Source organism: Pipistrellus hanaki (assembly GCF_964339955.1).
Source record: "Pipistrellus hanaki genome assembly, chromosome: 11".
NCBI classification, from domain to species: Eukaryota; Metazoa; Chordata; class Mammalia; order Chiroptera; family Vespertilionidae; genus Pipistrellus; species Pipistrellus hanaki.
Window position 1 is genome coordinate 35,613,804 of NC_140513.1, and position 121,896 is coordinate 35,735,699.

The 121,896-nt window shown below is 40.5% G+C and overlaps 2 protein-coding genes across 6 annotated transcripts; one reads left to right on the forward strand and one right to left on the reverse strand.

The window, feature by feature from the left end:
- Window positions 1-43,747: 43,747 nt before the first annotated feature.
- Window positions 43,748-99,138, reverse strand: OSTF1 (osteoclast stimulating factor 1). Of its 2 annotated transcripts, XM_084899443.1 has the most exons (11): window positions 98,830-99,104; window positions 72,747-72,793; window positions 64,962-65,012; window positions 62,308-62,371; window positions 60,477-60,530; window positions 58,950-59,057; window positions 57,959-58,008; window positions 54,043-54,121; window positions 51,581-51,679; window positions 44,661-44,691; window positions 43,748-44,270 (listed from the first exon to the last, which is right to left on the reverse strand). In XM_084899443.1, exons 1-11 carry the CDS (start codon window positions 98,861-98,863, stop codon window positions 44,243-44,245), a joined length of 645 nt encoding a protein of 214 aa, XP_084755569.1. In that variant the 5' UTR covers window positions 98,864-99,104; the 3' UTR covers window positions 43,748-44,242. The 2 variants fall into 2 exon arrangements, with proteins under 2 accessions (XP_084755569.1, XP_084755568.1); XM_084899442.1 differs by lacking the exon at window positions 44,661-44,691 and having other exon boundaries at window positions 98,830-99,138.
- A 252-nt stretch (window positions 99,139-99,390) lies between these two features.
- NMRK1 (nicotinamide riboside kinase 1) lies at window positions 99,391-121,237 on the forward strand. Of its 4 annotated transcripts, none has more exons than XM_084898922.1 (10): window positions 99,391-99,695; window positions 103,399-103,546; window positions 105,086-105,145; window positions 106,101-106,191; window positions 106,483-106,531; window positions 112,781-112,928; window positions 113,006-113,077; window positions 113,696-113,799; window positions 117,971-118,054; window positions 120,126-121,237. In XM_084898922.1, exons 1-10 carry the CDS (start codon window positions 99,533-99,535, stop codon window positions 120,161-120,163), a joined length of 957 nt encoding a protein of 318 aa, XP_084755048.1. In that variant the 5' UTR covers window positions 99,391-99,532; the 3' UTR covers window positions 120,164-121,237. The 4 variants fall into 4 exon arrangements, with proteins under 4 accessions (XP_084755048.1, XP_084755051.1, XP_084755050.1 ...); XM_084898924.1 differs by having other exon boundaries at window positions 99,609-99,695; window positions 103,399-103,553; XM_084898925.1 differs by lacking the exon at window positions 103,399-103,546.
- Window positions 121,238-121,896: the final 659 nt, after the last annotated feature.

Here is a 121,896-nt window from a genome sequence, read left to right on the forward strand (position 1 = left end):
ACATCTGAAAACATCATACTTAAGTTGCTATATACATCAAAAATTCTATCTTAGAATGAGATATTTTGGGAGTCCCCCCAAAAATGTGTGTGTGTGTGTGTGTGTGTGTGTGTATGTGTATATATATATATATATATATATATATATATATATATATATATATATAATTAATAAATGTGTATATTAAAATACATTTCATTTTCAAAATTGAGCTATCAGCTGTTAAAGTGAATATACATTTTTGAGGACACCCTGTATAACATTCTGCAACCACCAAAGCCTTGATTTACAATTATATTCATTTCAGAGATATTTGCCTTCATTCTCTATACGTGAATATATCTTAGATCACGAGAATTTCTAGAACTCTTTCAAGGAGTTCAAAACAAACAAAGCTCAAGCTGGTTTGGCTCAGTGGATAGAGTGTCAGCCTACAGACTGAAGGGTCCCAGGTTCAACTTCTGGTCAAGGGCACATGCCCAGGTTATGGGCTTGATCCCACTGTAGGGCATGCAGGAGGCAGCCGATCAATGATTTTTCTCTTATCATTGATGCTTCTATCTCTCTCTCCTTCTGCCTTTCTCTCTGAAATCAATAAAAATATTTTTTAAAACCTGTTTAATAATTGGTTTCTGTGAGTTATATGTGTAAACATGGAAGTCCTAGATACCTGTCAGTCATCTTTTGTTTCTCTTCTAAAAACACTCAATAATTTCCTTGATGCTGGTCCCTTGAAACCTATCTTAATTATACCCTCAGTAGTAAGTTTTCTACACAATGGTAATCACATGTCTGTAATACTTGTCTAGTGAAAATGTCAAAAGAAACTGTGTGATGTCTATTAGCACCACATAATTAAAGGTCCTGATATATTCTGGGAGGGTCTCTGTGGGGATTTTAACCAGGGGCTCATTGGGCATGCAGCTAGCTGAATAGATTGGCCCTTGCTAAAACTGAATACAACTCCATCACCTTGAATGGATTAGTGGAACAACAATCAGCAATAAAATGCTACAGGGATCTGAGAAGTTAAATACATGGTAATAGTCATCCCAATAAAACTGTTCTGGCAATGACTAATGAATCACCTCAACTTAATAGGGTCACCATTGTACTAGGAAAGCAACAGAAATGGAGCCAAGCGCACATTAGAAGCTACTTGAAGCCTTTGAAAATTGGTGCTTTCTTAGGTTATATTAGATAAGTTCATCCAACAAACATTTACTGCATGTCTGCCAAATGCCAGGCACTGAGGGAGGTGAGGCCCTCTCTCTGGCTCTGCTCATGTCATGGTGAAGGGTTTTATTTCTTTGCCTTGCTTCAGTCAGTTCCCACACCTTACAGCCCGTATTTGAGATCTTTCAAGGTTCACTGAGGTTGGCTCCAAAGTTCTCTTCTCAACTCTCCAGCTCTGCTAACTTCTTGGATTTAAAAACCTTTAAGAAAAGATCAACTTGAGACTCTTCCATGGCTATAACCACAGTCCACAAAGGTCTCATTTATTTTTTTGTTGTTGTTGTTTTTTTGTGTGTGTGTTTTAAATATATTTTATTAATTTTTTACAGAGAGGAAGGGAGAGGAATAGAGAGCTAGAAACGTCGATGAGAGAGAAACATCGACCAGCTGCCTCTTGTACACCCCCTACTGGGGATGTGCCCGCAACCAATGTACATGCCCTTGACCGGAATCGAACCCGGGACCTTTCAGTCCGCAGACCAACGCTCTACCACTGAGCCAAACCGGTTTCGGCCACAAAGGTCTCATTTAAACATAAACTTTCAGAACACAGGGAGGAAATGCTTTCAGCATCCAAATCAAAAAAATAGAAGAAAGATCAGAAGACCTTTTCAATCATCTACTTATTTCATTTAAAAAAAAAAAAAAATCTGTACCCAACAACTATGTAGAAGTGCTGCACTGCCTGAGAGAACTTAGTCTGAAGGGGGAGAAAGAAGTGACATATTATACATACACTGAGTGGCCAGATTATTATGATCTCTGAATGCATAATAATCTGGCCACTCAGTGTTTATCCTGTATGATAAAAGGCTAATATGCAAATTGCCCCCTAGACCAGGAGTTCATCCAACAGGCAGGCCGCTCAACCATCCATGTCCCCTCCCTCTGGCCATGCACAAATTCATGCACCGGGTATCTAATCTGAGTGGCCAGATAATTATGTGTTCAGAGATCATAATAATCTGGCCACTCAGTGTATATGACATTGCCTAAGAGAGGCAACTGAGTGCTTGGGAAAGAGAGTAAACGAAAGCAATGCTTAAGTCAGCTGAAGGGAGGCGCAGGAATTCGTAAAAAAAAGGAGCAGTTCACACTGAAGAGACATGAGGTACGGAGGATAACTGTGCCAAAACTTGCCAGCCCCCGATCCCCATTTGCATTGTGTGTATCAAGCAGCTAGAATGCCAAGGAAGCTTCCATGATATTATTTCCCCCTCTCTGATTGGCTTCATATTTTTCCACAATACCTTCCAAATGGGAATCTTAAGCACTACAAGATCCAGAGAGATCAGGACTGGCATGAACACTTGGGCCTTTTCAGTCACCTTTATGAAAGATAGAAAAGTCATTCTGAGAAAGCTGGAGGCTGGAAGGATGAGGTTGGATTCTCTCTAAAGAATCAAAGTCAAAACATAGAGTTTCTGATATCCTAAGATCTTCCTGATCTACTGCCTCTTATTCCCTGCAGCTGCCTCTACTGGGAAGGCTTTGGTTTCTTATTTGACTGCAACATAATCATTTTTATTGAAACCCAAAGTACGTGATGGCCAATGACCCAGGAGGCCAGAGTGGATAGATGTTGAGCTCCTACAGTCTCCTCACAACTCCTACTCAAAGAGCAACAGGCTCCTCAGCATCAGACTTGCTGTGATCCCTGACCCTGAATTCCTGGGGTGGGAGGTAGGGAGCACAGAGACCCATTATTTCCAAATTGAGCTAATGGAGCTCATCAGCAATGTGCAGAATGACAACATGGCCACCTGATGATGGAACGCTGAATAATTTCTTTCTGACCACAGGCTGAGCACAGCAAAGACATGTTTCCATGCTGGGCGAGTGAACCAAGATATAATTGCCCAATCCCTGAGTGTGTGCATGAAATGCATTGAATCCAGTAGCTTTTAATGCTTTTCCAACTCCTGAATGCACCTGGGAACTTTTTAAAACTACTAAAGCCCAAGCCACAAAGCTGACCAGTTAAATAAGAATATTTGAGGGATGGTGCCAAAGTGTTTTTTAAAAGCTTCCCAGGTTACTTTAATTGAACCACCATAAGCAGTGAACCAATGGGAACAGACACATGGGCATAAGAGAGGTCAAGCTTTTGATGCTCTGCCCACCTTCTCATTAGTTTCTAACAATCCAACACAAGCAACATCATCACTGGAATAAAAACCAGGAAGAAATACTGTTTGCAGCTGAAATCAAGAAGTCCTGCCCCCTTTTGAGAGACCACAACACCTCTCAACACACAGTGGTAGTATAAGCAGAGCAGGCTTAACTTTGGAGGTCAAGACTTAAGATTAAAAGAGAGAATGAAAGAGGATGGATTCCATCAGAAGATTCTCCCTCTTCTATTCTTTTCAATTTTCTTTCCAGAGATTCTGATTTGACTGTTGGGGTGGGACTTCAGAGATACATACTTTTTCAAAACTCATATGGTGATTTTAATGTTTTCTAGGTTTGAGAACCATTAGTCAAAGGTTTTCAAACATTGCTGCATATTAGAATCACCTGGAAAGCTTTTAGATTAAAGAAGTTATATACATCTATACATAAACCATGGACAAGACAATAGTGTGGTGAAGGCCTGGGGAGTGGAGCAGGGTATAGGAGGTCAATGTGGGGCGGGGAGGTGGGGAAGAGAGGGGCTAGGGAACATATTTTCAACAATAAAGATAAAAAAAATTTTAAATCCAAATGCCCAGGCCACGCTCCACAGAAACTAAATCAGATGGAGCCTCAGGGTGGGAGGGACCCTGGTACCAGCACTTTTAAGTTCCCAGGGTATTTCCAGTGTGCAAGTCCAAACTGAAACCAGTGCTTTAATGTTCCCTGCAGAGGAAAGAACAACAAAGAAGGAAAAATAACTAGACTGTAAGCTCTGCCTTGACACTAATTTGCATGTGACCTCAGACATGTCACTTTGCTTTTGGGGGCCTCAGTCTTCCCCTTTGTAAAATATCTGAGATTTACTCCAGCCAGCAGTCCTCATGCAAGTTAAAATGTGAATTCCCTCTACCACATGTTGTCTAACCACAGTTCTGAGTGCATCTACTGCTCTCTCTGCTGTTAAGAAGAGGTGGTCACAATCCTGAGCACTGTCTCCAAATCTGGAGGGTATGAGCCTTCCCAATTCTTCCATATCTCTCCAATCAGGTTGATCAACCATGGAGTTAATCAACCATGTCCTCTGTAGAATAACTATCACTAATAAGTTTGACCAAGAATCATGGTCAATATGTGCTCTGGGATGGTTTGGCCATCACACCTGCAGAAAAAGCTGTGCTTGATACATAGTTTCAGTTCTTTTCCAGTGTATCAGGCTCATACTCCCTGTTAACCTAGACCAGGGTTCTTCAAACTACGGCCCGCGGGCCACATGCGGCCCGCAGAGGAGTCTGATCCAGCCCGCCAGGTTTTTTGGGCAGTGAGCGCAGCCGAGGTGTTACAGTAGGAATTAGTAGTTCATATAGTCCGGCCCTCCAGCTCTCTGAGGGACCGTGATCTGGCCCCCACTTTAAAAAGTTTGAGGACCCCTGACCTAGACATACATCATTAGCTGTGATCAGGGTCCTCTGGACTTGAACCCTCTATCCATATTGCTTATTTATTTCTAACACTAGTACATTAGCAACATCACTAAAATGAAGGCAGGAAGATCATTAACAACCAAAGAATCTAGCTTCCTCTTGATAACTCACAACTACAGTGTCCTGGCACAGGTATTATGAGGTTGTCAAATGAGCAGGGTTCAAGCCCCAGCTCTCCCAGATGCTAGCTATGTGACTCTGGGTAAATGACTTTGCTAATGAGGTCTCAGTCTCATCTCTAAAGTACTAGGTATCAGACCTGCTACTTCTCAGAGGGCAAGAATTGGAGGGAGCATTTTGTAAAACATTATTTCTCTACCATTTTTTTCTCTTGAACTCCCTCCTAACACAAGACATAAAAATTCATTTTTAAATATTTAAGTTATTCTAAGCTGTGGTATAATTCCCCAACAGAAAGGTCCCATTTGGTATCCCAGACACCAAGGTGCCGTAATCTAACACATAAGAAAGAAACAGGCCACATGGAGATGCTATCAATTAACACAACACTTAGGAAAGGCAATTAATAAGGAAACAATCACCATTCTCATTTTCAGTTCTGTATGAGTGTTAGCTTTTTCTCACACGGGAAAGTGAAATCATGCAACTAAGGCAGAATCTAAACACAAGACAGGAAATAAAAAGACCTGGGCTGTTGAAAAAAATGAGAGTATTCTATGGAGCACAGGCAATAGCAGAATGATAGAACAATGCTGTCCAGTAAGAAATAAAAAATGCCTTTATAATATAACAAGAGGCAAGGTTCTTCACTTCTCCTTTATTCCAGTTCTTCCAAGATCAGGAAGAGCCAATGCATTCAGCTGTTGAATAAATTCAGCCGCTGATCTAAAAACCACCAGATTACATGGAAGGAAATCTTCCCCATATTACAAAAGAGGCCTATTTCTACGTAGGTTATTGAGAAATGATGCAGAGCATAAAAATGATGAAATAGTGACAGGAAGGATGAGTTCTCTGGAATTATAGATGAAGAAACTGAGATTTAGAAGTTAATCCTTCACAAAGCCAGGGCTTCTCACGCCAGACTCAGCTCTCCTCTCCACACCACAAAGACGCTATGGAAGAGGTATTTGCAAGCAAATCAAAATACTTACACCATTTATCTGAAAGTCAGACAACTGTAAATCTCAATATAGTCCAAATATAGAAGTAATAATAGTAATAGTTAATCATATGCTATATTATATATCCTAGACTCCTCTTCAAATAATTTTCACATATTGATTCATTGAATGCCCTATCATCTGAGTAGATGCCATTATTTCTTCATTTTACAAATGACAAAAGAGAGGCACAGAGATGGTAAGTAGCTGCCTGAAATCACAGAGCCTAGGCTATTGCCTCCAGATTCCACAGGTACAACCATTATTTGATAACCACAATTTGATCATGTACGTAAGTGAAGACTGCAGAACCGGGTTGAGGGGGTCAAGTTTGAATGAGGTTGAATCACATTGCCTAGAGGTTGGGGGCCACAAGTTTTTTTCTGAGTTATTTCAAAAAATAATGCAATATTTCCTAACTTCTGAGTTATAATAGTTAAGTGTGATTCCTACTCCTCTCATATAATAACCTGCATCAGGACCACTGGATCTGGTTGCAATGGAAACCATGCAAAGGTGAAAATATCACAGACAGAAGAGCAACATGCAATCTAGGAACTAATGAGAAGAGCAAAAAAGAAAGCTTCCCCCCCCCCCCCCCCCGATTTTGTGGACAGGATATTAAAGGCTTTGAATGGGTAACAACTTCTGGCTTTTTCTTCTCACAGAGTACATAGTTTCGGCATTCTCTGTAGTCTCAGTTCCTAGCACTTAATAACACGTTTTGAATGATTAATTCAATCTACTTTTTAGTTACTGGTATAACTGTTCATTTAAGTTATGTTTTTATATTAGCAACTGTCTCAGGAATAAAATTTCTATGTTCATATAACTAAGGCTAGTTTGGTCAGACAGGTTTTGGGCATCTTATATTTCTCATTGTCAAAGGAACAAAACACGTCTCGTAATTAAAGAGAAGCACCAACCAAAATCAACATTCCCAATAGAGATAAATAGCTAGCAAATGCATAAGTTTCTTTTTATGCTTTTATTATAAAGGATAAAGATTTGAGAGGTGGGTATATTATATACATTAAGAATTTTAAACATTTCCTTTCTATTCTACGCTCTAAAATTAACCCCCAAATATCAATGTGCATAAGAAACAGAAGCACAATCTCCATTTTATAAGACATATATACTAGTAACCCAGAGCCACAATATATTAAGATGGAAAAATCATGGAAGAACGGTAAGAACCGTTCAGCCAAGAAACAAGCCAACATGTTAAAAATAAGTAAGTCAAGAATTAGAGACACCTGGTGTGACAGAGAGCTGAAAAGAGATTATTTGGAATTCTGTAGGAGAAGCAATGTGACTCAGATCCCTACCCGACACCAACAGATGAACATCCTCTTAATCCCGCATGAGATGGACAGTACATGCTGGGATAGAATGAACAAAAGAGACTATGAAGTGAGGACACCAGACACAAAAGAGATGCTGAGCAAAGCCAGGAACTACTATGAAAATTGATGTGCTGAACAGAGAGACCTCTCCCAATCCCCTTTGTCCAGTTTCAGAATTCTAGCAATCCAGCCTTTACTCCCCAAACAGTTCATTGGAGAATCCTTTCCTGGTAAAATTGAATCTTTTCCCAGAAAAAAACAAAGAAGGATTTTTAACCAAAAAGTTGGATAATCATCTGACTGTCCTAGGAGTTGTATCAGTCAACAATATCAAGCCACAGTGGCTTTTAATCTGTTTTTAGCCATCAATATGAATGAAAAGCCATGGATCATTCGAGGCAAATGAACAATGCCTCCAACATGAAAGGTAGAGGGAAACAAAGAGATAAGGAAATTTGGAGAAAACAATTTTTTCCAAAATTTTAATTAAGAGAACAGTAAATGAAACTTTAAGATAAAAATAACTATATTATCATCAGAGGGAAAAAAGTATTGCATTCATGAGAAAAACAAGATGCTATTTTTATAAATGATCAGAAAAAAAGGAATATAATTTAGTAATTTAAATATAATAACACATATAGAAGTTTCAATGAAATAGTGGGATGGTAAAGTCAAGAAGTTGTTCTAGCCCTGGATGGTGTGGATCAGTGGTTAGAGTATCAACCCTCACACAGAAGGGTCACAGATTCGATTCTCAGTCAAGGGCATGTATCTAGGTTGCAGTTTGCTCCCTGCTCCCCAGTCGGGGCGTATGCAGGAGGCAGGCAATCAATGTGTCTATTTCGTACTGATATCTCTCTCTCTCTCTCTCTCTCTCTCTCTCTCTCTCTCTCTCTCTCTCTCTCTCTCTCTCTCTCTCTCTCTCTCTTCTCTTTTTCCTCCTCCATTCCTCCCTTCCCTTCTTTCTGAAAAGCAATAGAGCCTGGCCAGTGTAGCTCAGTGGTTGAGCGCTGACCCAGAAACCAAAAGGTCATCGGTTCAGTGTAATGTAAGGTACTTATCCAGTCATTGTTTTTGGAGAAAAGAATGGGAGGCCATCTTATATCTGACTGTAAAAAGAACTCAATGAGATGTTAACTGATGAGTTTAATCAAGTAAACTAAGGGTGTATTTAACTAGACTATGCCCTTGAGGAGGGAAAAGAAAAAGATGTTCCAAAGGAAAGATTATTATTATTATTACTACTATTATCATTATTTACAAGGCTTTCCATATCTCCCCTACACACAAGACATGCATACAATGGCACAGGGTTATTTAAGGCTGGATGACCCACACTTTGAAAACTGCTGAAGACAATTGCCATCTCAGGCTGGACCAGTGGGTCTATACTAGAACGTAATTTGAGGTAGTTGAGGAAGACAGCTGTGTTTGCACTTGGAGCAAAATGAAAGAAAAGGGATGATCTTGGAAACAAAAAGTTGATGCTAGAATAGTTCTTGATCTAACTTTCTAAGTCATGATTGCAGGATCAGAATTGTGGCAGACAGGGCCTCAACCATCATGATGATTCCTGCCAAGGACAGAGTCTTGCTCAGTACCCTGGATTACCTGAACTTGGAGATTATACTGTGTCCAAAGAGAAGTAGAAATATCAGCTAAGAAACTGGACTCTTCAGCAGCCTGAACAAACATCTAATTGATGATGTACTTAAATAATCCATCATTTATAATAATTGAATTATTTTCCATTGAATGAATACATCATAACTCTTTAATCAGTTCCAGGTTAACGAACAATTTGAACATCTTTAATTTTAAAATATAATAAATAGCACTGTAGAAAACATCCATTATGTCTTTGTACTACCACCTTCATTATCTTTTCCAGAACAGTTACAATGACTTCATAAATGGTATAATTTTGTCTGCTTTTGGCTCTTTCAAAATGATTCTCTACTAAATAATAGCCTATCTAAACCAGTCCCAATATGAAATAATGTCCAAATTACAAACAAGACATAGAACTCTTCATGACCTAGACTCTGCCAACATTACCTATAATTTTATTTAGAATGCAATCTTCTTTGTTAATTGATTTTATAGAGAGAGAAGGAGGGAGGGAGGGAGGTAGACAGAGATTTGTTGTCCCACTTATTTATGCATTCATTGGTTGCTCCTTATATTTGCCCTGACCAGAGATTAAAATCCACAACATTGATATATCAGAACAATGCTCTAACCTGTGGTAGGCAAACTGAGGCTCACAAGCCACATGCGGCTCTTTGGCCCCTTGAGTGTGGCTCTTCCACAAAATACCACGGCCTGGGCGAAGAAGTGGCATTAGAAGAAGTTTAAATTTTGAAAATTTGGCTCTCAAAAGAAATTTTAATCGTTGTTCTGTTGATATTTGGCTCTGTTGACTAATGAGTTTGCCGACCACTGCTCTAACCAATTGAGCTACCTGGCCAGGACTGGAATGCAGTTTCTTTTTACAATCTGATTAAAAAGTAATCTCTGTTTGGAGAGGACCCCTGTGAAGCTGGTTTTTAATGATTCTCTCAAATGGTTGTTACTGTCAACCCTATATGTACTGCAACCCTGGCCAATCCCAGGCCCAAGGAAGTCTTACAAGTTTTTTACAAAGGTATTCCAAAGCATGGGGCTCTCTGAGGCCTGGAACCCTGGTAAGAGTCCTACTTGCCCTGGTGTAAGGGGAGTAATGGTATTCACATTCTATTACATATTTTATTCATTTCACAGTCTTTACTTGAGCACCTTTTTAAAATTTGTGTAGTGTGCCAAAACCGGTTTGGCTCAGTGGATAGAGCGTCAGCCTGCGGACTGAAGGGTCCCGTGTTCAATTCCAGTCAAGGGCACATACCTTGGTTGTGGGCACATCCCCACTAGGGGGTATGCAAGAGACAGCTGATCGATGTTTCTAACTCTCTATCACTCCCCCTTCCTCTCTATAAAAAATCAATAAAATATATTTTAAAATAAAATAAAATGTGTGTAGTGAGTCATCAAATGAATCAAGCACAGCTAGATATAAATATTTGCCCAAAATTTGAAATAAAAAATTCTGTTCCTCAAAAATTAAACATATAATTACTAGCTATTCCACTCCAAGGTATATACACCCCAAAATTGAAAAGAGCTACTCAAACAAGTACATGTGCATGCATGTTCATAACAGCATTATTCATATTCAAAATAGCCAAAAGGTGCAAACACTCCAGATATGCATCAATGATGAATGGATAAACAAACTGTAGTATTTACATACAATGGAGTATCATTCAGCCATAAGAAAGAATGAAATATTGATTCATGCTATAATATAAATGAACCTTAAAAACATCTTGTAAATGAATGAAGGAAGACATAAAAGGAAAAATTTTATGTTATGTGATTTTTACCTCAATTTTAAAAATTTTGAACCCTTAAAATATTTATTCACAACATAGTTGATAATAAGTAGTTATACTCAAACATAAAATCAAGTCAACTATGATAATGTATGGTCATGTTTATGGTTATTATTTCCCATAGAACAAAATATCACTGAGAATATACCACAAAATATATATAGTTGGGATAGTGTTGAGAGGAAATAATGTTGAGAGGAAAAGTTGCTGAAAAGAAAAAAATCTGGGGGGAAAAAAGCACTAAAAGGAAAGGAATTACATTTGTTTCTTAAGAAAATAATCTTTTTATCAAGAATTTTTTATATACCAAGGAAAAAAAACACAGTCCAGGAATTGGCCTTGGAAATTATAGCACAATCAGAAATCCACTTTATAGCTGGAACCCTAAATACAAGAGTGGGCAAAAGTAGGTTTACAGTTGTGCTGTGACATTCTTTTGGTTTAATAAAGCTATTGTAATAACCATAACCTGCATGTCTTTCCCATATGAAAAACTATAAACCTACTTTGCCCATCCCTGTATATTACCTTAGCATGGTGGTCCTCGATAAAAATAATAGCTATCTGTTCAACCAATAAATATATTACAACCAAAGATATAAAAGTAAGCACAACCTACAAATTTGCTGTGTGCTTTTGTAAGTTGTTCAAAAAAATAAAGTGGGAAAGATGAAGCAGCAACATGATTAATTCATGTACGTGTTTAATCTTATTACAGCTATTACCTTCTAAGTGGAGATATAATGCAAACAAGGCTGTATTTCTTTTTGGACTGCTTTTATCCATTCCAGATATTAAAATAATTATTTTAAGCTGTGATAGCCCACAGGCAAAATAAAATAGCAAAGGAACTATAAAACAAAATATATAAGTAGTCAAACTGAGCTTATCATACCCCTGCCAGATAAAGAGGCTGATCATCAGTCAAGAAATAAGCACATTAATCCTGAAGGGAGGAACATTTGCATTTCTATAATGCAAAATTACTCCTGCACTAAAAGATTGTGTTGTCAAAGAAACTTAATGTATTTCTCCCCAAAACAATTTTTTAAAGTACTTCAATCCTGGGATTTCTTCTGCACAAAAAATGAAATGAATACCATCTACTTTCACAGTATAATAAATTTTTTAGAAGTAATTGTTCTTCAACAGAGATAAAAAGCTCAACTATTAATGTACATGATTTTCCAGATATTATTAAAAGCAGTGCAATTACAGTTATGATAATTGATATGGCTCTTACCTGATAATAATCAGGAGTCAAGAGTTTAAAACATAAAGCAGAACATGCTTTGAACTTTTTCAGCCAAGTAAGTGATCTGAAGGTTGGCCTTGCTAATGCAAACCCTGGACTCTGTCTTACCCTAATGGAGGTAGAAATGGGAGAGAGTGTTGCTAAGAAATTCCATGTCCATTCTTCTTTCATTAATACTCTTATCTCCCACACCAGACTGTTCTTAGGAAAAGAGGGTAGTTCTTAGTTATTTGGGCAAATGAGAGTCATACATAACAAGGATAAATTAATGTCACAATTAACCTCAAACCTCAGTTTCAACACCATTTTATTAGCATCCTGGGCTTACTTAATAGCTTGACTCAATAGAATCCATAAGATAAACAAGAAATATTTTAATACAGTCAGAGTGATGGCCCCTTATAAAAATTGTGGAAGCCCTCTCATGGTTCTATAGTGCTACGTTGAGCCTGCTGCTAATGGATCCCCAGATTTGAAGCTCCATGTTCTGCTTTCTGACAGAGAACCTGATTGACAACAATTTAATTAGACCATTTGGGTTTTTATTTGCTTGGGTATTTATGAACCAAATTCAATGGAGTCTGTGCTAAAATAAATAAATAAGTAAATAAATAAATAAATAAATAAGAATGAAATTGGCGCTGAAACCGGTTTGGCTCAGTGGATACAGGGTCAGCCTGTGGACTGAAAGGTCCCAGGTTCGATTCCGGTCAAGGGCATGTAACTTGGTTGCGGGCACATCCCCGGTACGGGGTGCACAGGAGGCAGCTGATTGTTGCTTCTCTCTCATCAATGTTTCTAACTATCTTTCTCCCTTCTCTCTGTAAAAAATCAATAATATATATTTAATTATTATTTATTGATATATTTAATATATTTTTAATATATTTTTAATATATTTTATTGATTTTTTACAGAGAGGAAGAGAGAGAGATAGAGAGCTAGAAACGTCGATGAGAGAGGAACATCGACCAGCTGCCTCTTGCACACCCCCTACTGGGGATGTGCCCGCAACCAACATACATGCCTCTTATCGGAATCGAACCTGGAACCTTTCAGTCTGCAGACCGACGCTCTACCACTGAGCCAAACCAGTTTTGGCAAAATATATATATTTTTTAAAGAAAAAAAGAATAAAATTGGCACTCAGAAAGAAGTGTAAGGGAAGGACTAAGAATCTTGACATTGTTCAATCCCCTGGTTCCACTTATCCTTCTGTCCAGTTTCACCTTCCCTATGGCTTAGCTATGCTGAAGATTGGATTTCTGTCACTTATAATCCAGAGTTTAATTAACCTGGAGAGATGAGAATAAACACTCTTTTCCAAAATTCATCTCCTACTTAATAATTTGTTCCACCACTAATTATCAGATTAGTGGAAGTCTAAGAATATAAAATATAGTTGATAAATTTTTCCAAAAGATGCTTTTTTCCTACATATTTGGCTTAATCTTGTTGGAATTCTTCAAAGAGTAAATTTCATCTTGACTTTAATTCTCATATCCCTGGTGGAGCATTTATAATAAGCTAATGATTTTGATGTACATCCAATTCAAGCAACATAACATACTATCATATAGGCTGTTCCATCTGGGAAACACTTAGAGATAAAGAAAATTATCTGATTATTTGCTTCATACAAATTTCGGCTCTGAAAATTAGGTTTTCTTTAATGTAAAAAATAAGATCATAATTAATCCTTCTTATCTGGCTTAGCCTTTTTAGATTTCAAGGGACTCCAACTAAATATTGACATTTAGCAAAACACTGTATATGTAATAGAGAAATTTCAGACTATACAAAGAAGAAGAATATATTTGTTTTGGCATCTGCATCCAGAGTTATTGTTAAGAGTTGTTTTCAGGGACTTAAGAACCAAAAGAATCAGAGATAAGAATCAGGTACCTTAGTACTTACAAGGAAACATAAATCCATTCATTATCACTTAATATAGTCTAAGCAGTACTATTCAGGTAACAGCCAGACTTTCAACAGTAATGTGTTTCATGGAAAGAATGTACTGGGAAATAAACCCCCATAAAGAAAAAAATATATAGCCTATATACAGGATATCAAAAAAGAACAAATCACAAATTAATGCCATTGTATATCCCTGTGGGGTATAAAATGCTCCTGAAATGAAAACCCTGCTACCAACAGTGGTACTTGCTTTTAAGAATTTAAAACTGTCTAGGTTTGTACTTTTGATTTCCTTTAAAAAAAATATTTAAGCAAAATGTTTAACAACTTTCAGAAAACTTATTAGAATGTCCATCTGTTTCCTAATTAAAATAAAATATGGAAAGCCAACAAGACTTTGCCTTCTTTGTCAAAAAGTACTTACTACTTTGATCCCTAGCCAGAAGAAACCAAGCATTTGTATACATAAATCATCTCAAAGCCATATCCATATCCCTTCCACTTTACCCAGAGATCACTTGCAGACAGTACCTATTTACCACCATGGCTTCCTGCAGCATCTCCTCATTTGAGGGAACTCTCTGACCACACAAAAGAAGACCATAGACTTGAAGTACCAGGAAGCATATGCTCTAGCAGCAACCCTTAACTAATGAGGGTAGGAGTTGGTGGATAACCTAAAAAATTCTCACCACCCAGGGTGACATTCAGAGGCTCATTCCATCACATCTCAAAGGACAAGACTGATCTTTCCTCCCTTCCCTGTTTCATAGCCTCACTCCCTCACAGTAACTCCTGGAGTCACTTCCCAAAGAATCTACTTGCTCTCAAATCCTTTTCTCAGCATATATTATACTTTGGGGGGAACTTAAACAAAGACCAACTCCAAGTAAAAACATATAATAGTATGTTTTTACCCTGCATTGCTCCCTTTCCTTCTTACTGTTATCATCATAATTAGCTATTTAATCTACACTAACAAAAGAGAAACATGCAAATTGACCATCATTCCACTACATCCGCCAGCCAATCAGGAGGGAATATGCAAATTAGGACAAAGATGGCGGCCACCCTGATGCTCCAGGTGCAGTGTTCAGGTGGGCAGGGCAGGACACCTGCTTATGAGAGGGAGGGCAAGGGGTGAAGGAATCTACAGGAGCACCACTTTAGCCACAGCTGGATAAAGATGAAGACTTCAGACTCTAGATGAACATATAAGAGAAGGAATGAATGCAAAACTGAGCACATGATCCATGAAAGCAAGATAAAAATTGGAAAGGCCATTAAATCAAACATGAGGATCCAAACAGAAGAGCCCAGCTCCAGCTCCCCTCACTTACAATGTAGCAAACACAATGTCACATGACCACTATGCTTCAAACTGAATCAAGAGTGCCAGACATTCCAGCATTAAGAGGTTTGGCCCACAGACCAGGACAGATGGACTAGAAATCAAGCTCACCAATACCTGACACAACATTCAGCAAATCCAATCTTTATTGAAATAAATGTGGGGTTACTTGTGCTTTACAGATTATTATTAGAATGAAATGAAAATTTGACCTTGAAAATGTAGTTAAGTTCTATATGCAATCTAAGGACCTTCAGCTATATTTGTTTTCCTTAAAGAAAATAATCCAAACCGTGGTCTGGGAAGTTGTGTTTTTTTTATGTTTCTTTGTTTGTTTGTTTAAAGTAGAGTGTTTTATTCAAAATAAACCCTCAAGTAGAAACTCAACTTATTTATCTTCATTTATTCAATTAACAAATATTTATTGTGCACCCAGCATTGTTCAAAGTACTAGGGATTCAGCAGTGAACACAATAAACATAAAACTCCAAACCTTCGGGAACTTACAATTTGAAAGTGCTGTGATGAGTGGGTATATATGAGCTGGGAGAGGCAAGGGGAATGGTCCCTGGGGTTCTTCATTATGCCTAAGAGTCATCTGGAACATGTGTGTAACTACAGGTCCCACCAGCCCCCTTTCTTCCAGCATCGGCTCCTATAGGTCTATAGAAAGAAAATCAGAATTTTCAACAGATAATCCAAAGCATCTGATGCCGGTGATACAGACCACACTCTGAGAAACACCACCCTAGAGTGCTCCAGGTGTCGTTTCCAAACTACATGCCTGGACAATTGTTTTAGGACCCAGGCTTTCCCTCCCAATTCTCAGATGGCCACCAATAAACATATTTGATGGATATCCCCATTGAACTAGAGCCTGAGAAATTCCTGAAGGTTAATTAGAAGTATGCTTTGTGCCCACCTGGCATGGCTCAGTGGTTGAGCGTCGACCTATGAACCAGGAAGTCACTGATTTCCAGTCAGGGCATATGCCCAGGTTGTGGGATCGATCCCCAGTGGGGGTGTGCAGGAGACAGCCGATCAATGCTTCTCTCTCATCATTGATGTTTCTATCTCTCTCCCTCTCTCTTCCTCTCTGAAATAAAAATAAAATAAGTATGCTTTGTGCCAAAGTCACAGCTAAATAAAGCAAAGTATTAAACTCCATATCTAGGTCCTAAAAGTATTCATAACAGTAAACTTGGCAAATGAAAACTTGTTAGCTGCTCCTTAACTAAGTTCCTAGAGTGCTTGACACACACCCCAACACACACACGTACCCAAAGTATCTATTTCTGCCAGTGTTTCCCATTCTCAAGTAGTTGTTCATTAAATATGAGAACTGTGATTTACATTCCTCATGTCCATGATGCTACTACAGAACTTGTCATATGGTAGACAGTAAATGCTTGTGAAATCCTCAAATAAATGAAACAACTAATCAATAACCAACAAACTCACAAGTAAATAAGCCACCTTTCTTGCATTAGTTTTCTCATCTGGCAAATGATCTTTCTACATAATGTCCAACTTCTTTTCTAAATCTCTAAACCTTGAAAGAATATAAAGTAGAAATAAAGAGAAAACTAGCCAAATATTAATTGCTGCTTCCAAAAATATGCCCCCCCCCCAAAAAAAAATGACAGAATACTCTTTACCACATGGCTTATAAATCCTGGATTTGTCTACATTTCACATCAATTCTGCAAAAAAAAATAGATCTATCAAAGAGAAAGTTTGATGTGCCCTAGCCGGTATGGCTCAGTTGTTTGGACACAGAAAGATGGTGGGTTGTGGGTTCAATCTTCAGATGTGGTGTATACAACAGGCAACTGACCTCTCTCTCTCTCTCTCTCTCTCTCTCTCTCTCTCTCTCTCTTCTCTCTCTCTCTCAGAAAAATCAATTAAAAACATGCCCTTGAATGAGGATTTAAAAACTAATAATAGTAAAAAGAAAGCTTGATGTAATGAAGATTATAAGAGTTTGCTTATCTTCCAATACAAATTACATAATTTCCACAGCACATCCTCTTTACTGAAAAGAAACTTTTTACTTTTAAAATAATTCCAAGAACTTGATAATAATGACGACTATGATGAGACACAAAGCCTCCCACTGGTTATTTACTTAGGCATCACTGCCCTCTGCTGGATAGAGTTAGAAGTTTCACATGAATGTACATAATATTCCAGACTGCCCAGCTAGGAAAGGATTTTTAAAAAATTCTTATCTATATAAACAGAGAGAATCCAAGATGGCTGCACAGGTAAACACCTAGCCTCAGCTGCACACAACAATTTCAATAAAATACAACTAAAATATAAAATGGACATTACCCAGAACTACAGGAAAGTCGACTGACTGGAAATTCTACAACGAGAAGCAAGCAGAAAAACAGAAGGAAGCGCGGAGAAGCTGTAAAAGCCTAAGGTACGGAGACATGCGGCACGCACGAAGAGGACGGAGCCAGAGAGGAGGGGGAGGCTGAGTGCCTGGCTGGCGTTCCCTAGAAGGAAGGAGATAAAAGCTCCGACTGTGCTGAACCCCAGTTCCGACTGCTCTGAACCCCAGTTCTAGGCCAGACCCCGGGGACCCAGGCTCATCCATAGGAAGCTGGGCTGTAAGGCGAAACCCCGGGGGAGCGGTGAAAGGAGGTCCCGGAGGCGCGCACATTGCGTGCAGAGAAGGGACGGTTGGCTGTGCCGTGGGATTGCCCTGGCGGGAAGGAGACTGGGGCTCCAGACTGCTCTGAATGCCACCTCCAACTCCACTTCCAAATGAACTGAACCCCAGTTCCGGGCTCATTGGGGGAGAGCTTAGACTGTTTGGTAGCAGGCGAAAATCGAGGGCACCTTTCTCTCAGAGGTGCCTGCAGCGAGTACTGAAGGATCCTGGGGATTACTGAGAATCAGGAGCCACATAGGGCGGGTCTACGGAAGCCAAGGCTGTAGGCTCCACCCTGAAACCCCACCCCATCAGGAAAGCTGCGAAAATGCCGAGACAAGGAAATAGATCACAAACGAAAGAAATGAGGACAAAAAGCGACTGGATATAGAGTTCAAATCTACGCTTATAAGGTTTTTCAAGAATTTCCTAGAAAAGGTCGATAAGACCTATGAAGATATGAAAAGGGATCAACTAGAATTAATAAGGAATCAACAAGAAATAATAAGGGATCAACAAGAAGTAAAGAATACATTGTCTGAAATAAAAAATATTATACAAAGTCCTAAAAACAGAATGGAATATCTCAAGAATCAAGTCAAAGATTTGGAACATAAAGAGCCAGAAGACACTCCTCCACAGAAGCAAGAAGACAAGAGAATCCAGAAAATTGAAGATAATGTAAGAAACCTCTGGGACAACTTCAAGCGAACCAACATCAGAATTATGGGGGTCCCAGAAGATGAGAGAGAGCAAGATATCGAAAACATACTGAAAGAAATAGTGACAGAAAACTCCCCCTACCTGGTGAAAGAATTAGACTTACAAGTCCAGGAAGCTCACAGAACTCCAAATAAAAGGAATCCAAAGAGGACCACACCAAGACAAATCATAATTAAAATTCCAAGAGCAAAAGACAAAGAGAGAATATTAAAAGCAGCAAGAGCAAAGAAGGTAGTTACCTCTAAAGGAGCACCTATACGATTGTCAGCTGATTTCTCAACAGAAACCATGCAGGCCAGACGGGAATGGCAAGAAATATTCAAGGTGAAGAAAAGTAAGAACCTACAGCCAAAAATAATCTATCCAGCAAAGCTATCACTCAGAATCGAAGGCCAGATAAAGAGCTTCACTAATTAAAAAAAAAAAAAAAAGCTAAAGGAGTTCATCACCACCAAACCAGAATTGTATGAATTGCTGAAGGGGGTTCTTTTGGAAGAGAAAGTAGATAAAGATAAAAATTATGAACAACAAATATGTAACTATCAACAAGTGAATCTAAAAACCAAGGAAATTTTTTTAAAAATCTGATGAACAATATTAACTGTTGAATATAATAGAATCAGAGGTATGGAAAGGGAGTGAACTGATGATTCTTGAGGAAAAGGGGAGAGGGGGATGTGGGAAGAGACTGAACATAAACTGTGCACCTATGGATGAGGACAATAGGGGTGGGGAAAGGGCAGAGGGTGGGGTGGGAACCTGGTGGAGGAGAGCAATGGAGGGGGGTGGAAATAGGAACATTTGTAATAATATGAACAATAAAATTTTTTAAAAAAATAAAAAATAAATAAAAAATACTTATCTAGTCAAACCTGGGGCTAGAACTAAGGATAAATATTTGGTTTTTCCTTTTACCTAAGGCTCCACAATGGCTTATCACAGTTATGTTACTGATCTTGTCTTTATTCAAAATTGTGATATTTTGTTCACTATGGATTATACATTAATTTCAAATTTTAAAATATTAAATATTATTTATTTTAATTATGGAATCTTTTTGTGTATCCTTAAATTTTGCACCTGAGATGAGTGACTCATTGCCTTCCCCCAGTCCTAGCCTTGATCAAATCACCCGTAAAGTACTTTCTCCTGATGGTTCGTCAGCTATATTTGAACAACTCAGGAGCACCTTCCTTCACTAGCTCAAGGTCCCCTAAACCAGGCTTCGACAGGGCTGTGGATATTTTCTATAACTGCTAGATAAACATCCATCTCCTGCTCTAGACTCTGAGCTCTATGAAGGTGGGAACCATATCTGGCATTAGCTCTAAGCATGGGATTTCCAGCCCCTAACACAGACCCACCACATTGTAAGCCTCCATAAACGTTATGTTGAATGAAAAAAATCAACATACTCCCAGGGAAAGAAGGAAGAACTGTGTAGCAGCCTTTTCCATCTTTGGACCACTTTATTGGAAAGATCTTACTATCAAAGAAGGTAATAAAATAAGGACAATGACAACTGCCATTCACTGACTTTGTGTTAACTAATATATGGTCTCATTTAACCTACACAACAACCTTGTGACACGTGTACCTTTATCATCCACATTTCAATAGAATACAGAAATCAGAAAAACATTTCTTCCTATAGTTTTCATGCTGGTCCTAGAACTTCTCCTCAATAGCACTTTTATAATCACATAAAAATAATTCTAACTCTTACCAAATAAAGTGTTACATATCTGTTAGGTGAAAGGCACAATCGTAAGATCTCAAAAAGATAGAAAGGCAAAGTAGAACACATTTTTCTCTGGAATCTTCAGTCTCTGAATATGAAGAAGATTTATTTATAAAATATGCAAATGATAATTTAAAAACATAAGGCTCAATAGAGTTGAGGTCAAAGGAGAAAGTTCAAATGAGAGAGCAGTTATAATCTGGTTGGAGAGTCAAGAATCCCTTCATAGGAGGTGGCAGCATGTCAAATATGCCTTGAAGGAGAGATAAAATATTAACAGGCAGCATTAAAAGGGAGAGAGGAAGAATAGTTCAGAAAGAGGTAAAAATCCCAGTGCAATAGGAGGTGCAGGAGGGGTGTGGTGTGTATGTGTGTGTGTGTGTGTGTGCGCGCACGCGTGTGTAAAGGAATCCTCCAGTTTGCCTGCAGCACAGAGCACATGTGAAAAACAAAGAGTCATAGAGCAATGAGGCAGATTAAAACATGCTGAGTGCTCCCATGTCAAGCTAAGGGATCTGTACTTAAATATATCCTACTGGAATGAAAGAAAGTTCTTGAACAGAGGAGTGCCATGATATTCAAACCTCTGCCCCCACCAAAAGCCATTGATTCAGGCTTCTGATAGTTCCTTGGGCCAATAGGAATGCCTCATGCATCATGTCATTACTACTTCTAGGTAGATGATGGCAGCTTTTGGTAGGAGTTCACCAATCAAGGCAATAGTAGAGGCAGCAGTGCCCCCCGTCCCACCCCCTTCCCCTTAACACCGCACCTTACTGCTCCCCATGGGCCTGTTTGGAGTAGTGGGCAGACCCCTTGGTAGTAGCGATGTAGGTGGGACTGGGACATTGATTTTCCCAGGTCCCACATGTAGGAGGGACCTGGGAAAATATACCCACCCAGCACTTATAGCTGCAACAAAGATAATCAGAATATCCTTGGAAGACCTTGATGTAGTTCCCTGTGTACAATCATGACTCAGAAAAGAATATCATTTAATCAATGACAGTCATAAAAAATAATTTTTCTCAAAATCAATAAACAATTTGGAAATTATTAGAATTGATAAATGATGTATTGTAGAATTTAAAGCACTTGTTTTGTGACATAAGGTAGTTTAAAGAATAAAAAATACATTTCTCATTTTCTTATGCACTTATTTATATATATAAGCATAATGGTTATTGACTATTTAAATAGTCCCCGGATTTATAGGCTTTCATTTACATGGAGACAGCTGGCTGTCAGCGAGGGCCTGGGCAGTAAGTGAGGGTATGCAGAGACAAACCTCCCTCCTAAATGGTGGTCACCTGACCTGGGTATATCCCTGGCCATTACCACTATTCTATCCCACTGAGCTCCATGCTTCAGTATCTCCAGCCAACTCCCCTAACACAGCACGTTGATAATGTGGATCAAGTTTGCTTTGTCCTTCAGAGGTGGAACTGACTACAACCAGTATACAACAGCTTTATTAACTAATTAACTTACCTAAAGGTTAGGAAAGATGTACTCATTCGTTTTAAAAAGTATTAATTATTGAAGGCTTGCTATGTTCCAGGCACTATGCTAGATTCTGGGGACAATAAGGAGTGACAGGTAAGCAAAGGAATCTATAGAGGAAGTACCCCAACCCAGTATGAAAGGTTAGGAAAAGCTTTCCAGAAAAGGTGGTCTCAACACTGACCCCTGAAATGTAAGAATAAACATTAGCCAGACTCTGGTACACAGGAGAGGAGAGAAGTAAAGGAGAGGAAGAAGGGAGAAAGGACGATAAGTGAAAAGGCCTGGCAGAGGAAGAGGAAGTGTGGTCCTTCCAGGGAACAGTGGTTGTTTTTAAGGCTGGAGCACTGAGCACAAGATGGGGAGCAGTGAGAGATCAGACTAAGACGACAAGAAAGGCCCAGTTCCCAAAGGGCCTTGTGAGCCAATTAAGGATCTGGGCTTTATCGTGAAAGTACTAAGACGCATAGGAAAGTTTTGAGAAGAGTGATGTGATCATGTTTGCATTTGAGAAAAGCACCTCCGCTGCAGCCCAGGGACTAGGTGGGACAGGGATAGACTGGAAACAGAGACAAGTAAGGGTGCCTGCCCTGGTAAAAAGATGTCCAAAACTAAATTAATGACTGTAGGAGTTGAGAGAAGAGAGTGTTTCAAACACTAGTTATTAGGAAGAACTGAAAGACTTGGGATGATCGACAGATGGTGTTATGAACCGAAAGTTTGTGTCCCCTTCAGAATCTCTATGTTAAAATCCTAAACTCCAGTGTGGCTGGATGTGAAGACGGAGCCTCTCGGGAAGTAATTTAGAATAAATGAGGTCATGAGGATGGGGCCAAGAAACTGAATTTGCTAGCACCTTGATCTTTGACTTCCCAGCCTCAAGAAATGTAAGAAAACACATTTCTGTTGGTTATGCCATCCAGAATATGATATTTTGTTGTAGCAGCCCAAGCAAGTTAATACAGATGGGAATTCAGGGAAGGGAAGGAGTCAAGTGGAACATCCAGGGCTCTAGTTTGGTCCCCGCATGGCTTGGAATTCCAGCCACTGATAGAGAAGCACAAGAGAAACAGGCTTGCGGGGAGGATGCATTCAGTTCTGGGCAAAGAGCTTTTGCGAGATTATGGACTAACCTTGTACAGATGCCCAGTAAGAGGTCAGATACATAAGTCTAGAGCTGAGGGGAAAAGTTACATCAAAGACACAGATTTGGGAATAACATGCATATTGATCATTAAGACCTTAAAAAATAAATATTTCTCAGGAATTATATGAGGATGAATGAAAAGAAAAAGAAAGAAACAGAGGATCTCAGACAAAAGATGGCCAATATTTAAAGAATGGGGAAGAGAAAAGAAGAGCTCTTAAGAAAGATTGAGAAGAAAAGGAAAGGCATAACGAAAGGATGGTGAAAAAGCAAAGGAGGAAAAATATCAAGAAGGAGGGCATGAGCAATAGTGTCCTATGTTAATGTTAGACAAGGACAGAAAAGAGATTCCTGTGTTTAGCAGCATGAAAGATACTAATGACCTGGAAAAAGGACTTTCAGTGGCGCGTTGGTGGGGGTAGCCAGGGTGCAGAGTGAGGGCTGAATTAGCAGAATAAGTTAAACTGAGAGAAACTGAATCAAAATACATGAGAAATAAGGTCAATGTATATCTGCAAATTTGTTTACCCTTGAGTTGTAATTTTTTAATTGATGTAAATAATAAGACGAAATTCACTTCTAGGAGGCATAAAGAGATGCTTTATTTGTGCAATACTATTTTTTAATTAGGTTATCTGGCAGGTTAGAAATGAAGTCACATTTCAACCTCATGTGGAACTAGATTGGTTTATTTTGTTCAGATTAGGTTTTAATGGAAACACCACCTTATGAATCTCTGAACTTTCAAAAATGTCACTTTTGTTTATTTGTAAAATAACTTGAGCACAAGTATAAACACATTCCGAAACCAGGCCAAGTCCAGTAAACTTATTTCTCTCTATTGTAATACCGGTTTTCATTATTGTTATTCAGAGGCAATAATATTCTGTACATTATTATAGACAAATGACCTGTATGAACCCAGAACCATCCTAATCTATTGCTGAGACAGAAATCTCTGGATTATAGGAATAGCCTAGGAAGAAACTAACTCTGTCCCTGTCCCTCTCCTTCCTCTTTCTGTCCTTCAATAATTATCCAAATGTGAGGAGCCCTAAATAGGCAAGATCATAGCTAGTGTTCCTTTAGATGCCTCTTTTTACCTGTGAGTTTCAGTTTCTCTGCAAGAAGTCCTTTCCTGCTCTCAAACATATGTGTTGAAGAATTCTGCCACTCTTCTCTCTCCAGATTCTAGAACTTGTCCCATCTAGGACCAACACCTTCTCACCTTCCCTCTGATTTTCTTAGGCTCCCCTCAAGTCCAGGCACACATTATTCAGTCTCTATGCAGGAGAAACCATCTCTAAATGCTTATGTAGTCTTCCAGCTATTTGTCTTTGCCAGGTCTTGATTTCAAAAATACAAAACTTAAAAATCAACTCATCTTTTATCCACAATTGGCTCCTTACAACCCCACCCTCAAGGCATGTAAGATGAATCTCATAATGTATCAGACTGACACAGAGATATAATATCCACTGGGAGCAGGGGGAGTTTGGAATTTGTTTATAACTCCAAATTTTATTTTGATACTTAAACAGATAAAAAAAAAAAGAATAAAAGAACAAGGAAAAGGGCAGTTAACTATAATAAAAATTAAAGCATCCAACACCCAATACCATAAGCACTAGGGAAATTTTTTGGCATGTATCTTTTCAATTTATTATCTATTTATACGCATATATTTCTATTATGCTTATCTTTTACCATCTTTTAGTGAAAACTGGCTTCATTTACTTCAATCACTCACATATCCCTTGCATAACATTATTTATTTCTGGAAAACCTTGCTAAGTAATAAAACTATAATTTTTTAAATTTCCATTCTTTTTAAATATATTTATATTGATAGGGAGAAGGAGAGAGAGAGAGAGAGAGAGAGAGAGAGAGAGAGAGAGAGAGAGGGAGGGAGGGAGGGAGGGAGGGAGGGAGGGAGGGAGGGGGAGAGGGAGAGGGAGAGGGAGAGGGAGAGGGAGAGAGAGAGAGAGAGAGAGAGAGAGAGAGAGAGAAGATCAATGATGAGAGAGAATCATTGATCGGCTGCCCTGATCAAGAATCAACCTTGACCTCTGGGTTCATAGGTCAACACTCAACAATTGAACCATGCTGGCCAGGCAAATTTCCATTCATCTTGATGGAAAACGTTATGATATATTCCATTCCACTCTATGATACCTAAACAATTCTCACATTGCTAACAAAAAAAATTAAAGCAAGTCATATAAGCAATAGAAAGCAATATTTAAAAGTATATGAATATGGTTCAGACATTGAAATATAATAAATATTTGTATTTCTCACAAAATGAGAAAGAAGAGTCTTGATAGTGGCTTATTGGCTGGGAACAATTGTGAGGAAGTCATTTGGAAGATGAATTCTATATATACCATGTTCTTTATCAAGTTTTCAAACTTTTGAGGGTACATGGTTATTATTTTGTACTGAAATTAGACTTAGAGATAAGTTATAACACTGAAAATCAGTTTTACGGAAAACTAAAGGGTAAATCTGCCAGTCCTAAGTGATTCTAGAAAGAGAACAAAGAGATGCTTTATCTTTAGCGCTCTTAATTGGTGAACATACACAAAGCAATCATTTGGAATCACCAAATATGGTGTCCAATTCACTGTTTCATAATGTATTACTTTATTAGAAATTATTTGTTGAGAAAACTCATGACTGTTCATTAGCCTAAAAACCATAATGTTTCCTATAGATATTTATTATTTATTGGTTGAAAAAATAATTAATTTTTTGAAAGAGTTGTCTGAAAAGTGGTATAGCTATTAAAAAGCCATATGGAAAAAATAAAATCATTAAATGAATGTCATTATACAAAGTAAATCTATATATGAAAACATCATTCCATTCCAGTAAATATAATTCTATAGCAATATTTTAAATGACTGCATAAATCTCATTATTTAATGTACCATAATTTATTTAAATGATTCCCTATTGTTGGAAATTTAGTTGGATATTTCTTTTTCAGATTTCATTGTTAAACAACAATATTGTAATGAACATGTAGCTAAATCTCCTAGGAGGTGCTTTCTGTACAAGTATTAGCTTTGACCTGCATGCAGCTAAATCCCAATTCTTCTGTTTCTCAAGTTAATATTTTTTTCTCTTTGCCAAATTGAGGAGACTTGGAACACATTGGATTCTGCACAAACACAGAAGCAAACACACAAAGATTCCCATCAACACACACAGTGTATGTTGACTGCTCAATTCAGATGAATGCAATTCTCACTCTAATGTAATTGGCTGACAGTTTATAAAATAATAAGTCTTTAGAAACATACCATCAAGATTTTTAAAAAGTGCAGTCCTTGCCCAATTTGCATTGTCCTAAACGTCCTAATGACTCTCGATGATACAATGACTCAATGCCTGTAGGCCAGAGACTCAGAGTTTCCCAACTTTTCTTTCTTAACCAAGTACGGGGAAACTGTATTGTACTAAATAAATAAATAAATAAATAAATAAATAAATAAATAAATAAATAAGACTGGCTCTGCCTTTTTCTTTGTCTCTTTATTGACTCATATAAGTAATTAGAATGGGAAAACTCTGATGAATTATGTGGCCACAGTGGTCAGCTAAGACACACACACACACACACACACACACACACACACACACACACAAAGGGTAACTGTTAGTACACAAAAAAACGAAATTGACCTGGAGATAAATGTAACTGAAGCAAGACTCCAGGACCTTTAAAGATACAATCTAGTCTGGATAGAAAAGTAATACTGAATGTGTTTTCATATACAATGAAATGAAGGGCCTCGTATCCATATTTCCAATTCAGATATGACATTTTCCTGATGAAGCACAGCACCTGGCCAAGCAAAATGCTTTGTCATAAACAAGTTTTCTGCAGATGCTACCAATCCATCTGAAATCCAACACGTCCCCATAGCTTCTCTCTCCAGTACTTAATGTAAAGCATACAGCATTTTCTCTTCTTCATAGTCTTATTCACTCCTTTCTCTTCCTTTATCTGTTTTTAAAAATATATTTGTATTGATTTCAGAGAGGAAAGGAAAGGAAGAAGGAGATAGAAACATCAATGATGAGAGAAAATCATTGATTTGCTGCCTCCTGCAATCCCTCCACTGGGGATTGAGCCCACAACCCTGGCCTGTGCCCTGACCAGGAATTAAACCATGACCTCCAGTTCATAGGTCAATGCTCAACCACTGAACCACACTGGCCAGGGCTCCTTTATCTATTTCATTATTGTGTTTTTCTATTTCCTTTCCAGTATTTAACCATTTTCTCTTTCCACATTCCCTAAGGAAGAATCTATACATTTTTCCTTGACTTTTCTTGTAGTTTTGTTCACACTGGAAATTTGCTGTTCTGTTTTAGCAGAAAATTCAGAGTATTCTCCCAAATAAAACTGCCTCTATCAGATGAAATATCAGAAATTATATTGCACCTAAAGTGTGATGAAACTGATTTTATAATTAATACTACAGATAACAAATTCTTTATATAATTTTTAAGAATTCTAATTTTTTAACCATGGTAACTACTGACCTCTCGTGGCCAATATGGGAACTGAGAGTTAAAAAAATAAACATCCTTCTTGCAGATTAAACATATATTGAGCATTTAATGTCTGTCAGACATTGTAGATGTCTGTGAGAAATCTAAACAAATAAACTACAACCCTGCCTTCAATTACTTGATTTTCTCCCATATTATTTCAGAAATTCCAGAATAATATTTGATCGAAATATTTATTTCACTAGAAAGTCTTTGAATACTATTTCAAGTTTTTTAGGCTAACTATTCAGACTCTCTAAAAAGAAAGATTTTTCTTGCCCAAAAGGTAATTCCAGAGTTTCATAATGTATAAAAAATGAAATTTACAATTATAACTCAAATCAGAAACCCTGGGCTGTGAATGAATCATGCATCTTGATATGAAAATTTTAACTCTTTGAAATGTCCTTACCTATAATGTAATATACACATATATATATGATATAATAAGGATATAGATATCTTTTTGGAATTCTAGCCTACAGAGCTCTATCTTATATAAAAGGCCCGTGGCCGTCACACCATAACGCAGTCACAACGAAACGAGCGGCAGCTCTCCCGGCAGGTGGGATGGCTGCGAGCTACTAGCTGCAGAGGGTTACGAGTGGCAGAGGGCAGGGCAGCAAGCTAAGAGTGGCAATGGGCGAGGCAGACAGCTGAGGCAAACGGAAGTGAGCTACTCACACACGATTTCATGTGCACTGGGTCTCTAGTGAGGAAATAAATTTCTATTTTAAAGCCATCTAGTCTATGGTATTTTGTTAGGACAGCCCAAGCAAAGTAATATATTTTTCAAGATATGATATCTGATTTTTAATTTTCAGCCACCTAAGCTAGGTTTATTCTTATCTTTTTTTTCTGCTATTCAAGTTCACGTACCAAAGACCCTCCAGAACACATTTGTGACTAAAAAAACAAAAGAAAGAAAAGATAATATTAGATTATATTTTATTAGCTTCCTGCAGCAAGGGGCTATACACACCATGAGAACTTGACACATCTCAAACTAAGGCAGTTAGTGAAGGGTGTTTATGCAGTTTTTGGGACTATAATTTGGCATTGGGTGGTTTTAGGGCAGAAGATACTATGCAAGGTCGAGGCAGAGAAGGGTCAGAGTTTGTAAACGAGGTGAGCTACTGAAACAATCGGTAGTTTTTTTTTTACTAGTATCTCTAAAAGATGCAGGTCCTTATTTAGTTACTATTTGATCAATTTTGTAATTTATCTTGAACACTGAGGTCTGAATGAGCTGGTGCTGAAAGAATCAGCTTTGTTTGTCTTGCATGTCATGGTTTGGTAGAGTTATCTGTCTTGCAAGTTATGATATAGTTTTCAAGTTGTGGTTTCTGTCCTTTTTCTTGGTACTTAGAACCTCTTTGTGCTTAAATGAAAGTGATCTCAGCTATGATCCAGAGAGCTGATATGGGTAAGTGAGCACTATATCAGTGATTAGTGACTATGCTTACTTTCTAGGTAATTCCAAAACTCCTTACCTGTTCACAAACCATCAATATCCTAATATTAAAAAAACAAAACTTGGCATCTGAAAAACTAAAGGTTTGATACACTAAGTTAACATATTTAATTTTTATGTTAACTGAAATCCAAACAGTAGAATTACGTTAACAATTTAGCTCAAAATTAAAATTAGAACTTTAGAGTCAAACAGACCTTGATTCAATCAATTCCCATCTCCCTGGCTCATCAGTTGTAGATTTGGGCAAATTATTTAATAGCTATGGGTCAATTTCATCACCATTGAAATGGCATAAATGATCATACTTCCCTCACAGAGTTATTATGAGAATTAAATAAATGAATGCTTGTAGTCTACTTATCTGTTGCTACCCAACAAACAACTCAAACTTAGTAGCTTCAAACAATAATTTTATTTTGCTCATGATTTGGTGGATCAGGAATTTAGTAAGGATTTGTCAAGTCATTCATCTCTGCTGCCCAAAGCATCTGCTAACATGATTCTATTGAGGCTGGAGGATCAATTTCCAAAATGGCTATAAGGTAGGAGATCACCTAGATCTGTTTGCCAGAGGCCTCAGTTTCTCTCCAAGAGGCCTCTCGACAGCACTACCTGGGATCCCTCATAGTCAGGCAACTAGGTTCCAAGACTTTCTGAGTTTCACAAAAGCTGGGAAGCCTTTTTTTCACTTAGCCTTAAATCCCAGAGAGTCACTTCCAATAGAATTCAATTGGTGAAGCATGTCACAAAAGCCAGCATAGATTCAAGAAAAGAACAAATAACCCCACCTATCACTGGTGGAATGGTAATGAATTTGTGGTCATCTTGAATCTACTCTGCCCATAAAATGTTTAACATAATAACCACCATATTCTGTGAGCCATTAAAGTCCTTAGAGTTACTACTAACCCAAATGTAGGACACAAGACAGCTTTAGTTTCCTCAAATCAGTATAGGAACATAAACTAAATGTGCTGTTGTTTTTAATTTCTTATAGAACTTTTGTTGTTTTTTAACTCCATATTTCCCAGGCCTCTTCAATAATCACAGTCACCACAGATGTTCATGATAGTTTTCCAGATATGTGTGAATCCTAGCAAAACTAGAACTTGTTGAAACAACCCACTGATTGCTAGAACATATTTGCCCATGACACATCTGATAAGGGATTAATATCCAAAATTTGTAAAGAACTTATAAAACTCAACACCAACAACAACAAATAATCCCATTTGGAAATGGGCAATGGGCACTTCTCCAAAGAGGACATACAGATGGCCAATAGACATGAAAAGATGCTCATGATTAGAGCTCTAATGATCGGAGAAATGCAAATTAAAACCACAATGTGATATCACCCCACATCTGTCAGAATGCCTATCATCAATAAATCAACAAACCACAGTGTTGAGGAGGATGTGGAGAAAATGGAACTCAGTGCACTGTTGGTGGGAATGCAGATTGATGCAGCCACTGTGGAAAACATGGAGTTACCACAAAAAAACTAAAAATGGAAATGCCTTATCACCCAAAGATTCCACTTCTGGGAATATATCTGAAGAAACCCCAACACTGATTTGAAAGAATATATGCACCCTAATATTCAATGCAGCATTATTTACAATAGCCAAGATTTGGAAGCAGCCCAAGTGTCCATCAGTGGATCGGTAGATAAAAAGCTATGGTATAGCCGAAACCAGTTTGGCTCAGTGGATAGAACGTCGGTCTGCAGACTGTAAGGTCCCAGGTTCGATTCCGGTCAAGGGCATGTACCTTGGTTGCAGGCACATCCCCAGTTGGGGGCGTGCAGGAGGCAGCTGGTTGATGTTTCTCTCTCATCAATGTTTCTAGCTCTCTATTCCTCTCCCTTCCTCTCTGTAAAAAATCAATAAAATATATATTTTTTTAAAAAAAAAAAGCTATGGTATATCTACACAATGGAATACTACTGAGCTGTAAAAAAAAAAGAAGAAGAAGAAGGAAATCTTACTTTTTGCAACAGTATGTATGGACCTGGAGAGCATTATGCTAAATGAAATAAGCCAGTCAGAGAAAGGCAAGTACCATATGATTTCACTCATCTGTGGAATCTAATGAACAAAACAAACTAACAAACGAAAGAGAAACAGACTCATAGATAAAGAGAACAAACTGACAGCTGTCAGAGGGTGAGGGGTTGGGGACTGGGTGAAAAAAATGAAGGGATTAAGAAAAAAAAAAATCTTATACACACAGACAACAGAATGGTGAGCACCAGAGTGAAAGGGGAGGTAGGGAGATTTATAAGAGGGTAAAGGGGAGATGAATGGCAATAGAAGCAGACTTGACTTGGGGTGGTGAACACAGTACAACAGAGATTATACATTATAGGATTTTACGCCTGAAACCTATATAATTTTATTAACCAGTGTCGCCCAAATATATTCAATAAAAATTTTTTAATATGTAAGTAAAATAAAAATTATTGTTGGCACACCAGTTTAAAATCATTGATTTAATCAATCACACCTATGTAATGATGCCTTCATTTATTTATTTATTTTAAATAATGCTAATAACAAGAGCACAGATAGTTAAGATGAAAGGCTAAGTGTTTAAGAGGAGGTTTGTCATTGTATAGTTTATAAATTATATCAAAGGACATCATGACCACATTTCTAAACAAACCTCAGGAATCATGATTCATCAAAAGACATTTGTTGGGGCAGTGACTATAAACAGGAATTGCCCTCTACCCTGAGCTGAGATGTGTGGTCTGTACACATGCATGATCTGCTGAACCCTGACCTCTGCAGTGCTGGTCACCAACTCCTGATATGCTTCATTCCATTTCCAAGGGACACTAATAGCAAAGGCCCCGGTGTGGTGAGTTTGAAGACTGCTGTTTCCATTCGAGGACCTAGACTCACAACCTCAGTAGCATTGAGAGGGGTCACAAAGTGGTACAGAGTGCTGGAAAATTGACTAGCGTCATTAATTTCTACTGGAAACCTGAAAATCGCCCAGCTACTGTACTGGTGGGACAGGAAGGATACTGGGAATGACTGAGCTCCCTGATGGAGAAAGAAACGTGCATAACGGATGTCCATCCAGATAAGCCTCCAGTTTATTTAAAAAACAAAAACACCACAACTAACTGAAGAGATCTGGAGAACGGGGTTGGTGAGTGCATGGAGGTGGGGAGAACAGCACGCTCAGAGAGGGCATAGAAGCTCCTTGGTCCTTCCCCAGTGCCTTGAGCTCTTCCGTCTGGCTGCTCAACATAAGTAAACTGTTTGGGGTGTTTTTTTTTTTCTGAGTTCGGTGAGCCATTCTAGCAAATTATCAACCTGAAGGATAAGGTCTGGGTACACCCGATTACCAACAGCTGGTCAGGAGAATGGGAGACAACCTGGGCGTGTGATTGGCATAGTAAGTGGGCCCAGGTGGCAGCCTTGCAGGACTCAGCCCTTCACCTGGGCGGGCCCAGCCTAACCCCAAGGAGACAGTGTCCGAACTGAGTGAGTTACAGGTCACCCGGTCGGTGTCCAGAGAGTCGGCGAGCTGCTTGGTGTGCAAATCCCACACCGTGGTGCGGAAGTGTGGCAGAGTGTTCGCAGAAGGAAGCAGTTTCCCCTTTTGGCCTCCAACCAGGCCCATCAGCAATTTTGCTCGCACACCCAAGTCCCTACGACCAAGTGGCTGAAACCATGCTGACCTCATATTCATCTGCTCATCGATAAAGCACTTACTGTGACACCGGCTCTGGGTGGGAGACCTGGGAGGCCCATGGAGGAGCAGAACTGTGCCCAAGAGCTCCGGGTGGGAAATGCTGCAGCATCCAGGTGCTCCAATCCCCTGCGGCCGGAGGCGGGGCAATGGCAAAGCTGGTCCTGGGGAGACCTGGCGTTCAGATCTCACGAGATTACCGGCTCTGGCCAGAGGGGACACACAGCACAGCGAGGGCTGAACTGTGGGGCTGGCTGAGACCTGCGCCCTCTTTCCACGTGTTGGGTGGGTGCAGAGGGGGTACTGCCAAATGTTTGCGAAATATCGTGGATGTACAGATACAGCTCGGTAATGGTCCAGTCTGTAGCAGCTACCCGTGCGCCTGAGCCTTGGGTGTGTTGCGGAAGGAATGAAGGTTGCCAGGGTAAGTGCCCAGGGAAGGAAAAAGCACTGAAAGAAACAGGGACATCATGGGCACAGGAAAAGGTCCGTGCAGATGTGGGAGGTGAGAATCCAGGCACCCTCACCCGCTGGCCAACATGGAAACAAAGGATAATTTTATTTCCTGACTTGCTCTCAGTAGCAAAGAAAGAGCTTACTATACCTGTAAATAAGTGTTCACAGCTTGTCCTAATTGCCAAAACAACCCAAATGTTCAACAAACTGTACATTCCTAAAATGGAATGTTACTTAGCAATAAAAAAGGAAGGTATTATTGATACATGCAACAAACTTGGATAAATTCAAAGGTAAGTTGAGTGAAAGAAATCAGTCTCAAAAGATTGATTCCACACAGATAATAATTTAATAAAAAAAAATAATAAATAAATAAATAAATAAATAAATAAAGATTGATTCCATTTATGTGACATTCTGGGCAGGGCAAAATTACGGGACTGGAGAATTGGTAGTCGAGTGATTGACAGGATGTAGTTGGGGGAGGGGGTCACTATAAAGGGATAACCAAGTTATTTGTGTTGACTGGAACTGTTCTGTATCCTGGTTATAGTGGTGGTCATACAAATCTAGATGTGTATTAAAACTCATAAAACTTTACATAGAAAGGGGGTGGGGCAGTCAAATTACTGTGTAACTTAAAAAAAATTAACCCTCTATACCAGGTTTTATGTTATCTAAGGCCAAAGCAATGAGATAAGGCATGACTGTAAACACAAAGTAATTAGAGCACAAACATATTTGATATATAATAGGAAAACTGCAAAGTAAAAGCAATGTGTTATAGGAAATTAAAGAAAAGATGATTTCCAGTTTAAACAAATGCTTCGGAGCAGAGCTTGCACTGGATCTCAGTTTCAAGAACAAGAGGCAAATGGTCATGTAGATTTATCATGTCTGTAGCATGTAGAACAGAATGGAACAGAAAGTGCAGAGGGCAGAAACTATGCCTGGTTAGAAGATAAGGAATTTGGGGAGAGGAGAGCTTGACCATCTAGTACAGAAAGTTTTTCCAGGGAGATGCACCTACACCTGCAGGTACACTGGAGACCAGGAGAAGGTGGGCATGACCACGTCTTAACTTTATGCCCGACAATGGAGTTTTTGCCTCATTTACAAATGTGGGTCACATATTTATCATCCTTGCTACAATGTTGGCTCTTTCTAATCCTAATTATGCTGTCTCTTATCTGCAGCTTATCCTCAGACATCCAAGATCCCCTTCCCACAGACCCCCTAGCAATGGAAATGGAATAGAAAGCACAGATTTGGGAGGCACCATTTTGGAGTTAGGATTGACAAAACTGGTTTATAACTTGGATGGAAAGGATAAAAGAACAGGGTAGAAAAAAACACTGGTTTAGAGACAAAGTTCTAAAAGAATGAAATGTAGCTAGTAACCATTTTATTCGTGTCCAACAACTGCACTTAAATATCCGTTTAAATCAGTTTTAGTTTGCTTAAATTAATATTTATAAGTGAAACCAATTTTTCTTTATTATAAATGCATGCAGGGCAATAAAAGTTTGTGAGCAGGCCATTTCAACTTTAAGTAAAAACTGAAAAGTATTTTAAGCAACCATATGATTTAACTCAATTTTTTTTCTTTTTTTTTTTTTTTAAATCAATCTTTATTGTTCATATTATTACAAAGGTTTCTCATTTCTTCCCCCCTCCACCAGGTTCCCACCCCACCCTCCGCCCCCTCCCACCCCGCCTTGTCCTCATCCATAGGTGCACAGTTTATGTTCAGTCTCTTCCTCCCAACCTCCCCCCCCCCCCCAGAACAGTCAGTCCACTCCCCTCCCATATCACCAACTCTACTACAATGAACAGCTATTATTGTTCATCAGGTTTTTCAATCTCCTTTTTGTTGTTGTTGTTGTTGTTGTTTTTAATTAATAAACTTTTACACTTCTAAGAATAAATTTTAAAATCTAATAATTTTAAACCTTGTTTTTTTGGGGTTTTTTTCTGCCCTGGGAGTTGAGAGCAAACTTGTTTACATGTAAACTTGTCCTTAGGCTATCAAAAGGTGTAGCCATTCAAGTGTAAATGGACACATTGTTTAAACATAGCTGCTGGTTGGAATTGGATTACCTGTTCTGGGTGGGAAGGGCTTGTCATTCCCTTTCTCCATTAAAATTAAGGTGTTAGCTTTAAAACCTCTATTTGGCAAGAGACCTTAAACTTTCAGAACTTTAAACCTTTCAGATAGCAAATCAGTTACTTAGCATTTTCTCAAATCAATAACACCTCCACATGCCCAAGGATACACCCCACACAAAAGACATTTCCAAATATATCAATCAACCTCATCCAGGCCCCACACAAGGCACTCACAGATCAACATCCCAGCGCTATACTAACTCAACACATCCAGATCTAAGCCTTCATCACTTGATTCAGCAGACCCTCAAGTTCCCCCAAAAGTTTCCAGCCATGTCTGAGAGGCAGCCGTGGGGCAGGGGCAGGCGAGGAGCGAGCTGTTCCGGGCCTGACTGCTCCGGGCCTGGCCTCTGTTGCTCTGGTTCGTTCCACAACCAGCTGCTCCGGGTCTGGCCACTGCCGCTCCCGACCTGGCTTCTTCGGGCTTGGCTGCTGCTGCTCCGGGCCCGGCCGCTCCCAGCCCGGCCGCTCCCAGCCTGGCAGCTGCTGCTCCGGGCCTGGCTGCTCCCGACCTTAACCCAATTTTTTAAAAGATAAAATATAGCCAATCCTTTAAGTCACAATTAAAAAATTTTTATTCATAAGGAGAGAATTTTCAAGAAAATGGTATGTGATTGAAGAATTCTTTAAAAAAAAAAAAAATGTGCAGGCATACCCTCATTTTACTGCGTTTTGCTTTATTGCGCTTGACAAGTATTGCATTTTCTACAAATGGAAAGCAAGACCCTCCACCAATAAAAAAGATTTTGACTTTTTATTGTGACACTCTCTTTATTAAGGTGGTCTGGAATAGATAACAATACCTAACAAGGTATGCCTGTATCGGTGGCTTTTCTCACAATAATATATATATAGCCAAAACCTGTTTGGCTCAGTGGATTGAGCATCAGACTGCGGACTGAAAGGTCCCGGGTTCGATTCCGGTCAAGGGCATGTACCTTGGTTGCGGGCACATCCCCAGAGGGGGGTATGCAAGAGGCAACTGGTTGATGTTTCTCCCTCATCAACATTTCTAACTCTCTATCCCTCTCAATTCCTCTCTGTGTAAAACCAATAAAATATATATTTTTAAATATATATATATGTATACACACACACACACACACACACACACACACACACACACACACACATATATATATATATATATATATATATATATATATGTTTGCGGGTTTTTTACACATATATACATACATAAAAAGAAATGGCTATGGAAATGATTAAAAAAAGAAAGAAATAAGAATGACATATAGAGGATTAAGTTTGTTACACAGCTTGCAGCAAAAATAAAATTTTATAGTACTGGATGTATATTGTTAGTTTTTGTATTAAGCCACAATTGTATGCAACATTAGAGCCCCTCAAATATCTAAACACAACAAGATGTTTCCTGTTTGTGTGAATGTATACGAAATCATTAACATTGCAATAAAAAATATTTGCAAACAAGTAAAATAAAGCACATCAATGAAGATTGAGGAAATGAGCGCAGACTTGTATTCTTATTCATCTAAAGTCAATACCAAGTTTACAGGGCTCTTGGTTCAAAGAAAAGCATAATAGCCAGAAATATTTACTGAAACGTTACCTATTTACCAGGGTTTCATTTTTAGGATTCCTCAGTGGTTCTAAATGGCAATGTTGCTAAACAAGTATAAAATAGAAACATTCAAAATATTTATTCTTCATCTTAAAAAGAAAGCACTTCATACATAAAAAGGTTTGCGAATATTTGCTGAACATTCAACAATGTTCACTGCTGACTGATGAAACCGAAAGTGCCATGAACACTTATATCCTGTGATTGGACATACTCCACAGAATTGAATCATCTTATTGTAGTAACTCAGACACCATAAAAATAAGGGCACACAAATTTCAATTCCTTTTCATCTAAAATAGCTAAGAAGCCCAGACACATAACTGGGATAATAAGCTCAATCGTTTCAAGTTTCATTTTGGATAGCATTTCAGTTTCCTTCTCATATTAACCTTTATCAGGAGACAAAAGTAAAAATATATGTTTTTTTATTTATATTTATAAATGTGTATATTGATTTGAACAGGCCTTCCCAGTCCCCCTGGTGTGTGGCTAAAATGTAGTAAAGAAAAATGGGAGGGTGGAAAGAGCTGAATATAAAGAACTTGGAAAATGCACTGGGAGAGAAGGGCATACCTACAGTGTGAAAATGATCTCTCACACGCAGCAACTGGATCCTGAAAGAAATACCCATGGCAACTATCTCCAATCCCTTGCATCTGATTCCAGTGATCGGCTGTCATTAACTTGCTGTGTTTCTAATAGGAAGACACTTCGTGGCCTCACGCTCCATTGATTAAAAAAGGGGAGAGGGACCAGACGCTGAACTGAGGAAGTAGCATCTGACTATTCAGAAACATTTAGGAATAGTTCTCACATTAGCAGTTACCGTTTTCTTGCTGAAATTTCCCAGTGAGGAATAAATGCTTACTGGTTTGAGGTAGCAGTAGTGGTATTAATTAATGAATTCACAGTACATAAGAAACCACTACTAATAATGCAAAATGAAGGAGGATTAGGCACAATTTCCGATTTTAAGAGAAAGAGGCATTTATAAATTTCATACAGTGTCTATAAGCGGTGATCAAAATATTAAAAATAGGTGGAAAGCATATGACTTAAAGAAGAGCAATACCCCCAGCACTGATGAATGCAGATCTAAAGAATAAAAGTAGCCAAAACTGTTTTGGCTCAGTGGATAGAGCATTGGCCTGCGGACTGGAAGGTCCCGGGTTCGATTCTGGTCAAGGCATGTACCTTGGTTTCGGGCACATCCCCAGTAGGGGGTGTGCAAGAGGCAGCTAATTGATGATTCTTTCTATCTCTAACTCTCTCTCTCTCTCTCTCTTCCTCTCTGTAAAAAATCAGTAAAATACATTTTTTAAAAAGAATAAAAGTAAAAACCTCGCATGATACCACACCACTTTCACATACTCACCTGGGTCAAAGTAGAAGACCTCCAAGTGGTCTTTCCCCCTGAGACCCACCATGTGGTCCCTAGTGCTGAGATTAAGAGCGGGGGCTCTCCATGTGGCCTGCTGCAGATGAGGGCTACCACACACTGAGGAACTGACACAGCAACCACAGTAGGTTATGCTATAATCTGAGGTTCTCAAGAGTCCTTGATCGAGGTTCTCTAAAACGTTGATGCAGCAATGACACTTTGAATTCCCATGAGGAGCCAACATCACCTGGTCCTCATTCCAGGTACATCCAGGGGACCAAGAGGTCTGGTCACAGGGCACAAAAATGATGGGTGAGGGCTGCAGGCCAGCTTCCCCTGAGCACTGGCTGTCATGGTGATGCTCTCTTTACCTGAGAACTTTTCAGGGCTGTGGATTTCTCTGAAGCTATTTCTAGTTTCAGTCAATGGCTGTTCTTTGGCTGATTCTTCATAGAAATTTGTACCTAAGTAGGCCTTATTTTCATACCTTTTTATTCCCGACTTACTCCTGGTATAAAAAGACATTTTTGGTGGCCCCAGGAATTCCCCATCTGGAATGGGGGAATATGGAAATATCCCACTTAGTTCTTACTCTATCGCCTTCATGTGCAAAGTCAGTGAAGACTGTATGATACTTAACTTCTAAATGTCATAGATTCTCTATCTCATTGACCATAATTAACTAAATGCTGGAAGTTTCGATCTCATAGGAGAAACATATGAAGCTGCAAAGCTTATCTATTGGAATATATGGACTGTTTCTGTTTTGAAAAAAAATATAAGATCAAGATGGTATGTCAAATAGCCTTCCAACTTGAAATCGTCCCAGAAGGAATATTAGACCCATGGACTGTCAAGTCCATCGAACTACTCCAACGCAAGGATGTAAAACGGAGACAGTGGGAGAGACAGTCTCCTTGCCTGAACTTTGAATTATTTCAATAATAACCAAGTTTTTTCTAGTTATACACCTCTTCTCCATAATTCTCAATGAGTACATTTACATTGAAAAAAATGTAAACAACCACGTGTAAATACACCTAAATGATTAAAAAGAAACACCATTGTCCTTCATTCATTTTTAAAGTATTTTAGAATATCTCACTGTTCACAATAGTGGTGACTTTGAAAAACATCCTTCACACATCCACATTTATTTGCTTCTCATGAAAACTTCCTCATGGGGACATATGAGCATAGCCAATACTTATTGAGCAATGACTCTGCCAGGCACTATTCTGTTATTTACATAAATCATTTTAATATTTCATCCTCTCAACTTTAGGCAGTAGGTATGCTTGCTTCCCCTATTTTAGAGCTAAGGAAACAAAGTGTTCTAGGTAATTTGCCCAACGTCATTCAGCAATATCAGCAGAGCCAAACTTGAACCCAGAGTGTCCCTGCAAGAGCCAAACTTGAACCCAGAGTGTCCCTGCAAAGCCTATACACTCCTAGCCACTTGAAGCATTCTTACGATGTCACATCAGAACTATGGGTAATTTGAAAGAGGTCACCATTTCTCCTTCGTTGTTCAGTCTTTTTCCTACTTGTCTCTTCTTCCACTTTCCTTTCTGGTTCTTCTCAGGCTCTCTAACTCTGACCTTTGAACTTCCTCAGTTGTCTTTTCCAGCCACAGCCAAAACCTGGCCTCATTCCAGCCCCCACTTGGCAAAGATGCAAGTGAGGCAGAGATTGAGCCTATTGGGAACCCCAAGCAGATGGCCTTTGGCAGGAAACAACAGAACTGCATGGCAGTGTGAGGTCACCTCCACGTCCACCAAGAGCTCCCAGACTTGAGTAAGACATCATTCTGTGACCCTTCCCAAGGATGCGCTGATTTTCAGGGTTATGTGGGAATGTGTGAGGAGCTCTCAGACTCTCTGAGGCAAAAGTTGAATTTAGCAACACAAACTCAGACAAGGTGAACTGCTAGTCTAGCCTTTCTTTAATATGTATTCGGTTTCATTTGCATGGAAAATTTGGAACGTTGAGGAGTACAGACTGTTTCACTATTTCTGCAGGGTTACCAGGAACCAAAAAGTTTTGGCAAAAAAAATTTTTTTTGGGGGGTTGGGGTGAGATCCTTAAAAAAAAAAGTTCTTAGAGTTCCTTCAATAACAGATTTAGTTAAGTTAGTAGGTATGTTGAATTTATTAGATTCCACATGCAGGAATTGAGATGGAAGAGGAGCTGGTCTAATTCTGTGTATTTTTCTGAGCATGTGGATGATCATCTGCCAGTAGCAGTAGGCAGCAGGTTCATCGGCTCAGGAGTCAGCCACACCTGCACTTCCACCTTCAAGCACTGTGACCCTGAGCCAGTTACTTAGCTGCTTCAGACCTCAACATCTCTGCAAAGACAGAGGGGCATGGACGTGCCCCACCCCGGTGAACCTTTGCTGAAAAGATCAAATGACATCATGCCATCGAAAGTGCCTAGCACAGGAACTGACAGAGTAGGCATTCAATAAATGATAGTTTTATTTAATTTTATGTCATTTTAAGGGAGAGGCAGATGTAAAGGCTTGTTATTTAAAAAATAAGGAGACAGAAACCATACATTTGTGGTCTGCAATTTTTCCTTCACTTAAGAAAAGTGTTCACCAAGGCTGTATTTTCCGTTAAAATAGAGCAGAGTCTTTTGCAATACCCCTCCCACCAAAACCTCAACGTTCAGTAGTCAGACACTTGTAAGTTTGGCTGCTCAGTGTAAGGCTGCTCTGCTACATACATATTTACAGCATTAAATGTCACGGAACAAACACAAAATCAAAGTCAGCAGGGAAATGGTGATGATCAGATGTAAATGTTAGGCTCTACAGCCTATTAGAAAAGAAATCATCCATCTATGAAGATGTGAAATACAGGGCTCACAATAAGAAATATCGGTAATTCTGAAGTTCTGTATAATAAAGAACACTTGTGAAGAAAACATACATGGAAAAATTTTTATATTTTTCTCTACCTAAAATTATCTGAGATTTCACTTTCAGTATATTTCCAATTTGTTGTGCAAGATTAGAAGGAGAAAAATAGGGTCACCACTGCTTTGCTCCATGTTTCCCTTTGGTTAAATAGCCAATCTGCTGAAAAAGGAAAAGAAGCCATTTGGGGAGCTCACTAAGGAAATACAGAAACTGACAGTGTAATTGCATGGCAATCCAACAATAAATAACTTGCTGCAGACCAGTCCCATAAAGGAATCTAAAGTGGGAAACTCTGAGAAGAAGAAAAAAAAAACGTTCTTTGCAGGAGGTTACTGGGCTGGTAGCTGAACAAGCACCCTGAGCTACCTTGGCCGAGGGGGGCTGAAAGGCGTTTTCTTTCTAAAGGATGCAAAGGCTGGGAAGGAGTTCAGGCCTCTGTGACGTCAGAAAGCTCAGGTTACAGTGAAATCTCTAAAGTCATTCCCAGGACATAACCAAAGCCCTCCTCTGCAGGTGCAGAGCAGTGGCAAGTTCCTAGAATGGATTTTTGCTGCTGACTTCAGCATGAAACAATCTTTAGACAGTTCTGATCAGCTAGGCTGAATAAGCAAGAAACAAAAGTAAATTTCACCATGGAGTTTCAACCACAGCTAAATGCATTGTCCTGTTTCACCAAAAAGTTGTGCAAATCTCTAAGTCTACCTTCCACTCCTCTAAAATACTATAGTTGGCCAACTTTCTAGAATTTTCATAGGTTTGAAAATGTTAAAAGCAATGGCAGACATCCCCACTATATATATATATATATATATATGCACAGAATATTTTCATAAAAACTATATCTATGCATGTATTATCTCCGCCCATGTTAAAAAAAAATTTAAGAGTGTTTAGTTGGCATCTTTCCTAATTATCCCAGGCCCACAGTGTCCTGGAACAAAAAGTTAGAGATTTCCAAAAGCTTTTAGTTGTAGTACAAACACCCTTTTTAAAGAACAAATCCTTAAAGGCTCTGTGAGAACAGATATAATTTCAACAATGATTTCCTATCTTCAAATTTGTGCTTATGAAGAAATACAAATGTTTTTACCTCACATTTAATAACATTTGTTTTGAGAATAAAGTATCCTTTTGTGTTAATTTCAGATTTTCTTCTTATCTTTTGCTGTCATTACTTATACAGATTTCTTTCTACTGAAATTGAGTTGGGGTAATTTTTTTAAAGACCTCACACAGGCTTCTCAGAGTATCCTTTCTCAAGGCACCCACAGAGAGGAAAACCAAACAGGCTCAGACAGAGGAAAGCCTTATAGACTAGAGGCAGTTATTCGTTTGCTGAGCTAACCCACTTCCTTCTTCAAACAGTTCCTTCTCTCCACCAGTGTGTTTTTTGAAATTAGTATATCAAAGTCTTCTTGCAAAATATAGTCCTAAGCCTAGTGCCTGGAATCGGGACAAATGCCAATGGCCATGTCATTTTTAATATCATCACAGTGGTGATAAAAACTAGGAGCTCAAATGAAGTGTCACTTCGATAGTACAGAAGGCTCCCTAAAATGTTAGTTGATGTTTTAGCAAAAGAATCTGAATCATGAGAAAACCAATGTGAAAAACTGAAAGCCAAAAAATACCATGACTCCTGGCTATTCCATCATAGAAAACTATGGCATGTTCCATAATAAGAAAATAATTTCCTCTTTAAAAAAAAATTGACTGATTGATTTTAGAGAGAGAGAAAGGAAAGGACAGAGAGAAACATTATTTTGTTGTTCCACTCATTTATGCATTCATTGGTTGCTTTGAGTAGAGATCGAACCTGAAACCTTTGCATATCAAGACAATGCTGAAACCAACTGAGCTACCTGGCCGAGGCAGTCATTTCTTTTTTAACCTTTCAAATCTTCAACAATGATGCCGAAACCGGTTTGGCTCAGTGGTAGAGCGTCGGTCTGTGGACTGAAAGGTCCCAGGTTCGATTCCGGTCAAGGGCATGTATATTGGTTGCGGGGGTGTGCAAGAGGCAGCTGGTCGATGTTTCTCTCTCATCGACATTTCTAGTTCTCTACCCCCCTCTCTTCCTCTCTGTAAAAAATCAATAAAATATATATTTTTTTAAAAATTCTTCAACAATGAGCTGCTAGGATTCTTCATACTAAGTATAACCTTGGAGATAAAACTGAAGTTTCATACTCATTAAAGTTATATATCTTATTAGAAAGTTATCTTTTCAGTGATTATTGTCTTGATTTTAATGAAAGCAAATATAGAAAGTTGAAAGGCGATTTGGCTCTCATGATTCTCCTGTGCTAACAAATACAAAATATAATTTAAAAAAATAAATTCAGTCTTTACCTAAATATAAAAAACTTACTTATTTACCGGCACAGTCATATCAGAAAAACAGACAAAAGGAAACAGTCTCTTCAAATGTTTATTTTTGTCAGAATAACTGACAATTTTCTGTTGTCTTTTGGTTTATTATTATAATAAGCATTTCTACCCTTGAAAAATCCATTCAAAACATCCTTGAGGTAAAGAAATTTAATTTATAAAACCATCCTGATTTTTTTAAAGAAATAAATTCTTAAAATTTCTTTAACTTGATAAATAGCAATAATCTCTTCTTGTTCTATTCTGTTGAACAAAAACTTACTTTATACAGCAAAGAATCCAGTAACTTATTGGCAAACCAAAGGTGAGAACTATTCATTTACATGTTCTACTCAAACACAGTGCAATACTGCCACGTTCCACAATGTTCATATGGACATTAAAAAACAAAAACAAAAAAACAGTTACCAACACTCTTCTGGCAAAGACAGGGTTTTGGAATGGCAAAAGCAACAGAAGTTTTAGCCCTTAAAGCTTCAGGAAGGAATTAATCTGAGTCCTCTTCATCAAGATAATCCTCAGCATTGCTTAATGTTCGAGCAGCATCTAAAAAAAATACAGGGAGAAGGCAAAAAAGAGAAATTAAATATTGCTTGGATTTTGTTTTTATGTTCAAAGCTCCTGCCAATTCAACAAACTGTCATCTTCTCTCAGATCCAGGGGTTCTTCTTTCCCCAAGAATCTTCTTCAACTTTTGATTTTCAGCGTAACAATTGCCACAGAGGCTGACAAATACACTTGTTTGCATGTTCCTTAGACATGAGGAAATTGAAGCACGTGGTGCTAAGGTACCATTACTCTATCTCATACAAAATGGTTCACAACCCCCACGAAACACACCAGAAGTCCCTCCCCTATGAGGGCAGTGCCTCCAACCTCCCCCAAGGACAAGCGCACACAGGACTTCAGACAGTGAACAACAACCTGAGGCCTTACCTGAAGGCAAGGTCACTGGGTAGAAAGATAACTAATGAGAGAGAAAAAGGATAGAGAATGAAAATACAGAAGCTTCAGTTTCATTGTAGAAAACACTGATAAAGTATACTCAGAAACAAAAGATTGAAATGAAAAAAAGTTTTGAAATAGAAAGAGTTAAACCTCATCAAATTTAAAATCAACCTTGAACAGGGTTCAAAAGGAAGACTGGGAATTGAATGTTCACCTATTCAACTGTCTGGTCAAATTGTTAGGGGCAAAAATAGAATACTGGGGTCTAGCTATAGTTACAAGAAATACTAATCCTGCTGCTAACCGTGATTGGCTTGTTCTGATTAAAGAACGGACATTCTAACCTGGTTGGGAGTTGTACGCCCAGGATCCCAGAGTCAACCAGGGAGCTGGCAGTCAACCTAGGACCCGGGAGTCAATCTTGGAATTTGGTCCATTCTCATTCAAGAATTGCCTATTATCATGGAAAGATTAACAATCTTGTTGCCCAAACAATGGAATTGCACCCCAGCCCCCAATGCCTGCTTCCCATGCCTATAATTTTTACTTCCCCATGTAATATTGCCCTAACCAATATAAATAGCTGGCTTATGAGGGTTGCAAAGCAGATTTTTGTGAATGACCTCCTGCTCTCCCATACTGCCAGGATTATTCAACCCTGTCTCTGGTGAATTGGCTCAAGTAGTGACAGGCAGCCTGGACCCATTGGTTGTCTGGCTTCAAAATTTCTATAACAGGTTACACTAGGTATAATTTAGAAGGGTGGGGAGTGGGGTTGAAATGCACATATAAACACATTGTTAGAGATCAATAAATATGTTATAGAATCCAGATCATGGTCTCTAAATACTATATCCCCACTGCTCATTGGAGATATGACTAATTTCAAGTCTGGGGCAGAAAATGTAAAAAAATAAAATAAAAATTTTTTAAAAATGCCCTTGAAACCACTTGTCATGCCAGAAAGCAAGGATCCTACCAAAATCAGCATCACTTTAAAATGGTTCAGGATCCAACCTGAAGAGGCCTCCATTAGCCAAAGTTATCCAGAAAGATATTAATTATAAAGGATTAAAACACATCAAATATTTCAGCACACGCCACAGGGAATTCATAGGTCCCTTTGGAGACTGATAGGGTTATTATGAAAACTCTTAAATGAAGGGTAAAAATCAAGCCTTTATTCTGTGTGGACGAAAGGGGCCACATGTTAACCTGACAAGCTCAGGGAAGGCCTGAATGGCGGTCTTGCAAACTTATGAGACACATTAGAAAAGGATGGTCTCAAAACTTTTAACTAAAAGCAGTTATGGTGGCTAGTTACATCCTAGGCCGGTATCTTCACTGACAAGGTCCACCTTTACCTGAACTGAATCTACCAGTCTTTTTGCATCTTTAATAACATACCCTTAAAATGTCTGGGTAACTTGTAACTTCCCTTTTTCTGGACCCCTTGGGGCACAACCTAATGTGCCTGGGCTTCAGGACAGATTCCACAAATTCCTTCACTGCTATGGTAATTGTTCTTGCACCCACCTAAGCATGTGTCTATCATTTTACTTTTCATCCAATGAGGTTTCCCTGCTTTGCTTTCTCCCACCTCCCTAGTCTATCACCAATGGATTTCATATAACCCACCTACATCCCTTTCCTTTGATTGCAATGCATAAATACAGATGTAACCCGCCATTCTCTGGAGCATTCTCTCAGTTCATTGAGGTTCTACACATATGTCGATAGTTTGGCTCAAATAAACTCACAAAAATTCTTTACAGGTTTCAATGGTTTTTTACGTTAACATCTGCTTCTGCTACATGAACTATTTCTCTGGGTAACCAAACAGCTGATGAGAAATTTTTATTTATAGAAATTCTCAGCTAGTAACTGCGGCAAAAAAAAAAAAAAACAAGTGACAATTAGAATATCACCATTTGCAACAGATTCGTGAAATAGTAGATCTAAATAATGATCATCGGTGGATGCTAACATCATAGGAAGAGTGACAACCAGATATTATATGCCTCTGTGGAAGGACATGATTTTCTTTCTGAAATATTCCTTCCTCTCCCCTTATGATAGCTAGACCTAAATCTAATCAAACATCTAGATCTAACATCTTTTTTTTTTTTTTGGGTGGGGGAAATGTAACATCATTTGACAAAAATGCAGAAGACAGTAGAACGCGACGCACGGCACCACAGGACTGCCTACTTACAACGTCTACATCGGGAAATTCAAACAAACTAACGCAGTCCCTAACAAATATGTTACAAAGCTAAAAACAAGGGGAAGAGGAAATGAAACACTAATTTAAAAAACAAAACTGAGAGTTACCTATCAATTACCTAGTTTGGACCCTGACTTCTACAAAGTGTAAGGAAATAAATAGATAAGTAAGCAAAGACTAAGTAAGTAGGCATAAGAAAAATGGCAAATTTTGAAAATTACATTTGGTAATATTAAGAACTTACTGATTTTGGGTATGTTGATGATATTGTAGCTTTTTAAAGAATCTTTACATGTTTAGAACGAGCGGGTATAGAACAGAGGGAAACTTCCATGATTTCACTTCCAAACTATTACAAGTCTCCAGGTTGACTATATTCTTCTCCATTCCCCTAAGGGGAGTTCTGGAGACCTGGAGAAATGGATTTTGTTCTACCCCACACACAAACTACTAACTTGGTAGAAGCAGCTTTAAGTAAAAGACAAAGAGACAAACAGCAAAGTTCTTTTCCCTTCTACTCTGCTATACCAATCCTGCATTTTGCAGTATTTGGGATATTCTTTGTCCTTCAGTGGTTATTTCTGCACTTTGTTTTAACCTCGTTTCTCCTGTTAGCAAGAGAAGGATGGCCTGCCATGGTGCAAACTCAGACCGAATGGAACACAAGAAACAGGAATGAGCCAGGCGAATAAATTCTTTTTCCTCCCTTCCTTTCACTGACTGCTCTGCGGCAGTTTCTCTGGAAACTTCTCATATGGACAAATGCTGAGTCATGAGCTGTATCTCTTCATAGCCTATCTTGGTTCATGCCCGGCATGAGAATGTATCACCTAGCAGCATTTCCAACCTCCCCTGCCTCACTTCCATTTTTCTTCAGTCTCAGTGCCCTGGACTTACATGTTCCAAATCAAGCATCAGCACTTCAGACAGACAGACATAAATAACTGGTGGAGGGATAAACACATAACATGGATAAGCATCACAGAAGTGATGTTAAGGAAAAGACACACAAAAAAGTACATACTGCTTTATTCCATTTATATCAAGTTCAAGAACTGGCAAAGCTATCTGTGGTAAGAGAAGTTAGGATACTAAGGGAGGCCTCTGTGAAATGGGAAATGTTTTCCATCTGGATCTGGGCTGTGGCAAATAAGTGTACACTTAGGATTTATGTACTTCACTTAATGTGAATTATACCCCAGTTTTTTTATTAGAAAAAAAATTAAAGGGTTCAACCCTCAAATATGACTCTCACCCCACCCTTTTATCCTAAAGTTATCCTTCATAATAATTAAAACAAATGAATTATTTTTTTCTTTAAAAAAAATTCAAGAAGTGGAAAATGATATCAGAATATACCTTTTCCAGCTTAGAGTTCATGCTGGCAACTAATGACACAGCTCAATATTTAAACTCTCATTCCAACTAGGATCAAAATACAAATTTAAAAATTTTTTTAACTGGATTGCTGAGGAAATGAAGCAGAAAAACAAAAAAGAAAGAAAAAGGTAACATGAAAATCGAAATATGAAAATTCCATTCTTGGCTCTTCGATTACCTCCCTAACAAATCCATTATCCAATCAGTACATACTTAGGAAGGCATGCTAAGGACACTTGGAGTGAACAGAGAAAAAGAGCGCCCATCATCTAGCCCTATTTAATCTGCAAAAACTTCCAAAAAAGGGGAGACAGAGGAGAGCTGGCGACCTGCCTCTCCCCGTCCAGCTGCTCACGTCAGAGCGTCGGGGTGCAGCTCTCCAGGGGCTGAGCACATTTGGCATTTTCCGTGCCCATCGTGATCAAGCTCACACGACGCACGAGCTTCTGATAACCTTCAGCTCACAAGAAACCTTACTCCTCAGTCAGGACATTCTGAAGACACCCACAGAGCAACAGGAAGTCAGTGGCAGAGAAAGGAAATTAGGCCAGAGTCCTACTTCCTAACCCAACCAAGGCAGCAGGAGCAGGGGGTCCACACCAAGTAACACTCTCTCTCCCCAGCAACAATGCGGCTGGGGAGCACCACTCAGCTGGTAAATACTTTCTCTCTCACTTACTAGAACCCAGTTCATCTCTGTAGGAGCAATTACTTTAAAGGAAGGCTTGCTCAGCGAGTGAGCACACATGGCTTAAATAATTAGAATCCCAAACTGCTTAAACAGCTGACATCATATATCTGAAGTTAAAAGAAATAAGGATCTGGAACAAACACACGTCTGGAATAAAGGAGAAAAAGGAACAATAGATTCCAGAGGAGGGCTGTGATGGGAATCCCATAACGGGGAAGGAGGATAATTCTGGGAAGCTCCCTTGGTGAGCCAGGAAGAGAAGGGGACTGGGATATTTTTGATGGGCTGAAACAGGAAACCAGGCAACTGACTTTATTTTGTTGCTTCTGCTAGGAATGGAATATGTATAGGGCAACATAAGATTGCCTCTTCTCATAAATAAAAGGATGCCTGAGGGAGAAATAAGTTTTCCCTTATTTCAAAACTTAATGAGAAATCAATTCAAATGATAAAAACAGAAATCAGTAATTCATTACACAAACTCTGAAAGTGATAATACCTTCAAGTTAAAATGAAAACAAATGCACTTTAGCCTGTATAATAAAGATTTTTCAAAAGTTATATTGTAGATCTCCACCAAGATTCATCAGTCTAAACTTTAGATTCTAAAGCAGGAAGAGCGGGGAACCTTTTTTCTGCCCAGGGCCATTTAGATATTTAAAAATTCATTCATGGGCCATACAAAGTTATTACCTTAAAAATTAGCCTGCTATATTTGGTCAAACATTCAATTAACTCACCCCAGGGCCAGACCAATGATACGTATTTTTTTTTAGTTGTTTTTGTTTCGTTTTGTTTTTTTTCAGAGAGGAAGGGAAAAGGAGAGACAGAAACATCAATGAGGAGAGAAAATCATCGATCAGCTTGCCCCACACTGGGGATCGAGCCAGCACCCCAGGCATATGCCCTGAATGGGACCATGACCTCCTGGTTCATAGGTTGACACTCGACCACTGAGCCACATCAGCCAGGCCAAACCAATGATTTTGTGGGCCGTAGAAGGCCTGCAGGCCAGACATTCCCCTGCTCTAAAGCAAGACTAAGAAGGGTTGGAATGATGAGTAGCAATGCTAAAGATTTGGAAAAACCATTATAAGTTCCTTAAAACAAAACAAAAAATAGTGAAAAATATGTATTAATTATATACTTCAAAGTGGTATTAAAATGCCAAACATAAAGTAGATGTGAGAAAAGAGATGAGAAGTTCCCTCTAACCAAATCATCTACCTTTCTTTTCCTACAGTTCTGGGTTTCTCAGGGGCCGTAGGCTAATGATGAATGAAGGGGGGAATCAGAAGGGAAGGATAGGAAGAGGAGTTCAAGGCACACCCTCCAGCATTTCTTTCAGGAATCACATTAGAATGATTCTGGGGGACACATTCAACAGGGTATGTACTGAGAGGTCAAATAACATCCGGTCTCTGAATGTTAATCAGGAATGACTGCAATGCTGTGTAACACTTTCTTTAACACCTTTTCAAAACAACCATACAAGCCTTTCGTTTTTTTCAAACCTATTCTCCCACATTGATAGCAATTTTTATCTTAAAAAAGGTACACATAAACTTCATCTTTAAAAACCACCCAAATAAATGCCAAAATGTTTACAAAGTATAAAATATTTTAATATATTTTTATTGATTTCAGACAGGAAGGGAGGGGGAGAAGGAGATAGGTAGAAACATCAAATGAGGAGAATTATTGATCGCCTACCTTCTGCACACCCCTCACTGGGGATCGAGCCCACAACCTGGGCATGTGCCCTGACTAGGAAACAAACCGTGATCTCCTAGTTCGTAGGTGGACGCTCAACCACTGAGCCACACCAGCTGGGCTAAAATAGTTTATTGAGTGAATAGTTTATTCACTTAAAACAGAAACAAAATATAATCATGGAGCTGTTGGATGATTAAGTTAAAAAAATATTTAGAGATGTCCACTCATTAAAAAAAAAAAAATGTTATCTGAAAAGAAGAGATGGAGATCATGGTTCTCTGAAAAGGACTGTAATGGAAAGCAAAGTGATTAGAATTTAATGGTAAGAAACAAAGAAATATACAAAAATTTGTATGTTTAATTTGTCTCTTCAAATTTGTTTGCATGAAGGTACTCTTCTGTGTTAGAGGTTCTGCTTTGGACCACGGACAGACAATCTAACTTCAGAATCACCTGAAGAGTTTATCAAGAAATTTTTTTTTCCCTAATACTAAATTGAGAAATCTTAGGCATGACAGCACCATTGGAAAAGAAGGGTTAAAACCAAATACAGACCCTGCTGGCGTGGCTCAGGGGTTGAATATCAACCTATGAACCAGGAGGCCACAGTTCGATTCCGGGTTAGAATACATGTCCAGGTTGTGGGCTCAATCCCCAGTGTAGGGCATGCAAGAGGCAGCTGATCAAGGATTCTCTCTCATCATTGATGTTTTTATCCCTTTCTCCCTCCCTTCCTCTCTGAAATCAATAAAAATATATATATATATATTAAATTAAAAGAAAAAAAAACATGGGGTGGGAACCAGGTGGAGGGGAGCTCGAGGGGAGGGGGGGAGAGGAACATCTATAATAATCTGAACAATAAAGATTTATTTTATAAAAAAAAAAAAATACCTGTTCCCTGTTTCTTTTTCAGGAGAGTTGCGCAGGCAGCATTAGTAGCCATATCCAGGGCCAGCTTCTTCTCATTGTTTCTTAAGTCTGTTCTAGCACCTTCCCCAACACAAGAAACGTAAATGAGATGTTTTTGAACACGGTAGCAGCAGCAATACTCTTCCCACCAAAACTGATTACTTTTGGCAAAACTAACTGGAGAACTTTTCTGGTTCAGAAGCAAGTTTTTTCAAAGCAGAAAAACTTTCTCACACCAGTAATAATGTCTTTGGCATCTTTGATCTGGGAGACTGTTGCTGCACCTGTGATAATTATGCACAATCAAAATATAGCCTTTCCCTTCAAGTCCCAGCAGAATTTGATGTCCTCTGATAAATCCTAAAGCGGTTCGACCTCACTAGTTAATATGCCTCAGCATGATTGTTTGGAGATTAAATTCAATACACCCTTTGCCTCTTCTGTTCACGGTCTTTGGGAAAGACCATGTGGGTTGAGCTTGAGGGGAATTAATATGTTATGTCTATAATTATATTCTCATGTAAATTAGTAAAATAATAATATAATAACTTATTCATAATTCCCATAACCTATCTTCTACATACTTTCTTCCTTGTCTTGTGTTAAAAATTGTATCAGCATTCATGAACACATTCTCATCATTAAAGATTAAAAAAAAATACAGAAGTATGCTGTATTATATTAGTTTTAAGTATACATGATTCAGTATTTATAGATATCGTGAAATGATCACCACAATGTCTAGTGAACATCCTTCACCATTCAACTACAAAAAACTTTTTTTATGTGATGAGAAGTTTTAAGATCTACTCTCTTAGCAACTTTCAAATATGCAATACAGTATTATTAACTGTATCACCATGCTGTGTGTTACATCCCCATGACTTATCTTATAACTGGAAGTTTATACCTTTTGACTCCCAAGATTTTTTTAACTTAATGTATAATGGTACTGCTTCCTAAGTAGCACACATACTTATAACTCAACCTATTTAAATTTTTATAAGAATTCCATTTTGTGGATGGGCCAAAATTTATTTAATCCCTCCTCTACTGGGAAACATGTAGCTGTTGTTCCTAATTTTCATGATCACAATCAATTCTGCCATGAACTTCCTTGAACATGTGTGTGTGTGTGTGTGTGTGTGTGTGTGTGTGTTTCTGAAGGATGGTTTCCTAGAAGTGGTGTTGAAATGTAAGACTATGTACATTCTAAATTCTGCTAGCTCCTGTCAGACTGCTTCCCAGGAAAGCTTTAGCAATTTTCACTTTCTGCCACAATGTGTGAGTGTAGCATTCTCTTCACCATCACATCCTCTTCCACAAATCAGAGCCATATATGTAATTTTCCATTTTCCAGTGGCCGATGTTTCCAAAAGTAAAATTCGTTTAAATAATATACTGTATTTTACCCAGTATATCTGAACTGGTATCATTCCATCGTGTAACCATTACAAAAATGATTGTGATACTTTACTTTTTTTTTTTTCATTAAGTCTTCGGAATCTGGAGTTCATTTTACACTTACAGCACATCTCGATTCATACTAGCCTTTATCTCAGGGGCTCATGTGCACACGTGGCCACTGGCTCCATAGCTGATAGCACAGTTCTCGGCATGACTTTGGAGGGAGCACAACTAAAGTGGTGTCCAATCTTTTGGACCAAGAGTTTGCATCATCAATATACTTTACATCAAAAACATTTCCTCTCCTATAGGCCAGCATTGCTCAAGGAGCCCTACAATAGTACATCCATGTCACAGGGCCTTGGGGGCTCAAGCATCTTACAGTACAGCCTTCTGCACTAGGGTGTCATGCCTGGTGCGCTGTAAGAGTTGATGAGTATTTGTGGGACAAATGGTTGAATGCACGGTCAGTCTACAACTTCACAGTCCCCTCTGACTTAAGTAAAAACAGAGACTTCAGGGATCTTCTCTCATTCTCTATACATCTAACGTCTGCTCAGTCAGAGCAGGACACTGCAGCCACAGAAATCTTTCTTAGCTATTAAGACTTTTCTATGAGTACAGGAGCTCAGAGGCTTTATCCATACTTCTCAGAGAGGAACTCCTCTGTCCACACCTCCCCCGCCCCCATCACACACACACACACACACACACACACACACACACACACACTACTTCTTTCTTCTTCTAAGGTCCTTTAACCCTACAGAAATGTACAGTAAGTTCTTACTAAAATTAACATACATAATTGGAAAGCTTACCACAGTTTTAATTTAAAACTAAAAACACAAATCATCAAAATAATTCCATCTTATCATAACAACTCTGTGATACAGACAGAGTAGAGGTTAAAAATCCCAGTTTTAAAATAAGGAGGCTATTATTTTTCCTATACTTCCTATTCTTCCTACTGGTGTCATTGGATGTAGCCTACTTTTTAGGTTAAGCAAAGACCAGATAAACTCAGCACACTTTACCTTTTGCCAGAAGCAACTCGACAATATCTGCATAACCCTTCCAGGCAGCAGCATGCAAAGCTGTGTCTCCCAACTTGTTCTGTGGTGATAAAAAAAGAAAGCAGCTTAATCCCCTCACCTTTTTCACCCAGCCCTCACAACCCCCATCCCCTCTGACAGCTGTCAGTCAGTTTACTACCTATGAGTCTGTTTCTGTTTTGTTTGTTAGTTCATTTTGTTTAGTAGATTCCACGTGAGTGAAATCATATGATTCCCTGGCTGGTGTGGCTCAGTTAGCTGGAATATCATCCTGTGCACCAAAAGGTTGCTGGTTCAATTCCTGGTCAGGGCATATACCTAGGTTGTGGGTTTGATCCCCAGTGGGGCACATATGGGAGGCAACTGGTTGATGTTTCTCTCATATATCTCTCTCTCTTTCTCCCTCTCTCTAAAATCAGTAAAGCATATCCTCAGGTGAGGATTTAAAAAAAAAAATCATATAGTACTTGTCTTTCTCTGACTTGCTTATTTCACTTAGCATAATGGGGTGATGAACACACAATACATGTACAGATAATGTATTATAGAATTGTACACCAGAAATCTATGTAATTTTATTAACCAATGTCATCCAAATAAATTCAATTTAAAAAATTAACAAAGAAAGTAACATTTTAAAAATAGAGTATAGACCGAAAACACAAGAATTTAGGCTTACTCAAAGTCAGTGATTTTCAACTCATGGTACACATAAATAAATTACTACAATTGTGCAGCACACCCAAAAATATATTTTTGCCATGCCAACAAGAAAAAAGAGTATAACTTTAGTTTTTTTAAAAAAAAAAATAATAATAATAATTAATTTTAATTACCTATCCTTTTTACTCCAAAGTGACTTTTTAAAATTAATTAATTAATTAATTTTTAAAACACCTATTTGTTATTCCACTTATTCATACATCCATTGGTTAATTCTTGTATGTGCCCTGACCAGAATTGAACCTGCAGTCTTGGTCTATCAGGATGACACTCTAACCAATTGAACTACCAGGGTAAAAGTGACTTTTTAATTTTTTAAAATATTTTTATTTATTTCAGAGGGGAAGGGAGTGGAAGAGATAGAAACATCATTGATTGGCTGCCTCCTGCATGCCCTCTACTTGGGATCCAGCCTGCAACCTGAGCATGTGCCCTTGACTGGAATCAATCTCGAGACCCTTCAGTCTGCAGGCCGAAGCTCTATCCACTGAGCCAAACCAGGTAGGGCTAAAAGTGACTTTTTTAAAAATCAGGTGCCTATACATGTATATAAGGATTTCTGGCACTAAGAATTAACTAAACAAACACAAACTTATTATACAACATGACCAGTATATGTCCTATATATATTTTCATGGTTCAAGACAGGACATTTACACAGGACAGCTTCTGTTGTATTGTCTGTAGTCATTTTTTTTTTTTATTTGACAATCTAAAGGTAAAGAGGTTCAGTGCCTCTAACTAAATAGTCATGTATTGCACATTTTAAAAATTCTTGCAGCACAGTGGTTGTAAATTATTGCTCTAAGTAAACCTCAAATGAGAAGAAAGTTATAAAATCATATAAGATTCCAAAGAGGGTAAGGAGACTCAAGAGATGGGAGATGAGTCATGTAGGGAGATGGAATGGGATGGAGGAATAGAAACTGCAGTGACAGAGCCCAAGCGGAAGCGCAGAGGCCTGCAGAGCAAGACACCAGAGAGAAGCCAACAGACTTCCCTCCACAGAAACCTGGCAGGAACTGGGCACTGGAGATGCCTAGAGACACGAGAGCAGGAATGAGGCATGGGGGTGAAAACAAGGGTATGGGGGAAAGTGTTTGCAAGAAGTAACCCCAGTGCCCCAGATCACCTGCCTCTCCCCCTGCTGCTCAAGGATCCAGTACAGATGCCAGAATTACCCTGTCAAGAAATTAACCAGAGAGTTTCCAAGCTCATAGACACGAGGTACAAAAGAAGGTGGCAATAAGGCCAGAAAATACAACCAGGGGCTAGCTGGAAAACCTAAAACCTGAGCAGTAAGACTGCTCTCCCAACTGCCTTTATCACTTCCTGGCCCCAATGTGTACAACCGCACATGTACCCAGACAGGAGGCTGGAGGGTATTTTTCTGTTGAAGCTGATCAGCCCCACAAGCGGGGGCGGGAGGGAGTCCTCCTGCTGGCACATAGGGGCAACCCAGCAAAACCTGCAGAGAAGCCCACCAGACAACAAGCCCCACAAGCACACAGGGCTTATAATTACTAGTACACTTAAACATGCAGGGACAAAGACACTGGGCGTTTGAGGAAAGTCTGTATTTTGAAAAAGAACCAAAACAACAACAAAAAAAAATCAAATGAATCTCTGAGGAAAAAGATACAGTACTGTGAATAGCAGAAAATGTTTCCAAAAGCTATAGTTAACATCAGAGATATGTTAAGTAACGAAACAAAAAATAAAGAACGCTATTTAAAATAACAATCAGTGTAGTAGGGTCGGCCATATGGGAGGGGAGTGGACTGACTGTTCTCATGGAAAGGGGGAGTGGTGGATGCGGGAAGAGACTGAACATAAACTGTGCACCTATGGATGAGGACAATGGGGGGTGGGGAGGGGGCAGGGGGTGGGGTGGGAACCTGGTGGAGGGGGGAACAAATGAGGAACCTTTGTAATAATATGAACAATAAAGATTGATTTAAAAAATAAATAAATAAATAAATAAATAAAATAACAATCAGAGTAAAAGAAAGAGCTTGGGGGAGAAACAGAATGTTAAGTTTGCCTCCAAGACTCCTGCTCCTGGCATATACCCACCGTATAATTCCCTCCCTCTGAGTCGTGGTTGAGGCCAGTAAATATAATAAAATATCACTCCCGTAAGTAGGTGTCTAATCAGTTGATGTTGAGTTCATCAAAAGGGAGATTATATTGGGTGCCCTTTCCCGACACCCCCCCCCCAAAAAAAAAAAAAAAAAAAACAGGTTTATTGTCAGAGATACAATCTCCCACTGGCCTTGAGAAAGAACACAGTCATGCTGTGAACTGTCCATAGAGATGAGTGGTCTCTGTAGTGGTCCACACTACACCAGCACAAGAAACCCAATTCTCCTGGCAACCTCAAGAGCTTGGAAAAGGATGTGATCTCCCTATGAGAATCCCACTCTAGACATTACCTACATTCCAACCTCTGAGACCTGAGCAGAGAACCCATCTATGTCATGTTCAGCATTTTGGTCTACAGAAAATATAAGGTAAATGAGTGTTGTTTTAGACTGCTATATTTGCGGTAATTTATTGCACAGCAATAGAAAAGTTATAAAATAGAGAAGGTAACCAAAATAAAGCATGGAGATAAAAGTGAGAAAAATCTTAGAAAAGCTAAGAAAATTAGAGGTTCAACCTAAGAGGTCTAACATAACCACTAATGGGCATTCAGAACCAAAGAACAAAGAAAATGGGCAGGAAATGACCATAAAAACTAAACAAGAAATTAATACAAGATATTTTTCAAGGCTGAAAATACTCCCCATCATTATTGGGAAAAGACCCACACTGAAGCCCATCACTGTGAAATTTTAGAACACCAAAGTTAAAGAAGCCAATTAAGAGAAAAAGTAGATCACACACAAAAGAATGGAAATCAAAATGGCATCAAACCTCGCAAAGACAACCCCAGAGAGTAGAATAACATGGAGGCATGGCTGCAAAATTTGGAAAGAAATCATTTACAACCTATAATTCTGTCAACCAAATAATCAGTAGCAAGCTCCACTTTCTCAGGATTCTACTTGAAGACATATGATTCATGATATGATTTTTTTAAGACACTATGATATGACTTTTTTCATGTCCATAAACTGCACAAAAAGAACAAGGCAGGTGTGTTAAATGACTTTCATGTAAAGAATCTTACCTGTTGGTCCAGTTCAATGTTTGGTTGAGTAAATAGCATTTCTACTATATCTGAAATTCAAGTAGAAAAAATAAGAATTTTTAAAGAATTATTTTAAAATCCGATAAAACTAGGCATCATACATTTAAAGAAGTGAATTCTTCAGAAGAATCTTAAAAAAGTCCTTACAACAAATTTTTCTAAATTGAACTATTAAGACACTAAAAGGTAGAATTACTTCAAGAATATTTTTTTTTCAAATAATTTGGCTTTTGCATTTTCACATGACATCTATTATAGGAATATTTTTACAAATGCTATGATACCTAATATTTATATCACTAATTTGTGTTTACTTGCTAAAATAAAATGGGTATCTTTTGGGACACAGCCATAAATTTTCCTTCAGCTAAGCTATTTAATTTGTTGGGGTTTTTGTTTCTCATTGTTGTTGGGATTATGTTTTTGGGTTGTAGAGAGAGGTGTAAAGGGAGTGGTTGTGGCAGAATTTTGGCCAGTTTGAAATACATCTAGAAATTCCGTCTGTCATTATTACTAGGGACTATAACAGAGAAAGTTACCAACTGAGTCACTAACTCAAGCAAATGCTCTTTCTCCTGAATCTAAGTTTTCATTCATCTTCAAATGTATAAGATCGAAGACTATATCATGGAAAAAGCTAAGCCAGAGGAGTCCATTCTGCCCCTTTCTTCGGTAAAATTAGATACTGGGGTTTGTTTTTAAATGACTGTTGTTTTCCTGTAACTTTGCCAAGTCTGAGGAAAGGAAGCTTCCACTCCTTCAAGTCAGAGAGGTCCATGTAGGAAGGCTGAATGTCATCAATTCAACCTATTTCATTACAAAGAAAGCTTCTAGGATCTGGGCTACTGGCTGATGTTCTAAAGGATTTGAAAAGAATAACCGATTTTTTCTTCACTTCTGTAAATCCGACCCCCCTGGATGAAGTACATTTTTCAGAAGCATAGACATTTACGGTAACAAAATACAATACCTTTGTGGCCCCCGTGACAAGCCCAGTACAAGGCAGTGCTGCCAGCTTTGTCTAAGCCATTGACCCCGACGCGGTTGTCCAGACACTCTCTCAACCAGCTCAAGTTGCCTGAAAAAAATTTTACATTTATAAAAACACAAGAAAAAGGATTTGGTTTTTTGTTTGGCCTTTAAATCAATTTCATCCTGCAATGGATTAATCAGCAAGTCTGAAAATAAGACCTGCTGAGTAATGCATCTATTATGGTATATTTTGACTTCCAGTTTATTAATGGAAAGTATTAACATCAATTTTTAATAGTAGGTTAATGGAGAGAGTTGCCTAAATGGGTCTGCTTAAGGTATTTTACTTTGTAAAAAATAGATATTTTTCCTTTGTGAATTCCTAAAGTTTAGGGGAGAAAAGTCAAACCTAAGAACAAGCAGACACTACCTATATTCATATTTAAAATATACTTTCAGTTCTTACAAGAAAAAAAAAAAAAAAAAAAAAACACTACATAACCTACTCTGATTTTCTACTCATATATCAAAGTAAAACAACTGATTTAAAATCTCCTGGCTAATGCCCTAAATATCTAATTTACAAAAAAAAAAAAAAAAAAAAAGAGTTTTAAATGTCAGTTTTGTAGCTCTACTTATGCACAATCTTAAGCCAATAATTTCCTTTTGCATATTCCGATTTCAAAAAGACCTAAAATAGAATAAAAGAATCCTTGCAAACACTCCCCATGCAGGGTTTCTCAACAGTAGACTAATTGACATTTGAGGTTGGAGAATTCTTTGTTATCGGTGCTGTCCTGTAGCCTATAGTATATTCAGCAGCATCCCCAGCCTCTACCCAAAAGGTGCCAGTGGCATTCCCCTAGTCATGACAGTCAAATATCTCCAGATACTGCCACATGTTCTAGGGTCTGCAGGGAGGAATCACCCTCAGTGGAAAACTACTGATCCATAGGATAAAGCCTCAGGTGCAAGGCCCATCCTGTGGCTCCCTCCCTCCCTGACTCTACCTTTATCACACACACACCATCAACACTCTCCCAAATGCCGTCTCCCCAAGAAACCCCCACTCTCCTGCCCTCCTGTTAGCTCATTCTAGCCTCTGGAGCCTGTTTAACTCAAACACACTTCCATGGCTGTACATATCACACCATCTTGTTCTGTCACACACATCTCTCTCTTTCCAGACTTTAGGCTCTGGGAGTCACAGACCATTCCTTTCCACTTGCCACTGGGCACGGGGTATATAAGGCACTCAAAAGTGTGAGTGACTGACATTTTAAAACCAAAATTACACTTATCTCTCTAGGATGACAGAAGGCAGAACAGAGATTGCCCCTGGGGGAGAGAGGGATTTAGCTAGAAAGGGAACTTTCTGGGATGACGGAAACATTCAAAATCTTGGCTCTTGATCTAGGTATTGGTTACATGGCTGTACGCACTTATCAAAAGCCACCAGACTGTATAATTAAAATCTCCGTGTGTCACTGCTCCATATATCTCAATCAAAAAGAGTCACACCTACCTCTTTTTGCAGCTTCATGCAGTGGATTGTCAATGGATTCTGCCTGCTCAGCCACTAGACGGGAAAGATAAAGTATAAACCCAGGGTTGAGCGTGTCACCCAAATGGTTCACTAAAGCCTTCACACACACACACACACACACACACACACACACACACACACACATACACACCACACACACACACACACACACACACACACACACAGCTCCCACAGGGCCAGGGCCTTCTGCAACCCAGCTTCCCTCACTGCGGGGGGGAGAGGGGGGGTAGCAGAAAATCTAAATGATGCTTCCCGCTTTAAAAGACGCTGAATTACGTGTTCGATGAAACCAAGCTAAGCAACAACACAATAGCATAGCAATTAACTGGAAGTATAAACAAAACTAGCAGATCCATGGCCTGCATACCAGTTTGTTCAAGTATTTAGTAAACAAATTTAGTCACGAAAATACAAAAGAAAGACCTTGATGTTCATTTTTACATTCTGAAAAAAACACCTGCTATGAAGATGGCTGAAAATCATTGTTTCCAGTGAGTGTGTGTGTGTGTGTGTGTGTGTATGAGGGGAGGAGGGAGAGAGGGAAATATTTTGCTTCCTGTATGCAGAAAGGAGCACACCCACCTGCCTCCAAGGAAGGTGTGTCCACTGCTATCCTAGCTAGAATCAGCAGGGGTGACGGGACTATAGTTCAAATGAAACTTCAGATACACCCCCTCCCTCCACAAAGGGCTGGAACTGGATACTCCCTTGGCTAACTGGGATCCAAAGCCACATTTTACGCTCAGTGTCTACGAACATTTTACAAACCTCGGGAATCAGGTACATTTGGGGATTTTAAAGGTTAGAGAAATGGAGAAATGTTTCAAATCTTTTTACATCCAGAACGGTATCGCCCTAAAACCAGGACAGGTGATGCCCTGTGCTGGGCCCCAAGCCTCAGCTCTCCACCCTCTTTCTTCCCTCCCCCCACTAGGAGTTTTAAAGTGCCTGCCTTGAAATTTTCTAAGTCCCCTTCCAGTGCTTGGGACGGGCGCCTGACACCAGCGCCATTGGTCTAAGGATGCATCCGGTGCTAAAGTCAAAAGGAACCTTACAAGTTATTTAAATCGACCCTCTCATCACGCAGATAAGGGAACAGTCCCGGAGGTAGCAGCTCAGTGCCTTCAGTAAGGTCCCTGGTTATTAGGAAGTGGAAGGAAAAGTATTAGAACCCTGAACCCTTGTTGATCAATTCTGGGCTCTATTGACTTTGCCGATTTCTAGGAAACCCTGCTTTCTCCCCCATCCAGCTACAAGTGTGTTCATGGCAGGAGCCACACCTCCCTGCTCCAGCTGCCCAAACCGCCCCTGAGAGGCCTCTGATGAGCATCACTGCCCCAAGAATGGACTAACAAGGCAGGGTGACTCCATCAGAAAAGGAAAGGCTAGTCTAAGAAACCATCCGTGACATGTCGTTTAACAGAAAAAAAGTTCTAAGAGTTGAATGAAGTAAAGCGTGTTTCCTTGGAAATCCTGGGTCCTTTCAAGAATGCTGTAATGCATTTTCTTAAGCCAATGAGTCAAGGCTCAAGCACGTCTATTGACCATGAGCATGTCATTAACAGCAGGCTCACGGAGAAGAAAATGTCCTAGACCAGTGGTCGGCAAACTCATTAGTCAACAGAGCAGCAAACCACCACGGCTTGCAAGCCGCAGTTTGCCGACCACTGTCCTAGACTGACAATGACTCCATTGATTTCTCAGCCAGAGCAACAAGCAGAGAGGCCTCGGGGACCAGAGAATTGGAAGTGCACAGAGCATGACAAAGTGCAGCCACGGCCATGCTTACCGTAGTTGCTTGGGATTAGTCCAGTCCTGCCTTTGCAGGTGCCTTTCCACCAGCTGGTATCACTCTGGGGAAAGAAGGGTTTTAAGTGATACCGAATCGAGTGAACATCCAATCCCTTTTAACACCATTGGACTCCCATGGAGCGTAACCAGCTCATCAGCCCTGTTTACAGGCAATGCTTCCTCACTTCCTAGGTACGGGTGTACATTCATCTTACCACTAAATTACAAACATTCACATGTCTGTCTGCAGCAAAGTAAAGGCACTTCATCACAGAGCCTCAACAACCAAACAGATCAAACCAAGATAATACGAATGAAAAGGAAAAAAAATTACATTTAGTGTATACAGACTACCTATAGAATATTTTTGTCCACACTAATTTTTATTAGCGTCAAGACTTTTTGTTTATTTTCCAAAGATCTCTTTATTTCAACTTTATTTTTTAGGTGAAATTTTAATACAGAATAATCCAAACCTATACAAAAGTAGGAAGAACACTAAATGAACCTACACGTACCCATTGTCAACCACATGAATTATTGACTTATGGACAATATTACTTGGTATACACCCCCACCTATAACTTCCCTCCCCTTCAGATTAACATGAAATAAATTCTAGACATCATATTATTTCAATATCTGCAAATATTCCAATATGTATCTCTGAAAGATGAGGACTTTCTCAGACATAATTGCAATACATTATCACAGATTCAAATTTTCCAACAGTTCCTTAGTAGCATCAAATATCTAAATAAATACTTAAATTTTCTGGTTGTTCTATAACTTGGAATCCAAATAAGAGCCATATGGTAGGATTGATTGATTTGCCTCTTAAGTCTCTTTTATTCTATAGGTTCCCCCTCCATTTGTTTTTTTCACTCCACAGTTTACTTGTTGGAAAAAAAAATCCATTTGTTTTGTAGTTTCCAACAGCCTGGATTGTGCCTGTTGAATTCCTGTGTTAGCAAAGATGTGTTCTTCTGTTTCCCTGTATTGCCTCTAAATTTTTCATTAGTTTTAGAGGCTTAATTATCTTTAGATTCAATTTTTTTTGGCAAGACTATTTCACCTTGATCTCTCTCATCGAAAGACACACAATGTCTGGTAACCTCTCCTTTTGGAATGTTAGTAACCACTGAAGAGCATTATCTGGATCCACTATTTCATAGGGGTTGCAAAGAGGAAAACATTCCAATTCCATCATTCCCACTTCATTTAAATAACTAGAATACCTCTTTTAAGAGAAACTCTCCCTCATCAACTCCCAGGCTCTCAAGAGATGAAATTCATGAAAAAAGGCAGAATAAATGTTGATTATCTTCCATAACAGATGTCATAATAAAAAGCTGGTTCCCTCACATCCTCTCAGGGTATCTGATAATGTTTATTTTGATATATCATTAGGGATTCATAATTTATGCATAGTAAATGTGTTTCAATCCTTTGGAACCGCTACTCTGATTGCTAAGTTGTCCTGTCTTTGGCTGGTGGCGGCCTCCCCAACACAGTTCCTGTGTCTTTCCAATGTGACCCTAGGTGGTCTGGGTAGCTTCCTTTCATTCTAAAAACAAGGTGTTAGGGGTTATCTTGTACCTTAACTGCCCCAGACCTGGTACTGACATTTCTCAAAAGAGCTTTGATCCTTTTAATGGGAAACCATATAGAATTATTAGTTGGTTATTTTTTTTTTCTAGGCCTTTTCAAAGTATAGAGCAGGAGATCATGTCTTGTTTCATTTTAGGTAAAATATGTTCTATTCAAATGCAGAGCTACAAGGTTTTTACTTACCCTCATTGATCTTACAGCCATATATCCTTTCTTGCAGGCTGAAAATCCCAGATTTTAACATCACTGACCTAATGACTCATTTGCTACACAATACACATGCAACTCTCTCAGAATAGTGATCCTAACAATCTCCAACAAAATCATGCTTAAAAAGTTTACACATTTTTGGGGGCAATTCTTTCTGTTCTTCATCCATCTTCTACTAGAGATGTCACTCCAATTGCTGAGTTTTAACATCACTTTGAATAGATCCTTTCTGTATGGTTATTACAATGAAGTTCACTTGATTCAGGCTGCTTTTAATTTTCAGGGATTGTTTTTTACCAATTTAATCGTATGACTATGAAAAAGTTTACATGGTTCCAAAGTGAGATCTCCAAAATAAAGTATAATTTTTAAAAAGTCTATCTTCCATTTATGTTCCCTCTACTCTTATTTTCCTTCCCCCCCCCCCTCACAGAAGAAACTATTTTTCAAATTTTATTTTATGACTCCTCCTTTGACTTTTTATTACAAATTGAAGAAAATAGGTTTATGTATATCCTCTCACCTTTTCTTAGATAAGTGATGACCTGCAATCCACTTTTTTTCATCTTGCTTTTTTCACTTAAATTACTCCACCTTATGGGTATTCCTTATTCTTTGTAGCTACATCATACTCCAATTCTGCAATGTTTAATCAAGTATCTTCTTGTTTTTCAACATATGGGGTATTTCTAATAAACTGTGCTAAAATGAACAGACTTGAGCATATCTATTTCTACATAGAAACACATTTAAATAATGTTATGGCTTTACAAAACAGTCTTATACATCTTTAATTCATACAAGGGATTACAAAATTTTAGCTGGGCTTACCATGTCAGTAATGTAGATAATATCACCTTCCTCAAAGTATAATTCATCTGGCTAAAAGAAAAAAAAATGTTTTTTAAATTTGACTCCATGTGATATTTTCATGAATTAGAATATGATTATGAAAATTATATAGATTCCATATAATAAAATATTCAACGTGGTTTTAAATTACATAAATCATTTCACAAAACATTATTAACAAATTGGCACATGTTCTTGAAGCTGAATTTTTCCCATTTGAACTTCAAGAAACGATAACAAATAAAGATTCCGCAAATACACACATCATATTCTTCCACAATGAAAGGAGGGCATTTTATATAAAAACTAGAGGCCTGGTGCACAAAACTCATACACTCGGGGGGGAGGGGAGGTCCCTCAGCCCAGCCTCCACCCTCTTACAATCCAGGACCCCTCGAGTAGGGTCTCTAGGCCTGGCCTGAGATCAGGGCCTATCGGGGCTTTCCTTCCCTCAGCTGCAGGCAGCTGGCCCCACCCCCACCTCTACCACTGCTTGCCATCTATCCAGCACTGGTTTTGGCCTGGCCTGTGGGAATCCAGCCAAAACCAGCTCTCCGACATCCCCTAGGGGTCCCAGATTGTGACAAGGTGCAAGCCAAGCTAAGGGACTCCACCAATGCACAAATATATGCACCAGGCCTCTAGTAAAAGGATAAATGTCTAGAATTAAAACCATGACAAATGACTAGAAGCTTGGCTCTTTCCTAAATGATTACTTAATCACTTTCATATTAACATCTGCTAAATGCTTGCTTTGAGAAAACTATTATCCTATCTATTTATGTTCAGAAAAAATGAACATTTTATATGTGAGAATACTTAATACAGAATTTAACCATGAAAGATATGGAGCTGATAGAGATGGAGCTGATAGACATGACCATAAGCAGGTAAGGGATTAATTGATTACAGTATGTGCTTTGGCCCATACCAGCCAACTGTCTGACATACACTCTGAACAAATCCAGGCACTTTAATTAAACATCTCCTTTTTCCCATTAATAGATAACACTTATCAGCATGACTTATGAGTAAATAGGATGATGTCTCTTCAGAGGGAGTTTCAGATATTGAGAAATGTTTACATTGTCATGTTGAGTGGAAAATGTAGGGCACAAAATTTCACACAGGATAAGATCACAATAATGTACGAAATAAGTATTTTCCAAATATTATTACTTTTATTACTTTCATAATTTTAGTTGTAAAAATACTTCCTTCATAAGAGGCTTTGAAGTTTCCTATTATAGTTATTCTTCCATACAAATAAAATCTATACTAGCAAAACAAATTATTTCATCCATTTCTTTTTCCATTTGTTTATCTCCTCTCTCAGTCACTGACGAGAGTAGTAAATATGACTTTGCACTAGCAATTTATTTAGTATCAAAGCTGACCTATATCATTGTATAACTATTTCTTCCAAATATAAATGAAAACTATAACTTCTACATCATGCTTTAAACAACCACAATACATGAATATTTACATGCATTATAAATTCAAATATCAAAATTGTCATTAAAGATTAATGATAAAAAAATGACTAAGTTCCTTTAAAAGGCAACTTTCTGAAGCATTTGTTGCATTTACATTTTTATTTACAGAGACTAGACTTACACATAGCACAAGCTATGCAAAATTAATTGAAACTACGTAGACTTGATGATACCCATTTTAATATTATTTGTAATGGGCATTTAGGACGACAAAACAAAGCATGCCCTCTAAGATTTTCTCTGACTCTTCTCTAAAATGTTCTGATGATCTATGATCGATATGACTACCAATGTGTGATGGACATAGAAAGTGACTAGGGAAACAAACTATTTCCTTTTGTAACTCCCTCTCAGAGAAGCTAGAAAGGGGACTTGCTTACCATCATAGGTAGCATCCCAGGTAGACACAGTGGCCGCCCCATAACAATAAGGTCGGCCATTACTGGCAATACCATTTGACTATCTCTCTTTCAGAAGACAGTCAGAGATGGGAGAAGAGAATGAAATAGGGTATAAGGAAGTAAGGAAAACAGAATAGATGTGAAAATGTAGCATTTTTCTTGGAGTGACTAAGTGTCCTAGAGTTTTGAAAGAGCTCAATGCCTTAAAGCACATGTGTCAAACACAAGGCCCGCGGGCCAAATCCAGCCCGCCAGGCCTTGCAATGTGGCCCGCACCGCGCTGTCATCACTGCACTCCGCTGTCAGTTTATGACATTGTCAGTTTATGACTGTTCAATAAACCATTCGGCCCGCGATTTAGGCTGGATTTTAGATTTTGGCCCCTTCTCTGATTGAGTTCGACACCCCTACCTTGAAGAGATCTTTCTGGTCTTAGAGCCATCCGGGCCATTCTCATTCTGTACTTCTCTAAGCGCTAACCCTACCCACTCGTGTCTAACAGTGAGTCCTCCTCAATCGGCGCTTTCACTGAAATTAAGGAGTCATCTCTACCTACAGTTTTGGTCTGACTTCTAAAAACGTGGAAGCCAAATCTGCCTAAATTTTCTCATTTAATAAGATCACTCACCCTTGGAAGCAAAAGGCACATTTTGAAAAAGTACCATACAAATACCTCAACAAAAACAAAGTGTACACACACTCCCTGCATCTAGTCTTTCACACACAAAAAAAAAAGGAATAAAGCCCAGAAGAATGGATAACAAATGCCTAATGGGTATGGGGTTTCTTTTGGAACTAGACAGAGATGATGGCTGACAATAATGTAAATGTGCTAAACTTGAAAGTGGCTAAAAAAATTTTTTTAAGAAGTCAGTCTGGTTCTAAGTGTGATCGGAGTCCAGCAGCACTTCCTTTTTTGGCAGAACTCACTCACTGGTGGTGGTGCAGACTGACCTTTGCTTGGGTGCTCAGGGATTCCTTTGTTGTGTGCGTTCTTTTTCCTCCATCACCATGTAGCCCCTCCTAAGCCTTCTTCCATCTAAAGCGGTCAATTTTATGTAATGAAAATTATACCTCGATTGTTTGGAAGGCAATAAAAGCCTAGGACAGTTAAAACTCTTAATGTCTTTTTTTTTTTTTTAATATATTTTATTGATCTTTTTACAGGGAGGAAGGGAGAGAGATAGAGAGCTAGAAACGTCGATGAGAGAGTAACATCGACCAGCAGCCTCTTGCACACCCCCTACCGGGTATGTGCCCGCAACCAATGTACATGCCCTTGACCGGAATCGAACCCGGGACCCTCAGTCCGCAGACCGAAGCTCTACCACTGAGCCAAACCGGTTTTGGCAAAACTCTTAATGTCTTTTAAGTAATTCTTGTCCTGCGTGGTTTGGTCAAGTGGCATCTGGAAAATGTCGCTAAGTACAGTCATTTTGCTACTTCTCAGCTTTCTTTCGATTTGGTTTTTAAATTAATGGCTGCTATTCAACAGCAGCGTCTACCACAAGCCACATATTAGGGCAGACGTGTTTTTTAACTGAGGCAATAGCTGACGGTCAATTTCAGTCAGGTATAATAAGGTCTCTCTCTCTTTTTTTTTTTTCATCTTGAGAAAGGAGAGTGGGTGTTTTATTTTCTTTTTAATCAATAGTTCCCAGACACACAATGCTATTTGCTACCCATAAAATATATTTTCCCAAAGAAACTAGTGGCAGCTTGTCCTGAACCCAGCTAAGGAGGTGGTCTACCAAGTTCTTTAGTTGATGGCACCAACCTTCCAGACCTCACGGACCAGCTGTCGTCCATGGACCCCCGGTTGGCGACCGCTGGTATAGACGACAAGGTAATTTCATGATTTTAAAACTCAGATACGTTTTACCGGTAATACTCACACTTTCTGTTAAGAAACCGCTTACAGGGCACTTAATGTAAATTGTTCGATAAGGATCTACTTTTAAATTCCTGGCATCATATGCATGAGACAGAAATGTGAAGATAGGGACACAGTCAAGTAAGCATTTCTCTATTTCCAGCTTGTTCTTTGGTTTTTAACCACATTCCTCCTCTTTCTCCCCTTGAAGAACCACAAGGTATCAGAACAAGTAAACTGTTGGCCACTGCAACGTTACAGTGACGGGTACAACTTGGGGTTATAATATTCTCATTCCTGTACTATAGAATTCCCAAGGTATTAATTGTGTTGACTTATGCAAATATATATTTTTTATTTTTAAAATTTCAGAAGACTGTGGGATACTTTTGACATTTTTCAGATTTGTCAATGCAGAGCCTCAAAAAAATAATAAAAAGGAAAAAATAAATAAATTGACAGGTGTATTTTTATTTAACAATTTATGGTATTATTATACCCCAGGGATTGGTCTGAACACTTACAAATATTAACTAATTTAATCCTCACCAGGGACATTATCAGGTGGGAGTTACTCTTATTGCCACATTATAGGTAAGAAACATATCCAAGGCCACAGACCAGGTCACGGTAGACCCCAGGCTTGAACCATGACAGTAAAATTCTTGAGTCCCTGCTCTTCGCAACCACCTATGCTTTCTCTCATAGGGAAGGGTCCTGCATAGCCATTATTGGTCATCATGGTGTCGTGATCTGGTTAAAAGGCAGTGGCTGCCCTAACCGGTTTGGCTCAGTGAATAGAGCATCAGCCTGAGGCTGAAGGGTATCAGGTTCAATTCCGGTCAAGGGCACATGCCCAGGTTGTAGGCTCGATCCCCAGGAGGGGGTGTGCAGGAGGCAGCAATCAATGATTCTCTTTCATCATTGATGTTTCTCTCTCTCTCTCCCTCCTCCTTCCTCTCTGAAATTATATATATGGCCTTGAAAAATATCTGTTTCCCTTCACCTCCACCTCCGCATAATGCATTACAACAAAACCAACAGCAGCACCTTATACTTGCAAAGCATACTTAACCTCATTTTATTCTCACAAAAACCCTAGAGCAGGGCTGGCCATAAGCATTATCTCCATTTCACAACCAAGCTTAGAGAGGTTAAGAAACTTGCCACAGGTTACACGGTGTGAGTGGCAGGGCTGGGCTCCTACGTCAGCTTTTGGAATCCCATTCTAGGGCTCCTTCTTGTATATTTAATGCTATAAGCCTAGCAAAGTCCGGCAAACATTACGTGATAGAGCAGGGTCCTGCTGGTTTCTCTTTGGAACTCCATATTATACCCCCAGCACACAGGAAATGCTGTTCATTCTCTATCAGCATGGTTTTACACTGGTCTGTCAAGTCCAGCCAGTTCTCAGTATGACACATTACTGCACTGGAGGTTTGGTGAGAAATAGAAACCAAACAGGACTGGGTGGTGCCAGAACTACCTTGCTTTCAAGCAAGACAGGGGAGAAATAGGTGAGTAGGAAGAATCGGGAGCCACAAGCTGTCCAATGTTCTACCTGTTCGGTGGATCACCAAGAGTGGAGTTGGGCATTGCTGTCCCTATCTCCTCAGGGTTGAACAGCAGCTAAAAACAGGGACCAGGGCTCTCTGGGGTGCTGCACGAGTCAACAATGGTCCCGTAGAGTCCAGACCAGCTCTTCCATCTTGCCTGGTCCCAATGACTCTAAGGAGACCAGGTCAGTTTAGAATGTACCCACCAGAGCAGATGACTATTGGTCATGGGAGAGAAAGACCAAACTAAGCTTCCAGCATTGTCCAACAGGAATTCTCATTCAGAAAAATAATGCAAAACTAAGCTAGTTCTTGGGTGATACTCAAAATATGGAACAGCGGGTACAAGTACAGGCACTTAACCAGTCAGGAAGGTCCATGGGAGCTAGAGGTTACCTTTAACCACTGGATTGAGGACAGGTGGAAAGGGGCAGAATGTGGGGGCAGCAGGGTGTGGGGTAGTCATTACTGAACAACCGGTACATACAGGATGAATTAGCAACATTGCTCTGCAGCCTAGAATCCTTGAGACCAGGGATATTAAAGAATACAAGAACATTTGAACTACAGAACATTCAAAAACCTAATAAGCAATGCTGACTCTCTCCTATGCATTCAATAATAACAAAGATTAAGAGCAGAGAAGAGACTCCATCTGGAATAGAACCAAAGGTGAATTAAAGTAACTAATATAACATCCAACCAAACATATTTGTTAAAGGTCAGTGAGAAAGGACAAAGGTGATGATGAACAGGATAATAGAAGGAGAGAGGGAAAACAGTGATGTCACCTCAGGTCTCAAATGAGTAAATGCAGGTTGCTTTCTAGAATGAGGATGACTGCCTCCTTCCCCCCACTCCTATCTACCCCAGGAATCATGCAACCTAAGAGAGAGAGGTCAATGAGATTATGTTTCCTTTTTTGTTTCTTTCTCCTCTGCGTCCTGTCTGGACTCCCTGCTTCCATTCTTTCCTAGATGGTTATCCACTTCTCGAAGTGATTCTTCTAAAACTTTGCAATATAATCACCCTTGAGCTCAAATCCTTCAACTGCTTCCCATCCTACTCAGGGCAAAATCCAAACACAACCTGCAATGCCCTAGGATCCAGTATCTCTGACCTTTTCACACTTCCTTCTCCCTTGTTCACAACTTTCCCAAGCCCATTGTCCTCCCTGCTGTTTCTAGAACCCACCAAGCATCCTTTTGCACCTACTATTCCTTCTGCTCCTTCACTTCCTTCAGGTTCCCACTCAAATGTCAACCTAGGCCCTGGCCAAGTAGCTCAGTTGGTTAGAGCATCATCCCAATACTCCAAGTTTATGGGTTCAATCCCCTGTCAGGATACATACAAGAATCAACCAATGATTGTGTAAATAAGTAGAAAAACAAATCAATGTTTCTCTCGCTTTCTCTCTCAAATCAATAAATTTTAAAAAAAGAAAAACTTAATGTCACCTCTATAGAAAGGCCATCCTTAAACACTCTATTGAAAAATAACACTTCTCCTCTCTTAACTGTGTTTCCCCTTACCCTCCTTATTTTCCTTCCTAGCACTTAACCAGACCCTGACAGTTAGACTCATTTGTCATGCTTACTGTCTGTCTCTCCCCACTGGGAGGGGAGCTCCCTGAGACAGTCCTTTCTGTTGTCACTACACTAGCTCTGAGGTCGGCACCAGTCTCTGGCACATATTAGGTGCTCACCAACCCATGGGTGGAGAGATGGATTTCTAGATGTATGCCAGAAACTGTAACAATGAGCTGAAACCGGTTTGGCTCAGTGGATAGAGCGTTGGTCTGCGGACTGAAAGGTCCCAGGTTCGATTCCGGTCAAGGGTATGAACCTTGGTTGCGGGCACATCCCCGGTAGGGGGTGTGCAAGAGGCAGCTGGTCAATGTTTCTCTCTCATCAACGTTTCTAGCTCTCTATCTCTCTCCCTTCCTCTCTGTAAAAAATCAATAAAATATATTTAAAAAAAAAAAAAAAGAAAGAAACTGTAACAATGAAAACTACATACATCAGAGACAAAAAAATTTGCTGTGGGCAATTCGCAGAAGGTCCCATTATACGTAGTTTGACGTAGTAGGTCAAAGGGAAAATCAGTTAACAAGAGAGTCAGCGGAAGGATGACTAAGACAAGGTGACATGCTTGCCATGCAGGTCACTCGGTGATTTTAAAGCCAGTAGTTTCACCTTATGGAGAGAAGCAGCTCAAGATGGACTATCTGACCTTGAGACAGAAAGACACGCAGATCATGAAGAGGGACTTAACGTTCATGCGTCTGAGCTGCAGGGGGAGAGACCGAACACGCATTCCTGTGAATGATTTATGGCTAACCAACAACAGGCAGCCCATTTAGGCCAGAGGAAGTATCCAAATGCAACCAGCTTAGGTTTTTATGCCAATTTTAAAGTTAAAAACTGAATACTTACAGTTCTGGGTTCAAATGTATAAAGAGCTCTGAACACTTTAACTTGCCCTAAAAGAGAGGCGGAAAAACAACAAGGTCAATTCTTTCATTTCTAAACTATCCATTATATTCTTCAGAATTCCCTAATTCAAAGCCTGTGGGAAAAATTCATTTTGGAATTAAGTGCTTTGTCCTCATAGAAGGCATTTTTTTTTTTTTTAAACGTGTGTTAAATGAAAGCATGAATAAGCACACACCTCTGAAGTGATTTTGCTTTCTCCTGTTAAACAATAGGAGCTACACAATTATATGTACTTACCTTCTGTCCTATACAGAGCCCTTCCTACACTAGGAACTAAGTTTAATACTGGAAAGGTGAGCATTTAACATGAAAATATATTTAACATGACAATAGACAATGGTTTAAAAATAAAGCCCATGGTTTAGAATTTTATTTTGCCCCAAAAAAAGAAAATACCATTGAGAAAAATAGTAGCTGATGGACAAATCTGTGAGTCCATTAAGTCCCAAAACAGAGTACAATCACTAAGCAAAGAGGAGGTCATGCTCATGAAAGCTGTCCTCCATTCTGCCAAAAGACCTCTCTCTTTATACGCCCCTTTGCTGCATTTCCATTATCCAGTGTCTGAGAAGAACTGATTTGCTGGCCTGTATCATTTAAAGGCAGAGGAACCCTGACTTTTTCAATTTCTTGGCACCTAACTGTCATATACACACTATGAACTTAATGTTTGCTAAATGAATATGTAAGTAAAAGAACAAATCCACACAGGGTAAGAAAAAAACCTAAAATAGCAACAAAACAAGACAAAAAAAACAAACAGGTCTTTTATGAAATAAATTTAGAAGGGATATCAAAATAGAAGAATTACTGCTGAAACCAGTTTGGCTCAGTGGATAGAGCGTCAGCCTGCGGACTGAAAGGTCCCAGGTTCGATTCTGGTCAGGGGCATGTACCTTTGTTGTGGACACATCCCCAGTGGGGGGGGGAGGGGTGAGCAAGAGGCAGCTGATCGATGATGATTCTCTCTCATCAGTGCTTCTGACTCTCTGTCCCTCTCTCTTCCTCTCTGTGAAATAATCAATAATATATATATTTTTTTAAAGTAGAAGAACTACCTATTTAAAAAGTGACAACAGTTCGGTGTGAGCACTGGGAGCACCGTTAGAGATGACACCTGTTACAGGAGCATCGTGCAGAATGGTGGCCCCCACAGCGGGACACGGGAGGACTACTTCAGAAATCATGCACATTTTTACCTTCTTTTTCATTCCTAATTTCACATGTCTAATAAGGTGACAGCACAATAGAATACATCTGCAAGTTAAAATTACATTTATATTTATTGGGAGAGAGTGCTCAATCTTTCGCTGCTAGAATGGAAGCATTATGAGGACAGGTGTTTTTGTTTTACGAATGAGATGTCCAAATACCTAGCACAGTGCCCGGAACATAGAAGCACTCAATAATTATGTGTTGAACAACTCAAAAATGGATGAATAAAGGAATGGAAATGTGCTCAAAAGAAGTCTGAAAACCAGTCGTTTAGAACAGCACTGTCCTATATAACTACTAAAGGCCTGATACATGAAAATCGTGCAAGAGTAGGCCCTCCTTCCTCTGGCTGCTGACACTGGCTTCCCTCTGGCACCTGGGACCTGAGCTTCCCCAAGCTTCTTTCCAGCCGTCAGCAGGCACCGAGGACCCTGGCTTCCCTATGGCTGCCAGCAGGTACCCGGACCTGGGCTTCCCTCACAGCCCCAGCTTCATCAGGAAGGTCGTCTGGAAGGACGTCTGGTCTAATTAGCATGTTACACTTTTATTATACTAAAGGCCCGGTGCACGAAATTCGTGCATGGGGGTGGGGAGTTTCCTCAGCCCAGCCTGCACCCTCTCCAATCTGGGAGCCCTCAAGGGATGTGGAACATCCCTCTCACAATCCAGGACTGCTGGCTCCCAACTGCTCTCCTGCCTGCATTCCTGATTGCCCCTAACCGCTTCTGCCTGCCAGCCTGATCACTCCCTAATCACTCCCATGCCAGCCTGATTGATGTCTAACTGCTCCTCTGCCAGCCTGTTTGCCCCCAACATCCCTCCTCTGCCAGCCTGGTCACCCCTAACTGCCCTCTCCTGCAGGGTTGATCACCCCCAACTGCCCTCCCTTGCAGGCCTGGTGCCTCCCAACTGCCCTCCCCTGCTGGCTGTCTTGTGATGGCCATTTTATGTCCACATGGGGGCAGCCATATTTGACCACATGGGGGCAGCCATCTTGTGTGTTGGAGTGATGGTCAATCTGCATATTACTCTTTTAGTAGATATTATAGGATGCAATGATGGAAAAGTCCTATATCTGTGCTTGTCACATATAGCTACTGAATGCATGAAATGTAATGAGAGTGACTGAGGAACTTATTTTTAAACATCATTTAATTCTAATTAAATTAAATTGCCACACATGGCTGGTGGCTAGCATATTGAACCATGCAGTTTAGAACATCAGAAAATGAGAAATGACAGAATATCCATTCAGAGGGTTCTATGTAAATCAATCTTGACTCACCCATTCAATAGTTATTAAAAAAGAAAGATCTGCAGACCTGGATATAACAAAGAGCCTACAAAACATTCAGTGACATTATGCCAAGTACCATCTCGTTTATGTTGACAACGCACGCACGCACACATGCACACCCCTTAAATGAGAGAACCAATTATGAGGAACCTTCACATTCTATCTTACATGTATTGTTTATATTCATTACACATAGCATGCATTACTTTTACAGTCAAATAAAGCTGTAAAGATACCTTCATGGGAGTTAAGGGGGGATATCATTTTCTTCTAATGCCCTAATGATACTATTTATTGATTAATGTTGGGACCCGATACTATTTATCGATTAATGTTGGGATGTTACCTCTTGTGGATCCCTTTTAATCTGCATATTTTAAAAGTTCAGATCCCTGCCACTTAGTGTGCTGCAAGAAAATATTTTTTTTGCAATCTGAATTCTAGTGCCACTTCTTTCCTGCTCTACTAAGGGGAGGGTTACAGGCAGATGAAAAGGTGAAAATTTTTTTGTTTGGAGTTTACTTTTTTAACCACACCCACAGCCCTGAGAAAGGAACTGCCAAGGGAAGAAGGAGTTGCCAGGAGAAATATTTTCTGCTGACCTGACTGTCTCTCTGAGAGGGAAGACTGGTTATCTTGATTACTTCGAACTTTCCAAAGAGAAGTTACACAAGGAAGCAGTCAAATTCAAAAAGACAGAACTCTCTGGTTTCTTTGAGAGAATGACAGCAAAGGGTTGTACTGTGGCTAATTTTGAAAACAAGGGTCCATGTCAATTTAATGAGCATAGATAAAATCCAATATAAAGAACGAAAGAAAATACTTCAAGTGTGACTAATCCATTGATTTTTGTAATTGTATCTCTTGTGATTGTCTTGAACTGTTCACAAAGGAAGTGGGAGATTTATTTGCATTTTTATTTACATTGAACATTAGGCAACTATCTTTAGGCCAGAGATTTTCAACATTTTTCATCTTGTGGCACACATAAACAAATTACTAAAATTCTGTGGCACACCAAAAAATATATTTTTAGCCAATCTGACAAAAAAAATAAAAATAAAAACTATAATCTTGATTCATTCACACCAGACAGCTATTGTTGTGTTGGCTGTTGTCATTTTTTTATTTGATAATCTAAGGGAAAAGACGTCGATGTGCCTAACTAAACAGTCCAAGCATTGCACGCTTTAAAAATTCTTGGAAACCACTGCTTTAGGCTGTTATACAAGGAGCATTCTATGTAATGCTATAGAAATACTACCACATATACAGTCCTATTTGTTGATTAACTAGAGGTCTGGTGCATGGAATTTGTGCACTTGGGGAATCCCTCAGCCTGCCCTGCGCCCTCTCACAGTCTGGGAGCCCTTGGGGTATGTCCAACTGAAGCCAGCAGTTGGACGTTTTGTGCTGCTGTGGAGGCAGGAAAAGCTCCCACCACGGCCACTGCACTGGCTCAGGGCTTCTGGCTGAGCAGCACTCCCCCTGCGGGAGCACACTGATCACCAGGGGCAGCTTCTGCATTGAGCATCCACCCCCTGATGGTCAGTGCACATCATAGCAAGCGGTTGAGTGGCCTTAGCATATCATTAGCATAGTACACTTTGATTGGTTGAACAGCCAACCTGACACTTAGCATATTAAGCTTTTATTAGATAGATGTTAGGATGTTAGCCTCTTGTGGATCCCTTTAAAGTTCTGGGCCTTAATTTATTCTATTCTCAGATCTGAGTCAAGTAGAAATAAAAGAATGCAAAAGAAATAGCCAGAGGATATGAAAGAATTGCATAAAAACAAAGTTTCATGATTACAGTTTACTAACCTTGGATGAGTCTTTTAAGAGAATAATAATTAAGAAAACTTAATAGCCCTAACTGGTTTGGCCCAGTGGATAGAATGTTGGCCTGCGGACGGAAGGGTCCCAGGTTCGATTTCAGTCAAGGGCATGTACCTTGGTTGCTGGTACATCCCCAGTAGGCAATGTGCAGGAGGCAGCTGATTTATGTTTCTCTCTCATCAATGTTTCTAACTCTCTATCCCTCTCCCTTCCTCTCTGTAAAAAATCAATAAAATATATATTTTTTAAACTTAATACAGTGATCATTTTTACATCATATTTAATTCAACTGTGACTAATGTTCTATACAGATATAATTAAAGTATTGAAGGGAAGAAATCAGGGTACTATGTCTTCCTCCAGTATTATCCTTGCAGACATCTAAAAAATAATAATAAACATTTTAATCATCAAGAGATGGTACTGATCAATTCCAATTTTACTTAATGAAAGCAGATTCACACATGTGAAATTGTTGTGTTCTTATATGTACCCTATTTCCCCGAAAATAAGACAGTATCTTATATTAATTTTTTCTCCCAAAGTTGCGCTAGGTCTTATTTTCAGGGAATGTCTTATCTTTCCATGCGCTAGGTCTTATTTTCGGAGGATGTCTTATTTTCGGGGAAACACGGTATGCAGGGAGGCTAACTTCGATGCTTTCTTCGGGCAACTTCCATCTTCATTATTTTCTCATGGAAGTCTGGTTACACGTAACAAAGACGAAAAGCAGAGCCGGGAAGACTGCATGGATTACCTGAAATCACCCTGGAATTCACCCTGAATGAGAGTGGAAAAAAGGCCAGTCTTTTGTCTGATGTTCACGTGACGCTCACATGAGATATAGCATGTAAACGGTATCAGGGATTTCAGCAGGGCCAGTTTCCTGAGGTTAGCAAGATAAGTGAACGCCCATAGCTGCGGGCCCCTGTAGGTTTTTCACTCGGCTGGCTTCTCACCTGGCCAGGCACACCCTTTCCATTTCTCTGCAACCCCACCCTGCCCCCACAGAGAAGGGCTGAGGCCACCAGTCCTGAGCCAAACACTATTTTCCTCTGCTCCAGATTTCAGTAAGCTAATCTTTGCTCACCGTGGTTGAGGCAGGTAGAGGAAAGGGGGTCTGCACAGGGCCGTGTACAGAGAAAGGGTAAGAGAGTTTTCTGTTTCTGAGGTTGGCAGAGTATGTATTGCTACATCTCTAAGATCCTGAAATAAGCACTTAGAACTTGGGGTTTATAAACTCAAACATAAAATTTCTACTCTACTTTATTCTCTGCTGGCGAAAGAGTGGAGAAGCTTCTAGAGGAAGCCTCTAAGACAGAATTAAAATGGGACTGCTTACTGTAACGAACAGACATACAATAAACAGCGAGAGGGATAACTTTTCAAATATCAGAACGTAGTGATCTAGATCAGACTGGCTCTTTCACTGATGTTCTGCTACGGATCTGGGAAGCATGAGCCATCTAGGACTGCATACCCACCTATGATGGTTAAAACTGGAAATATTGACAATGTTAAGAATCCTGAATAACTGGAATTCTCGAACACTACTGGTGGGTGTGTAAACTGGCACAACAATTACAGAAAAGTATTTATTATAGCAGTAGCTTCAATTCCGATGTTATGTTAACATGCCTTTGAGATCTTAAATTGCATTTCTGGGAAAGAAACATAACTAGAAAAACTACATTGCATCTTTTGTATGACTAAATACTTCATACAAAGATGACCCTTCACTATTCACAGAATACACTGAGTCTCGACATTTTTAAACTGCAGATCATAATCTGTACATTTTACATATCTGTGTGTGTGTGTTATTGTGAAGCTAATTTAAAAGCTTTAAAAATATTAAGCAGGACTGAAAAGACCAGAGCACATTGTACACAACAGAAGTAGTAAGAGTTCTGTGAAATTTTTGTGTCATTGGGATTGGATAGATAGATGTTTATTTTAGAAATAAACACTTTTTGTTTGGCATCATGCCAAATGGCCAAATATTGAAATCAGTATTTGCCAAAGCCAAATGTTGTCTTTACAGAATGGACTATTGAGAAATAAGAATAAGTCTGAACTTTTATTCAAAAAAAATAATGATGATTACAACCTTAGTATTAAAATTTCTGATAGACCCATTTTTAAAAAATATATTTTATTGATTTTCCAGAGAGGAAGGGAGAAAGATAGAGAGCTGCTAGAAAAGTCGATGAGAAACATCGACCAGCTGCCTCCTGCACACCCCCCATCAGGGATGTGCCTGCAACCAATGTACATGCCCTTGACGGGAATCGAACCTGGGACCTTTCAGTCCAAAGACCGACATTCTATCCACTGAGCCAAACCCAGTTTCGGCCTGATAGACCCATTTTTAAAATGTGATATAAAAGGGCAAAAACCATAACTGCAGCCAGATGAGACTTGTATAAAATTAGGTCTGTGGAGCCCGGTCCGTGTGGGTCAGTGCTCATCAGTACTGATGACCCATGCATCAAGAGTTTGCCAGTTTGATTCCAGGTCAGGGCAAGTGCTTAAGTTTTGGCTCAGTCCCCAGTAGGAGCATGCTGGAGACAGCCAATCAATGTCCCTCTCTATATATCTCTTTCCCTTTCTCTCTCTAAAATTAATTAATTATATATATATATATATATATATATATATATATATATATATATATCCCATTTTTTTTAAGGTGTTAAATAAATAAATAAATAAATAAATGAGGTCCGTGGAAAAGCAAGCTAGTTTGGTGCTAGCCCTGCCAGCTTAGCTGTTGCCTGTGGTCATGTTACCACTAAGTTAGTAAGCTTTCCTTCCTCCCTAATAGAAAACGACTGAAGTCAAGCCTTGCCTCCTGTTTATCTCTGTGCTGGAAGGTTTGCTTAATCCTAATGATGCAATTTCACTGAAGGCAATGCCACAAATGACACACTGGTTTCCCCAAAATTATTAGCAATTGCACTCTCGCAACATTAATTCCCAGTCTATACCTATAGGACATATAAAATTCACAGCCTCCTCGATCATCATTACTCTTAGTAATACTTTACTCTCTAATTATAAATGTACATTTAAACTTTCAATTGACTGAAGGAATTTTCATATGTAAAGCACAAAAGGGAGCATTTGGGATAAGTCACATTTAGAGTATTTAACCTGTTTTTCACAGTGAATGCTAAGATAATAAATCCAGCCCTGGCTGGCTGCTCAGTGGTCAGAGAGTCTGCCCACTCGCCAAAGGGCCTCCGGTTCAATTCCTGGTCCAGGGCACATTGTACCTTGGTTGCAGGTGGATCCACAGCCAGGGCCAGGGAGCATTCAGAAGGCAGCCAATCAATGTGTCTCTCTTACTTTGATGTTCTCTCTCTCTCTCTCTCTCTCTCTCTCTCTCTCTCTCTCTCTCTCTCTCTCTCTCCCTCTCTCTTTCTCTCTCTCTCTCTCTCTCTTTTTCTTTCTTAAACTCTCTCTCCAAAGGATCAATGGGAAAAATATCCTCAGGTGCAGATAAAAAAAGAAAAGAAAAGATATTAATACATCCAAATGGCATGTCTTATTTTTATTACTGGTGCCACTACACTGGTTAGACAGGAGAATTACCAATTTAGGAAGAAATGTGAGGCTAAGATAAACTTCTGTTTACCCCTATAATGGTGTGTGTGTGTGTGTGTGTGTGTGTGTGTGTGTGTGTGTGTGTTTCCAGGTCATTAAGTAAAATACCTTACTGATGATTAAGGTCAAAAAAATTTTGGAAAGCCACTGCTTTCGACTACCTGATCAAATTAGGATTTGCTACAAGACACTCTAAAGAAAAAGTAATATTTCCTCCACTCTGTGAATTTTAAAACTCAGCTAGCATATAAATAACTAGAGGCCCTATGCAAGAAATTTGTGCAAGAGTAGGCCTTCCTTCCCCTGCTGCTGGCATCGGCTTCCCGCTGGCACCCGTGACCTGAGGTTCCTTCCAGCACCTGTGACCCAAGGTTCCCTCTGGCACCCAGGACCAGGGTTCCCTCTGGCCACCGGCACTTGAGACCCAAGCTTCCGTCTGGCCACCGACAGGCACCCAGGACCCGGGCTTCCCTCGCAGCCCAGGCTTTCATGCAGAAGGTCATCTGATCTAATTAGCATATTATGCTTTTATTATTATAGATAATATTCTCCTATCATCCCCCAAAACAGATCATTTATAACCACCATTAGTGTTTTCAAAAAGAAAGAAGAGTAAGAAAATTATATGAACAAGGGAAAATCATGAAAAAAATAAGAATTTATATAGTTATCACAGTTGTCTATGACAGTGGTCGGCACACTCATTAGTCAATAGAGCAGCAAACGGCAGCTCTCGAGCCACATGTGGCTCGCAAGCCACAGTTTGCCGACCACTGGTCTAAAAGAACACGGGGAGTATTAATTTCTTAATGTACGTCCTGTGTGCCTAAAAAAAAAAAAATGGGTCACCACCTCTTAATATTCTCAGAGTAAGTAAAAGCATGACTATTATTTCTACTAGGCATATTTAAATTATTCCATTAAACATGCAGGATGAAACAGGATGCTTTCTGCTCAAAAGCAAAACAGGAGTCTATGTGATAGCATCCAAGAGTCCAGGCCGTCATTTGATTGCTGGGGTGAAAGGAAACAGCTGTGCTCTGCTGGGCCAACACAACACTCCCCTGAGATCTGTGGAGTGCAAACGCCCACACATGAGGTGGTCAGCTCAGAACAGGCTCCTTGGTCATGATCTCTGTTCATGTCATTGCACAAAAGCCCATCACTCTTGGAAATAAAATAGAGAGGCTATGATCCTTGCAAGAGGGCAGCCATGTCTGAGGGTTTCCAACGCAAAGAATAAGTTTCTTCCCCTCACCCTCTTGGACTAATTAAGTCAAATCCAGTGAATTCTAGTTGCATATCTATCTTTACCATAAAGGATATATCTAATTTTTTAAAAAGCTATGAACATAAAATTTTCATCTCTTCTTACCCAAACACCACCTCTTCCCTGCAGCTTCACTTTATGAAAAAAAAAAAAAAAAAACACTAAAGAATTTGAAACGTGTCTTGATTTCAGCTGCAGGGATGGCAGACTCATTAAAAACAGTAGCCAGTGTGTTTTCTGACAAGAGGGTTCTGTTGATTAACAGTGTGCCTTTCTTATCCATTTTTCCCTTTGCTCACTTTTCAGTGCCTTTCAGCGAACTTGGTTACTTTTCCGTCCTGAGAGGTCATAACTGCTGGTTATTTTTAGTTCTTCTCCACAGTATAACGTAAGAGCCCCCAAAGATCAGGGTTCAGCATTTCAAATGACATGCTCAGTGCCAAGTGTGTCTGCATATTGGAGAGGGGGCCAGGGCCCCTAAAGACCCTTCATCCCAAGAAGATCTTTGTCCCAAGCCAGCTTGAGGAGACTGTGGGGATGAAGGGAGGAGAATTCTTTATTTCAGTCCTTGGAATTTAACTAAATCAAGGCTACGCTGGGTCATGTTACCTTCTGCAAAAGGCTCAGATGAGCCCATGACAGCAATACCTGTTTTCATACAACCAGTGAGAGGCTAAGAATAGTTTTGCATTTATAAATGCTTGGGGTGGGAAGGTAGGGAAATCAAAATAATAATAATAATCGCCGGGCCAGAGTGGCTCAGTTGTTGAGGACCAACCTATGAACCAGGAGGTCACAGTTAGATTCTCAGTCAGGGCGCACGCCCAGGTTGTGGGCTCAGTCGCCAGTTAGCACTGATCAATGTTTCTCATCTCTCTCTCTCTCTCTCTCTCTCTCTCTCTCTCTCTCTCTCTCTCTCTCTCTCTCTCCTTCTCCCTTCCTTTCTCTCTAAAATTTTTTTTAAAAAAACAACATATTTTTTTAAAAGTAAACTCTCTAATCCAAAACAAAATTACCTATCTACTCTCTAATCCAAAACAAAATTACCCATCTATGCTCACATTTATGAGACACTTACCAAGCACTGACTTGCAATCACTCATTTAACCCTCAAAACAACCCTGAGATGTAAACGCTCTCTTAGCTCTATTACAGTTGAAGAAACTGAGCTAGAGAGGGTAAGTACCTGGTCCAGGTGTACACAGCTAGGAAGGAGGAGACAGGGTGTAAACCCAGGCCCAGGCTCCAGAGCCCAGGCTCTGAACAGCCTGGAAGTGGCGCAGAAAGATCTGAGCTTTTACTGCTGGCACCCTGGGATTAAATGAGACTGAACAAAGTAACATACATGAAGTACTGAGTGTAGCCCCTGAGGTGGTGTATGTGCCTGTGTTAGCTATCATTATATACTACAAATGTTTACCTTTTTTTTTTGGGGGGGGGGGGGTAATTCCCTGGGTCTTTATCCATACCTGCAAAAATCCTATTCCTGTATATTAGGAGATTTATTTATAATATGCCAGCAGAGAAATCTTAATGCTTTTGTTACACAAAGCGTAACATCTAGTATTATATCCTGCAGTGGCTATTAAAGAATTAAATGTGAGTTTTCAGTGGTCATTTTGAAACCTATAGCTATTGTCTTTAGTCAGCTCAGGCTGCCTTAACAAAAGACCACATACTGGGTGGCTTACACGGCATTTATTTCTCAGCTCTAGAGGCTGGGAAGTCCAAGATCAAAGTATTAGACATCTCAGTTTCTGGTGGTAAGTCTCTTCCTGACTTGCAGATGGCTGCCTTCTCACTGTGTGCTCACATGGCCTTTTCTGTGTGTGTGCGTGCACACACACACACACACACACATCTTGCTTCCTCTTCTCATAAAGCCACTAATCCCATCACACAGGCCCCATCTCATGACCTAACCCAGTGGTCAGCAAACTGCAGCTCTCAAGCCACATGTGGCTCTTTGACCCCTTGAGTTTTTAGCAAGGCCAGCTTAATTAAGTTAATAACAATGTGCCTACCTATATAGTCTAACTTTAAAAAATTTGGCTCTCAAAAGAAATTTCCATTGTTGAACTGTTGATATTTGGCTCTGTTGACTAATGAGTTTGCCAACACTGACCTAACCTAACCCTAATTACCTTCCCAAGGCCCCATCTCCAAGTACCATCACATTGTGGGTTAGGACTCCAATATATGAGCGAAACATTCAGTCCATAACAGCTATGAATGCAGAATTATTTTTTTAAAAAAACAGAAAAGCATGAACATGTAAATGTATACATAAGCTGGAATATAGGCTACTACAGTAAGAGTAAAAATTAGCTCTTTGGAGATAAGTTTATGTTTTACTATTATGTAAAAACTAGAGGCCTGGTGCACAGATTCGTGCACAGGTGGGGTCCCTCCGCCTGGCCTGCGCCCTCTGGAAATCTGGGACCCCTCAGGGGATGTAGCAATGCCAGAGTGACAGGCAGCCGGAGAGGAGGGGGGGGCTCCCACCGCCACAGCTGCGCTTGCCAGTCGTGAGCCCAGCTTCTGGCTGAGCAGCGCTCCCGCTGTGGGAGCACACTGACCACCAGAGGACAACCCCTGCATTGAGTGTCTGCCCCCTAGGGATCAGTGCGCATCATAGCGACCAGTCATTCTGGTTGTCCCAGTCAACCAGTCATAATGGTCGTTTAGGTATATATATATATATAATATATATATATATATGTGTGTGTGTGTGTGTGTGTGTGTGTGTGTGTATATATATATATATATATATATATATATATATATATATAGTTGGTGGTATAATATATATACAATCAACTATGTAAAATAAAAATATGCATAGAAGGAAAGCCAGAAGGAAAAAAATATGTCAGAATATTAATAGTTACCTCTAGGCAAAAAAAAAAAGTTTATTTTCTTATTTATTTTCCTAAACTGTCTATAAAGAATAAAAATTCCATATATAAACAGGGAAACATATTCTTCTAATGCCCTATTGAAGGATAATTCAGGTTATTTTTACTTTATTTATCAGCAGAGTATTTTAATGTGTTGTTGTTTTTTTGTCCTCTTTGTCTCCCTAATCTGACCACCAAAAAAAATGGTGGAGAGATAAGTAACTGCAATGCCAAGTAAGGTCATAAAAGTGTGACTTGTGCTGGCTGGAGAGGAGGTGACATGTACTTTGATTCTGGAAAGATAACAGGGGTTACCTTTTCCAGAGGGGCAGGGGGCAGGCTGGGGCAGACCCGTACTACAGAGCAGCGTACAGACAGAAGCACTGGAGGCCAGGAGGGCTGCCTGTGAACGCTGACAAGGTCAGTGCGGCTGGAACTGCTAGGAGGATGGTGGGGGCAGAGCACAGACAGGCTAGAGAGGTTTCTCAATATTTCTGAGGCCCACATTAGGAAATACATTGCACATCAGAAACCGGGAAACACACATATATACACTCTCATGAAACTGAAAAAATTTCACCAAAACTTTGAGTGATTCTCTCTGATATTTTTTTAATTAATTTTGAGAGAGAGAAAGAGAGAGAGATTTGTTGTCTCACTAATCTATGTATTCATTGGTTGATTCTAGTATATTCCCTGACAGGGGCTCAATTAGAGCCCTAGAACCTACGCTCTAACCAACTAAGCCACCCAGCCAGAGCACTCTCTGATATTTTCTGTTCTGTTCTCTCTCTCTCTCTTAAATGCTAAATGTTAGTCACGACTAACTATACTGACTTCATGACCTACTACTGGGTCACCACTCACAACCTGAAAAAAACACCAGGCCGGAGCATTTAATACATTAATGTGTATAATCAAAATTTAGAAATCAAATAGAAAAGTTTTCAGATTTAGATACCTGGTGCTCTCTGAATATATTAAAAATCGCCTTGGAAATTACTTTTTATTCCAAGAGAAGTTTTTAATTTGAACAAATAATAAATGGACAAGCTTAAACTTCAGACTTCATGAATGCCCAATTTCTAAGGAAATTACTAATGCTCTTACGAAATAAAAATTTGCAACAGTAAAAAAATGGCCTTGGTCTTAACCCTCTATAAAAACACATGGTAACAAGACAACACGATGATAAAAATAAATGTCTCCTTTAGTTAACTCAGAAACCCTTTAAAACTGATAGAAGGCCAAAACCGGTTTGGCTCAGCAGATAGAGTGTCAACCTGCGGACTGAAAGGTCCCAGGTTTGATTCCGGTCAAGGGCATGTACCTTGGTTGCCGGCACATCCCCAGTGGGGGGTGTGCAGGAGGCAGCTGATCAATGTTTCTCTCACATCGATGTTTCTAGCTCTCTATCCCTCTCTCTTCCTCTCTGTAAAAAATCAGTAATATATATATATGTATATATATATATATATATATATATATATATGTGTGTGTGTGTGTGTGTGTGTGTGTGTGTGTGTGTATATATATATATATATATATATATATATTTTTTTTTTTTAACCTGATATAAGGACCAAGATATACACTGTGTCTAAGGAAAACAAAAGCGAATCTCTGGAGACACTGAACTGAGCTTAAGCCTAAATCCAGGTGCTCACTCGAAACTCACCTGACGAACACAGAGGGGCCAAATCTAGAGTGGAGGGCATCTCACTGTTTCCAGCTGGCACTAGAACTCTTGTATAACAGCACAAGCACTGGCTGTGTAAGAAATATTACCGAACACACAGGAGGAAGTCATTAGAGAGCAAAGAATAAGTAACAACTGAATCTGAGCCCCTCTCCCTTCAGAAAACAAGACGGAATCCAGTCTGCTTCTGTGGCGCCTGCAAGAGCCTCCCCCAAAGCCCATGTCCTATTGTAGAACCGGAAAGCGGACTCAGAGAGGCCACCTGTAGGAAACCAAAGCGCTGTCTACGACATTCATTTCTTCCAAGATCATCTACTTAACAGCCTCGAACCTAGAAACGGTTCCCCTGCGAGCATCTTCTCCCAAGTCCCACAGCAGTGCTTCCTCAAAAGGTTCACAGGGCTCCTAAGGGCCACGGTCCTTCCCTGAGCGCGGTGAACTCTGCCTGGTGGAGATGCTGGGCATGGCACCTGGGACATTACAGAGCCTCAACCGGCATCTCGCCGAAGGCTCGGCCCGGAAGGCGCGGGCAGGGGGTTGCCCTGGTGATGAGTCCCCTCTCCAGCTTGTCTAGTTCTAAGAGCCGAGAGTGCTTATGGGAAGGGGGGGCGAGACAGAAGTCTGCAGGGTCAGAGAAGGCCCAAGACGTTGTGGAGGTCCAGAAAGAGTCACCCCCAAGAGGGGCCTCTGTGGTATACCGATTGTTTTGAGCTAAAGGTAACTTTGAGCCGCAGGCTCAGCAGAAACTTTTGCCCCCCACTCCTATCTGCCTAAGAATTTGAATTCGAGGCCTTTCCCATAAGAGATTATCAGTGGTCACCTTTTCAAGCCCCATCTATGAGACGGCAAATGTCCATGTTCTCAGCAGCTGTTCTTCTTATCACCCTGCAATGACCCTTATTAGCCCCCGAGGTGCATTACCTCAGCCCTAACTCAGAACTTCTTATAGACCTCAGTCGCCCTGTCTGTGTATACCTGCCCTGCCCATGGAATCGCTGACTCATATGCGGGGTTCCCATACATGTGTGTATGTGTTAAATGTAGTTATAGTCTCTTGCAAATCTGCCTCATGTCTATTTGACCCCACAGAGTCCAAGTGACTCCCAGAAAAGGTCAAAGAAATGTTCAGGCCCTAGCCAGTTTGGCTCAGTGGCTAGAACATCAGCATGAATTAATTATGAAGTGCCTTGGGTTTGATTCTGGTCAAGGGCACATATCTCAGTTGTAGGCTCAAGCTCGATCCCCCACCCCAGGCAGGGCACCTGCAGGAGGCAACCAATTGATGTGTCTCTCGCACATCGATGTTTCTCTCTGTGTGTCTCTCCCCTTCCCTTCCACTATCTCTAAAAATCAATGGGATGTCCTCGGGTGGAGGATTAACAACAACAACAAAAAAGAAATGTTCAGGTATTTTCCCAAACCAGGTCATATCTGGGGAGAGGGAAGAGGGGCCCAGGAGAATAAAGTCCCTAAAGAATGACAGAGAAGTCCCTAGAATTTCCCTAGAGAATGACAAAGGTCGGACAAATGAAAAGCTGTGGTTTCTGGGGCTATAGTTAAACTAGGGTAATTACAGGACCATTCTTTTGAAAATCCCCTACCATCAAGGACTGGACATAGCTGAAAGTCGGATACCTAGATTCAGTGATGAACTCAGCTACTCCCGCCCCAAGGCACCTTTCACACTCATTCCTGAGGCTGTAAGTTGCTCATGATTTTAACTCTTTCTCATTAAAAGACATCCAGAAAATAATTTCTCTCTATGCAATGGGGCCATGAGCTGGGGAAGGCAGGGGACTGAGACTCTGGAATTTGCTCTTAAACTTCTATGAATATTCCTGGTCCCTTCCCAAACTCTTGAGCCTACGGGACTATTTGCTGTTTATGATGTGGATGAGTTGACAGAGAAAAAAAAATAACCTCTCTGCCCACAGGGACAGATGCGGGGAAACTCACCACTTTCTCTTCCCCTGCAGTGGCTTTCAACCAACACTCAGCGGTATCTAAATTGCAGGCTTTTATAATAATTACCAGGAATTTGCCCTCCTTCAGTATCCACTGTCCAGCGGCAAAAGTAACCTGTCTTCTCTTGTCATCAGTCCTAAACAAATTGCAGTTCTTTATGGCCTGAAGTGTATTTAGTAGAAAATTAATACTCAAGAGCACTACAATAGTTTTTAACTACAACGGGATTTTTTGTTTGTTTGTTTAAGTTCTGAAGTTTTAGCAATAAAACTTATACCCATCAGGACAATTCTAGGTTCTTAAAACTGTCATTATATCGGAATCCCTCTAAGTACCGAAATGTTCGTTTCTTTTTGGAAAAAGAGGCTTTGGTTTCTTGTGTAAGAACCACGTTAACTGACAAAGCGAAGGGTGGGCTGAGAACAACTTTCTTAGGGGAAGAATCGCTGTTTTTCCCCCAGAGAGGAGCACTGAAAACCTTCCTTCCTGGAATAAAACATGGCCATGTCTGTAAAGCAAGGTCTGAGCTAGAATCCCTGGCTTAGAACTGTTACCTCCAAAGAAGACAGAAAAAAAATAAATGTCATAGAAAAGAGGATTCTGAACAATATTTTGCACAGAATCAATCTCTGAACACCAGCTAAAGATACATCCTTAGCTCGCAAACCTCTGGAGTTGATGTTAGCCAGTCACCAAGAGCTTTATACATTTTCCAAACATAAAAGTCCTCGGCCATTCATGAATGCCACAGTTGGAACGGGTGCCCTTGGCTGTGCCTGTAGGGTCCAGACACATTTCTGCAGGGTCACCCTGGTGTTCTCTTCTACTAGGAAGCTACAAAAACAAACAAAAAAATAAAATAAAATAAACCCTCAACTGCCCTATCCAACCAGAGCCCAAGAGAAATCAGATTAGACCTGTTCACGAACATGCTATGTCCTCTTCCCACCCTTCCTCCCCTCTGCCGCGTTGTCATGGAAATCTGGACTGATGAAAGCCCTTAAGGTACTGAATCCCTCCATGTGTTTGCATTCACATAACACTGAGAGTGGGGAGTAGCAGGAAGACAGGGAGCAACAAACATGGTGCAGGGTTCTACATGAAGCTAAGGATAAAATTAAGTAGAAATCTGGGGAGTTCTTTAAAAAACCCGCCTAAGGCAACGAAAACTTAGAATCCGGTTTAGAATCAAGGGAAGAAACAGGCCCAGAATGGTCTAGGTAGGTACTGGCTTATCAAGGGGACCTGGCAATTAAAGACCTGAGGCTAGCCCTGGCCTGGTGGTTCAGATGGTTGGAGCATCTAGTACACCAAAAAGGTGGTGGGTTCAGGGATCAAGCGTGCAGTTGGGATATGTGCCCTTGACTGGAATCAGTCCACGGGCCAGCACTCTATCCACTGAGCCAAACTGGCTAGGGTTCCATATGTTTTTCTTTTTGGTTTGTTTGTTTTTCCTTCCCTCTCCCTTTCCTCTTTCTCTGGAAATCAGTAAAAACATATCCTCTGATGAGGATTAAAAAAGAAGATTAAAAAAGAATTTGAGACCAGAATTTCACCCCAAAGCTAACGTTCATTTCCCATGACTATATTTTACCTCTTCCTCCAATGAAAGCCGAGTCCCTGGAATATCTGGGCGCTATTAGCCTGTCTTTATGCCTGAAGTCCTGTGGAAGAGTACAGTGGTCCCCTTAGGCACAGGGGATAAGTTCCAAGACTCCCAGTAGATATGGGAAAACACAGATAGTACCAAGCCCTGAATATATATATATACTATTTTTTCCCCCTACAAATACATACCTTTTCACGGAAAGAAAGCACTTGCCTTTGGCATAGCCAAATTGTCAGCATCCTTACTCTTGCGCTTTGGGGCCGTTATTGAGTAAAACGAGGGCTCCTAGAACAGGGGCACGGGGTACCGAGACCCTCCATCCACCAAGACGGCTACCACGTGACTGACAGGCAACAGGAGGAGCCAGGAAAAGGGACGATTCACATCAGGCGGATGGTCTGAGACTTTGTCACACTGCTCCGAAGGAGATGAGATCTAAAGTTTATGAACTGTTTACTTCTGCAATCTCCCACTTCATGTTTTCGGACAGAAGTTGAGTGCGGGTCACTGAAATCAGGGGCAGCCACGCCGTGGGGATCAGGAGGACTATGGCATGAATTCCCTCCCGGAACCTTGTTTTCAGCTCATCTAATTCTTAAGTTAAACACCTTTGGGAAGGGGATTATGATAAATCCATGAAGGTGGATTTGCTCCTCGGGTGTGAAGCGGTGAGTAGGTTCATTCTCAGAGCCCTATGGAGCTGAAATGACAGGAAACCAAGTCCCAGGCGACGTCAGAGAAGAAGACTGGGGCGGTCCTGACTGAGATGCTGCCATAAGGCTCTCTGGGCATGTGTCCCTGGTCCCTTAAGGTGCCATCATCAGAGCTCAAACCAATGGCTACGGTGTGCGGGCCTGCCTGAGGTTAGGTCTGAAGCAGCAAGGACACCTAAGGGGAAATCCACTGAAGAGTAGCCACAGACCCAGGCCAATCGAGGGTCAGAGTCTACCCGAAAGGCCCAGGTGCGTTAGCTAAAGGATAAGGGACAGGTGTCCAGGCAGGAGAAAAGCAGGCCAATGACAAGGGTTTGGGACAGGCAAAGCAGCAGATACCCCTGGGCCAGTCGATCAGAGAGTGCCCCACAGGTCAAGACGTCAGAAAGACGCAATGCCAGCAAAGAATCTGGAAATGGGCAGGCGCCCACTGTGGAGAACAGAACTTCTACCAAGCCAGGGACCCTTCAGAGGCCCCATATTTGGATTTCCAATGGCTCCTAGAGAGTGGGAAGCCATGAGGCCATGATCAGAAGCAGCCCTGTGGAGGGGCCAGGCTTCCTAAAAGAGGAGTGACACCTGCTTCCCATTTCAACTTAACACAAGCCCCGGCTCTTTGGCCGCTGCTGGGGCCTTAGATTTAGAACCTGAGGACAGAGGAACGAAAGAGAGGGATTTCTTCTCCAACAGAGAAAATAAGGCAGAAAACAATCTCTCTGGCACACCCTTCAGAAAATAACTTTGGAGGGGATGGTTTCTGTTGTAACATTTCACAGCCAGTTTCCGGGCCTGAAAAACAGTGAGAATGCTGCCTTCAGGGTAGGTCCTCCCGGGGCTACGGATGGACTTGCAGTGACTCATCAAACAACCGCCCTAAAGCAGAAAACCCTGTAAACCCGGTGAGGCAACATTTTTAGAGAGAGATTGGAATCCGGTTTTCAAGCAAGGCATTAAGAGGCTCTGTGGATACTTCCAAATCGGGAGTCTGAGACCTGCCAACCGTGCCAACGGGCTAGCAGGGCTTCTCCCAGCCGGGCCGCTCTCAGCCGTGCTCAGGGACACGGCCACTGGAGGGGTCCTGCCCCCAAGTATGGCCTGGGTCAGGAGGTTCACGGAAGACACAGCCACACCAGGACACTCTCCAAGGGAAGCCACTGCTTTGTCTCATGCAAAAAGTTGACTCAAGTCTTTTCTCCCCAGACAAGGGAGGGAATCCTGAAATAGAACCAATGCGTTTCTCAGAACCAAGCAAAGTCCCTGGAGTGTCAGGCTGCCAGAAAGACTCCCTAGCGCTGCGTCAGGTCCTCCTAAAGGGCCCCCGGCGGCCCCTGCAGCGGTATTAGCTGAGCTTTTCCCTAGGGTCTTCCTTCATTCCAATTCAGGCTGCCCGGAAATCAGGAGCGCTAACCTAGGAAAGAACCACGGGGAATGTCTTCTTTGGTCCCAGGGATATAAAACCAAAGTAACTTGCCGAAACCGGTTTGGCTCAGGGGATAGAGCATCGGCCTGCGGACTGAAGGGTCCCAGGTTCGATTCCGGTCAAGGGCATGTACATTGGTTGCAGGCACATCCCCGCTGGGGGTGTGTGCAGGAGGCAGCTGGTCAATGTTTCTCTCTCATCGACGTTTCTAGCTCTCTGTCCCTCTCCCTTCCTCTCTGTAGAAAAAATCAATAAAATATATATATAAAAAGTCAATAAAACATATTTTTTAAAAGTAATAATAAAAATAATAATAATAAAAATAAAACCAAAGTAACTTACCAAATCCTAAGGGATGCTAATGAGCTTTAAAAATCCCACGCTAATCAACATGCACAAACACAAAGCTCTCCCCCACCTCTTACCCCAAGAGCAGGTTGAGGAATTTTCCTTGTGACTCTCTAACAGTTCTACAGGTGCCCAGACATCAAGTGGGAAAGGACTGACGGGAAGAAGGAATGAAAAGGAGGTGGTCATAGCAGCCCCACCAACGGCCTGTGTAAGGGATTGGAATCTGTGGCCCACTTTAACCCACACTGCAAACTACACACCCACAGCTATTGCTAACCCTCTGACAAACAGAGACGCAGGTAGGTAGAGGGCTGATATGCAGACATTGAAGTTCTCCACTCCTGTGTAGAACAGATTCTTGTTTTCCACTGACTGCTACACCAAATGAATGACTTTCTCTTTAATTCGGAGCAAATCTCTCCGATCCACAGTTGCATGTGTGCACAGCAAGTCTCCCTGGCTTCTCTGAGAGACGGAAAAGCTCAGCTCTCGTGCAGTCAGGAGAACGTGTATAGGAGGACATATCAAATTATTCCATTTCTGCCCAAGTCAGATGGCTTCCCCCCTTTTTTGTCTACCAAACTCTTCCTCAGCATAGGAGACCCTGCTTAAATTTGTCCTTCCTGTGACACGTTCTCAGCTTCCTCCAGCTCCTTCCCAGTTCTCTGGTCACACTGTGATGCTATCTCCTATGATGACATGCTTTGTAACGTAACTGTTTAAGACAAGCTCACACATTTTTGGTAGGAAGGTCATTTGGTACAACCTCTTTTGGAGAACATTTTGGAAATGCTATGAAAATGAAAAGTCACGTGCCTTTGAACAATACACCAACCCCTCTGTCAGGACTTTCTGTAGATTTATTCACCAAGTAAGCAACAAGACTGTTATAACAAAATAATGGAAACAATCTAAATGCTAGCTAATGTAGGTCTGATTAAATAAATACAATAGAATACCATGCGGTTGTTCAAAAAGAACTAGGAAACTCTCTTTGTACTGATACCTAAACATTTTCCCCCAAATTCCTGTAATTTGATAGAGAATCTCCCCCACACATACAGCTTTACTGAAGTATGATTGACAAATTTATAGAGAATCTTGACTTTGCTCACATCAGCCCACTGAAAGTGCCAAGTGCATATCTCTTTCTCTCTCTCTCTCTCTCTCTCTCTCATTATGCTTTGCGCTGACCACAAGTGGGCGGCATGGAACTAAGGAAGGCCCCCGCCGGCAGCTGGGGAAGGGAAGCCCTGGCTGGCAGCTGGCAGCCACTAGGGACCCTGCCTGTGCACAGATTTTGTGCACTGGGCCTCTAGTGTACATATAAAATTAAAACAAAATAAATTTGTATGCATTTTTCTTCTGTTAATCTGTTTTTTTTCCCCTCAGTTTAATTCACAGGACCCAGACATTGAACCTAGGAAGGTAGAGGAAATATTTTCCTCCCTTATAGAGGCGTGTCAGAAAAACTAGTTACTAGTCACAGTGAAGTCAAGCAGTGGGAATGTTAACACCAAAGGGAGGGGACCCCCACGACTTTCAGAAGTAGCGCTGGTGGACAGTGCCTCCCGTCTTTGCTCCTTTATGGCGAAGCTACAAGATGTACCCAACCACAGTCTCCCTCACCTTCTTCCAGACAGAGACTTCATTATGTATCAAGACTCTTTATGTGTGTCATGCATAAAAAGTTTAGTTGCTATGCCGGTACAAAGAAATAAAAGATTATTCTATTCTCGGAAAGTATCTAATAGTCTAATACAGACCTATTGAAAGAAGGGTGATACAAAGCCAATATGAAAAATACAATTGCGGCCGGGACCGGTTTGGCTCAGTGGATAGAGCGTCGGCCTGAGGACTGAAAGGTCCCAGGTTCGATTGCGGGCAAGGGCATGTACCTTGGTTGCGGACACATCCCCAGTGGGGCATGTGCAAGAGGCAGCTGATCGATGATTCTCTCTCATCGATGTTTCTAACTCTCTATCCCTCTCTCTTCCTCTCTGTGAAAAATCAATAAAATATATTTAAAAAAAAGAAAAAGAAAAAGAAAAATACAATTGCGTAAGTTAATAAGGATGGCTGCCCCACAAAACCTCGTCCGATCTTAACAGAATCCTCACAGGTTTCTCTGAGCAAAATGCAGTGACTCCAGTTAAGGCTTGTGTTCCATTCCTGGGTCAAACCAACCACTTCCTACCTTTGAGACCTCAAATAGTTTTCTATTAGGATCTCCCTTTTAGGGAAGCTAAGATAATCAAATGAGATGGGGCATTTAAAGTTCCTGGCGCAATTCCTGACACTTAGGAATAAATGTTAACTATTACCACCACCACCACCACCACCACCACCATCATCATCATCATCATCCTGTCATTTTCAAGGCATTTCTCAAACTTTATAATGGAGCACCTCTGACATTTATCTATTAAGAGGGGGAGAAAAATATATGAAAGTTCAGATGGTTTTGGAGGAAGACCTCTTCCCTCTCAGCGGTGTTATATAAGCAGCATATGTGTGACACCCTTGAATTTTCTTTTGTACTGTGTATACAAAACAACCCAAAACATTGCCATTTGCCTCTTCAATGTCCCGCAAATTTATTTTCAGAAGACACGTGAAATATTTATGCCGCTTTACTTCCACCATCAAAATCAATACTTCCAGCTACAGTGGAGGGTCATCAAAGCTGCTTTGAATGCAAGGACTGTAGCCACATCTCATTCAATAGCCCTTGGCCCATTTTACATCAAGTCTCAGAATAAAGTCTCTTTAAAAAAAAAAAAAAAAAAAAAGGCTTTGTAGAACATAAGTCGTTTTCTCCACTCCAACAAGCAGGACCGGTTCACCCTAATTTAACTGCAAGGCTCCAGAGGGAGGCTGAAGGGAGCAGAAATGCCACACGTGTGTAAAACAGGAGAAGATACAGAGGAGTCCATAAGGAATGCGATAAACCACAAAACTGTGACACGTTTTAGCAGAGGGAGTACCATAGTGACACATCTAACAATTAGAGACCTGCCTGGGGTGGCCAGCAGTGAATAAAAACACCACTAAACAAGGGAAGGTGAAAATGTGACAGAATTGATTTTTCAAGCAGAAGGTAGGTGATACTGTGCAGGGGTCCTCAAACTTTTTAAAGTGGGGGCCAGATCACGGTCCCTCAGAGAGCTGGAGGACCGGACTATATGAACTACTAATTCCTACTGTAACACCTCAGCTGCGCTCACTGCCCAAAAAACCTGGCGGGCCAGATCAGACTCCTCTGCGGGCCGCATGTGGCCCGCGGGCCGTAGTTTGAAGATCCCTGCTAGAGCATAAAGGAAACATGGCAGTTGACAGCAAGGCTCTTAAAATGGAATCTGATTCTGTCCTGCTAATAACTGTTTGTATCTTCTGTTTCCAATGAAATGGATTTGAAAAAGAAAAAAAAAGAAGAAAAAAAAAAACCTGGGTAAAAACAGCGGTTATCACCAGATGATAAGTGGGGATGGTTTTTATATATTTATTATTTTCTGAAGGTTTAATAATAAAAATATTACTTTTATTTTTAACTAGAAGATTTTTTTTAAACAAAATGGACAAATCAGCCACTCACTTGTAGGAACAACCTAAAACTAATCTGTGCATATGTAAACCTCTCCCATTAGACTCAACACTCTCATGAGTGAGAACCTATTTCATTGTTCCTTAGAATCCTAGTGTCTAGCACCGAACTTACGTACATTAAGAAGTGCTTTTGGCAAATGAATTTTGATTACGGACAAAACCCCAAACAAGGTGACCCCTGGTGTAGCCTTAGGAAGGAAATTAAGAAAATGAAAAAGGAATTAAGTGGCAGGGCTTTCCCACAAGCAGCTGACCAGCATTGGTCTGGGCAGCCTCCTTTGACTGGACCCCCTTATAGGGTATTGCCAATCAACCTGATAGATATTTTAGCCCACGTGATAAAAAGCTTAATGTTCCTTATTCCCAAAACTTTCCAATAAGTCCTTTGTCCTCTCTCACCTAGCTGTCCTCTTCTCATATTGCCGATGAACTGAGCCACGCTGTTCCGCCCGGTTCTTGCTTTGCAGAATGCTAGAGTAGGGGTGTCGAACTCAATCAGAGAAGGGGCCAAAATCTAAAATCCAGCCTAAATCGCGGGCCGAATGGTTTACTGAACAGTCATAAACTGACAATGTCATAAACTGACAGCGGAGTGCAGTGATGACAGCGCGGTGCGGGCCACATTGCAAGGCCTGGCGGGCTGCATTTGGCCCGCGGGCCTTGTGTTTGACACATGTGTGCTAGAGGGACCCTATTTCTATGGTGACCTTATTTGAGTTTGGATGTCATTTATAAATGTGTGAGGAATCCCAGCTGTCTCTCAACAACGGTCATTTTCAACCATTTGCTTTCTGGTTTGCTGAAGAGGTGAAAGCAGTGATGCTAGACAACAAAAAAATGATTCCTGGGAGTTTATCCCCAACTGGGAACACTATGGTCCTTAAACCACACCCATGTGTGCATAAGTCCACACTCGTGCGCACACACATACACATCACATCCCATGTCCCTCCAGCTGCAGCAAAGACATCACTTCATGTCTGAAGACATTAAAAAAAAAAAAAAACACCCTCATGAATAGCTTCTCAAGACATTCTTTAAAATAAAGTACAGTACTTTATTTGGCTATCAAATAATAACTATGCTTTGTTGAATACTTATGGTCATGATTCACATCTGAGTTTAGAAAGCGGCCACCTCCTCCATATTTACTTAAAATGCAGATTCCTCATCAGATTCCACATCTAAAGAATCACAGAGCCCAATTCTCACAGCAGCGCCAAAGTCCCAGCAGCTTTCTCCACACCCGCCCACCGAAATTTAAGTCTCCAGTGAACCACCATTCCACATATGTGAGTATGTACACCATTTTCAAATCAAATGACTTGACACTAACCATGCATGTGGGCAAAGAAAGAAAACTTAATAATCGTGCAAGTTCTAGCACTTCACTAAAGTTTACCAAAAAAAAAAAAATCAAGGAAAAATTAATCACTGAAACTCTATGCCTTGCAACAGAGGTTACTTTGAAATGTAAATGGATATTTTTTCTACCGAAGTTCCATGAGATGGGGAGGGGGGGAAAAAAACCTGAGTAGGTCAGGGCCATTAATTTTCTGTTTCCTGCGTTCCCCATAATCACTTACTACCAAATGAACGTGGGAAAGTGTGTTAAGCAGAACTGATCTGAAATACACCAGACCCTTCCTTTTAAATTCTCTTTTCTCCCTATCGCAGAAAATATTCTAAAGTAAAAAAAAAAAAAAAAAAAAAGAACCAGGACGATGGGCCAAGAAAACGGCGTTGAGGGATTTAGTAATCTCGCCCTCTCCGGTGCAGAAGGCCAAACCACGGGGGCAGCGGAGGGAAGGACTGGCGCTGCACGATAAAGTGACACTTCCCGGAGTTAACGCCGAGATTCCTCTGCCGCAGCCGCGATGGTTCTCGCCGTGAACTGGAGCACAAGCCTCCTAAGTGTGTGTGTGTGTGTGTGTGTGTGTGTGTGTGTGTTTCCCCCCAAGATCAATTTCAAACGCTGTTCCTTTCAAAAGTCCCGAAGGAGCCTCGCTCACGCACCCCACCCTGCAAGCAGCGCACTTCCTGTTCTCTCGGGCCGGTCAAGAACTCTAACTTGACAGTGACACACACTGAAAAAAAAAAAAAAAAAGGAAGTGGCGACAAGCCCAATTTCAAGACATTTACTTAATTTCTTTTTTTTTTTTTTTTAGAGACCAATAGCCCTGTCCACCAGGAAAGTTTCCATGGGGCGAAGCCATCACACCCGCTTGGAAGTCGCAGAGAATGTCCACGTTGTAAAACCGAGGGCGACAGCACTTTTTTAAAAAAATACACTTAAAAAAAAAATCTTCGAAATCCTCTTGCTCTGCAAAAAAAAAAAAAAAAAAAAAAAAAAAAAAAAAAAAAAAACACGATTCCTCCTCTTTAGCGAACGCAAACTCCCCTCCCGGTGGGTCGGACCCGGGGAGCGAGGCTCCGGGCCGGGTCCGCGCCGGGTCCGCGCTGCCCAGCGGCAGAGAACGCTCGCCGGGCACCGGGGCGGCCAGGGGGCCCGGCCGGCGCCTCCCTTACCTGGTTTGACCGGTTTGGGTGGCGGCTTCGCCATCTCGCTTCCTGGAGCAGCTGATCCTCAAGACGACGACGCACGAAAAGCCCAGCGAACGCGCCCCGCCACCAGCCGGCTCTCCTCCGGGAAGCCCGAGGTCCTGGGTTCTGCCCGGTGCGCAGCGGTGCGCCCTGGAGGACCCGCACCAACGCTCTATCCACTGAGCCACCTGGGCTGCGGGACCAGCGGACGCAGGCACAGGGGCTCCCGGCGCAGTCCCCGCCCCGCCCCGCGGCCGCCCAGCCGTCCGGAGCGCGCGCCCGGCCGACGAGGAAGTGGCCGCCGCCTCGCCGAGCGCTGATTGGCTCCCCGGCCGGCGGCGGCGCGGGCGGCGCGGGGGCGCGGGCGGCGCGGGGGCGCGGACGGCGGCGGCGGCGGGGGCGCGGGCGGCGGCGGGGGCGCGGGCGGCGGCGGGGGCGCGGGCGGCGGCGGGGGCGCGGGCGGCGGCGGGGGCGCGGGCGGCGGCGGGGGCGCGGGCGGCGGCGCGGGCGCGGGCGGCGGCGCGGGCGCGGGCGGCGGCGGGGGCGCGGCCAGGGCGCAGCGGGCGCGCGCCCCCGACGAGCAGGCTGAACTGCCGGGGCGCGCGCAGACCCACGCTCACCAAGAGCCCGGCCCCGCCCTACGGGGTCTGCGGCCTGCGCCCCGCGGGGTGGGCTGACCCCTCCGTTAATGACCTCTACCTGGGCCGCCTCTGACCCGGGAGGGGCGCGGTGGGAGGGGCGCAGGGGCGGGAGCGCCGCGGGGCGGGGGCCTTGGGCTTCTTTCTGGGTTAGTGACAGGCGCGCTGGGCCGCCGCCTCTGCGGCTCAGCCCGGGAGGACTAGGAAGTCCGGGTGAGTACCTGCCTGGCCCCGCGGGGCTTGGAAATGTACCCCCCAGTGCTCCTCTGCTGGAGCCCGAACCCGGCTGCGTCTTGCAAGTCCCATTGGGACTCTTACCCCCTAGGTTACCCCCTATAGACGGGCCGATAGGTAGCCAGCCGCGGGCGCTCGTGCTGACTTAGTGCTTGGACGCCCCGCAATGGTCCTTGAAATGGGGAGTCTGCCTCCCACAGGTCTTCCAGATTTGGGGGGGCGGGGGGGGGGGGGAGTCATGGGGACAAGACCAGGTTGGCTAACTCTACCGCCCCCTGCCTCCTGGTATCGCAAGGCCTGCTAACCAGGAACGGTTTTCACATGTTTATATGGCTGAAAAGAGGTCAAAGGAATGTTTGTGGCACGTGAAAATTACATGAAAGTCTCATTCCAGTGCCCATAAAGTGTTAGGGACGCCGCCACGCTCAGTGGCTTATGTGCCGCCTGTGGCCGCTTTCGCCCCATGAGAGCTGCCCGCAAAGTGGGAAACATTCTCTATGAAGCACTTGACAAACCTTTGCCCACCCGTCACCCAGCAAACTGAATCGCCAATGGGAGCACACACAAAATGCAGCGTTTGTAAGTTCAAAATGGCACAGTCGGTATTACACACCAGCTGTGGGGGGGGGGGGGGGGGGGGAGAAAAGTGGAAGAGAAAGAAAAGCTTTCTACATGAGACTCGATGTAAAACGAAGTTTCAGAACTTATCCCAGGGGTTAGTTAGTGAAAGATGGGAGTGATTCCCAGGGAAAGGGAAATCTTTTGCATATTCAGGAACTTTAGCCAGATTGCTCTTTTCAATACCTGGGAAAGCAAGAACATTTCGTTCGCATATTGTGGGTCTTTTGGACCGTTTGTGTTAGGGGGTTGCTATTTTCTTATAACCTGCTGATTCAGCACATGCCACCTCTGACCATTTTGCAGTTTGGAATCTAAAATGTACCAGCCCTTGTAGTGAAATAAGTGAAATGTTATAAACACCAGCTATGAAGAAAAAAAAGGACTCAACAATATATTTTACTTAGGGAAAAGAAAGTAATTAAAATGACTTATTTTGCCAAAACCGGTTTGGCTCAGTGGGTAGAGCGTTGGCCTGCGGACCGAAGGGTCCCAGGTTCTATTCCGGTCAAGGGCATGTACCTTGGTTGCGGGCACATCCCCAGTGGGGCGGGGGGGCGGGTGCAAGAGGCAGCTGATCGATGCTTCTCTCTCATCGATGTTTCTAACTATCCCTCTCTCTTCCTCCCTGTAAAAATTCAATAAAATATATATTTTTTTAAAAATTAAAAATAAAATGACTTATTTTGGTTTTGCTCATGGATAGCTTAGTCGCTTCACCTACCCCCCATGCAAATGCTCTGTGCTACCGAGGAAAGCTTTGCACTTACTGGGAGAATCAAGTACGTTAATATCCCATGAGATTGGGGGTGATTATATTCCTAGTAATCGGATGCCCTGCGCTGATGAGGCTGGAAAGTCCAAATGGTTGTCTCTCTGGAGACATTCAGTGTTCACTGTGTGTAGTTGATCAAATTTGTTTGCTTTGTGGAGGCGCTGCTGCGTGTACATACAGTATTGAGACTGGCACCTCTTGACTGAAAGCTTTTTGAAATGTGATTTTAAAATAGTTCTTAAAGAGGGCTACAGGCAGTGAAATAACAGAACCTGGCGTTGAGGTGGACAGAGCTAGGCCCAAACTTAGAAACCACCCGAAGCTGCCCTGTGCATCGGACACTGTTTGAAACAAATGGCTTCTGGGATTTCTACACCCGCTACCACCCCAGCTATTCATCCCAGCCCAAGTCTTGCTTCTGCTGCTTCCAGTTCCCGACCCTTCCCACCACATTGTCATCTGTTCATTGTTAATGGACTGTACCCCCAACATTTTCTAAAAAAATATATAGTTTATTGATTTTTTACAGAGAGGGAGGAAAAGGGATAGAGAGCCAGAAACATCGATGAGAGAGAAACATTGATCAGCTGCCTCCTGCACACTCCCTACTGGGTATGTGCCCTCAACCAAGATGCATGCCCCTGACCGGAATGAACTTGGGACCCTTGAGTCTGCAGGCCAACGCTCTATCCACTGAACCAAACCAGCCAGGGCTGTACCTCCAACATTTGCCTAAGCACTGACTTGGACAGGCTAAGACTATTAATGCAGAACCGAGGATTCCTGTTCTGGACTTGCATTGGACTCGGGGAGTTCCCTCCTGAACCCCAGAGGATTTAGTATAATAGTAGGTTTTTTACTGTCTCTCTCACATGTGGTTTCTGAATTGCTAGAGTTCCCACCCAAATAGCCCCCTCAAGTCTTTTTGCAGGGCCACAACCACACTCATTACTGCTTACATGCTATGTCATTGGTACGGAATCCTAGTGTGCGTGCACAAATGTGGCAAGAAGCACGGAGACCAGCAGTCCTTGCCCTGTAGTGTGCAGAGAGAACACGCACCCATCAATAATACATCAAGAAAAAGGGCATCAATCATACATGAGAGCCTCACAAGCCTGCACACGTGCACCACCTCTTCTGTGCTCTTGGTAACAAAATGCTTCTTAGCAGCTTGAAGGGAGATCTGATTTTGTTTCTCACTTTTCCTAAACACACCAGCTGTGTTACCTTGGGCAAGTCACTGCATTTTCTGGGCCAATTGCAACTGCAAAATGAAGGAGTAGGCTAAGTGAACTCCTTTTGCACAAGAAACGACGTTTATCAACAAAAAAGTAAGAAAGGTACCCGCTCGAGATAAAGGGCGGCCTTCTCTTCCCAAAAAAGAATAGTTGCCACCCTCGCACTGGCATATTAAAAATAAGAATAGGGTAAAACTTAACCCAAAAGTAGAAAAATCATGTGGACAAAAAGGGGCCCCACACTGGATCTGACAAGCTCCAGGGAAGCCCGAGGCTGAAAGGAACCACAGGGGACGGTCAGAACATCAGTGTTCCTGACTAAAAGCTAGTCGTGGCAGGTAGTCACCTCCTGGGCCTGGAGCTTCCTTGACAAAGAAAGGGTCAAGTTTTACCTTAAGTAAGTCTGTCTGTTGTCTTTTTGCATCTAAGGTAACAAATCCTTGGGGTGTCAGCGTCATCTCCTCTTTCCGGACCCCTCCGAGTATGCCCTCACACCAGGGCATGCGATCACACAACCCCTCACTGTTAACTTGTTCCCCAAATGCCATCTCTGTGGTGTGCCGTGAATGTTCATGGTTGACTACCCTGTACCCACCAGCGTAAAAGAAGTGACTCTCTGTTTTGTTCTTTATCCAATCTCGGAGATTTCCCGTTTTTTGCTTTCTCCCACCTCCCTAATCTATCCCCAGTGAACTTCATGTAATTTCCCCCTTCTGTCTCTTCCTCTGTTTCTAATGTATAAAATATAAGCAGCAAAACTGCCATTCTCCGGAGCGTTTGTTCAATCCGTTGAGATTTTGCTTCCCAGCAATTGTCAGTTTGGCTCAAACGAACTCGGACAAGTCTATGGATTTGGCCGTTTCTTACACAGACAATGACAGCATAGAAATTGACAGTACTCGTTGTGTGTAATTGGTCCCTTGACATGCTTTGTCAATTTGGGTGGGAGATACAGTCAACAGTGCAACTCCTGGTGAAACTCAGATGCCCAGCGTGTTGTGTTATGATAGTGTTAGCATCGTCATTATTGAATTCTTGTCTCACACAGGCATGTTAGTGAAAGTGGGACCGAACCGTAAGCTCTTGCTCTCAGTTTGGAATATTCTGGGTAAGCTGGGCAGACGACAAGGAGCAGCTACCCCTCTGCACCAGGCTCTTCTCCCCACCACCTCTCCCCAGGGGACGTCTGGACACAGGTCAGAGGTAGGACGTGGGAGGGCTGCTGGGAACCCCAGAGCAGGGGCCACCCTCCATGAACAGCACAGCTGAGATTCCTGGTGAGCCACGCACAGCATCAGGGATAAAGAGCCGCTTTCTTAGGCTCCCTCCGCTGACTTTACCCTTTCACTTAAAAAGGTGAAGCTGGCTGAAACCGGTTTGGCTCAGTGGTAGAGCGTCGGTCTGCAGACTGAAGGGTCCTGGGTTCGATTCCGGTCAGGGGCTTGTACTTTGGTTGCGAGCACATCCCGGGTGGGGGGTGTGCAGGAGGCGGCTGGTCGATGTTCATCTCTCATCAATGTTTCTGGCTCTCTATCTCTCTCCCTTCCTCTCTGTAAAAAAATCAATAAAAAATATATTTAAAAAATAATAATAATAATTAAAAAGGTGAAGCTGGCCCATTGGAAGAGGCTGCTTAGATAGCCATATGTGAAACTGCCCTCCGACCCCTAGGCCAGGGGTCAGCAGACAACGGTCTTGTGCCTAAAACCTGACCCTCTGCTTCAACATTTGCCATCTGTTTTTCAGATAGGGAACACAAACTTGCAAATCCAGTTAGGGAAGTGTTATCTTCTCATTAGTAGACATGTATTACCCAGAAATAGTTGTACTCAATTATTATTATGTTTAGACTGTTATCAAAAACATAGTGGAAATTTGTTTTATCGCTTATATAAATGCTTACATAATAGCCTGGATTTCGCCTCTTTACCCACAAAGCCTATAATATGTACTGCCTATCCCATTTCTGAAAAAAAATGTATCTACCCTAGCCTTAGACCGAGGCTTCTGGGTGGGGAAATGGTGCCCTGAACGCAGAGGGCGCAGAGCGGGGAAGAGGGAGACAGAGAGAAGCTCTGTGGTTCCCACGTGGGGAAGATGAATCATGTCCAAGTGATTGAGTCCAGCAGGGAAAGGGCGACCTAGCTCAGGGATAGGCCGATAGGGTGTAAAACTGTAGGGTGCTCTGCAACCTGGCAGCTCTTCCACAGCCTTGAAAACGCACTTTCAAGGGTGTCTACTTTGGCTCGGGCCCTTTCAGTTCACTTGACTTGGGCCCGCACCATCTGTTGGCACTTAGCAGGAGAGTGTGGCAGAGAGAAGCCAGCCCAGGCATACCACCTTTTACCGCGCTTTACAGACGTTGCATGTTTTTTTTTGTTTGTTTGTTTTTTGTTTTTGTTTTGTGTGTGTGTTTTGTTTGTTTGTTTGTGTGTGTGTTTTGTTTGTGTGTGTGTGTGTTTTGTTTGTTTGTTTGTTTTTATAAATTGAAGTCAAGACCCTCCACCAGCAAAAAGATTCTGACTCCCTCTATTACAAGGTGGTCTGGAACTGAACCCACGTATCTCCAGGGCATGCCTATACCATGTGGAGCTCCTTCACAGAATGTGGACAGTCCAGGGCTGTGCATCTTCCTCCCTCAGCTGGCCCTCCTAATGTAGGACTCTTTCTTTTACCTCTTCAGACGTCTAAATGATAAGCATTCCATTTTTTTTATTTATTTTTTTTTTTTTTAGGAAATTTCAGAAGACATTTTCAAAGCTAATTATGGAAAAATTTGTCATTGGGATTGGTGGGTGAGTAATTTTGCTATACACAGCTGGTCAAGGCACTCAGGATGTCCAAGGGGTGTTTTCATGTGGACGTGATGGGGGAAGGAGAAGCAGTGAGGATTCCTGAGTCCTGGAGAACAGGCCAGTATCAAATGCAGCATGGAGCACTGGCATTTGATGGGAGAGTTTCCTTGTAAACAGAAAAACAGGAGCGGCAATAAGCAACTTTATCATTTATTTTTTTATACCAAAGGCAAGGCCACGCCTCCATTTTTCTCCACTGTGCATTGAAAAAGATTTGTAGTTTTAGCTCTTTGCATTAAAGTATGCGGCTCATATTCTGTGTTACCTGTGAACCCTCTGACTGTTTCACCATAGACAAAAAAGTTCTTTTGTTTCCAACACAATAGCCGTATTTTTAGTATTTAGTCTTGGTATCACCCAATTCATTTGCCCAGTAGTTAGTTACCTTTCTCATCAATCCTTCCCAGCTCATTTCTTTTTTTGAGAATATATTTTTATTGATTTCAGAGATAAAGGAAAGAGAGAGAGAGATAGAAATGTCAATAATGAGAGAGAACCATTGATCGGTTGTCTCCTGCATGCCTACTATTGGGAATCAAGCCTACATGCTGGGCATGTGCCCTCACAGGGAGTCAAACTGTGACCTTCTGGTTCATAGGTTGATGCTCAACCACTGAGCAATACTGGCTGGGCTCCAGGTTCCATATGTCCAAAGCTGGGCGTAAGTCCCAGCTTATTTCTTATAATTTATTACACCGTTTACTTATGCCTTGGTTTTCCCCACAGAAAAACATTATCTATTGATATAAAAGAAATAAATTTTCTTTGATATTAGATATTGTTTTAAATGTTCTTTTTATAAGATACTTTTTAATGTTGTTTGTTTTTTAATGTAACTTTCTTCTTGGTTCTTTCAATATTTTTACAAAGTTTCTCTCTCTTTTTTTTGGTTCAGTGTGACAAATGGTGGGAAGACAACACTGGCTAAAAAATTGCAAAAACATCTCCCAAACTGCAGTGTCATATCTCAGGATGATTTCTTTAAGGTATCTTTAAAAGTTCTTAGATAACTTATTTAACACAAAAGAAGTTTTAGTAGCAAAGTTTATTGTATTACATCCAAAAAGCCTTTATTGAGTGATTAAAGCTTTTGTAGTGAAGGTAGAGTCAATGCAGTAGTGTTACTTATCCACTAGATGGCACCACTATCACGGCTGTACTTTGATTTTATTTATCCTCATTCAATGCATTTATTAAAGGTTTATCGCCTCTTCGTTGTATAATTGTATTATTTCTGCATTGCATAGTTTTTATGGGTACTTTATTATTTTTTTCAGCCACGGTCTGAGATAGAGACAGATAAAAATGGATTTCTGCAGTACGATGGTAAGTAGATGAGCTTGTGAAAACATTACATCCTAATGTTCATTTTCTTTTTCAAAACCAAATAGGGTGCTATCTATGAAGACATTCTCAAAGTGTGTTTAAATACATATCACTGTACTTTGAACATGCTTTTGTAAAGGTTTCTGACTTATGGTCAACTATTTTTATTTATTTTTCTTGATTTCAGAGAAGAAGGGAGAGAGAGATAGGAACATCAGTGATGAGAGAAAAATATTTGACCAGATGCTTTCTGCGTGCCCCCTACTGGGGATTGAGCCCACAACAGTATATGTGCCCTCACAGGGAATCGAACTGTGATCTCCTGGTTCATATGTTGATGTTCAACCACTGAACCACACCGGCCAGGCTGTTCAACTATTTTTAAAAATGAAATATTTCCCCCAGTTTTATACTTAAAACTGAAAACATTGAAATGATACGGATTTTTTTCTTCTGAAGCTAGGGCAAGGTGGGTACTCTAGTCATCCCTGCCTGGGGAATATAACCAACTACTTCCCTTCCCTACCCTCAGTCTCACCTGGGGCAAACTTAAAGTACTCATCGTCTGAGCTTTCCTTTCCAGTGACCACGGTGATCTGGACAGTTTATTTTTTCTTTTTTCTTTTCATTGACCAAAAACCATAATGAAATTTTTTTTAGATGTATTCACGTCACTCCTCTACTCAATCTAACACAGCTTTGAAGCCAAAAAATTAAAGTCCAGAAGTAAAAGTTTACTTTCCTATAAAGAATGTCATACTGCCGAAGCCGGTTTGGCTCAGTGGTAGAGCGTTGGTCTGCGGACTGAAAGGTCCCAGGTTCGATTCCGGTCAAGGGCATGTACATTGGTTGCGGGCACATCCCCGGTAGGGGGTGTGCAAGAGGCAGCTGGTCGATGTTTCTCTCTCATCGATGTTTCTAGCTCTCTATCGCTCTCTCCTCCTGTAAAAAATCAATAAAATATATTTAAAAAAAAAAAAAAAAGAAAAGAAAAGAATGTCATGCTATGCCCTAGCCGGTTTGCCTCAGCAGATAGAGCATCAGCCTTTGGACCAAAGGGTCCCTGGTTCAGTTCCAGACAAGGGCCAATACCCTGCCCCAGGCCCTGGTCAGAGCTTATGCAGGAGGCAACCAATTGATGTTTTTCTCACATCGATGTTTCTCTCTCTGTCTTTCCCTCTCTCTTCCATTCTCCCTGAAAATCAATGAGGAAAAAAAAAAAAAAAAAAAGAATGTCATGCTAATAAACTATATTTAATGGTATTATCAACTTTTATAATTAACAAGATAATCATTGAGAGCTTATCCAAACTAGGGAATTATCTTGAAGAGGCATAAAATATGTTCTTTATTTTTAACTTTGATAACCATGGAGGTAAAATGTTGTGTAGTCAGTTCTTACAGAAACATGATAGTTTTACCATGGTAAGAGAGGCAGAGTCCTTGAGTTGCTCTCTGTTGTGTCTTGAGCTACAGTCAGGGTATTTTTTCTTCTCTTCCCTTTTTCTAAAGGTTAATAAGGAAGATTATACAAAGTAAAAGAGTTAAACAAGGAAACATTGTTTTCAACAATTGATGAAGGATTATGCCTAACTCAAATGAGTTCTGACAAACTAATAAGACAAACACTAATATCCCAATTGTCCAAGGATGTGAATAAGCTATTGACAGGAGCAAAGATTATTGATAATATGCAATAAAAAAGTCAACCTCAAAGGTACAGGGACATCCTCCAATCACAGAGCATTGAATTAGAAATTAGAAATCAATAACTAAAGAGGAAGTAAAGTCCCAAGTAATTGCAAAATAATCAGTACCCTTTTTTTCTGATTAAAAATAAACATTAACTTTATTTTTATTGTTGACACTATTATAGATGTCCCCACCCCCTCTTTGCCCACCTCCACTCAGCCCCCACCCCCCTTCCCTCTGGCCATTACCACACAGTTATCTGTGTCTATGAGTTATACACAAACTATGTTCTTTGGCTAATCCCTTCACCTTCTTTCAACCAGTTCCCCCCCCTCCCCTTCCCATCTGACAGATGTCAGTCTGTTCCATATATCTTTGACTCTGTAAAAACTTTTTCTAAGAGAAAATTTTTTATATACAAAAGTAGGCAAGAAAATATAATAAACTCTCATGAGTTCAACATCCAGCTTTAAAAATGATGAACTCTTGGCCAATTATATTTTATCTAGACCCTCACTCACTTTTCCTATGTTATTTTGAAGCAACTCCCAGACATCATCCATTTTATCTGAAGCAAAACACTTCTACATCCCATGACTTAAAGAATAAATCATAATGAAAATTAGAAAACATTTTTTAATTGAATAAAAATGAAAATATATTAATACTAACGTTATTTCTGGATCCAGCCAAAATGGATTGGCCCCATTCCTAACTATTCCTTCCTCTTACTAAAACCCCGGATGAAATACAGCAAACAAAGGAAAGCTCTGAAGGATGAAAAGAAGAGAGCAGACAGACTAGGGACTTCAGGCCTTGAGGAATAACATGGTTGTGAATTGCCAGAGTCTCCTTTTTTCCTCTTGTACATTCTAGAAGGGCTGCTGGAGAAGTGTGCAACATGGAACCATCAATAGATACAGACAACAAACAACCAAACAAACCGGGAAAGGATGTCCTAGCAGAATAGAAAATCATTTTTGCAATATCCACCCTGCTCAAGCCAAAGGAAAAACACACACACCACTTCCCCCTCATGATGTTAGCAGGGCCAAGTGGGGAGCAACACTTCTGAACCCATCACACTAGTCAGGTGGGGTGAGTTGACCCTCCGTGTCATCCTTAGGGATCATATCAGGGGAACAAAGCGGTGACTGAACGTCCACCCCTGCCTCCAGCAAAGCGGCAGGATGAGGTTGTGTGAGGTGGTGCTAGTTGTACTCCACACTTTTTTTTTTTTTTTTTTTTTTTTTTGCCCAGATAGTCAGCTATTATCAGCAGAACTCAGTAGAGAGCTGAACTTGACCCATTGCTGAGCAGCAATGAAGCCACACCAGCACATTAATTTTCCCTTTCTCCCTTCATGGCAATCCCTCCCACCCTAAGTATCAGTGAGGCTCAGCGGGAAGCCAAACATCCCCTCATCTGGGCAATCAACATCTAAACAGGTGACTACCTGCGAAAGAAGAAGAAGGAGAAGAAGGAGACTGAATAGGCTTAAGAACCTCTCTCTTACACTCTCTCTAACAATCAATGGAAAAATATTCTCAGGTTAGGATTAAAAATAAAAAACAACAACAAAAAACAGGAAAGGGACAAACTACAAATACCAGAAACAAAAACAATAGCATTAGAGATGCTACCTACATTAAAAGGTATTATATACAACTTATGTGAATGTATTAGAAAACAATTGAAATTTACTATTTCCCAGAAAAATATAACTTACCAAGACTACTAGGTGTACTGGTTAATAATGTGGATTTTTTTCAATATTTTGTTATATTGACAGCAAACTTCACAATTTCATATGTCAAATTTGCTGAAGGTGTTGACATCATAGATATTTTTACACTTAAAAATATCAAGTTTTGTGTCCCAAAAAAAGAGCATTTGTGGGAAGTTTTAATTAATTACTTTATTTTGAAGAAAAGTGCTGCTGAAAGTTATTATATACTTCGGGAAGCTTAGGGTGAACATGCTCCAACTCAAAACACTTGTGAATGCTGGTTTAAACGCTTTAAAAGTGATGATTTCGATGTGAAAGACAAAGAACATCCAGATCAACCGAAAAAAGTTTGAAGACCAAGAATTACAAGCATTATTGGATGAAGATGCGTGTCAAACTCAGAAACAACTTGCAGAAAGATTAATGTTGCTCAGCAAACAATTTCCGATTGTTTCCAAGCAATGGGAAAGATTTTAAAGGAAGGAAAATGGGTGCCACATCAACTGAATGAAAGACAAATGGAAAACCGAAAAGTCATCAGTAAAATGTTGCTTCAACAGCTCAAAAGGAAGGTTTTTTTGCCATCGAATTGTGACTGTTGATGAAAAGTGGATTTATTTTGAGAATCCCAAATGCACAAAATCATGGGTTCATCCAGTTTAGTAGACAATCCATATTATTAACCAGTTAATCTGCCTTATTAACCAGCTAATATGTAACCTGCATTATTAACTAGTTAATAGGCAATCCACATATTAACCAGTTAATACAAATTTTGTAATAAAAGAAAATACAATAATTTCAAGAGAAACATCAAAAGTGCTTTATTCAAAGTAATGTCCATTGCTAGCTACACATTTCCCCTGTCTTTCAGGTAATTTGTGGATACTCTCCCAATAGAACTTTTCTTGTTTTGAGGCAGACCATTCAGAGACCCAGTTTTCCACTTCATATGTTTTGAAGTGCTGCTCAGAAAGTGCCTGTGCCATCGATCAGACCAAGTGGTAATATGAAGGAGCAATACAACAAAATAACATACCGTATTTTTCGGACCATAAGACACACCGGACCATAAGACGCACCAGTTTTTAGAGAAGGGAAATGAAGAAAAAAAGATTCTGAAACAAATAGTGTCCTAAAATATTTTATGTGCATTAAAACCCAACATCACAGTCATAAACACATGTAATCAACCCCGTAAAGTAAACAGCAGCATTTAGAACCATTATTAACAAATACAGTCAGCAAAAGACAAAATGTACTGTAAAACACAATAAGGAGAGACTTCAGTAATAAATTAGAATAAAGTTGAAGATTTATGGTAAAGGTTCTGCTGAGATCTACAGTACGCCTACCCAGTAGTCAAGCACGGCAACAGAGGGGGGAGAGGAATGATTGGGGGAATAGACGCGGCATTCTTCCGGGCACGGAGTACGGGCCAGCAAGGGGTACAGGCGATGATTACGGTTTGGATTACGCAGTTACCATACACCGCACCTGGGCTGACATGGAGATATGGCTGCAGCAAGGGCATGGAGGCTGACTACCATACATGGGAACTCCTCTACCACTTGGGGTTTACAAAGCGGGGCAGACACTCTGGGCACGGAGGAATGGACAGTGGCTGCAGCAAGCACACAGAGCCGGGCAAGCACAGAGACCACACAGAGCCGGGCGAGTAAAAAAACTTTTTTTTTAAAGTATATGTGTAAGCTATATTTGGACCATAAGACGCAGGGACTTTTTCCCCCCACTTCTGGGGGGGAAAAAGTGCGTCTTATGGTCCGAAAAATACGATACATATCAAATTGCATGTATATCAACATATGTGTAACTCCATTTAGTTTAAGAAATCTACATTATTAACCGGTACACTTAGTAACACCAGAACAGAGAAAATCTTAGTAGCCCTATATCTATTAAATAAATTAAGGATTAATTAATTTAAAAACCTCTAAGCCCAAATGACTCAATTCAGTACTTCTGAGTGAGATGCAGAATTTGCCTTCTTAGTAAATTCCCAGGTCATGCTGAGGCTGCTGGTCAAGATACCACACTTTCAGAATCATTTTTATAACCAAAAGCTCAGAAAGAATGCTCATTTTAGTATTTGAAAACGACATATTTGTGTTCTTTGCAAAAGTTTTAATGGTTTTCCTCTTGTTTATTGTAAGAGCTTTTTATATATTGAAAATATTAGTTCTGTCCTAACATGTTTGGCTCAGTGGGTAGAGCGTCGGCCTGCAGACTGAAAGGTTCCGGGTTCAATTCCAGTCAAGGGCATGTACCTTGGTTGCGGGCACATCCCCAGTAGGAGGTGTGCAGGAGGCAGCTGATTGATGTTTCTCACTCTCTATCCCTCACCCTTCTTCTCTGTAAAAAATCAATAAAATATTAAAAATGTATTAGTTTTTTACCATATACACTAGATATTTTCCTCAGTGTGTCATATATCTTTCAAACTAATTTGTAGATATTTTGTCATCCAAAAATGTTAGACTTTTATGCAGTCGGGATAGTAGAAGTTATAAATAAAGCAAGATTAGCCATGAGTTTATCACTGTCAAAGCTGCTCATGAGGACATGGAAGTTCATTGTACTTTTTACTCTCTACTTTTGTATGTGTATCAAAGTTCCCATAATAAAAATGCTTCAAACATACCAATTTATCAATATTAGGGTTTACAAGTATCTAAAAGGTTTGTTATTCTGTTTTTTGAAGAGTGAATAATGTTGTTTAATATATTTAGCAAACCCAGGATATACTCATATCCTGCATCATAACACTTTTTTGGTACTGATTTCTCATTTTTGTGTGCTGTTTGAAGTGCTTGAAGCGCTTAACATGGAAAAAATGATGTCCACCGTTTCTTGCTGGATGAAAAGCCCAAGACACTCTCCGGTATCAACAGACTGGAGAAATGCTGAGGAAGTTCCCATATTAATCATCGAAGGCTTCCTTCTCTTTAATTATAAGTAAGCATCCTCACTCAGATATTGGCTCTGAATGAATGGGAGGAAGTCCCTGTGAACTAAATATGCTATTATTTTAGGCCCCTTGAGACTATATGGAATAGAAGATACTTTGTGACCATTCCATATGAAGAATGTAAGAGGAGGAGGAGGTAAGTTTTAAAATTGCCTTTGTAGATGATGATTCAAAAGACAGAATTTATAAAAAGAATGAGGACAGCAACATTATTGAGCAATATGTATATGTCATTTTTTCAAACAAGGGAAGCCTCAGCTCTTTTACACAATAAGCAAAGCCTTTGTCCATAAATAATCATCCACGTGGACAAATACAAATTACTTTTCTAAGAAAAGGCCCTGTAGGAGCTATTTGGCTGATTTCTCCTCAATCTTCAAATGAAATAATTCCATGCTGATTATGACTCCAAATTAGCTGTAGCCACAAAAAACACCAATTAATTTAAAGCTCACTCTTGCGTATCAGTATTTCTATCATTATTTACATTGGTATTTATCTCTTAATTATTTTATAAAAAAAACTAGAGGGGGAAAAGATAATATAAATTATAGTGAATTAGAAAATTAACTTTTGGATGAGCAAACTAAATTCTCTTTATTGTCTTTGTAACTGGCATTGAGTCTAAAATGTATAGTTTTAATCCTGTTTAGATTCTATCTCAGTGATTTTTTTTTAATTATCCTGGCCGTTACCATTTTACGTTATCCATGTGTGTTTCTATCAACATGAAGTTTCCCACCTGTTTTGACAGCACGAGGGTGTATGAGCCTCCAGACCCTGAAGGGTACTTTGATGGCCACGTGTGGCCCATGTATCTAAAGCACAGAGGAGAAATAGAGAGCATTGAGGAGATTGGTAAGTGCCCTTGCTCCCTCCACGGGAGACCTTTTAACCTATCATTGCCAGAAAGTACACAAAATTCAGAAGACATGTTTCTTTTTTTTTTCTTTTTTTAATATAATTGATTTTTTACAGAGAGGAAGAGAGAGGGATAGAGAGCTAGAAACATCGATGAGAGAAATTCATCAATCAGCTGCCTCCTGCATACCCACCACCAGGGATGTGCCCGCAACCAATGTACATGCCCTTGACCGGAATCGAACCTGGGACCTTTCAGTCCGCAGACCGACGCTCTACCACAGAGCCAAACCGGTTTTGGCAGAAGGCGTGTTTCTTATGTGTGTGTTATGTTATAAAGGAAACTTTACTCTGCAGCACTCTGGCCTCCCGTCTTCCACAACAGGCTCTCCTGGCTTCTGCTTGTCTCTCTATGGCTCTTGTGAACAGCTTGGCGATTTCTAGGTGGTCGTTTGTTCAATCAATATGGATTGAGCCGAAACCGGTTTGGCTCAATGGATAGGGCGTCGGCTTGGGGACTGAAAGGTCAGGGGTTCGATTCCGGTCAAGGGCATGTACCTTGGTTGCGAGCATATCCCCAGTAGGGGGTGTGCAAGAGGCAGCTGATCGATGACTCTCTCTCATCGATGTTTCTAACTCTCTATCTCTCTCCCTTCCTTCTCTGTAAAAATCAATAAAATATATATTTTTTTAAAAATATGGGTTGAATGTTTTCAATGTACACGTATTGTCCTGGTGATATATTAGGTCTAGTAATAATTAATGTCGTTTTCTAATACTTTTTTAAATCGAATTTATTTAAACAATACAACAAAATTTAATCAACAATATAGTTGCCGTTGTTTTCTACTACTTGTGCCCAACGCTCAGGAAGCATCTTAATCCCTCTGTTGTAAAATTCTTGTGATTTTGATGCAAAAAATTCGGTCAATGCATTTTTGAGGCATTCTTCATTATTAAATTTTTTTCCAAGAAGAAAGTTTTGCAAAGAACGAAACAAATGGTAATCGGAAGGGGCAATATCAGGAGAATATGCAGGTTGAGGGAGAACTTCCCATTCCAACTGGCGCAGTTTTTCAGCAGTGATTCTTGCAGTATGCGGTCGTGCGTTATCGTGGTGAAGAATTACGCCCTTCCAATTAATCAGCGCGGGTTCTTTTTCTCTTAAAGCTTGGGCTAACCTTTCCAATTGGGCACTATACACTGCACTTGTAATGGTTTGGTTAGATGGTACAAGTTCATAATGAAGAATTCCTTTAAAATTCCACCAAACACACAACATCACTTTTTTCGCATGCAAGTCAGGTTTTGGCGTGGGCTGCAGAGCCTCATTTTTGTCCAACCATTGAGGCCGCCTTTTCAAATTAACATACAGCACCCATTCTTCATCTCCGGTAACAATTTGCTCTAAAAACGGCAAACGGTTTTGACAAGAGAGGAGCGAACTGCAAATTGTGACTCTTTGATTACGGTTGTTGTCGGTCAACTCATGAGGAACCCATTTTCCAAACTTTTGGACTTTGCCAAGTGCACGCAATTGATTGGAAATTGTTTTTTGTGAACAATTTAAAGTTGTCGCAAGCTCTTGTTGGGTAATTTGAGGATTTTGCACCAAAAGAGCTTGAAGAGCTTCTTGATCAAAATTGGACACACGGCCTCGACCACTCTTGTCATCTAACGAAAAATTTCCCTCGCGAAATTTCTCAAACCACCGCTGGCATTTTCTGGCGCTAACTGCATCTTGACCAAGAGCACTACAGATGTTTTTTGCAGCCTCACTTGCTTTTCTTCCTAATTGGAACTCGTAAAGCATGCAGTGCCGAATATGCTCTTCATCCGCCATCTTCTTAGCCCTAGTTTTGCAACAAAAACCAAACCAAACACAAACTTTTTCAAGCAAAACTTGTTAATTGCACTTCACACGTTCTGTAGATACCATGTGTTTGAAGGTTATGTCAATACAAGTCAATGCCAAGCAAGATTTTAAACGAATGTTTTAAAACGACATTAATTTTTACTAGACCCGATATATCAAGGGAAATAAGGCAGATCCTGTCCATCTTCTCATGAGCCAACGTTCTACTACGGAAGCAAACGTTAAACTAGCTACCTGAGCATGCCCTTTCCAGCTGTGCCGAGTGCTGTGACAACAAGCTCTTAGGGCACTGCCTACGTCCCAGGGATCCAGCCACCTGCCAGCTGTGCTCTGACAGGGTTAACTGGAGAAAGGGAAGAGTGCTGGGATGGAAGATCACCCTGGGCAGTGGCTGTGATACATGGAAAGGGCCAGGGGGCTGGAAGGAATGATCAGCATCCGGAAGAAGGTTGGTGTATTTGTGGAGAGAAAAACCAAGGACAAGAAGTGCTGCTGGTAATACGGGAAAGATCCTAACCCTACAAGGTCACACAGGCCAGTTAAGGATGTGGGTCATTATCCCAGTAAAAGTAGGAAGCCCTCTACAGACAGGTTTAAACAAGGACACGTTAGATACCAGATTTTTGTTTAGTAAGATCTCGCTGGCCATGTGGAGGCTCCGTGTAGAGGATGCAATATTGGGCACGTGTGCTCAATAGAACTGGATGGTAGTGTAGATACGGTGGGTCCAGGAAATCGAGGTGTCGAGGATAATACCTTGGAACCTGGCAGGTACTGTTTTTGGAAAATAGAAACAAGTGAAGGAGTTGCAGGTTTGGAAGGTAAGAATGCAAGTCTGTTTTTGCACAAGTTAAGATACCTGAGAGGCATAAAGTGGCGATTTGGGGGTACACATCTGGATCGATGAGCCCAGGCTCAGAACAGACCTCTGGAATACAGGGCTCCACACGGAGAAACTACAGGAAGCCGGGGGGGGGGGGGGGGGGGGGGGCGGGGGAAGGCTCTTAGTTGGAGCAGAAGCAGAACTGATGCATATTTTTCAGAATAAAGGGAGCTGCCCATGTTGGAAAAAGCTCCGTGGCCTCCAGGGGGCTATGTCTGAACCGTGCAGAAAGCAAAGCACATGGGGCCTCCCCCCTGGTCTGGTGGCCATTATAATCTCTTCTTCAGTCAAGTTCAACCCCTTCTCCCCATCCACAGGGCCGCTGCTGGGGTTCTAGCCACAGCACTTCCAGTTTGGACATGGTTACAGGAGTGTCCTCTTCTCACTGTTCCTCTCTCCCTCTCCCTCTAAAATGCCAATCTAACTATGTCCCTGTCTAGCTTGATATCTGCATAGAGTCTCCAGCTCTCTGGTAAAACCCCCACACAAGGCAGACATCAAGGCCTTTAACGGCAAAGGCACAGCCTTGTTCCACAACCTCCTCTCTCCACTGTTTCTGCCTCCCCACATTCTAGGCCTTCCTAACGGTGCATCTTATTAACAGGCAAAATTCTCTCCTACCTCCCTACCGCTGCAGGTTTCTGACTAGAAGGCCTTTTCCTTTCCGTAACATACATAACTTCTACTTTTTCTCCAAGACTTACTATGCCAGTTTCATTAAAAATATATATCTTCTGAGTCCGGCTGGAATGGCTCAGTGGTTGAGCATCGACCTATGAACAAGGAGGTCACAGCTGATTCCCCATTGGAGCATATATCTGGATTGAGGGCTCAATCCCCAGTGGAGGGCATGCAGGAGGCAACTGATCAATGATTCTCTTTCATTAATGTTTCTATTTCTCCCTTCCTCTCTGAAGTTATATATATATATATATATATATATATATATATATATATATATATATATTGTTTTTTAATACATATCTTCTGGGCCTGAAGAATTCTGATTCAGTATATATCTTACACCCCTACATGGTGTAAGAAGCTTCACAGATAATCTTGATGCATCAGTAAGTGGGATAACTACTCCCTTACAGGATTCTTTCAGGGACACACCTCTTCAGTGCCATTTAATTATTTTCTTTTTCTTCCATTAAAAAAAAAAAGTAATAATGTTTATATTAACTAGTGTGCATTTCTCTATAATTAACCACAAATTTTTACCTGTTGTTCCTGACTATAATGTACTTCACTCTCTAATGGCTATTCATTTATTTTTATTTTATGGTCCTGAGATCTTTGGTTAAACCTACTAGGTATTTTCAAGAGATATCAGGTGCCAAGGTAAGCATGCTATCTTAATAAGCCTGTTAGCATTTATTTGACTTGCTTTCTTTTTCCCTTTTCAGTTTACCTGGATGGGACAAAATCTGAAGAGGAACTCTTTTCACAAGTGTATGAAGATCTAAGACAGGAACTGGCAAAGCAAAAATGTAAATATTGTCCTACTGAAGTGGATGGCGAAGGAACAGCTAGGAACATAGTTCATTACATACCTAAGAATGGCATACCAGAATACTAATGTAGGAGTGACTGTATCCATTCATTCACTGCTTTGAGGATAATTCAGAATCAGATTCTGAATGGGTTTGAGGACTCAATCAATTTTTTGAGGGTGAAAATATCCACCCTTCGTTATACCTCTTAAGATTTATGTTATGCAGTTTAAATATTTTCGTAGATAGCTGCTATTTCAATAAGACTGAAGTGATCCTTTGGCCAAGTGAAGTTAAAATGCTGGTGATCTTATTTGTCTTAATATGCTTAGAGCTCCCCTTCTCCTTATTCCTCTCAAAGATTTTTTTCACCAATTTCTGTTTCCCAGATACCTCAAAACTAAACACAAGTTTTCCATTTTAGCCCAGCTAAAAGTTCCCATGGAAGACTTTGATTGGTCCTGCTTGGGTCACATGACTTTTGCTAAACCAGTCACTATGGCCAGGGAACTGGCATACTCTGACTGGCTAAAACTGGATCCTATTGATCTTGTAATTGAATATGCCTCCTAAGGTCTCCTGAATTAAAGGGATAAATGAAAAAGAAAGCAGAGCAGGATGTAGAAACCAGAAGAAGGAGGATAACAAAGCATGTTGGGAGAACAAAACTATAGATCTAGCTGCTGTTATATTTGAACTAAAAAGATTTTTACTGCTAATCATGCAAAATGCAATAATCAGCTGACTCAAGACAAGACAGTAGAGTCACTCCAGCAGTGAAGAATATTACATGATTTTTTTTTATTTATTTTTATTATTTATTTATTTATTTATTTATTTATTTATTTATTTGATGAGACACACTGCCATAGTCCAAATATCATCTCTCAAGAATCAGATTTCCCATGTCCTCAATAAATTCCTATCTGACCAGGGAACTGAGCCCAGCAATGCAGCTTATAGTTCCTCCATGCTCCCAATTTCAGGATCAGCCCTTCATGTAGGCATGAACCCAATTGAAGAAATTTCAGGACCATTTTTAAATTACTTCTTAGTGAACCTTATAATTCTTGCCAGATATGCCTGCCCGCCCCTGCCATCTGATACCTGGATGAAAGGCAGGCCTCCAGCATGTATGGATAATGGAGTGTAGGGGGAAAGATGGGGCTCTGCCTTCATAGATGATAGCACCTGCGCCAACGCCACTTGTATAGGGGTTAGTGGCTTTCTTTCTGGCCCTACAGAGATATTTCCAGGGTCATTTCAGCTTTTGGTCACCTAGGCTTTTCCATCTTCTCGATAATGGCCAGTGAGCAGATCAATTCTCCCTTAGTGACTAAGTCATATACTGGAGTTTGCCCTTATGTTTTGCCTGCTGATAAAAATAAAAGGATCATGGATTTCAGGCAAATTGTTCATAGTCCCGTACCAAACGCCAGCTTTTGCCATGGAACTAAGGCCCCAGAATAGTTGGCATGCTGAAGGTCTACAAGAAAGTACATGTCCATGTGTGTTACACCCTCCTCGTTGCTTGCCTATGTCCTAGAGACTTGTAAGGAAATAATTAACTGTTCCTTTTAAGGCTATCTTGCTTGTTTCTAGATATTGGATAAAGTTTAAAAAGAAGAAAATACAGGGTGGGCAAAAGTAGGTTTTTTTGTTTGTTTATTTGTTTTCAGATGTCTTGTAATCCCTTCCCATAGATCTAACACACAGTTCTATGAATAAAGGAAGCAACGTATTTATTCTATGAGGTGTTTCCAATGATGTAAGTCTACAGAAAAAGACCCATCAGAATAGACCTCAATAAAAGTAGGTTTATAGTTGTGAGTACGTAAACAAAGTTTATTCTTGTGTTATTATTTGTTTATTAATTATTGGATTGTCCATATGAATAGTATAAACCTACTTTTGCCCACCCCTGTGTGTAACAGACACTTTAGAAGAAAAATAAAAACCAAAACAGATCAGCTTTTCCTTCCTCCAAGATCTATGTTATTTTTTTCCCAGTTGTATAAGTTACCGTGTTATATTAACCCACCGTCTTTCCCATTTCTTCCAACCACAGTGTCCTGCAAAGCCAGCCTGGAGGGATCCTCAGCATAACCCGCTGTGACCCTTAATTCAGGAATGAGCTAGTGGGGAGGAGTTTCAGATGTTTCATTTGACTACACTTTACATTTCTCATAACATCTCATAACCCTGATCAACTAATTTTCCACTCTAAGCATGTAAAAGCGTAATTGTGATAAAGTCATAATTATGAATGGGAAACAACAAAGACTAAATTTGATTGATAAGAAACACTAAATGACCCAGGAGAATAAGGATGTGAAGTTATATATTTAATTCCATCCTTCTTAAATCCAGACTTTGAAGCGAATTTGAATGATTACCTCTTCTCACTATAATAAGGCAGTCTAGTCACTAGCATCATTCAAACGTCCTTTAAGGATATTTACTTTTACCTCATGATAACAATATCCTATCTAATAAAGAGGGAATATGCAAATTGACCATCATGCTATCACAAAGATGGCTGTGCCCTCAGCAGAGTTGGGGTTTCCGTAACACAAGATGGCTGCGCCCACAGCGGAGGCTGAATTCCCATAACATGCCTTAACGAGCAATCAGCAGGGACCTGAGGTTGAGCCCCCCACCCAGTGCTGGGCCAGGAGACCTGAGGTTGCACCCCCTCCCCAGAGGGGCCAGCTGGGTCAGGGTCTCACACGATTTTGAGGCACCGTGGGTGGGTTGGGACTTGACTTTGGGTCCCACGGCACATTCCAGACTCTAACGGGAGGAAGATTTTCATATACATTTTACTAATTTTCTTTTATCTGTAACACTTATAGCAATATTAAAATATTTCCTTAATTAATCCCCTTTTAATGTGCACGAATTTCATGGACTGGGCCACGAAATTTGTTTTGATTATAAAACAAATTTTAATGTAAAAGCAAAAGGAGAAAAAAAATCATTTATATGTCCACCAGTCAGCATGTTAACATTTTAATCAGTATACATCCAGTGATTTTGCTGTTCACATTCATCTGTCTTTTATATGGTTACATGGTTCATTGTGATGCTTGTTTCCTTTTAAAATTAATATTTAATAATTAAGAAGCTTTATGGAGTCCATTATATAATGAAACTGAATAAAACTAAATTGCTCTCCCAGTTAAGAGTTGAAGTCTGAGTTCTGTTTTGCTCATTGAAAGCGAGTTATAAGACAACATGGACATCTTAGTGTAGAAGATGTCATGGGTCTAGTTTCAAATCATAGAAATAAGAAATTGCAAACTAAAAATATAATCAAATTTTTATATTTTTCTTTTTGGCATTTTTCTACATTGGATTTAAAATATAATTCCTAATTATAAAGTAAGAGTAGCATAATAGTTCAAATTGATGTAAGATTATTGAGTCATTTCTCAATTGTTGGATATTTAGTATTGTACAAGTGTTTTATATTGGCAAATAACATGCTATAAAAGATACCTACAAAGATTGCTGGTTTTCTTTAATTACATTGAAATTTTACAGAATAGCGCTTAAAGAATATAGTCATTTTCACATTTTACATACTTCAAATATTAAATACTAAAAAGGAAAGAACTCATGGACATTGGAAAACAGTGTGGTGATTGCTGAGAGTGGGGGTGGGGAAGGGGGACGTGGATGGAGGTGGAGGAAGAATAGAGAACATAAGTGGTGATGGGGAGATGAAAAAAGGAAACAGAGGCATGGATATATGGAACAGACTGACAGCCATCAGATGGGAGAGGGTGGTGACTGGATGAAAGAAGGCAAAGGGATTAGCCAAAGAACAAATATGC

Bases quoted from the DNA above. Each gene is read 5' to 3' on its own strand.
- OSTF1 (XM_084899442.1), bottom strand. From the start codon at position 98,863: ATGGCGAAGCCGCCACCCAAACCGGTCAAACCAG. The intron at 54,122-57,958 runs GTAAGATTCTTT...TTATCACCACAG, and splicing joins ACATTGAACTGGACCAACAG to AACAAGTTGGGAGACACAGC. The intron at 51,680-54,042 runs GTAAAGTGTGCT...GTGTTGGGGAAG, and splicing joins CGAGTTGCTTCTGGCAAAAG to GTGCTAGAACAGACTTAAGA.
- NMRK1 (XM_084898922.1), top strand. From the start codon at position 99,533: ATGACCTCTACCTGGGCCGCCTCTGACCCGGGAGGGGCGCGGTGGGAG. The intron at 105,146-106,100 runs GTGAGTAATTTT...TTTTTGGTTCAG, and splicing joins TTTGTCATTGGGATTGGTGG to TGTGACAAATGGTGGGAAGA. The intron at 118,055-120,125 runs GTAAATATTGTC...TTCCAACCACAG, and splicing joins GGAACTGGCAAAGCAAAAAT to TGTCCTGCAAAGCCAGCCTG.